Source organism: Chanodichthys erythropterus, chromosome 16 (assembly GCF_024489055.1).
Source record: "Chanodichthys erythropterus isolate Z2021 chromosome 16, ASM2448905v1, whole genome shotgun sequence".
Lineage (NCBI taxonomy): Eukaryota > Metazoa > Chordata > Actinopteri > Cypriniformes > Xenocyprididae > Chanodichthys > Chanodichthys erythropterus.
In genome coordinates this window covers 30,991,593-31,114,271 of record NC_090236.1, presented here as the reverse complement: position 1 = coordinate 31,114,271, position 122,679 = coordinate 30,991,593, and the positions used below count along the sequence as shown (strand labels likewise).

Sequence of the window (122,679 nt, the reverse complement as noted above, 5' to 3'; positions counted from 1 at the left end):
GAAGCTCTCCGGAGTGTGTGGACATTGCCTTTTACTCATTGCCTTAGAGGCATGTAAGATGGGGAAAACCGCATTAGTATTGTCAAAGAAGGATGTGCGTAATTGTGTAGCCGCGAGACACTCTTAATAAAGGATTAACGAGCGATGGCTTGTGGTCTTCTGAAATGAAGAGGCAAAGTCCATCTGTTTTGTGTTTTAGTTGGCTACAATATAAATTCACTTGCCTGTTCCCTCTGATGTTTGAATGGTTTCTGAGTTAAATGGATATGGAACAGCAAATATTAACAAGAAATCAATAGGCTACACTTATAATACTGTAAATAATAATATAATAGTAAGATAATACTGCAGTACAGCGGTAGTAAGGTACAAGTAGGAGCTCTCCAAAAAATCCCAGTTTACAAGTTGTAATTACCACTTCTAAGAGGACGTTAAAGGTTTTTACAAGTTGGAATCTCGTAATTACGACATGGCGTGAAGCCACTTACATTCGCCATATTGTCATTATCATGTGGCCCAGCATTAGCTGTGTTGCTTCAAATTTAAAAATAATATTGATTACTGACGTACAGCGGGGTAATGACACTGGCGTAAAGAGGTTATGTGAACGTTATAATAACGTTATGAGAATGTTAGAGTAACGCTCTACAAACCAAAAGCTAACATTCCATTTTTGTTAAGAAAACTTTCCTGGCTAACCAAAAACAAACCTTAAAAAAAAGAACATTCTGGGAACCAAAAACTAACGTTATGGGCACGTTAGAGTATGTTTTGCAACACGTTATTCTAACGTTACTCTCCATAACGTTATTCTAACGTTTCTAGAACAGTAGTTTTGGTTCCCAGAACATTCTATTTTAAGGTTTGCTTTTGATTAGCCAGAAAGTTTTCTTAATGGAAATAGAATGTTAGTTTTTGGTTTGTATAATGTTATTCTAATGTTATTTTAACGTTCGCCTAACCTCTTTACTCTGATGTCATTACCTCAATCACTCCCAGCTAACAATTTTTGGTTCCCAGAATGTTCTCAGAACATTAGTTTTTGGTTCACAGAACATTATTTTTTTATGGTTTGGTTTTGGTTTACCTGGAAAGTTTTCTTAATGGAAACAGAACATTAGTTTTTGGTTTGTAAAACGTTACTCTAACGTTCATAACATTATTTTAACGTTTCCAGAAGGTTAGTTTTTGGTTCATAGAACGTTGTATTTTAAGGTTTGCTTTTGGTTGGCCAGGAAAGTTTTCTTAACAGAAATGGAATTAGTTTTTGGTTTGTAGAGCGTTACTCTAACGTTCCCCTAACATTCCCAGAACATTCTTTTTTTAAGGTTTGTTTAAAAAAATTTAACTATGTTTTATGTTTTTAAATGTTTTAACTAATGTTCTATTTCTGTTAAGAAAACTTTCCTGGCTAACCAAAACCAAACCATAAAAAATAATGTTCTGGGAACCTAAAACTAACTTTTTGAGAACATTCGGGGAACCAAAAATTGTTAGCTGGGAGCGGATGACACTGGGGTAAAGAGGCAAACGTTATAATAACGTTATGGGAACATTCAAATATTGTTAGAATAATGTTCTACTAACCTGTTTCCTTTAAGAAAACTTTCCTGGCTAATAAAAAAAAAAAAAACCTTAAAAAAGAACATTCTGGGAACAAAAAACTAACATTCTGGCAACGTTAGAATAACATTATCAGAATGTTAGACTATTCTACAAACCAAAAAGTAACGTTCTATTCTATTCTTTAAAAAACTCTAATGTGGTGGTCTGTTTATGTTAAGTAGTAGCCTAGTTTTACATTTTCCAAAATGGGCCACCTTATTAACAATATTCCTGAAGTAAGGTTGACAGGTTGAGAAGAACCGAGAGACTAATGCAGGCTTATTATGCTATATCACTTTATTATTCTGTTGCTACTAAATATTTGTCCATTCTAGATGGCAATTTTAGAAACAAAAATGGAATGAAGTGAAAAAAAGAAAGTGGGCTCAGCAAAACCCAAATGGTGTCCTTTATGAAAGCATGCGTGCTTGATTTTTTTCCCTCACAGCAGCTTTGAAAACAAAATAGGCCTACATGACTGAGGGTCGACCACAGCAAGAGCTCTAATGGCACTCTTTAATGTTACTATTTACTCTACAATATTGATTTTACTCATCTAACCATAGTTTGTCATACCAGTAATGGACACAATAAACATCTAGTTCATCAGCATGACATTCTGTGAACGCAGATTCTTGTTCGTTCTTTCTAGGCAAAAGTAGGTGTACTTCACATGTTGCTAAGAGACACAGGTAGGTGTTGTTTGTGTGGTATATTTCCCCCCCAGTGCTTGTGCTTCATAACCTCAGGTAAAAGGGCTTATAGATAATTACAGCTCCATCAGACATCACAAAATCCCACTGAGGGACACAGCTGTGTGAAGGGAAAGATGATTTTAATCAGTTATTTTATTTAGTCTGTTATAATGCTGTTTTTTCTCTCAGTCTACACACACTCATATGCATTAACCACGATTGAGTGTAGGTTGGATGTATATTAGCGTCACTATTTTTAGCAGTAAAGTATTATTGTGGCAATTAAAACCCATATACAAGGCAACAACTTAAATGCTTAGTTCACCTAAATTGATAGTTCTGCTATTTACCTTCATTTTGTACCAATGCTGTTATTATTTTCTGCCTAAAAATGAGTAGAAGACAGATCCAAGAGATTTCTGGCCTAAGTCATTAATATATATTTCATCACATAATTGAATTGATGATTATTTTGGGAAAATAAAATGGTAACACTTTACAATAAGGTCTCATTCATTATCATTAAATAATGTATTAACTAACATGAACTAACGATGAGCAATACATTTGTTACAGTATTTATTAATCTTTGTTAATGTTAGTTAATGAAAATAAATGTGTTCATTGTTTGTTCATATTAGTGCACAGTGCATTAACTAATGCTAACAAATACAACTTTTGAGTTTAATAATGTATTAGTAAATGCTGAAATTAACTAACTAAAATTAATAAATACTGTTATTGTTCATTTTTAACTCATGTTAACTAATGTAGTTCACTAATGTTAACTATGAAACCTTATTGTAAAGTTACCTATAAAATAATAAAATAAAATACACAAAAACAAAAAAAGAAGATAAATAAAATAAAATGAAATTAAAATAAAATAAAAACAATAAAAAGCAACATTAAATAAAACTACCAAAACATTTGAAAGAAAATCAAATGCAAAACATTTTTTAAAATACAAACAAATAAACAATTAAATGAAAAACAAACAAATAAACAAACCAAACACCAAATAGAATAAAAAACAAACAAATAAATAAAATAACCACAACAGCCTCTCTAAACAAAAAAACAAACAAACAAAAAAACCACACATCGTGGAATACCAGATCTATACGATCAATCCATTTATAGTTCAATGAAGGTTTGAATGAACACAAAAATATTTTTCAAAGAATCTTCTCATTTATATTTTCCATACAACAACAGTTTATGACCATTATAGCTGACAAGGGCAAAAAAGGACAATAAAAGCAGTCAACTTTTGTGCCATTCCACATCTTCTGACGTCGTGTCATATATGTGTGAGGAACAGACCAGAACGTAAATCATTATCATCTTCCCCTGCTGCTCTCATATCAAATATGTTTGATGCGAGACTGACATCAAGATTTTTTCACATCATTTTGTTTGATTGAAGGCACATGTTCAACCTGCATCATGTACAATAACAGCATAGGGTGTGTACAAAATGAAGATCCATTTAATAGACACATACAGTGACCACCATAAGGGCAGTAAAGACAATATTGCTCTGTTAGCTGTGGTGTCAAGACATCTATAAATATGATTAAAAGATTAATATGAGGCAGAAGTACAGAATGTTACATTTTATTATTGGCTGCTTCAACACAAACTGTTTTAAGAAGTACAGCACTTTTAGAGTTTCATCTCTCTGCCTAATGTGAGCAGAAGTATTGGGACGGTTTAACTTAATGCAAATGTAAATGTGTAAAAGCTAATATTTAGTTGTAAATCCCTTGCAAACAATCACAGGAGTGAGTCTGTGACCCATAGACATCACCAGACTCTTGCTTTCACACTTTAAAATGCTTTTCCAGGCCTTAAATGCAGCCATTTTTAACCGTTGTTTGTTTTGGGGAGTTTCTACATTTAGTCTCCTCTTCAGCTGGTGAAATGCTTGCTCAATAGGATTAAAATCTGGAGACTTGGACAATCTAAGACTCAAAATTTCTTTACCATGATAATCTTGGTAGTGTTTTGGTTCATTATGCTGTTGCCATATGAAGTCTGGTGGCATTTTCTTGAACACTGCTCGGCAGGAATCTTTTCTACACTTCTGAATTCATTCTTCTGCTGCCATCATTGAATAAGTCATCAATAAAGATGAGTGAGCCTGTTCCAGAGGCAGACATGCATGCCCATGACATGACACTACCTCCACCATGCTTTCCAGATGAGGTTGTATGTCTCGGATCATTTGCAGTTTCTCTTTTTCTCCACACTTTTGCTTTCCCACTTTGATAAAGGTTAATCTTTGTCTCATCTGTCTCAGCTGAAGAGGAGACTAAAGGCAGAAACTCTCCAAAACAAACAACGGTTGAAAATGGCTGCATTAAAAGCCTGGAAAAGCAAAAGTGTGAAGCCAATAGTCTGGTGTTGTCTATGGGTCACAGACTCGCTCCTGTGATTGCTTGCAAGGGATTTACAACTAAATATTAGCTTTTACACATTTACATTTGCTTTAAGTTAAACCGTCCCAATACTTATGCTTGCATTAGGCAGATGAAACTCTAAAAGTGCTGTACTTCTTAAAACAGTTTGTGTTGAAACAGCCAATAACAAAATGTGACATTCTGTACTTCTGCCTCATATTAATCTTTTAATCATATTTATAGATGTCTTGACACCACAGCTAACAGAGCAATTTTGTCTTTTACTGTCCCAATACCTATCAAAGACTATAGAATAACACAAGACGTGTCACTCGTATTGTTTTGAATGGGAGAAAGTATAACGCGCAATATGGCGGAATAAGTCCCGCCTTCTAAAAAAAAGCCAGTCGCCGACAGGTAAAGTCATCGCGTCACTTCAGCGGCCGTTAGAATCACCGGTTTCTATAGAAACAGTCAGACGCGCGCCTCCGAAGAGACGCGCATTTAGGTCTGCGCATGCGCATTAGCTTGATCCAGCCAGAAAAATAGTTTTTGTCATGATTCGAGCGTTTAGAAACTAAATTTATGAGCCGGTTGTTGTTAGATTTCATTGGTGATTTCAAATCTTAAAGGGACTTTGTAGGCCTACCTACAGTATGCAGGGCACTGTTTATGACATTTAGACAAATTCTCCAACAATAAAGAAGCACACATTTTCAGTCAGAAGTGAAAAGAATAGAGAGTAATGAACTGACCAAAGCCTTTTATTTGTGTATGTCTTTTCAAAATGCTGATGTGTATAATGATAAAAAATAAAGTATTTGCCAACTGATGAATTCAACTAGATTATATATATATATATATATATATATATATATATATATATATATATATATATATATATATATATATATATATATATAAAGAAATAAAAGGGAAAATGTAACTGGGAGCAATTCTATTACAAGGTAAATCACGTCAAGGACAAGAAGAAAAAAAAACCCATCAGTCACATGAATCTTTTTTATGATATAGTCTTTTAAGCCAAAGCTCAGCAGTTGAACACACACTGTTGAAGAAGTTAGAAACAAATATATTAACATGTATGTTGTGCTTCACACTAATGAATTATAATTTCTGAAATGTGTGGCATCTTTAACACAGTTAAAGTGAGAATTAACCTGCTGAAACTGACCAGAAAGAGAAAGCATGCAGCGAACAGTTTATGGATATGTGCTTTTTCTTTTAAATTTGAATGAGAGAGAGAGAGAGATGGTGGGATTGTTCTTTCTATTTTTCAGTGCCCTTGAAGAATGAAAGGAGTGTGTGTGAAGGCATCAGTTTGTTTAGAAACAGTTTCCATGGAAACCAAAGATTCTTTTTTTACAGGCTAGATATTCAAGGTGCATCAGTTCAGAGTGTGCGTGATTTCATTCCAAACTTCAGACCTCCGAGCCATGAAATGGATTATTCGGGCCCTCACAGATACAAATTAAGTGTTACAATGACGACTCAAAAGCGTTGCCTGCAAGGATCTCAGAGAAGCAATCCTACCCATTCTACATGCTGTTGTATCAGAGCAAAATAATAAGAACTAACATCAAGGGCCAATCATTAGACAGCTACTGAGAATAACAGACAGGCTATCAACACTTTCTCTCACAGCTAAGGGACAGTTTCCAAGAAGAACAATAGATTTACTGGAGGTCCTTATGAATCTGTCAGATTATCATAAGCCAGGCGGCTGATTCAAAATGTAAAGTCTATACTCATACGTATCCACAAATAGCCTGAGTGGAACTTAATTTACAAGACCATATTCTGTCATCATTTACTCACCTTCAAGTTGTTCCAAACCTGTATGAATTTCTTTCTTCTACTAAACACAAAAGAAGATATTTTGAAGAATATGGGTCAATGTGGTCCATCAACTGTTTGGTCACCCACATTCTTTAAAATATCATTTGTGTTTAGTAGAAGAAATAAATTCATACAGGTTTGGAAAAACTTGAGGGTGAGTAAATGACAGAATTTTCATTTTTGGGTGAACTATACTTTTAATGAATCAATATCAATGATAAGTATAATTGAAGTAATCTGTGTGAAATGACATTTCCCTTTTCAGTGTCTCTTCAGCGCAAGATTTATTGTTTCCACATATGCTGTTGATGTTCACATCTATAAGTAATGTACTGCTGCATATTGACTGTACAGGGATTATTTCCGCTTTATTTCCACTCTATATTCAGCTTGTAATTGGTTGTTGTTCATCGCCAACACAGTGACCATCAGTCTTTGCTAAAATGGGTAAATGTTCATCATGAACACGAGGCTAAAAAGGAACACAAACTTCAGGCTTTCCATTCCAGCCCATCTGAACATTGTGAAGAGCCTCTCCAAATACAGGCTACAGATGGCTCTGCTGATGGTGCCTAAGCTTGATCAAAGTCCATGTCATGCTAGTACAGGCCTGAAGATTGAGCACTCTTAAACCGCCATTAGTGCTGATGGTACGATATTGGAGGACAAATTTATGGTAGAGCTCCATTCTCTGTGGTTCTGCATTTTACGATATGACCCGGCAATAAATAGCAACCTGCCTAAAACGAGTAAAAGTCAGTTTTCAGACACTGCTGGCTTTAGACATTAATATTCATTTAACCACATCATTTCATTGATGACTATTTGTAATTACTTTGGGACGTTAAGGCAAAATAGTAAAAAGAAATAATAAATAAATAAGTTAATAAATAAAATAAATAACAATAAAATAAAGCAAAATAAAATAATAAAATGAAATAATATATACAATATATAATAAATAAAATAAAAACAACAACAATAAAATAAAGCAAAATAAAAAAATAAAATCATACAAAAAATGACAAAGACACAGAATACAAAAAATAAAAACAAGAGAAAACAAAAAAGGAAACAAAATCAAATACAAAAACAAAATAAAAAATAAAATAAAATGGAAAAAATAAATAGAATAAAACAAAAACATAAAACAATAAGTAAAATTAAAAATTAAACAAAGCAAAATAATAAAAAAATAAAAATTAAACAATGATAAAATAAAGCAACAATAAAATAAAATAAATGATGAATAAAAAATAAAAATATACAACAAATTAAAATGAAGCAAAATAATAAAATAAAAACTAAACACAAACAACGATAAAATAAACTGAACTAAAATAAACTAAAATAAAATGAACTAAAATAAAGCAACAAAAAATAAAATGATGAAATCAAGAAAATAAAATATAAATAAAAAAAGAGAAAACAAAAAATAAAATAAAACCAGAAAAATTATACAAACAAAATAAAATGAAATGACGTAACAGAAAATTAATGAAAAACTAAGAAATAAAATAAAAACAACAAAATAAATAAAAACAATAAAGTGAAACAAACAAAAAACAAACAAAAAAGTAGTAAGTAGTAGCTGTAGTAAGATCACAACGTAGGAGATTCAGAGAAAGAGGACAAATTTTTAATCATGAATGCAGGGAGAAACATAACCACGTTAAAACGAATAAAATACCGGACAAAGAACTAAATGAACTGAAAGTTTATATATACACAAGGGAGGATAATCAACAGAACAAGGAACAGGTGTTTAACTAATGAAACTATGGAAGCTAATAATGACAGGGAACTCGGGCAAACAGGAACTGAACCTAAACCAAAGTAAAACACATATAAACTAAACATAACCCTAACACTTAATATAAAAAAAACACACTCTAAAAAAGAACATGTGACCAACATCAATTCTTGCCTAAGTTATTCAGGTGGAAATTACATTTGTTTTTTTCTGTAGTATTTACTTCACCACAGAATCATTTTTATCAGTGTAGACATATCAGTTCTCTGGGGTATCAGGTGTACATGCAGGCATCACAGCCATCATCTCGGTAGTACTTCTGACTTCTAAAGGAATATCATTCTCTTTTATCAATATCCTTTGGCACTTTTCTGATCTCCATGATTATCATCTTTATACTAGATATTTTTAAGATAAAAAAAGACCATTAACTGCAAAATATCTACATTTTAAAAACAAATTCCAGAGAAATTTCCAGTGTCCAGTAATTCTGATTTCCATAACAGCATGATTCAATAAATGAGCTTAATGGCTGATGCCACAGGGTTAAAGGCGGTTTCAGTAACGACATGCCATGAAATGGCCCTGATCTCAGCAATCAGAAGCTGAATAGGAACTCCTGTTGTTAGTGAAAGGTTCACTGGAGAACGAAAGCTTCCGGCTGCAAAATGTCAAATGGATTCAATCGCAGACTGATTGTAACAAAGCGGTATAAATGTGATCCAATATCCAAAGACAGTGCAGCCTATCTGTGTGATTGTGCAAATTTAGACTGTCCACAGAAATGATTCACAGAAAGTACTACTTAATGTTTAACAATATAGGCTACACAAGGACATTACTTTATGAATCTGAATAGTTGCATAATTGCATTACGCTGATCTGGCAAGACTGAAGCTTGTTGTCACACTTTGAAAATAACAAAATGCTACAATAAATCTTTCTGTAAAGGCACGTTCACACCAAGAATGATAACTATATTAGCGTCCACACCAGTGGACAATATGGTTCTGTTTATTCGAAGTGCGTGCTTGTATGTCACTTAATAAAGGCCTACTGAAGCGAAGCGATGCTTTTTTGTAAGAAAAATATCCGGGTCATTGACGAATAAGGTTTTTAAAAGTGTAAAAAAACATAATGGAGATATAATTAATTAAAAGTTTTATTAAGTGTTAATTGATTATAAAAACCACAATTTCATTGTTAGCACTGCTTTTGTCATTTTTTACAAGATGGACAAAATTTGTCACCAAAAAAGTCATTTAGTTTAACCAAAATTTAGGTTTTACTGAATGACACTTTTGGTTATACCGAATGACGATATTTTCAAACAATGCTAACAGGCTGATATCTAGCTAGCTGGCAAAAGGACAATCAAACATTTTATATTTAGTACAAGTTTTTAATATATAACAACATTTTCATTGTTTAATAGCAGTTGTACCGAATGACCTGATGTTTCAGGACATGCGTATGAGCAAGTGAAAACTTGAATTTTTCAAATAGTTAAGAAAGAGTTAGTTACTTTGCTTCAAGACCATGTGGTCCTTTGCAGATATCTGAATGATGTCACATCCTGTCACATGATATTGACCGCATGACTTGATCCAAAATGGTCCCTTTATATTGGTTACTCCGAATGACATCAGTGAAATTCATTTTTCCAAACATTCTTTCTCATAACAAAGCAATGACTTCTACACATAATTTTACCATTTTACACTATGTTGATATATGATGTTATAAAATCGTGCCAGAATAAAAAATACATACATTTATTACATTTTAATCACAAATGAAATGGCTGTATTGGCCTTTGGACGGTTACACCGAATGACCTTTTGACACTTCAAAATCTTTAAAATACATTTATATGTAGCGAAATATAATTAAAACCTTTTGGATTCAATAAAAGAGATCTAGTTGTATTACCTTACATACTTTGGATGTCATATATTTGTTTTTTATTATCATTAAGGCCTTTGGATAAAAATGACCCGTCACGTCATTGACTAATACTTACTGTATTTATAACTTTATAATCATTGGCTTCTGTATATGAGTTGAATCCGGCGGAAGACTGAACTTTAACCTGACACATGATGCATTGATGAACACAGAAGCACAGAGGATAGAGCAAAACAAATCTCCGGTCATGAATTAGAAGTCTAAAATGAGAATTTTCAAAGAGAAATGTCGTCGGAGGTTGAGTTTATTGTCCAGCCTCATTTGCTTGAACCGCGAGAGGCGCCTACTCTCATCTGCTTACGCTACTGTAGTCTCAGCCTCAAACGTCACGACCACGGACCGTTGGCTGAACGTCTGGTGTATATGGCCAAAGTCCCTTTAAGACAAGTCATTTCACTCGGCGGCCATCTTTGAAACGCCTCTCGGGCATCCTGGGCATCATGCAGCTCCTATCTCTTTGAATGGGGAAACATCAGATTCTCCAAAACTGTTCGTCAACCTTACGATTACATTTGATATTTGAAGTCACCAATGAAATCTAACAACAACCAACTCATAAATTTAGCTTCTAAACGCTCGAATCATGACAAGGTCTGGGTCAAGCTAATGCGCATGCGCAGACCTAAATGCGCGTCTCTTCGGAGGCGCGCGTCTGACTGTTTCTATAGAAACCGGTGATTCTAACCATAGACAGTAAAAGAAATGGACACAGCGACCCCATTGGAACTCAAATGAGTCAATTGAAGCCCATTTTTAGCGATTTTTAGCATTTCCGTTTCTGACGCGCAGACTCACACTAAGCTTGATAACGTCAGCAACCTGTCTGACAGATGTAAATCTTTTAGTAGCTGTGCGTACAAACTGCCATCGTTAATCTTGCAGAGACGGCGAGCTTGAGCGGGGAGTTCTTTGGCGTGAGTGAGCAGGAGTAAGTATTCTGATTAATTAGTTTGTATAGTTTTTTAAAATGTAACGCCAGTACGCCATATTAAGTTAATGCATACTATTGCCTGCGAGCTTCTCCTCCTGTCTGTACGGTAATTTCTCTACTGTGCGACAGAGAGTCGAGTGGTTATGACGCAATCGTTAGCCTATTTTTTACAAAAACTGTTTCTACGGGGCCATAATGTAACACAGAAGGTAATGGAGCCCTTTATACATTATTGTGAATCTTTAGAAATAAATAATGGACAAATGGAGTCTTTAAACGCCTCAGATGTAAAGTTATTCGCTGTCAAAGTGACGACAAAATGAATGGGAGTCAATGGGATGCTAACGCAGTTTAACGAAGTTCTGCTACAAGATGGCGGCACACGGCCGACTTCAACTTCCGGTCGACTTCCTTGGGCACTGATTCTAACGGCCGCTGAAGTGACGCGATGACTTTACTAATCGGCGATTGGCTCTTGGCTTTAGAAGTCGGGACTTATTCCGCCATATGGCGCGTTACACTTTCTCCCATTCAAAACAATAGGAGTGACACGTCTTGTGTTATTCTATAGTCTTTGATATGGCACACTTATCTGGAAACACTACAGGATTTTCAAATTCGTCATCTGGTTGGTTGAATTATACAGGATGTCCGGCAGATGTGTGTGTCGCATTCTTTAATGGTCCGCCTCGAAACAAATGCCGTGAAGTAGGGCTGGGATAGTTTAGGCCATTTTTGTATTGCCTTGATTTTTATTATTTTTGGAATCGAGAAATCGCGATTTTGAATAAAAATGTCGTCAAGCGTTCAATTAGACATGCTGACAACGCAGCAATGATAACAACATTAGGAGAAGAAAATGATCCGACCTCGGGATGGCGTCGGCGTGCCTGCCGCTCTCATGTGACGCACTATGAACGTAGAACACATCACTGTTCTTAAGCGGCTGTTCATTCAGAAATCCGTTTTTGCGGAGTGGAATGAGAAAAAAAAGGCAAAATTATTAAACGCAAGTTGAGCTTTTTTTTTTTTTTTTTTAACTTGACCGCCGTGTTTTTACAATGCCGTTTATGGGTGAGACCAGAACCATAGATGTGTGCCTACAATGGCTCTTGATGAGACGCTGCAAAAGACGCGAGACACAAGTGCAACACCTAAACATGTCCGCCAAGCATAAAAACAATAGAACAAATGGTGCAATGAAATGCAAAAACCTGTAAACCTGTTTGATATTTCGTGTTTGCATGATGGTGACAGGTTGAAAGCTGCTGTTGTTTTCTGTTTTTACAAAGCATTTGCTGTTAATAATAGCCTATGGTGTTATTTATTGCTATTTTTGGCTAAGAAATATTTAGCATGTTCTTAGATTATTTCTGAGTAGGATGTGTTTAAGATAAGTTTGTACAACATTTGTCTTCATATTTCAGGCATGTTTCTGCAAAGATTTTTTTACATTTACACCATGTTGAATACTTCATGTGTGGTGCACTTGGAACTGAACTTTTTTTTTAAACCAGATTGTTAACCCTTTAACACGTACGATCACACCGGTGTGATCAGTCTTGGCTGGCCCCAGGAGCGTACGATCACACCGGTGTGATTAGAACGTTCAGTGCATTACGTGATCAACTGCCAAATTCAAATGTGCGTGCGCGCTTTAACTGGCGCTAAACCAGAGACGGACACGCGCAGCGCTTTTCATATATCACATATATGCAGTGTTTTCAAACAAATAATGTTCATTTCAGGTTTCAGACATTTAAATGCACATGAGTACAAACAAAACAATATATTTAGAGTTTGTAAAATACACAATGATGTCTATAGAAGCAGAAATAACAACCCTTTCCATTATAACTTGACAACACGTTTAATTCATATCAGATACACATTGTGAAAGTAACTTAAAAGCTTACTCTATTCTTCCCCAGTTCACCGGCACACTTACTTTCATGTATTTCGGGAGAAGTGGATAAATTCACGGTTTGTAAATCCAACAGATCTGATTCTCTGCGCGGTGCAAACTAACATGGCGGCGCCCGTCGCTCATATGGCTCAACTAACACGATCATTATAAAGGTGTTTAAACAGCAAAACACATCCACTTGCACATATTTGGCAATCGGAATATTAGATATTTCGTGCTATAGTTAACAAATTTGTGAATATTTTGAATAAAAAAGGAAAAAATGAAATGAAAGCAGATCATCATTCATACAGTGCTGCGGTGTGTCACGTAACAAGCGATGACGCGTCACCATGGAAACCATAAAGTGATACGTTCTAAATAACGGTCGCCTTAAAAAACTCACGCTGGGGAGTCAAACAGAATATTTGAAACTTACGTGCGAAAGGGTTAATAAAGAGAATGTTACTTAAATCATATTGTAGTTAAGTTTTTACGGTGACTAGACTAAAAATCGAAATCATGAATCGGTCAATTGTTCTGAAAAATCAAGATTTTATTTTTTTGCCATATCGCCCAGCCCTACCGTGAAGCCAAACCCCCTCATGGAAGAAGAACGCCGTCATGTTTACAACGGTGACAATGAGCGCTTACCAGGATCAACTAAACGCTGGATTTTCAAAAGTAGGTGAAGTTCGCGGCTCCATTGCTGCAGTAAAGTTGCACAACGTTCTTGAATTAATAATTTATTAGATGCATGGCGGTCTGTTATTGTTGGGACATTGACTTTACATTTCACGTCCCTAAATATGACGTGGAACAAAACGAATTGCGATTGGTTGCATTATATGTCAGCCAAATGTCCTCTTGGCTCTTCCTTGGCTAATGAAAGCTGCGATAGAGTCCATACCATCTGCCATTGGTCTGAAGGTCTGGCTACGCAAGACTAATGCTACTCCTACATCCTACGTCAAACGACATTTTTTAGAAAAATGCATCCCTTCGGTTCAGAAGGCATTTATTAACCCCCTGGATCCGTATTGATTACTTTTATGATGGATGGATGCACTTTTTTGGGCTTCAAAACCTTGGTTACTATTCATTCCCATTACATAACATGGAAAAGCCAGAATATATTTTTTAATATAACTCTGATTGTGTTTGACTGAAAGAAGAAAGTCATATATGCCTAGGAAGGCTTGAGGGTGAGTAAATTATGGGATAGTTTTCAATTTTGTGTGAACTAACCCTTTAAATGCTGTCTGAGTTGCTCCTGTTTTAACTGTAACCATGGGAACAGGCAATCTCTGACCCATGTCAACAAGAGCGCAGACCCGTTCAATATGGCTAATCGATAATATTCCACCTGTATTACAAAGCCATGTCTTCGGCTTTTCCCTCAGAGTGAGCGGCTCGGTAAGCCACCGCTTCAGCTTTGCAGCTGTAAGCAGGCGTTCGAGATTGTTGTTGAAACATACAGAAACTGTTTCATAAAGTCTGAGTCAATCAGAAGTTTTTTTCTTTCTAGAAAAAAACGTTAAGACCATGATCAGTGCATTTAATGTCACTAAAAGAACCCATTTATAAAAATAGCCCTTGGAAACGCTACATGCAGCTTGAAAAGTACTTCACAAAAGCCATCGGAGAAGAGTTCTTGAAGCGACATGCCTCCGAGAGCCCTTACACAAATTCATCATTGATTATGGCAAAAGGACGTCTGAGTTGCACATTACTTAAAGCAGCCACTCAGTGTGGGAAGTGTCATACAAGCATTGGCACACCATACAGCATTGCTGAGATGTGGGATCATAGATGTTGAGTCAATTCATTCTTGACACAAAAGGCTGCATCTGAATAGGATGGTGGTGTGAAAGAAAAAACAAGTTTCCCAATAAGTTGAATCAAACATCTGATAATGCCACTAACAACCTTGTTTCACAAGGTTTTGGGGAGTCAAAGATGACCTTATTCGAATTCAAATGACCCTCGACACATCCCGCATGAGTTGATAACAACATGTGCTGTGGATCTGTCAGATAGTGAGGTGGTAATAGGCTTTGAAGGTTATCTCTATCTGCGCATCCACAAAGCACATGGAGTACTGGGCTATTTGCTAACCGATAGTGCTACAGCTACAGCTTGTTTTCCATTTAGAAAGAGAGATGAGAAAGAGAGAGAGCGGGCGACTGAACACAAATTACCCAGTGGCTGCATCTGCTCTCGTCTGATGCTCTGACCAGTCGTGTGTGGTTCTGGGAGGTTATTTAAAAAATGGGATACACAAGGAATGCTGCAAATTGGCAAATGGGTTTGTGTTTGTAAGTGACACTGGTGTGATAACCTGATCATAAATAGTGTAAAAAGGCCTGCTGTGACATGAAAAGAAATACATGAATCTGACTGTAAATATTCGAGAAGCATGATGAACCTAAATTTGATGTGATGTTTTGGGCCATTCACACAGAATGTGTTTCAAAATGGAAAAAGCAGGGCAGTGGAATAGAAAAAAGACGCGTTTTTAAAAGTTGAACCTCTTTAACTCGAGCGCAGTGTTTTTAGAACACATTAGCTATGTTTCCATCCAAAAATGCCAATTTAACGTTAAATTGGAATACAGTTAAACATTTACGAATCAAGTACCTTTTCCTTCCCACGTGTTCAAGAGAACAAGTTTTTGTCCATACAGTGTTTTTTTTTTTTTTTTGTCCATACAAAGTCAATGGAGTCTAAAGACATTTTTCAAAAAGGGTTCTATATAGGGGTACATGTGTTGTTACAAGAAACTTTAGATTCTGTTTATGGAGACAGTTGTCATTTCAAAAGAGCAAAGCTGTCCTAAAGTTTAAAGGGTTAGTTCACCCAAAAATAAAATTTCTGTCATTAATTACTGTGTCGTTCCACATCCATAAGCCCTCCTTTTCATTTTCAGAACACAAATTAAGATATTTTTTGATGAAATCCAAGAGTTTTTTTTTTTTAAATCCCCCATAGAAAGCAATGTAATTACCACATTCAAGGTCCAGGAAAGTACTAAAGACATTGTTAAAATAGCCAACGTGACTACATTGGTTCAACCTTAATGTTATGAAGCGACAAGAATAATTTTTGTGTGCAAAAACAAAAAAATAACGACTTTATTCAACAATTTTGTCTTCTTCGTCAGGATCACACGCATGCGCCGTGGTGCTCTGGTGAACAGCATCGGCCAATATTGAGCCCGCGTTTGGACGTAAACACGGAAGCTCCGTGTTGTCTATATAGTGTAAACTAAAGCCCTGCGCGGGACTGATTTCCTTAACCCGCACCCGCCCGCTCCCGCTGAATGTCTGACCAGGACCGCCCACTCCCGCCCGCGCCCGCAATGTTTGTGTCCACTCCCGCCCGTTCCTGCGGACTTTCTCTCAGAGCTTGTGAAAAATGTAGGCCTAAACAAATACTCAGTCTACAAACCCGATTCCAAAAAAGTTGGGACATTGTATAAATTGTGAATAAAAACAGAATGCAATGATGTGGAAGTTTTAAATTTCAATATTTTATTCAGAATACAACATAGATGACATATCAAATGTTTAAACTGAGAAAATGTATCATTTTAAGGGAAAAATAAGTTGATTTTAAAATTCATGGCATCAACACATCTCAAAAAAGTTGGGACAAGGCCATGTTTACCACTGTGTGGCATCCCCTCTTCTTTTTATAACAGTCTGCAGATGTCTAGGGACTGAGGAAACAAGTTGCTCAAGTTTAGGAATAGGAATGTTGTCCCATTCTTGTCTAATACAGGCTTCTAGTTGCTCAACTGTCTTAGGTCTTCTTTGCCACATCTTCCTCTTTATGATGCGCCAAATGTTTTCTATGGGTGAAAGATCTGGACTGCAGGCTGGCCATTTCAGTACCCGGATCCTTCTTCTACACAGCCATGATGTTGTAATTGATGCAGTATGTGGTCTGGCATTGTCATGTTGGAAAATGCAGGGTCACGACGTCTGGATGGGAGTATATGTTGTTCTAGAACTTGGATATACCTTTCAGCATTGATGGTGCCTTTCCAGATGTGTAAGCTGCCCATGCCACACGCACTCATGCAACCCCATACCATCAGAGATGCAGGCTTCTGAACTGAGCGCTGATAACAGCTTGGGTTGTCCTTGTCCTCTTTAGGCCGGATGACATGGTGTCCCAGTTTTCCAAAAAGAACTTTAAATTTTGATTCGTCTGACCACAGAACAGTTTTCCACTTTGCCACAGTCCATTTTAAATGAGCCTTGGCCCAGAGAAAACGCCTGCGCTTCTGGATCAAGTTTAGATATGGCTTCTTTTTTGACCTATAGAGTTTTAGCAGGCAACAGCGAATGGCACGGTGGATTGTGTTCACCGACAATGTTTTCTGGAAGTATTCCTGAGCCCATATTGTGATTTCCATTACAGCAGCATTCCTGTATGTGATGCAGTGCCGTCTAAGGGCCCCAAGATCACGGGCATCCAGTATGGTTTTCCGGCCTTGAACCTTTTCGCACAGACATTGTTCCAGATTCTCTGAATCTTTGGATGATATTATGCACTGTAGATGATGATAACATCAAACTCTTGAAACTCCTTTCTGATATTGCTCCACTATTTTTCACTGCAGCATTGGGGGAATTGGTGATCCTCTGCCCATCTTGACTTCTGAGAGACACTGCCACTCCGAGAGGCTCTTTTTTAAACAAAGTAGGCTAGATATACTTTAAACAAATTAAATACAAAATGAAATAAATAAAAAATAGAATGCCTCAAATTCACAATAGCTTGCTTAATAGGCTATTGCAAAAAAGAAAATAAATAATACTAATAAATAAATAAAAATAACGTAGCCTAATTAAACAAATGAATTTGATCACTGGGCATTGCATTGCTTACTCCATATTACTATGAAGGAAAAGTATACTGCTGACTGACTGCGGTCCCAGACTTGTGCGTCTTTCTTCCACAATCCGCTCACACACACCGAATGCCCTCTCTGAAGGCGCACTAGATGCGAGAATGCTCAAAATAAAACGCAAATATTGAGACTTGTTTCCAAGTGTCTGACTTGTCTTGCTTTACTTTTGTCAAGTAAACAGCCGCTTTAATTTTCTTCTCAACTTCATGTGTTGACTCCATTTCTATTACACGCCAAATCCCACCATTCCCCGCGGGTCTCCCGCAAAGTTTTCTGACCGCCCACTCTCGCCCGCAGCAAAGGTAAAACCGCCCGCTCCCGCGAGATTTGCGTTGGGTCCCGCGGGAGCCCAATGCAGCCCTCTAGCGTAAACTGCGTAAGAGACTGACAGAAGAGAGATGAAATTGTTAAAGTCGTTATTTTTGTTTTGTTTTTGTGCACAAAAGGTATTCTCGTCACTTCATAACATTAAGGTTGAACCACTGTAGTCATGCTGACTATTTTAACAATGTCTTTAGTACCTTTCTGGACCTTGAATGTGGTAATTATGTTGCTTTACGGGGGATAAAAAAAAAAACTTGGATTTCAACAAAAATATCTTAATTTGTGTTCCGAAGATGAACAAAGGTCTTACGGGTGTGGAACGAGATGACAATATACCCTTGGAGTAAAATCTTAGATCTTAAAATAAATAAATAACAGTTTTTTGGGCCTGTCTATCTATCATCTATCTATCTATCTATCTATCTATCTATCTATCTATCTATCTATCTATCTATCTATCTATCTATCTATCTATCTATCTATCTATCTATCTATCTATCTATCTATCTGTCTGTCTGTCTGTCTGTCTGTCTGTCTTGAGTGAAATTAACAGCCTTACAACTCAACCACAGACTGATGTTTCGAATTTGGAATGAAACAAATAAAATAAACAAAAATGCTTAATTCAACAGATGCATTTGTCATGGTAGACTCTTTATTGGAATGCATACTCATTGTTTTACATTTAAGACATAAATAACATTTCATAATACTCTGAACTGTTCCGATCACAAAGTGATTTTACTCAAGGACGCACAAATTTACAGAACAACAAAGCACAACAAAGAAGAGCTAAATTAGAAATTTATGGTTTAATACATCAACTCGTTTTTTGTTTAGCATGTTCATTATATATAGCACAGATTTACATTCACACCAACAACACGGGATCAGACGCTCTGGCTCACACACAAGCACATGGGCAGTTCAGCTTCGGGCAGCCACAGCTGGAGTCGACTGCTCGCTGGACTGCAACTGCTTCCCCAGGTACTCCCTGAAAGAAAACACCAAGGAACAATTATGCCAATTTATCTTTTTGAACAGCTATGAAGTGCAACTCTTTGTATTTCTGGATATTCCTTTATGTAAGTAAAATAACAGGCTTTTGAGCCAACGCTTTAAGCTCAGTAAGAAAAAAAAAGAAGAAACTGTCATGCACACTGAAAGAGGTGATAAAAAAGACTTTTCCAAACAGCTCCTCCACAGCCGATTCTCTAATCTAACTATATTCAATTCAACCTGTCTTCTTTAATAATCTTCATGAGGTTCGATTCCTTCCTCTTTGATTACTGAAAATGTCATTTTACCAAGGCGAGTTAATTCTGAATGACACCTGTGGTTTCTCAACTGTTGGGAAATGCTTTCTGTCATTTAAATCCTTTCAAAGTGCCCACCATCTTGATGTCGAGCCAAAACCGTCAAACCTTGTTAACAATTTCACCTAAACAGTGACCTTTTTTTTTTTCAAATGGGTTGCTTTTCTTCAGGCCTAAGGTGCTTCAGATAAGACACAAGCACAGCTTATAGAGGACAGGAGCATAAAATTCTCAAAGGACACACGATAGATCCCATCTGAATATGCATTATTTCTTGCCAGAAATCACAGTATCCAAGAAATCAATACCCAACTGACCTACTGCATCCGCTGAGATGCACAATCTGTGAACGGTCAAGAAGTTCATCTGGTCGAGTACACGTTCTGATCAGATGAAACTATGCGAAATGGATCTTCGTTTCCTTTCTTGACCAGTTGACTAAATTAGCACACACCTGGCATTCATTAATTGTCATTTCTGGCAGCTCGTCCAACAGCTATTTGCCAGACTTCAGCACATCAGCTGATTTTGCAAAGAAACAAAGCAGATAAGTGCCAAGCTGTTGTACATCAGAAGGAGAGAATCACAGAGGGCTGATTCATTAGGGATCCAGCAAAAGAAATAAAACAGCAGAAAATATGAGGATTAGTAACAGCTTGACTTCCGATTTGTGTATTAATTGAGCTAATATGTTCACGGCTAGCTTGCAAAACAGGATGTGGTTTGTTATGTAGATAGAGTATTAAGTAACTGTAGAGAAGGGTTTTCATGAGGGAACTACAGGGGGTCTGTGAGCTGATATAAAGAGAATGATTAATTCTTTCTAAACAGAGCTGTTAAAGTCATCTGGTGAATGTTTTATTTTTTTTTTCATATTGCAATATATGTAGCCAGGGTGCGATTTGTGAAAAAAACAGAGGGGGGGATGTTTTGAAAAGTTTTTTTTATTTTTTTTTGAAAATTTGTTAAAAACCACAGTGGAGCTATATACTATTTTTGGCAGCCGTTACAGAAACATTTTTACAAAAAAATCTTCTGATTTAACCTTGGGATTTGAAGTACTAGATAGCTTAGATATTTGCACCACTATCTACAATGACACTAATAATTCTTCATTTCTGATAGAAATGCGAAATCAATCGGTAGTTATTAATAGCATAACGAGACACAATCCTCCCATTGGTCCCATTTATTTTTGATCACAGTGCATACACATACAAACTTTAGTCCAAAAGTACGCACATTTGGAGAAATTTACCTCACATTTACCTCAGATTTCATTAGATAGAATATAAGCTGGGCCATATGCAGGGTTTCATAATTACCTAGGTCAGAAAATGTTGTTTGCTAGGGTGGTACGGGGGCATGCTCCCCCGAAAATTTAGATTTCCCTAGTGTGCATTTTTAAGACGTTTTAAGGCCAACAAATTGGATAACAATTTAAAACCATGTCAACAAATAAATGCATGCACAGTTTTGAGGCAGCTTTAATCGCATGTTTGGTAATTTCATGACTTAACTTACAACAAAGCTATAATAAAGTAATTATGCAGTGCGCGCCGGCGCATTTGCGCATGCAATTCTTGAGTGTGCGCCACGAGCACAGTATAACGGCTGATTGGACAGTTACGTTAATTTTTCTGAGTTTTACTGACATAGCCTGACAACATCTCATCTGACGTTGTTCAACTGAAGCTCCCGTCGTCACCTGCACCTTTTCTGCGCTCGTTTGACTTGGGCCTGGCGCTGAGGTGAAGTCGGAATGCGCGTCTGAAAAGTGTCCCATTTGTTGTGGTGGTAAAGAGACAGTTCTATATAAACGCAGTGTTTTACTTGGTGAGGTTTTAAAAAAAGATTTTTACCTCCCAGGGGGTACTTCCTTCTGCCACAGATTCACATCTCAAGTTATATCTCATGTTTAACCACTATCCACATAAGAACCAGCTACAAATTCCTGAAGACTAGCCTAGATAAAGCTAGCCTGACTTCGTCATACTCATATTCTAGGCAGAATGTGAGTCTGATACTGCTCCATTGCACTTGAATTATGGGGCGTGTCTTAACCGAACCAGTAAAAAACAACAACTCTGCACTCAATTGGATAGACCTACAACCAATCAGAGCAACGCAGTAAGTGACGTATGCCGAATCCCGTTGGAAGGACGGCAAACACATCTTTCCCATCGACAAATGCCTTGATTGCGGTTCTTTGTTAATGCGCTGTCGATTTCTTTTATTACAGACGTGATAGCGAAATCTAAACATCTTACGTTACGTTCACATCTTTCGTTGGTGAAAACCAATTCAACCCAAGCGCTCTTTGATGACGTGGGTGGTTACGTAACCGCAGATATCCTGTCCATCATCGATTAAAGCCCGCCCTGGCAATTTGATTGGCTCGGCCTTCTGGGAGCCGAGCATAATTACTCCATAATGGATCGAGTCCAGACCGAACTTCCCGTCCAAAAAATGTTGTGGGCGGGGTTCGGGCTGGCACCCAGGCTAAGATAAAGCTGTTCTCAGTGGATAAATGAGCAATAAATGGCTGCTGACGGCCTGGAGCTCACATCTCCAAAAATGCCTAAACAAATTTTCTAGACCTATGTTTATATATAAATTGCCGCTATTGATGCTCGATGTGAGAAATGCTGCCAGTATAGATCTGGTGGAAACAAGCGGAGTGATACAAATTTTGTTATGGTTTTCATGTGATATTAGTAGAACTTTGCATGGCTGGAAAAGGCTCTCAGCCAATCAGATTTGAGAACCAGAACTAATTTTATATACTACAGATGAGCATAAGGTCTATCTGTGGGTCATAATTAATTGAATATTAATGTCAGATTAATTGCACAGCTTTGTGCTAATTGAAGAGAAGCTTTAAGCTTAAATAAAGATCAGCAGTAGATGACATTCATATATTAAAACGGCCCATGTAAACTTGCATGAAGGTCTTAATTTAAAGGCCAAAATGGACCTTCAAAAAAAACCTTATGACTAAAAAAAAGTGCAGTTTAAAATGAGTATGCTGAGAAGCACATTAAATCGCAAAGGAACCATTATACTGAAATCTATTTTCATTACCTACTAAAGAGCGTCATCTCTGAGGTATAATTTTGTAAGTTTTCCCTGGTTTAAATTAAATTTTGTATCTCAGATTTTCAGTGTGGTCCCAGACTTTTGGACCGAATGGCACTGAACACAACCCACACAAAAAATAGTCCTCCAGAACAAACAGGACGCAGACAACAATCACACCATTCTCATTGAAGCAAAGACTCCACTGGGCTCAATCACATGCACATCGCATTAAATTTTCTGCCAAACCTGCAATCGACCCAAACCACAAGATGTATTTGAGAGTCAGCGTCATGACTTCAAGAGACACTTAACTTTTTCTTCACTGACACCTTGAACTAATTCCTTCATTTTTTCAACGTCAAGGTCCTATAACTAACAGTAAGAAAAGTCAAAGCAAAGGCGAGTTTTCATCATCATTCATCCCATATATACAGCAAGAGATGTCAGACTCCTCTTCAGTGTGGCTTATGAGACGCTTGACTATGTCTGTGGCCTTAATCATTCAACCTGTGGTAAATACGACTATGACCCTCAGTGACCTTGCGTTTGAAGAACTGTGGCTGATTTTGAAGGCAGAAAAGAAAGGGACGACTCTGCTTTGGCTACCAGGCATCAAAAACACCCTGATTTTTTCAAAAATGAAGAGCTGATTTACAATCTACCTGCATCCTCAGGTGTCTAAGACTTTAATGACTAAGAGGATTCAAATGAATGCTCTATTACTCTGTGGACTGCTTCTAAAATTACCTCATTTAAGAGTTTCTGAGTTCAAGAAATGGTAATAACAATTTCTCAAGGTATGTCGCCACTTTCCCATTATGAAAGTTAGGGAAAATTATAAAGTCTTCAGAAATAAAATAATAATAATAATAATAATAATAATAAAAACACTATATAAACAAACAAAAGCCATCTCATAGTGTTATATATTTTTGCTTACTTTAGTTTGGAATTAAAGGGCCAGTGCACACTAATAATATAACATCAATATGTATAGTATATTGAATTAGGAATAAATCACATTTTAACATATCACCACCTTGGAATAAGGTTCTATCTGCATTCTGAGCAGTTTTGAGATATTGAGCTTCAAGGTTTTTGCATTCCATACTTCTTTGTAGATACAACCTTTTGTTTTCTAAAAAAAAGTCCCATGTACACAACTTAAAAACAAAAATCACATAATGTAAATAAGCTGTCACAGCATAAGAATATGTGAGTAATTAAATTTTGACAAAAATGTCAGGTAGAACCTTATGATTCCAAGTTGATGATATATTAAAATAAGTTATAAGTAAATATATATATATATATATATATATATATATATATATATATATATATATATATATATATATATATATATATATACACACACACACACACACACACATATACATATATATATTATATATACAGTACAGTCCAAAAGTTTGTAACCAATAAGATTTTTAATGTTTTTAAAAGAAGTTTCGTCTGCTCACCAAGGCTACATTTATTTAATTAAAAATACAGTAAAAACAGTAATATTGTGAAATATTATTACAATTTAAAATAACTGTTTTCTGTTTGAATATATTTCACAAAGTAATTTATTCCTGTGATGCAAAGCTGAATTTTCAGCATCATTACTCCAGTCTTCAGTGTCACATGATCCTTCAGAAATCATTCTAATATGCTGATCTGCTGCTCAAGAAACATTTAATGTGTACAATTGTACAAAATATTTGTGTACAATATTTTTTTTCTGGATTATTTGATGAATAGAAAGTTCAAAAGAACAGTGTTTATCTGAAATCTAATCTTTTGTAACATTATAAATGTCTTTACTGCCACTTTTGATTGATTTAATGCATCCTTGCTGAATAAAAGTATTCATTTCTTTAATTTCTTTTCAAAAAAATAAAAATAAAAATTCTTACTGACCCCAAACTTTTGAACGGTAGTGTATAATGCTACAGAAGCTTTGTATTTCAGATAAATGCTGTTCTTTTGAACTTTCTATTCATCAAGGAATCCTGAAAAAAAAAGTACACAACTGTTTTCAACATTGAAAATAATCATAAATGTTTATTGAGCAACAGATCAGCATATTAGAATGATTTCTGAAGGATCATGTGACACTGAAGACTGGAGTAACGATGCTGAAAATTCAGCTTTGCATCACAGGAATAAATTACTTTGTCATATTTAAATAGTACACAGTTATTTTAAATTGTAATAATATTTCACAATATTACTGTTTTTTACTGTATTAAATAAATAAATGTAGCCTTGGTGAGCAGACGAAACTTCTTTTAAAAACATTAAAAATCTTAGTGGTTCCAAACTTTTGGACTGTACTGTATATATAATATATATATATGAGAGATATATATATGAGATAGATAGATAGATAGATAGATAGATAGATAGATAGATAGATAGATAGATAGATAGATAGATAGATAGATAGATAGATAGATAGATAGATAGATAGATAGATAGATAGATAGATAGATAGATAGATAGATAGATAGATAGATAGATAGATAGATAGATAGATAGATAGATAGATAGATAGATAGTGGTTTGACATAGATGGATAGATAGATGGATAGATAGATAGTCAAACCACTAGATAGAATTTTGTATATTTTTTACTAGTGGGTGCAGGACACTGTAGTTTATTGTAAGTGAGGATAGCAAAATAAAGTAAACTGTGACATTTTATACCCAAACATTCTTCATTCAGTGGACTACCAGTAAAACTGATAACAATTTGGGACCAAAAATTATTCAGAAACTTTGACCTGACCATGTTTTGTGTTGTGTTATCTGACATTATTAAGATTAATTTCCTGACAGTTTAACTCTGAGATCTTGTCATATTTTATTACCATTACCATTATTATTTTATTTTTTAAACTATAGTGAATAAACTGTATTAATGAATGAAATGTTCAAGATGTCTGAATAAATTTTGGTTTGACTGCATATATATATATATATATATATATATATATATATATATATATATATATATATATATATATATATATATATATATATATATATATATATATATATATATATATATATATATTTCTATAATTATGTCCATTTACTTTTTTCCCTTTTACCATTTTCCACATTTACTGTATAAATTATTTCTAAATGCTATGACGCACATAACATAGCAAAGGAAAGATAATCTTTGGTCTTGTTTTGCAGTGAACTCTTATTTAATAGTTTTTCAATTATTCCTATCATGACTTCATTTCCGAATCAAATTAGGTTTCATAACAGTGAGGCACATCTGAGAGATTTCACGCTAAGCTGCATCAAAAAGTGGATGAAGTCCTTAAGTGAGTAAGGGCATCTACAAAACAAACCTGAAAAAAATTATTAAACACAGTGTCATTCATTATCTCAAGATTGTGGAGCCGCTGGCTGAATTTCTGCACACGCACAGCGGCACACCTCTAGGGGTTAACCCAGATGGTACAGATACAATAAACTAACAGCGTGCAAAGTTGGCCATCTAGAACTGTGCCAACTCAAACATCTTCTCCTCCTGCTGTTGCCATGACACCAAACAGTCTCTATGGGGTGAGAATAGGAAAAAGCGACAGCACCACAATTCTTAAGGGGAAAATAAACTGTTCGCACAAGGCAGCTTCTTTTTTTTTTTTTTTTTTTTGTTATTTTCTGTATCCAAAAAAAAAGCTCTTCACCAAAAACAACAACAACAACAAACCTTTAAGTACTTTTATACCGGAAACCATGAAGACAATGTGTGATGCAATCAATGCCATGGAAACGAGATGATCCTTTTGAGAACATCATCTCAAAACCATGATGGATGAGAGAAGATATACCTCAGATATAAAAAAAAAAAAAAACTCTCGAGAAGAGTGCAGCAAAGGGAAATGTCATTTGTGGATGCAAATGGATTACAAAGACGGCTTTTGAAAAGAGACAGTAAAAGTCCGTTCTTGTATGGCTCTTCTTGAGAGCACCTTGGAAACCACATTCACCGAATCTTAACTCAATCATCTGGCTATTACATCCCCTGTAATTTCCTCCTCCAATTAAGAATACAAATAAGAGTTGGCCTTCACCTCCCTTCAAATCAAGATCTTCATATAATACATGCACTCTGTGTCTCTTCATCCTAACTGCCATTTTTTAATAGTTCCCTTTTAACTCTTGGTTCGTATTTGAGAGACTTAAAACCGAGATGAAACCATTACATTGTTCCCGAGAACAGTCAAAACTCACTGCTCTGCTTGCTTTTCTCCTTCTTTTTTTGGGGGTGACACGCTAAGCTTTGCGTCAAACCGCTGCAAAATTATGCACAATTAATTCTAAAAATTACATGTGAGCTTTTTAGCTAATGTCTAATAATTGCCACGATACAGTGAGTCAGAGTTTGGAGACGGAACTGTTTCAAAGCAAGAAACAGTATACCGAGGGGGGTATACACACAGACACACACACACATGTATATATACACCCCTCGGTGTACTATATATAATATATAATATAATATAATATAATATATATTATATATTATATATATATATATATATATAATATATATATATATAATATATATATATATATATATATATATATATATATATATATATATATATATATATATATATATATATATATATATATATATATATATATATATATATATATATATATATATATATATATATATATATATATATATATATATATATATATATATATATATATATATATATATATATATATATATATATAAATAAATAATACCCCTCAGTCCAGGTCCACAGTATAAATACTAACGTATAAATTTTACCCTGGAGCATCTGCCTCCATAAATTTATTTCTCCTGCAGTGGGACCGATGGTAAAGATGAATTATTCTGAGATACTTTATGGAGCGTGTTAATGCATTCTCTCTATGCAGGAGTGATCTCTACCATTGAGGCAGCATTTAAAGCGACTTGTATTCTGCTCAATTTGACGCTAAACTTTCAATTTGAAGGCTGATTTAAAGCCACTGTAATGAAACGTAGACAGCGAACAATTACTCTTCATGACACCACTGAATGTACACCAGTACACGTCTATTGTGTTTCAAACATGCATGCTGTATTCTGGGGCCTTTGAGGTTTATCATCCCTGTTGAAAGAGTAATCTGAAACTCATAAGGATGAATGCAGTCACAACAGTAAGCTACTTGTGTTAGGTCGTATACCTGAACCTAATCCAGCGCCTCGCCAGCCTTAATTCAACAGTTTGCTGCTCTCACAAACACATCGAATATGCATGGAGAAGTTAATCAAGCTTTTTCCACTTCGCTCAGACAAACATGCATGGAGAAGTTAATTATGGTTTTTTTCCACTTATTCTGTGCCCTGGGTTTTAATCAAAGATCAACTAATGCTAAAAAAAAAAAAAAAACACAATGGTCCACTGAATAATTCATTATATTATGTAGTGCTGAAGTGAGAAAATTACTACTATGGAGCAGAGAGAGATTAAGAGAAAGCTCCTTTCCAGGTCACTGTTGAGGTTAATGTTGCATCAGGCACAAACACCGTGGCTGTTTTGCTTTAGGAATAAATACAACAACCAGAACTGCTGTGAAGAGGTGATTGTACAAAATATTTTAAAGATGTTAGGTTAAAAAGATTAAAACTGTGTGTAAGTATCCTGTAAATAAGTAAATAAATAATAGTAATACTACTACTACTACTAATATAATCAAAATAGTAATAAAATAAATCAAGTTGTTTGTATGAGTTTGCATTGCAAAGCAAATGCTGAACATGTCTGATTCATATGGAGTTAAACGTACCAGTTATGCACCATGAGCTTCTGGACGGCCAGCAGGGCATTATAGCGGACAAGCTGGTCTTCATGATGCATGTGGTTCATCACTAGTTGTTTACCACCCAGCTGTTCGATCACCCTAAAGGACAGAGAAGCAGAGAGAAGCAGTTCCAGATTATTATGTTCTGCAAGATGGGTAATAACACAGGGCCTCTTTGTCTTTCAATTTAACTCTGGGAATAACAGAGAAAAACAGCTGCATTATTTCTGGCAATGCCAATCATTAACACGAAAACGCATTTCAGCACAAGACTCAACAAAACTCAAAAAGCAGGATAAGTCTTTATCTTAAAACTAAAAAACAACAACATTTTCTGAAGAAAATGTGACAAAATTGTGAATGACATTTCTTGTAGAAAATGTGAAGGAAAACATTAGTCTTTGCAAAAAAAGGTGCCCTTTTAGGAAATGAAAATAAAAAAAAACAAATAAACCATTTTTAAATGTAACATTTTATGTTTTAAATATATTTTTTTATATATATAAAAAATTAAAATCTTACTAGTTACACCACAAAATGTTCAATTGTATACAGCAAATTCAGATTTGATTTGTTGATGCAACTGGAAACAGAGGGAATGACCTTTTGAAATGAAAAAAAAAAATAAAAATCCCTTTAAAGTTCTGTAATTACAGCAACCACAAACACAGAGTATTTTTATGCATTTCACAATCATGAAATGCATAAAATGCATTTCATAATCAGAATCATATGCTTTGTGAAATACACAAAAAAACGTATTCGATAGCGCTTCTAAGAACTGCTAAATGAATTTTCTATTTAAAGTCATTTTGAACTCGATCTGAAATGTTCACTGTAGAACAATGTGGCCTTCTATGAGATAGAAATAAACACACACACACACGTTTGTTTTTGTGAATTGTAGGGACATTGCATAGGCATAATGGTTTTTATACTGTACAAACCATATTTTCTATCGCCCTACACCAACCCTACACCTAAACCTACCCATCACAGAAAACTGTGCACATTTTTACTTTCTCAAAAAAAGTTATTCTGTATGATTTATAAGCCTTTTGAAAAACGGGGACATGGGGTAATGTCCTCATAAGTCACCCTCTCCTTGTAATACCTATGTCATACCCATGTCATTATACAAATTTGTGTCCTGATGTCAAATAAACAGGCGCACACACACACACACACACACACACACACACACACACACACACACACACACACACACACACACACACACACACACACACACACACACACACACACACACACACACACACACAAAATTTGGACAAAAGTATTTGGATACCTAACTATTTCACCAACAGGGACTGTAATGACATCGCATTCTAAATACATAGGGACCTATCATACACCATCTTGCAGGTCTGAAAACGAGGTGTGTTCAGGCGCATTGTTGGCGCGTTACTTTTTTGAGGAAACTAAAATAGACTGCGCCATTGACCAACTGAAACCTGGTCTAAAGTCAAAAGCGCAATATTTGATTTATTTAAAGAAGGAGTTAGTAATATGCGCCTATATGCGGGTGAACATTGCATGTACACTCTGCTTATTACACACACAGGGACACGCAGCAGTCCACAAACTTGCAAAATATTGAAAATAAAATGATTACAATGTAAAAGATTATTATTGTGTGCATAAAAATAAAAATGTTTTGGTGGAATCTGGCTTTTCCCGTAGATGGTCTGCTCACGCACTTTAACCTCGCGCATGAGCAGATCTGTTTCCTCACTAGAGAAGCGTTCAGTTTTTCCGCTTGCAAATTCTGCCATGTAAATAGCGAATCCACCATAGTGCGAGCGCAACTGGCTTTTAAAGGGAATGGGAGATGAGACTCTGATTGGTTTATTGCACGTTATGCCCAAAACACACCCATGCCTCATTAAGAAAATAGGGAAAACCCTTTTAGACCATGTGCTGGGCGTGCCGACCATTTTTCCCATCCTTCAACTAGCAAAAGTGGATTCAGATACGCCCTAAGTGCACTTGCACCGTGCGCTTTAGACCATGCGCTTAGATCGTTAAAATAAGGCCCATAGACTTTAATATGGAGTTGGTCCCCCACTTTGCAGCTATAACAGCTTCCACTCTTCTGGGAAGGCTTTCCACAAGATTTTGGAGTGTTACTGTTTATTGATCACATCTTTGCCCATTCATCCAGTAGAGCATTTTTGGCACTGATGATGGACGAGAAGGCCTAGCTCGCAAGCTCCATTCCCAAAGGTGTTTGGTATGGTTGAGGTCAGGGCTCCATACTAGACAGTCAAGTTCTTTCAAACCAAACTCATCCAACCATGTCTTTATGGACCTTGCACTGTGAACTGGGAAACAGTCATGCTGGAATAGAAAAGGGCAATCACCAAACTGTTTCACCAAAGTTGGAAGCATAGCATTGTCCAAAATGTCTTGGTATGCTGAAGCTTTAGGATTTCCCTTCACTGGAAGTAAGGGGACTAGCCTAACCCCTGAAAAATAGCCCCATACCATTATCCCTACTCCACCAAACTCTACAGTTGGCACAATGCAATCAGGCAGGTAATATTCTTTTTGCATCTGCCTGGACTCACCCATAAGACTGCCAAACAGAGAAATGAGAAATGATGACGCGATTTTTCGAACGGATGCTTCACCTAAAATGCACCGGAATGCAAGTGATGCAAGCCAAATGCACCGTTCTATTGAAAATGATTGTATGTAGGCTATTTCTGCCGTACCAAACTGCAATGAAGCAACTGGTCTGACTGAGGCGTCACTCTTCCTCACACACGGCATGCGTTTTTGTTCTCAGGTGGGTAATTTGCAGAAGGTGCAATCCTTTTTTTGTAATGTTGTATTAAGAAGACAAAACTAAGGCCAAATGGCCTTTACTATTTAAGTTTGTATTCATAGTTTTACATGTTATACATGTTTTACAGTATAACAGTATTTACTGTATTGTTATATAATTGTTGGCACTGGCACTTATAAACTAGCCTGGGTGCCAGCCCGAACCCCGCCCACAACATTTTTTTGGACGGGAAGTTCACATTCTGCCTAGAATATGTAGTATTCTGTATGACGAAGTCAGGCTACTTATAAACACTAAATGGGTAAAAATTGCAATAAATAGGCTTAGTTTTGGAGCCAAATGTTGGAGTTGGAACCAATACCTCTGTTTTTTTTTTAGAAATAAAAGCCAAATGCTTGATCATTTTACAGTCACATCATTTTCGCTATGCATTATTTGTTTTGGGTGTAAAAAAAAAAACAAAAAAAACAGGTTAATCGATTAATCGATCGATTAAGTGCTAGATTAATCGATTACAAAAAGAATCGATAGCTGCAGCCCTAATACCACTCTATCCGACACTTGACATTGTACTTGGTTACGTGAGTCTTGCACACAGCTGCTCAGTCATGGAAACCTATTCTATGTAGCTCCCGCCACACACTTTTTGTGCCGTTATTAATGCCTATGGAATGAGCAGAGCATTGGTGACTTTTACACACCACGAGCCTCAGCACTGGGTAACCCTGCTCTGTGATTTTACATGGTCTTCTGCTTCATGGCTGAGTTGCTGCTGTTCCTAAAAGCTTCCACTTTCCAATAATAACCCTCACAGATGACAGTGGAATATCTAACAGGGGTAAAATTTTACAAATTGACTTATTGCAAAGGTGGCATCCTACCACAGTACCACCTTTTTGTGCGCAAAAAAAAAAAAAAAAATAGCAATTTCTTCTCTTCCCTGTCATGCTGTTAATGCAGTAAACGCAGTGCAGCTCTACGTCAGAATGGCGACTCAGTATTGGACGATGCTGTTCACTTGAGCAGCATGATGCATGCGTGTGACGCCGACGCAGGAGCTGGCCAATAATGAGTCAGTGTTCTGACGTAGAACCCGGAAGTGCTGCACTGTGTTTACTACGTCAACAGCTTAGGAGAATGACAGGGAAGAAAGAAATAGTTGAATAAAGTAGTTATTTTTGTTTTGTTTTTGCGCACAAAAATTTCTCGTCACTTCATAACATTAAGGTTGAACCACTGTAGTCACATTGACTATTTTAACAGTGTCTTTATTACCTTTCTGTTGCTTTCTACTGGGGATCAGAAACCTCTCAGATTTTATCAAAAATATCTTAATTTGGTTCGGAAGATTAACAAAGGTCTTATGGGTTTGGAACAACATGAGGGTGAGTAATAAATAACAGAAATTTCATTTTTGGGTGATTTAACCCTTTAATTTTGAATGTAGGAGATGAACACATAATGTAAGGAGATAATCAGTAACCAAGAAAAACAAAACTGAATGGAGCAGAGAAACAAGAACTAAACAGAATATAAATGTCTGTGACCGTCACACTTGCAAGTTATTTTTTAAATAAGGAATATTTATTTATTCTATACTTTCTTCTCACATTTAGAACAGTTAAAACAAAATCACTGCTTAGGAACAAAAGATGGAAAGGCAATAACTCGACACTTATCACAAATGAGTAATTCTTTTGGGCAACTGCTCACTTGCAGAAGCTAATTTGTTCTACAGTGGTTTAATTACAGGGTTAGAACAGAGGCTAATGCAGACCAACGAGTCCCTATAGATTCACTGTGTTTTCTTTGAACGTTGGGGGCGTTCTAAAGAGGAAAGTTTGCGTTCTGAGTGGCCAACCTCAGGAGGAGGAGAGTAGGGATTAGAGAAGGTATTAGCCACCCACAGCGGAGTTGGACACAAGTGGCGGATCACTCTACTTTTAGAGGGAAGCTATAACCTTCTTGGGTCTAAAATTGATTGGCCGATCATGAATGCCTCGTGCTGACAAAATAAATGGCAAAGCTTGGGCAATATCTTGCAATAGGTCAGCCTGGATGAGTTAGTATGCTGCTCTCTTTGAAGTGATGTAAGTTTAAATTGACACTGATATCATCGCATGCAAGCAGACTCCACAGACGGTAATAACTCTAACCTGGGCGATTCAGAGCCCTATTATCATACAGAGCAACAGAATATTTGGTTATTTAGAAATAGTCAAAACAAACAAACAAAAAAAAAGCACAGCCACAGAGTCAGATAAATGGTAATTTTACAGATGAAGGATGAAAGACACTCGCTCACCTCTTGCCGCGGGGGTAATGTCTCACGTATTCCCCCACATCGTGAGCTGCAACAGCAATAACCTGAGGGTCATCAGACACTTCCAACAACCTGGTCAGTATCCTGGCAGGAAGCACAAACACACAATCATTTCAGGTCCCCAAAAGCAATCAGTAACACCTCCAGGGCAATACTAAAACCACGCTGAGCAAATATATCCCAGGGTACTGTACAGCTGGTGATGTGGTGTCTACGTCAGTCCGGGAAAATATTAAAGGTTCTGTAAGTTGAGCAAGATACTAAAATGGGGAAACATGTAACACTGCAAAAAAGTGTCTTCTTAAACAGTTTTTTATGTCTTCTTTTCCAGTAAAAAGATTTAAACATCAACAAGATACATTACATTTACATATTTTAAAATCTAATTTATTCCTGTGATTACAAAGCTGATTTCTCAGCATCATTACTCCAGTCTCCAGTATTACATGATCCTTCAGAAATCATTCTAATATGCTAATTTGTTGCTCAAGAAATGAATTAATTAATCAGCTTTTCTAACATTATAAATGTCTTTAATGTCACTTTTGATCAATAGTGTAATAATGTATCAATTTCATTACATTACAAAACATGGTAACAATTTATTTTAGGGTTCAATTCTCACTTTTAACTAATTGCTTATTAGCTTACATATTACAAGTATATTGGTTGTTTATTAGTACTTATATAATGGTTAGCTCCTGTCCTTGATTCTAATAGGTCAATAGTTGTGTTTTATTCATGATAAAACACAACTATGACCACTTCACTCAACGGTTCTATGTATCACTACACAACACCCTTAGCAACATAAACTGTATGTTCTCAATTGACACTGTTCATTGACGCTTACAGTATTATGTAGAAGAGTATTGAGAGAAAAAGATTGAGTGAGCGAGTTTATTACCTGCATTTCGATTTAGCATTTTCCTTCAGGTCAGTCCTATGTTCATAATAAAAAATCTGTTTAAATGTCTGATGTATTATCCTGTCCTTTTAACAGTTAAGGGGTTTTCCCGTGACTGACAGCGCTAGTCAAAGCATTTGTCAGTTGCGTCTTGTTCCGTGTTCACAACAGTTCAGTCTTTTCAATGTAAAAGTCTTCGCTACTGACTGACACACTCATAAAGACAGTCTTTACTGCCATCTAATGGCGTGATAATGTAACTTCTGTTGCTGTTCACGGGCAGGGACTATTTTTTCCGGCGGGAGGAAGGCTTTTAGGGAAAGTTTACTTCATGAAAGTTGCATTGATACATATTTTTAGCTTTAATATTTGTATTGTGTGGTAACCGTTTTATAAAAGCAATAAGGTACTCGAGGCTAGTGCTGTATCGTGAATAAATCCCGGCTGAAGGGCGTTGTTAGGCATGACACGAAGCCTCTCGTACCTTATTGCTTACTTATAAAGCACATATTAATGCCTTATTCTGCATGGCCTTATTCTACATCCCTTATTCCTACCCAATACACTACAAAAACTACCTTACTAACAATTAATAAGCAGTAAATTAGGAGTTAAATGTGCTCTAAGTGATCCTGGGTGGAGTAACTTCCTGTTGACGTTCGAAGTGTTGTCAAACAAAACAGAGGCTAGCTAGACCCTCCCTCCTCCTTCTCCTCTCCCTCCCCTACGTGCTCCCTGAAACAGTCATGAACGCGCATTTAAAATCATTCTTGTCGGTTATTGGCTGGAGCATGTTTACTATGATTCTTGGTCCAGGCTGCACCAGTTTGTTTTTATTGCCGTTATCGGAGCTTGTGGCGACTACAGAGACCGCGTTTTTTTACAGTGTGTTCAGGGGACAGGCAGCTAGCGGATAGTGAGGAGATGTTTGCTGTATGTGACAAAAAATGTTTTGGCCTAAAAACGTGTGACATCACTTAGAACACCTTTAATTGAGGCAAAAGTTGTAGTTAATAGTGAATACATGTTCCCTAGACTGAAGTGTTACCCAAAACATAATATCAAATCAATGATATTCTGACAAACCAATGACAAATACTTTTTGTGGCCATTGTATCTAGAATGTATCTTGAAGTTTTCTTGGGGTAAATTACAAAATGTTGTGAGATTTACGCTTTGTAACCCACCATATAATCTTGAAAACACATCTTAAATAAATCTGTGCTTCTTAAATGAATGTTTTTCATTTAATGGATGTTGAGATATTTTCAACAAAAATGCTGCTTAAGAAAATGACTTATTTGGCAGCAGCCAAGAAGTTTGTTGCTCTGGGGAATATAATTTCAATCTATTTCTGCTCTCAAACAATAGATCAAGTATGAGACAGGTCTCCATGGCATGAAAGCGTGAAATTATAACAGTCATGCAGAATGGAGAGAGAGGGTTCAAGCACTACAAATCACCTGCACAGAGCAAGAGATGGAGGGAAAAAAAAGAGAGACGAACTGAAGTAAAACACAAATTGCTGATGGCTGAAATGGAGCCTTTGTGCTGATTGCGGAGAGGGTGGTGATGAGAGGAATGAGATGAGTAGATTAGGATTTAAACGGAGCTGTCAAAAGGGTCGAGCAGACGCATGATTACACTACTGAGAGACGATGAAAATGAGAGATTCAACTGCCAATACTCGGCTCTGGTTTCAACTTGTGCGACGTTCGCCACAGGGAGGAGAGGAACACGCACACAACTGTATAATGTTTCTCAGATTGTAAAAACAGCTTGTGTAAAAACAGTACAGTATGTTCAAAACTGTCATTTAACCATTTGCTCGATACTGCAAAAAATCGTTTCAGTCCCTCTCTGAACACTTGACCCCTGCTAACATCTTTTATTATAAAAGCTGAGAGAACTGAAAGCACTCATTATGACTATTCACACGTGTAGTATTACTTCACACAGCATGTATGTTTTAAAGCAGCCACTTTCACATTAAAATATTCTTAATTATTGTTTTTTGTCTTTCTTTTTTGGCCTTTGCTACCGTTTTATTAAGAGTAGTAAAGTCACGGTACTGGAAATTTCGAATTTCCATACGATACTTTGAAAAGTATCAATATTCATTTTTCATATATAAATGTTAATCATTTATCATTACAATTATCTAACTTAATGTATTTGTTTTTATAATGGGGTCATTTTTACACACAGCACAATGAAGCTTGATTTCAAATGATAAGTTTAAATTAATTTAGACAAGCAAACAGTAATAAAATATATAGCAGTAGTATACAATAACAGTAGCATTCTGGTAAGAAACTGAATAAAGTAACAGTAAATAAATTTAAAATAACATTAGATAATCTTCATTGTGAAAATTAAATACAGATTAATCAATTAAAGTTGCATAAGTTAATCAGTCAAGAGCAGTAAGTGATTTTCTCTTTGCGTTTTGTTGTTTGATTAATATTAACGACATAGAGCGGCACGTTTATTAGGCTGCTGTCCCTTTAAGACCTGAGGCACGCACAGATCAAAAATACTGTTGCACATTCTTCCTGAACTGTTTACGACTGTGTTTACGTTAATACTCACCAAGATTTTATTTTTGAGTGTATTTGACCATTAATAAGCCACAAAAATGGCTTATTTTGGCATTGGCATGTCAGAGGTGGCTTGTGTGCACTTCGAACATGAGTGTGAAATCCACAGGAATGAGTAGAATTATGCGCAATCCCGTACTGAAATTCAGACCCAGGCACACCAACACAATTTAAACGGAGTGAATGAGACGACTGCAGATACTGCAGAAAGGAGTATTGGAAACATTTCAGATATTTCAGTATCGATACATATTGAAATATCGATATTTTTGAAAACACTAATTAAGAGGAGGATAGAGAGACCACTACAGAGAAATCACAAGCATCCAAATAAATTTTTTGCGGCCACTGTATCTTGAATTATGTTTTCTTGGGGTATGTTAACTAAATTAATTTATGTTTTTTCTTAAACCATAAATCAACACAATTTTGTAAGATTTATGCCTTGTAATTCAATATATTTTTTTGAAAACAAGTCTTTTATCTTGTTTAGTTTTGTTCTTCTCAAGTAAATGTGTCTTGTTTTAAAAGTTATTTTTACAGGATGACAAGACAAAAATATATTGTCCGCTGCAACTTGCATTACACCCAGTAATAACACTTATAAAAAAATAAATAAATAAATAAAAAATCAATTATTAAAACAAATATTATAAAAACGGATCCCTAAAACTGTAAATTATGATTGGTCACTTGTTCACAACCGTTAATTATATGTATAATTATATCAATTGGATTGGAGGCCGTGTGTGGAAACCACTTATTCATTTAATATTTTTGGCTGTTTTTTTTTTTTTTTTTTAAATCTCAGCCTTCAAATTGTCATTTCATCACAAAATTCAAACAATAAATATGGTTTTGACATTCTATGATGCGGTGTAGAACAGAGAGCGAGTGAATCTATCCTATCAAATCTTTATCTTCCTAGTCCAAACAGCAGGTGCTTCTTACTTCAGCAGCTCGTAGTTCTTCTCGTTCAGGCGAACAGCGTTTTCCCTCCAGAACTTCTCCGACTTGTGCACTGGACTCCACTCCAGGCGTCCAGACTTCAGCTCAGAGCTGTACTCATCAAAAGAACTGCAGGAAGAAGAATGGAAAACACTATGAACATGTGAGGAAAAAGAAACATGTTTAAAACACACTGAGAGAGTACGAGGGCTTTACCTAAGATCCTGAACGCTCTCTCCCAGTCTTTCCAGGAGGAACTTGATGTCATCAGTGATGTCCTCATCATCATATTTCTGCTGTTCCAGGTTCTCCAGCTGTTTGAGCACTTTGCACTGGATCATGGCAAGAGCGTATTCCTGACGGGTCTCTCTCTCAGCTGACTTCTCCAACAGGTTCTACAGCAAAAGAACAAACATCAATCATGTTAATGCCATTATAGTAGAATAAAATTAAGTGGATAATTAAGCACTAAGAGTACTGGAAAGAATCTAAGCACCATTTATTTGGATCTCTAGAACAAAAATCAATCATAATTAAATATTCAATTCCAAATACACCTTGTTATGAGTGCAATAATTAAAAAAATACTATTTATTTTGTGATTATTTAAATTATAGCAAGCATTTTCTTTTATCAGATTTCATTTGAATGTGCATACTATGTTACCATGGTGTTTAATAATAAAGACGATATATTAAAAATTGAAACAAAAGATGAACTTGAAGAATTTCAGATAAACAATGGTTGAATAGCTAACTTGGACCTTAAAGAAATAAGACTAAAAATCTGTCCTTGGCTTCTGCAGTCAAATGATTCAGTAAATTTAAGACATTGCACAGCATTGGAATAAATTATAATTTGAATTACAATTATATTAGAGATGGTTGTAAAATGAAAGTCAGTGTTTTAAATTTGAAATATGCATTCAACAAGATTTTTCCTTTTTCTGTTTCTGCTACTTTTAAAAATCTACACAGAGTGCGCAGTGATGTTTTACCGGAACCCATTTGACACAGCCCCTTTGAACAACCAAAAGAAAAAAAATGAACCTCAGCATTGAGCAATGTGACTTTAAGAGGAAATTAATACGTCAAATTATAATAGAAGTGCTTTTATTTTTCAGAATTCATTACACTCTTAATGGATATGGTTCATTTAGCAGCAAATGCTAACATAAGCATTGACTTCCTTTTTAAAACCCTTTGCTCTCAGCTGTACTAAAATTAGATGATGCTCTTTGAAAACTCACCTAAAAGCCTTAAAAACATGCCCTTTCCGGCATTACTGGAAAATTATTCTTTAGTTGTTCATCTAGTTGCTACCGGTAGTCATCAAGTTAAATTGCTTAGATCAAATTGGGTGAAATATCAAATCAACTCATGCTGCAACTATAAGAATATATCATCAGTTAATGAACTGATGATGCTCAGAAAAAAAATCTTAGGAAATTAATAAATGAATCATATCTTCCTTTCATGTCTGCTGGTTTGATAAAGTTTGGCTGTAGATTTTATGATAGACTCAAGGTGGTACATAAGTTTCTTTCCTCTCAAGCAGCCTCAGAAGACAAGCTCTCAAACAAGTTAAGTATTGATTACTGATGAAACAGAACCATATGTATTTTTGAATGGACCTGGATCACTGTAACTGAGACTCTTCAATTAGAAGCTAGCAGTGTTTAATCAGTAGAATTGCGACATTATAATACAATAAAGTGAAAAAAAAATTATAAAAAATAAATCTATGGGGTATTTTGAGCTGAAACTTCACAGACACATTCAGGGGACACCTTAGACTTATATTACATCTTTTAAAAACATGTTCTTCGGCACCTTTAAAAGAAAAAGTATGCTTGCAAAGGAAGGGTGCATATTAGGAATCCTAGCAGAGTGATAGCTGCAGTGTAGAATTACAACAGTAATGCATATTAAAGAGGTGATGAGCAGCGCTGGCATTTTAATTTGCAGCAGCCTAACGTTTTGTTTCAATGCAGACTGCTGTGCGGCAGTTTGACAGGTCTTGATTTTGGCAGTCTTGCTGCAAAAATAATTTTTTTATGCAGTCCGGACACATTTATCAATCTTAGACAAAGGTTTAATACTTATTCTCATTTTGAGGGAAAATAAATGATAATAAGATGAACAAAAATGTTAATGTCCTGTATTAGATATGTATTACAGTCAGTCAAATCATTTATCAGATCCCATTCCCATGGAATCCCATTCTCGCTGAGCCAAGAGAGGAAGTCTCTTTTATACATTTGTAACATACTTTCTGTCCATATTATGCTTGTTTTTATGATGGAAATGTTTTATGTAATAGGCTCAGAAAAGGTCAAAAGGGTATTTCAACATGGAATGTTTCAGAAAAGTGCAGACGGATGCTCAGATCAAAGACCATGCATATATATACACATCACATGATCAAAGAATCTAGACTTACCCAAAAAGTGCACAGTAGAAACACAATAGAACTAAAAATCATATGATTAGCTTAGATCAAGGGTATTCAATTAAAGTTCCAAGAGGTCCAGTCTCTTTATCTCCTTCCCAGCGGAGGTCTGGACAATTCTTTTTGGAACAGTTATACATTTCCATAGGGGCAGCCATAGTACTTTGTAAAAGAAAAATCCTAAACACTCAAAATAGTCAAAGATTAGAATCTTGGGCCCTGAGAGCCAAAGCAGGGATGTCTAATAATTTTTAACAATATTTACAAAAAAAAGTAAATATTTCTCCCAACTGGATATGAATATAAAAAGGTTAGATCAGATGTTTTATCAGACTATTTATATTATTATTTTTATTTACATTTAGTCACCTATGTGTAAGCACATAAAAGGCCTTGGGAATGAGAAAACATACCTCTTAAGAAAAATATGGACAATTTTTATATTTTGCTCAAAGTAATAAACTATTAAACCAAACACTGTATATAATCTAATAATCAATACTCTCATCATGAGCACAAAACAAAGTTAACTAGTAATTTCAAAGATTTGTCTTCCCTTTGCCATCTCTAAATAATTTTCCAAATTACAAACATTGTTTATTATGAAATGCTCTTAATATGCTGATTAATAATGCTAAATGTAGCTATGAGGAAAAACAAAACATCTAAAAGGTGCCAAGCTTTAAATTGTCATAAACCTGGTTTAGTTAAACATTTGGGGCCCTATAATACACCCGGCGCAATGCGACGCAAGGCGCAGCGCAAGTGTGTTTGCTAGTTTGTGTCCGGCACCGTTCGTGTTTCCCGTTCAGCGCCAGGTCCTTAAATTAGTAAATGCATTTGCGCCAGTTAGTGCGCCCATGGGCGTGCTGGTCTAAAAAAGAGGTGTGTTCAGGCACATTGCCGGCGCACTGCTATTTTAAGGAGCTGAAAATAGACTGCGCCATAGACCAACTCAAACCTGGTCTAAAGTCAATGGCGCAATATTTTTTTGTTAGAGCGCGTTGGTAGAAACTGTGCCTCTGGGTGCGTCCACAGTGCGCGTTGACTTTGCTTATTACACACAGGGATCACACAAACATGCCAAATATTAAAAACAAAAGGATTACAGTGTAAAAGAATATTATTGTGTAGGCTACATAAATATAAAAATGTAATGATGAATAGTCATTGCGTGTATTAGAATTAGGCTACCTATTTTCAATTCAGCCTATTAATAGTTATAATGATGAACGAAATTGGCTAATTGAACAATCGTGCCAATACACGCACATATATATTAACTGACTCATCGCGCGGAGCTATTTGAAAGCCTGCATTTGCAAGCCCGCTTTAACTTCGCTCACTCGCAGATCGGTTTCTTCACTTGAAAAGCGTTCAGCTTTTCCGCCAACAAATTCCACCATGTAAAAAGCAATCCGCCATGGCGCGAGCGCATCTCACTCTTAAAGGGAATAGGATATGACACTCTGATTGGTTTATTGAACATTACGCCCATTACTCATTAAGAGAATAGGGACAACCCATTTCAAAAATGCACCCCGACCGTTTTTCTGTCGTTAAAATAGCAAAAGTGGATTTGGACACGCCCTGAGTGCACCTGAACCTTGCGCTTTACACTTTGCGTTTAGACCGTTAAAATAGGACCCTTGGAGTCATCTGTACGACAGATTGCATTTCCTGCATTCTCGTTTTGTGCAGCGTTTTAGCAAAAGTATATACTTTGCTGCTCACCGTGTTTCTGCTACTGTTGTTAAAATAACTGCATCATCTGCAGTTCTTTACATCTTTAGCAGAAGAGGGAAGCAACGTGCATTTAGTAGAAAGGGATTGAATGATGCGTGTTTGGCTCTAGATAAAAATATTAGATGATGTAGTGCCGAAAGATAATTACCATACACAACCCCGAGTGCTTGTGGTGTGTACCACTCCATTGTTTTCATGCACTGCTTACTTTTTCATGCTAGTCGATGAGTTGATTCAACTCCACAGCAACTACATAAATGTATCCACTAATCCATCAGAAATGTCCAGATGCATTATAAAAGTTGTAACTTCTTCCTGAGTCTCTCCATCAGTGTCCGACTCCAGTTTGAACAATGTAAGGCTGAACACCGTTACTGACAATTGTCATTTTGGCTGCGTGAGATTCTCCAGCTTTGTTGTTATTGAGCAACCGAAGCACGAGCTGTTAAAGCTCCGCCCTCTTCTGGAAAGGGGGCCAGGAGCAGCAGCTGATTTGCATTTAAAGGGACACACACAAAAACGGCATGTTTTTGCTCACACCCATATAGGGGGAAATTTGACAAGCTATAATAAATGATCCGTGGGGTATTTTGAGCTGAAACTTCACAGACACATTCTGGGGACAAGAGAGACTTGTATTACATCTTGTAAAAGGTGCATTATAGGTCCCCTTTAAACTGTAGAAATGGTAAAATGGCGCAAATGTCCAACCGTCCGGATGGAACCAAGCATTATATTGACAATTCTGATGTTGTTCGAAATCGTGAAGAAGTCAGATTAGTAGGTTGAGAATTGAGAATTTCCACAACATTTTGCAACACATAATAAATCACGGTCAGAAAACTAATCAGCCTAACGTACAGCTCTAGTTAACAAGATGATGGATTGTTAGTATAATGCTGTCCTACACCTTCCTCTGTGACATTCTGCATCTATGCATACTTACACACTGCTTTCCCATTCAGTGGAAATAAGACATTGATGAATGAGCAGTAAGTGTGGCTCGCTTGCATGAGAGTAAATGAACATGTTAAAAAGAGACATTAAGATTTGAATTGAAAAATGATAGAGTGACATAACAGTGCTAGATACTAAAGATTATCACATAGCTAGATAGAATGTTAGATAGAATGACAAACACAGAGAAAGAGATAGATATAGAAATAGAGATAGATATGAATGAAATATACTATATATACAGACTATACACAGACTATAGAGTAGAAAAATGACCTTATGTTCATTTATAATGTATTCATCCGCCATACTTGTGTTCTCTTGGAGAACTGTTGGCTATATAAGAATAAATATAGAGAGATGGAGAGAGTTTGTTTTTCTGTTTATGATTTAACGCCATGCGAGCTACCTTGGCTATATTCATGGTGAGAACAAGATTTTATATAAATAAAAAGGGGAAAAAATTGTTTTTTAAATTTGATCTTAGATAAAAATTCTAAAACTAAATCAGGCCTTACTTCGTTAAAAATCTTTTCATAAAAGTCAACAGAAAAATAAAGAGTTCTAACAAATTTCAACCTAACACAATCCATCAAATTATGCTTCAATGATAATGGATTCTGGCACAAAGGGCATAAAGGAGGATATTCATTAACAGAAACATAAGGGTTAGTCTGGAGTGCCCTATTCATCAGCGTGTGTAAATAATATGATCCCTGTGATTTTCAAACTGGACACAACGTTTTGCACCAATCACAGGTTTGATTTTATATAGTTTGTTTGTTGTACATTTATCCCATTCAGTTTGCCATTTCTTACAAATGTAAGTATTTATAATAGGTCTGAGGTCTTGGAATTGGGAATATGTAATACCACAATGCCCAAAAAATAACTTTAAAATTCTGTGCCTCCAAGGACTGCAAACTATTTAAAATTTCCACAGATTGCTGGGTGTTCAAATTTGGAAAATGCCAGAGACTTATGACGAGTTTGAGTCTATCATTAATAGGAAATTTCGCTGCCGAGACGTTTTAATATGGTGCAATGCCAAAATGATATAATTGGCTTCTGCAGTGAAAACAGAAGGAATGAGGAATCTGTACTCCACTTTTCTGATGACTGACCACAAAGCCAGATGAAACATGTTCTTCAGTCTTTGACCCGTCTATATAAATTGATGGAAAACTTTCTCTGATACTTAAAAATTGTTTGTGGTTATCATTTGGATGGGTTTGAGATTTTTTTGTTTCTTGTTAAATCCATGATTATGACTGTTTTTTTTTTTATATTCCAAGGGGGAATACTACAAAAGCGTGTCTGGCTCAGTACATTTAAATCAACTTTTATATTTTCCAGGTGGGGTTTAATCCGCAGTCCGAAGGGACAAATACTCCTTGTTTTTTTTGTCATACAATATAGAGAACTGAGGTAATAAAAAAAAAAAAACTGCTTGGTAAGATGGATTATTTTTGAGATGGAGAAAGTGAAAGATAAAGCGAGAGATATGTAGATATATAGTGAGAAAGAGAAATGGTGAGAGAGAGAGAGAGAGAGAGAGATCAGTAGACAGACAGAGATAAATTCTATGAAGGAAATATACTATATATACACACTATGAATAGACAACAGAGAAGGAAATAACCATTTTATGTTCATTTATATTGTATCAATCCATCATATTTGTTATCCGTTTCATTTAATTGCAACTGTTTTTTTGGAGAACTGACTCAGACCAAGTGACGTACCAAACCATTCCTATTTAATCAAATCTCTATACTGAGAACAGAGAGACAGAGCTGTGCAGTTGATTATGTAATATCAATAAAGAATGTTGGCCATATAAAAATAAGAAGAGGTCCATAATCAGATTCAATGATCAGTTGATTAACAGATAGAGAATCACAACTATGCTAAACTACAGAGCAATATCCTCAAATCTGAGAATTTAAAGTATTGCTATAGACCTATATATAACAGTGGTGAAGAGTGTACTAATGTGGAACATAAATAATAGCAAAAGTGCAGAGGCAGATCCATTGATGGCTGCAAAATGGAAGTCATGTAATCATGGACAGACACAGAGAGAATACCATGTCAGGACAACTTAATAAGCTCTTCAGCAGGTGAGATGAATGAAGCGCTGCTCTCTAATTCAATACTGTCAGCGACATGGACAATGAATTCATTACACAACTCTAATACCAACAGAGCCCAGCTTTCAGGGTTAATTTGAACATTAAATGTAGCCTGCGCCAAGAACGCCATGTTCGGGAAAATGAAATGCAGAATAAAAGTAACAAGGACCCTGTTTTTGTGCCTCGGCTATGTATTAAACAAATATGCACCGGCAGATGAAAAGTAATAAGCCTGGCGGAAGATAAAATGCCTTAGGACTAAATTTGGTCTAGCACTATATCCTAATTCAAATGATCAACATGAGCAGGAAGGGAATGTGGGGTGACAAGTTTTTTTCTGTTTCTAGCCTCTAAAAACCAAGCACTGAATGGGTGATGACGCGAGAGTGTGGAAAAGATTAAAATGAGCGCTTTTGTCAATCTGCAACCTTAATAAAGTAATAATGGGGTTCTTAGTATATTCACCATGAAAGCTCTGGGAAAAATTAAATCCTTTCAGAATAAAAGAGTGAGTGATCCGCTAATGGACTTTGAAGAGGACACCTTCTGCTGAGCGATGCCCTGATCTGAAAAAAAGTGAGAAAACAGACACACCCGTCCATCTGAAATGGATTCAGCAAATGTACTGCTTCATTCACGGTCACCAAAAAATAAAAAATAAAAGCATATATTATATATATATATATATATATATATATATATATATATATATATATATATATATATATATATATATATATATATATATATATATATATATATATTTTGGCATCAGATTTAATGATCTTTCATTAAGTATTCTTAGAGATACATTTATATGGTGCCTTTACTCATCTTCATTTAGCAGATGCTTTGCAATCTATTTCCTCTAACTGCAGCAACAGTGCTATGTAAATGATTGGGGTTAAGTGTCTTTCTCTTAAGTGCCTTTGAAATGAAATGTTGTGGCTCTGAGAAATGTTTCACATTTTGCAAGAGGTCTCGGTTCAACTCTTGCTCTAATTACCTTTTTTTTCTCCCTTCAAATATACTAATTAAAACTGCATTGTTCAGCAGTTCATTGGGGGGCAAAAAGTCTGAGATCACATTGAAAATCTGGAATTCACAAATTTTAACCTGTAAATAAATAAAGGATTTTGATTCATTTAGAATAAATAAACATTATAACTTAATCAAAAATATTTTGGACTATTTATAGGTCGCTAATCAAAAGCAAATGTGTGGATAACAAAACAAAATAACAAAATACTAAGAAAAAAAAAAAGGGTATTCTAATAATATAATAATAAATTGTATTACTTGTATTAGTTTAGAAAAATGCATAATACATTTTTGGACAGTGGTATATCCGTTTGCACATTATTTTTCAATTTCAATGTAATGTAGAGCAGACGAATGAGCGATGGAGTAGAAGTGTGTGTCAGAGGATTTTGGATTCAGTGTGAAATTACCTATTAGTTTAATGCAGCTGAGTCAGTCGCAGGGGGGGCTGAAATAAAAGCCCAACTAAATAGGGTCTACAATCAATGCCATTTTAAAAAAAGGCATGAGGCTAATTTTAAAAAGAAAATTTGATGACATTCAGTTGCATTCACCGAGTCAGGAAAGGGGACTGGGTCGAAGCAGACGTGTTTCATGACACATACCCTGAAAGCAGCCAGGATTATGCGAGTGACCTTCTCTTTGACAGACTCTTGAAGGATGTCGGAAAGCGCCGGTACCACGTTGTAGCGCCGCAGCTGTTCGCAGAGTTGCGGGCTGAATGCCAGGAGCCACACGCAGAAGATCATCTGATACTGCAGCTGGAAGCCACACTTATTGCTCAGCACTGCCGTGATGCTGAAAGATGCACAGATAAGAAAAGATGAAGTTAGTACACAGTGGGGCCTCTCACCCCTAATGGTCTGCTGAGAGGATGCTCTTCACAAAGTTAGTCCTGATGGTTTGATGGGCAAGAAGGGGGGAAATGACAGTCCGCATTTTTGTGATGTATAATGAGAGCATTACATGAAAGAAATTTTACTTGAGAGGCAAGAAAAAGAAAATTATCTTCAGAGAAGCCTCATTATCCTTTTTTTTACTCTGTCTGTACCCTAGCAAACAAAAGAACCTTCATGATCACAGGCTAAAACCTGCTAGGACAATGAGAGATGCTTTCTTGTTCTACAAGATGTTCTTCAATACGGCAAGGGACGAGGAACATAAAAGCTGGTAGAGCACAACTGTGCTAATTGTGTGCGTTAAGCATCAAAACAAATAAAAATAAAAAAATAAAGAAACACTTGCACTTCTTTTGAACAATCCATTTACATAACTTTTCCATGAACTTTCCAGTTGTTGTTGTTCAAGACAATTGGTTACAGATTTCACTTAAAAGGAGCAGTTCCTAGCCAACAAAACATTTTAATTAATATAACACACACCGTTCAAAAGTTTGATGTCAATACAGTTTATTACTTTTATTCTGCAATGATGCATAAACTGATCAAAAGTGAAAGCAAAGACATGGGTCATTGACGAATAAGGTTTTTAAAATGTAAAACATAATGGAGATAATAAAACCTCAAAATTAATTTTAAATGTTAACAATGTGATTAAAGGGTTAGTTCACCCAAAAATGAAAATTCTGTCATTTATCACTTACCCTCATGTTGTTTCACACCCGTAAGACCTTCGTTTATCTTCGGAACACAAATTAGGATATCTTAGTTGAAATCCGATGTCTCCGTGAGGCCTCCATAGGGAGCAATGACATTTCCTATCTCAAGATCCATAAAGGTAGTAAAAACATATTTAAATCGGTTCATGTGAGTACAGTGGTTCAATATTAATATTATAAATATTAATATTTTATTAAAAAACAAAATAACGACTTGTTTAGTGATGGCCGATTTCAAAACAATGCATGAAGCATCGGAGCATAAACGAATCAGTGTGTCGAATCATGATTCAGATCCCGTGTCAAACTGCCAACGGCTGAAATCACGTGACTTGGGCGCTCCGAACAGCAGATTCGATACATAGATTCACTGTGCTCCGATGCTTCCTGAAGCAGTGTTTTGAAATCAGCCATCACTAAATAAGTCGTTATTTTGTTATGTTTGGCACTCCAAAAATATTCTCGTCGCTTTATAATATTAATATTGAACCACTGATTTAAATATGTTTTTAGTACCTTTATGGATCTTGAGAGAGGAAATGACATTGTTTCCTATGGATTTGAACTAAAATATCTTAATTTGTGTTCCGAAGATTAACAAAGGTCTTACGGATGTGGAACGACATGAGGGTGAGTAATGACAGAATTTTCATGTTTGGGTGAACTAACCCTTTAAGTGTATTTGTATAAAATAAAACAAAACAAAATAATATCATTAAATACTATTTAATACAATACTGTTATATAATCAGTTTTTTCCAGGACTAGAAATCACATCAGCCAGATTTCCATAACTACTATGGCCACTTAATAACTTGCATGTATTGTCTACTACTGTATGTGCAATATCACCCAAAACAAGACCTACATATAAGTGTGAAAATGAGCATTACCAGTTCACTCCGTCGGCCTCCACCCAGGCGAATCTGTATTCATTCACTCTCAGCATCAGTTGCAGGCAACCAGCGACGCACTGAACATACTGGGAGCTCTGAGGATCCGAAGGAAAAATACACATACACGACACACACACACGCACAAATTAGCATGCACACAAACACAAAACAACAACATGATCAGAACACGAAGAAGAGAACAGTTCAGAGAAGCAGGGAAATGGATGCATGGAATAAGCCTGTCCTTTTCAGGTACTAGCAAAAGAACACAATGAAACTAGGCTGCTCAAGCAGCATTTACACTCTCTGTAATTTTGCATTCACTTATGCACGTGCAGTACTGTTCTGACTTTTAAAAACGCCTTTTGGGTAACATGCTGGATCAAAGAGACAATCCCACAATGCAGCAGAGAGAAAGCAGCAGCCTTGAAACCTGGACAGAGTGAGTGAATCATAGAGAGGATGTTAGAGGAAATGTGGCTGAGAGAAGAGAAGAGACTCAGTCATTAACTGGGGGAGATGATGCTGTATATCAGCACCATATGCATAAAAGCAGAGTGGTCCGGAAAATAGAAAAGACAGGGAGGCAGGTCATGTAGAATAGCAAAGTAGAGACATCTTAAGTGCCATGAGAGGAAATTGAATTAAAATTTGTGCCCGCTTGCATTGCGCCAGTAGATTTTGACTCGCCACACATGATGAAAAGAAAAAGGAAATTCTTTCAAATGAACCCTAAAAAGCGCAAAAAGAAATGAAAGAGGAAGATTGCTATAGTGCAAGACAAAAGCCTTCTGGTGGTCCTTTCAATCTATCAATTCTAGTGGTGTATCTCAGAAAGAAAAAAAAAGAAAAGCAGCTGAAATATTGGAATTATGACCAAAGTCACTGGCAAGAGAGGAAAGAATCTTTGTAAAAAAGCTTATAGATGGACACAGACAAAAAAGGTGTTGTGTTAGGGAAGTGCAGCTGTAGGAAAAAGTGAAAAGATTCACAGTGGATATGAATGGAAAAAAAAGCAGTGGACAAGAAACAGCATGTGCTGCATCTCGAAAAAGAGAGGGGTGAAGATCTTAGCCTCTGAAAGGGGATGGAGGCTCGTTCACACAGCTGCACATCCGCCGCCTCCATCCGTGAAATACTCACTTCACTGGGGGAGATGGTCCCTGTTCCAGGTTCAGCACCTGTACCATGTAGTTTCTAACAACAACAACAAAAAAAAAAAGATAGAAAGAAAACAAATCTGTGATTTTGGGCCTCTTGTTGTAGCGAACTTGAGCTGTATGCTTGGACAATGATGGCAGGAATATAGATGATTCCTGCGTGAGTGAAACGGCTTGTTCGTGACAGGCAATTGTCTAAAATTTTGTGGTAGAGTGGCCCTGAATTCATTTCGATCTCAGCGGCACTGCAAAACTAAATGCTTAAGCCTGTTACAATTTGAGCCGAGTCACAATTCGGGTAAAAAAAAGACCCACAACAGCCACGTAAAATGAAAACAAGACATAATTAAACTGTTATTTATAATCATTTATGACTTAGAATAGACAATATTTTTTATCTGATTCACTGAAAATGTTTATTCACAGCTTTTGCAGCTTAGCTACAATGAACCAAATTTATGGAGTGCACTCTGAATGGACTAATAAACACAAACTGCTTTGAGAGGTCTTCTATTTATGATTTTCAACATTCATTAATTCAGAGGGCCCTCAGGCTAAAATATGAAACTCAATGCAAATTGCAACATCCTATTACTGTAAGGTGATTTGTAGTGGAACTGAAAATGAAAGCTGGACTCTGTAAATAGATGCATTAAAGCCAGAATCCACTACAAAACAACTAGCATGAATTATTGACTTTACAACTAATACCTTGAATAAATTTTCTGTAATGTCTTAATAGTTTGTTCACTTTGAAGGTATTTCCATAGATTATATTATCCATTCATTATTGATATATTTAATAAGAACATAAAAAACATTTTTTAAAAATTCATATAAAAGTCATAACAGTCATGTTTTCATTCACTCTTTTCATTTCGCATTTAATGCAGTACTTTATATCAGGGTTATAAACTCTGCTGAAGTGCATCACTGTGCCTTTCACTTAAGCTCAGAAATGTATTCTAAAGCCATTATATTGTTTTTCTAATAACAAGCAATTGAAAAACATATTGAAAGTGGTGTACTCTATGGTTCAAAAGTTTAAGGTCAGTATGTTATTTTTTATTTAATTTTGACAGTAAAGAATTTTACATTGTTACAAAGAGGTTCTATTTTAAATAAACTCCATCTTTTTTCACTCTGATAAGAAATGTTTCTTGCGCAGCAAATCAGCATATCAGAATGATTTCTGAAGGATCAAGTGACACTAAGTACTGGAGTAATGATGCTGAAAATTCAGCTTTGCCATCATAAGAACAAATTAAATTTTAAAATATATTAATATAGAAAAATTTAAATTGTAACAATTTTTTACAATATTACTATATTTGCTGCAGCTTTAATCAAATAAATGCAGCCTTGGTCAGCGATATACACTTCTTAAATCATTAAAATCTTTAAAAATGATTTTGTGTATCAGGTAGTGTATATCAGTAGTGGGGACACATTTGTTTAATTTTTTTTGTGTTTTCACTGGAACACATAACAAGGCATTGAAATGTGACCAATTTGAGCTATGATGGTGGGAATATAATCTGCCATGGCAAGAAGCGGTGGGGACATGTCCCACCCCCACCCTACTGTAAATGATGCCTACGAGTGAAAACGAGATTCTGAAATGCTGATGCAGACTTCAAATCTTTTATACAATCAAAACACTTGTCCTGTTACTGGTACTGCATGTGAATAGAGGGTCATCTATATTCAAATATGTGCATACAAATAACATCTTTGCAACTTAATGTAAATGGATTCTGGTTCAGGCTTGTGAAACAGGTTTGTCTGAAGGTTATCTAAAATAAAATAAGATTAAGAACACACTCAAATCCAAACAACAAATACATATACTCTCACTGCTTACTAACTAGGGGCAACATGAAGTTTCCAACACCACGCAAATGTTCTGTCTGCACAGTATGCTCTCTGTTATCTGACACATTCACAGCCAAATATCAGAAGACATCTAATGTTTAATGTACAGTTGTGACAAAACATCCTGCCCTTCGCCCGTCTGGTTGACAAACCTATGATATACTGTATATGGAAATAGGGGTGGGTGATATATGACCAAAATCTTATATTACAATACGAGTAATTTTATTTCATTATTACGATCTGTATCACAATAGTTATTTTAATATCACAAAAAACTAATACTAGCCTAACATAAGTAAAAAAAAAAAAAAAAAAGAATAATAATAATAAGAAGAAGAACAAAGAAAATAATTAACACGTACAGGAAAACTAATTACAATAGAACAAAGACACAAATGAAATAGACCTACCTGAAAAACTTCAAGAACTAGAAATAAGAAATACTACATAAATTATGTAAAGTAATCAAATGTATAAAAAACACTGTATAGTTATTTATACATGCGATTTACACTGTGTAAATTAAATATACATTTATTCTTATTAAAGGTGCCCTAGAACTTTTTTTTAAAGATGTAATATAAGTCTAAGGTGTCCCCTGAATATGTCTGTGAAGTTTCACTTCAAAATACCCCATAGATATTTTTATAATTATTTTTTTTAACAGCCTATTTTTGGGCATAATTAGAAACGAGCCGATTTCAGGTTGCGGCCCCTTTAAATCGCGCCCTCTCCGCCCCCTCCCGATCTCTCGACTTTATCACAACATAAAGTTTACACGGCTAATATAACCCTCAAAATGGATCTTTACAAAGTGTTCGTCATGCATACTGAATGCATGCGTCGGATTGTGTGAGTATTGTATTTATTTGGGTGTTTACATTTGATATTGAATGAGTTTGAGGCTGGCTAACTGGCTAACACTACACTGTTGGAGAGATTTTTAAAGAATGAAGTTGTGTTTATGAATTAGACTGCAAGTGTTTAATAATGAAAATAACGACGGCTCTTGTCTCCGTGAATACAGTAAGAAACGATGGTAACTTTAACCACATTTAACAGTACATTAGCAACATGCTAACGAAACATTTAGAAAGAGAGTTTACAAATATCACTAAAAATATCATGTCATCATGGATCATGTCAGTTATTATTGCTCCATCTGCCATTTTTTGCTGTTTTCCTTGCTTGCTTACCTAGTCTGATGATTCAGCTGTGCACATCCAGACGTTCTGCCCTTGTGTAATGCCTCAATCGTGGGCTGGCATATGCAAATATTGGGGCGTACACCCCGACTGTTACGTAACTGTTACGTCGGTGTTATGTTGAGATTCGCCTGTTCTTTGGAGGTCTTTTAAACAAATGAGATTTATATAAGAAGGAGGAAACAATGGAGTTTGAAACTCACTGTATGTCTTTTCCATGTACTGAACTCTTGTTATTTAACTATGCCAATAAAAATTAAATTTTTAATTCTAGGGCACTTTTAAATTTAAAAAAAAAAAAAAAAAAAAAAAAAAAAAGTGATTCAGGCAAGAGCATTGAGTGACTCCGTTTTCTTTTATTGTCTAATTAACATTAATGACAGACAGCAGTTATATTAGGCTGCTGTCACTTTAAGAGCGAATGACAATATACTGATACATACACGTTTTCTTTCTCAAAGACATAAATGACTTTGTTTACGAGGTTACTTGCAAAGATGGACATTTTGACATACAAGTGTGTATATGAGCAGTTTGTGTATTGAGCGTTCAAGTCCAATTAGGCGGCAAAAATAACTCAGTTTAGTACTCGTGTGCTCACTGAGTAGCGGTTTCAAAATCGCTAAAATTATTGAATATATTTTGAGACAAAAGTCTTGTTAATGATTTTCAGTTTTGTTCAAGGTAAATAAAGCAGCAGTTTTTCTATAACGGAAGATAAAGGCGCCCCCGTTGTTGGGGCTTTAACATGATAATCTTTAACTATATTAACATGATAATAAATAGCTGGCTGACTTTTCCCATTTGTTGACATGACACGGTAAGATTCAGATGGTAAATACCATATCAAGTTAGGTGTCCATCTTAGAGATAATCACCATATTTATAATGAAACCATCATATTTAAAAATATATTAATCATATCATATAATAAAATATAATTTATTGTTACTACTGTAAATCTATATTAAGTTATTATGGGATTTCTTTCAATGCTTTCAAGAATCTTTACTTTTTAAAATAAGATTCTATATTTTTAAAATATATTTTTATATTAACATTTTAATGACAGTATATTTATTGAACAAAAATGAATTCTTTGATTTAACAACATAAACAGAAAATAGTGCAAATTTATTAAAGTGACTGTTTTGAACAAGTATTAACTTAGACATTATTCAAAACATTATTTTAGCTAAAGTATTTGTATAAATAATAAATGATAAATGTGTGCCTTTTACCCCTTACCCGTGTGTGGGGTAAAAGGCCCACCTTGCCACCTCATACATTTATAAGATTTTTAATCAAACAAACAAACCACTTTTATGAGTTATTCACACAAAGTCATCAATAAAAAACTATTTTTTTTTCAGCTATGGGAGTAAATGGGAGTGAAAAACACATTTTTCTGAAGGTGTGCCTTTACCCCCGTTATCGCCCAGCCCTACATGGAAAAGAGCTTTTATCTCTTGCTACTTTTTAACGTCCCTCCTGGTACACTGACAGCCTTGGCTTGACACATATATCATGCATATCTACTCTAAACACTTATAGTGGGGCATAGAAGAACAACAAAAAATAGTGTCAGAAACATAATAATACAAGATGTTATTTCACCAATTCTCTCAAGCAAGTAACAAACATAACCTCTAGAATATTATGTTGAACCGGCACATCAGAGTTTTTATTTTTTTAATAAGAAGTTGGTACCACCACAAGTAAGGTCAACCCCTGTGTTCCATGTGCTGTTGGTAAATGACTCAAGCCACTGCACTTAGCACCACTGCGCCCTTGAGTGAATCTCTTAATCTGTATCTGTGGCTGGCCTGCTACAGCAGAGCTCACAGCTCACAGCTCATTCTGAGTCAGGAGGATCCAGGTTCAAATCGTGCTCTAGGCACTTCTCGGTTCATTCTTCTTGTTGTGCCCTTTATATAAAGCACTCTGCTGCAGTAGTTCCCTGGCACGGCTGCCTCTGCAGATCTTGACCCCCTACTGTGCACATGTAGGATACGAGGAGTGACACAGTACATACAAATTCACTCGATCCTGGGCAAGCGCTGCCTAACACACAGGTGGGCTCCAAAAGTCTGAGATCACAAGTGAAAATGCTTTTGCAATCAGATTATTATATTATATATTGTAATTTTTTTTTTTAATTTCATATATTGAAACATTTTCAGAATTAGCTTTAAATCAGACTGACTGCTTATTTTCTTTAACAAATCTCCAATGACTTTTCCAGGCATGGTGTGACTTCTAGATAAGTGTTTTTTTTTAATATATATATATATATATATATATATATATATATATATATATATATATAATGTAAAAAATTCAAATTTTGATCTATTCGCTAATGAAGCATTCAGACAAATTTGTGAACCTTTTCGAACAATTCAGTGAAAATAAATTGACTCAAAAAATGCTCAAATGCTCACAAACTGGACATCACTATGGCTAGGACTGGGCCTGAAGGTCCCAATATACTTCAAGCGAAATCAAAGAACGAACTGATTTCGAACTAAATCATGCCAAAACGAAATTCGTTTTAGGAGCTTGAAATGTCTTTCCAAAGCAAAATCTCAGGAAAAGTTAACATCTTCGTACTACCATTGGTCTGTGATGATAACGTAATACGAGTTGTACGCTGAGGCGCCGCCTTCTTTCAAGCAGAACTCTTTTCGGACTTTCATCTGTTGAGTCTGTCGAGGAAGGATCTCCACAGGTGAAAACATGAACGGATAGCCGCTTTATAGTATAAAATGAAGTTGTGCTTCTGTTGAAGTGAGGCACTGACAATCTATTGAATAAAATGCCAAATAAATAAACGTGACGTGACTTTACTGGAGTGCTAATTTGCAGAGTTCTTGCAAACATACCCATGTTGTTATAATCAGATGCTTTTCTTATGCTTTCTATAAAAATGGGTGCCGTTTTCTAATTTTTTGTTGTGTTTATTTTGTTACTGAGAGGAAAGCGCACATCATATTTATACAGTAAATTCATCTAAACTCCGCTTTCAGCAGTGTGGGCGGGGTGTTCAATAACAGTATATCGCTGCTCATGTAGTTCGAATTTCCTTTTATCCATAAACGAAGAATGAAAAAGAACTTTGCTGTGAGTATATCGGGGCCTTGAGCCTTGTCTGTGAAACCGGGGGTAAAATTTGCACACAAATTTTGATTTTGAATCCCAAATTTTCAATGTGGTCCCAGACTTTTGGACATAACTGATACAAATGAAATATTTCATTTGTTATTATTACTGATAAAGTAAATAAACAAAACAACTGACACAAATAGCCTTCTTCCGTATGAAGGAAGGCTTTTTATTTAAAACCTAAAAAAAAAAAAAAAAAAAGTTTAAAAGGAAAACAGCACATGGCCAGTGCTTTGACACATCACAAATTTCTTTTATGTCTCTGCTTGCCTTTCACACTCCAGTGAAAGGAGGAAGGTTGAAAATAAGAAGAAAAGCGATGGCATCTTTTGAAGTTTCATTGTATAGGAAAATTTACATCATAAGGCACTGGTAATGCACAAAGATCCAGATACAGTAGATTATCTTCTGTGACTGACAGTAGAGGCAGATGTGTTTTAGATAAGGTGAAAATCTTTTCAAAAAATAAAAGCCAGCTGAGAAATGTAGAGAGAGCTGTCTGTGTTGCATTAGCATTCCTCATTTGAAAATCAAAAAAAAACTCACTGAAATATCTTTAAATGTTCTGTAAAAAAAAAAATGAAATGAAAACTCTGACATCCTTCACTCATCTTCATGTCTTCTAAACCTGTATGAATTTCTTTCTTTCATCGAACAAAAAAGGAGATGTTAAACAGAATGGCAGCTGCAAACTCCATTCACTTTCACTGTATGAAAGTGAGTGAGGCTCTGTCACTAACTTTCTGTATAAAATCTTTTGTGTTCCAAGAAAGTCATACAGGTCTGGAATGACATGATGGTGAGTAAATGAAGACAGAATTGTAATTTTTGGGTGAACTTTAATTAGTAGGAGAGAGAAGGTCTGCTGAATTTAGGATGGGATCTCTTTGTTTTCTACCTGAGAGCTGAGCTGGGTCTTAATCCAGTTGAAGTAGTAGTTCAAGTCACTGCCCTCCATCAGGTCACGTCCCCAGGCAGCCAGCTTGGCTATGATCCTCGCAGCCTGAGGGGAAGAAGAGAAATGTCGCATCAGTGCTTGGAAAAAATTATTTCTGTTAGACGTGGCTTTCATACAGATGCTTCAATATAGGAATATTAAAAAATGCCTTGCCGGTGCTGTGGTTAGCAGACTTGTTTGGGAACAATGAGCTGTGGTCATGAAGACAAATATAGTTTGAACAGAGCTCTCAGTCTCTCTCCCCCATTATTTCCTATCCTCTCTCTGCTCTTCTCTGCATAAAAGTGGCAAGATTCCAAAGGACAATTAACAGCTCTAATTGTGATAAGTAATGGCGACTGTTGCACTAGATCCATCTAAATCATTCAACCTGAAATTAAACATCCCAAATTAATATTTCAGCCAAATGAATATGCAACTGGTGCAGAATATGCTCAAATTATTGGTCAGATGAAGTGATTCACAGAGGGCTCATTCGCTCCCTACAACTGTGTGTGCTATGGTAATGAATGCATTCAGAGCCATTCTGATGTTTCCAGAGACATGACATTTACTCTGCTTGCCATGCAAAAGGGGAACTTCAGAGTGTTTCATTAAGAGCTGAGGTGAGGATGGCAAGGGGAATCAATACCATCCTCGCGCCGCTCAGCACCCTGCGACCGCCGTCTGCCTGAAGGGTAATTAAACTGTGACGACTTCACGCTGTTCTACGTGTACCCCTTAAAATGAGAGTATCCTGGGAAATCGTTTTGCTTTTGAGTGAATGTTCAAAACTAAGCATGAAAATCTCTTTGATGAATTATTGATGGACCCTATTGTACCAATGGGCTCTCAAACAAAAAGTTAGATGTAATGGCCCTGAATGTGAGTTCAATAATCTGGATTGATGTACAAGTTGCTGTTGAATTTAGAACAACTAAATTATTGCTTTAAAGAACAAAACAATGCTGTTGTGTAAAAAGCAGAATACTGTGTGGCAGGCCTTGGATAACACCCTAAATTGGTAATAACTGGCGATTCCTTATTTGTCGATCTGTTTAGGCAATGATGTAATAGCAGAGTAATTACAGGGAAAAGGGAGAAAAAGCTAACTTTGTTCAGTAATTACTTGGAAACATTTTTTTCCCAAGGGAAAAGGTTTGTGTGATATTGGTCCATATTCCATTGTGACTTTGTTATGCAAATGCAGTTGAACCATCAGTAAACACCACCTGCACATTCCTGAAATTAATTTAAGCTCTTGTGCTTGTAGCTGAAATTACTTTTCTTTTACAGAAGAAAATATGAGGTCAAAGCAGGTCAAATGAGCTTCTTAAAATACGTTAAATTAATTTCACTGATATGACAATATAATTTAAGGAATATTAAGGTTGTTTTTTTGACCATAATTGTAATTAAGCACTTTCTTCAGTAAAAAAGTTGACTACATTATTAAATAGTTTACCTAGAACAGTTGTTTTCAGGGGTATGATAATGTGAAATATTGTTCCAATTAAAAAATAATTGTTATTTTAATATATTTTAAAATGTAATGTATTCCTCTGATGGCAAAGATGAATTTTTCAGCAGCCATTATTCCAGTCTTTAGTGTCAGGTGATTATTCAGAAATCATTCTAATATGCTGATTTGGTGCTCAAGAAACATCTTATTATTATTATTATTTTTATTATTATTATTAATGTTGAAAACAGTTATGCTGATTAATATTTTGTGGAAACCTTTCAGGATTCTTTGATAAATATATCGTTCAAAAGAACAACATATATTCGATATAGAATTTTTCTGTAACATTGTAAATATCTTTCCTGTTATTGTTTATTTTTTTCCAACAAGAACAACAACAAAAAAATGCTACTGACCTAAAACTTTTGAACAGTAGTACAGAAGAGGATTAGGGCCAAGCAATAATAAAAAAAATAAAACCATCTCAAGATTAAAGTTGTTAAATTTCGAGAAAAAAGCCGAAATAAAATGTTGAGAATAAACTCGTTAAATTACGAGAAAAAACTCGTTAAATTTCGAGAAAAAAGTCGATAAAATGTCGAGAATAAAGTCATTAAAAATTATGAGAAAAAAGTCATTAAATAACAAGAACAAATGTGTTAAATTATGAGAAAAATGTTGTTAAATTTCGAGAAAAAAGTCGAGAAAATGTTGAGAATAAAGTAATTAAATTACGAGAAAAAAGTAATTAAATAAGGAGAACAAATTTGTTAAATTATGAGAAAAATGTTGTTAAATTATGAGAAAAATGTCATAATTTAACGAATTTGTTCTCATAATTTAATGACTTTTTTCTTGTAATTTAATGACTTTATTCTCAACATTTTATCTAGACTTTTTTCTCGAAATTTAACAACTTTAATCTCGAGATGGTTTTATTTTTTTATTATTGCTTGGCCCTAATTCTCTTCCGTACAGTAGTGTATATTATATTTATTTATTTATTTATTTATTTTTTGTCTGACAGCAACTTACCATGTGAACAGTAAAAAGGTCTTGACGGTTCAGCATTGGAAGGAAATATGACCAGGCTGTATTCTTAGTCTTCTTGGCATAATCAAAGAAGATATTCACTCTCTGATGATTTTCCTGCAGGGTAGAGCAAAAGACTCATTATTGCAACATAAAATTAATGAATTAAAAGATGAGTGATTATAGGAAAATGATCCCAGACACATCTTAGAGTACAGAAAAAGGTTAGAAAAGGTTAATGGTGACACACCAGTGTATTTCATAAGTTGTGCTTTCCTGTAGTGTTTATATTTAATATATATATATATATATATATATATATATATATATATATATAGTAAAAAAAAAATTATTCAGACATTTTTGATATTTTGTATATATTTAAACTAGTCGGTGCAGGACACTATAGTTCATTTATGTAAGTGAGGATAGCAAAATGGAGAACACTATGACATATTATAATCAAAAAATCTTCATACAGTGGACTACCAGTAAAATTGAAAATAAATTTGGAACCAAAAATTATTTAGACACTTTGACCTGACCATGTCTTGCTTAAGTGTTGTCCGATATAATTAAGATGATTTTTTTCTAATACAGTTTAACTCTGAGATCTTGTCATATTTTATTACCATTTTTTTAAATATAGTGAATAAACTGAAAAGTTCAAGGTGTCTGAATAAATTTTGGTTTGACTGTATTTTTAAAAATGTACAATCAAATTATTTTAGATAATCTGATTATTTTCTATAATGTACCTCCATTTCACTGGCACTAAAGCATGAGCTATACATGGAAGCATTGTCGTGTCGTTTAAAAATCATGTAAAAGAAACTTGACTAAACAGCAGATGCAGGGTGAGACAGACTGTTCATTTTTTCCATTTCCCCAGAGACACATTTATAAAATAAAATTATATTTTAAATGGAAAGAGGAGTCTGTTTATCGTGTTTTCAAAATTATAACCACTTTGCATATGAATAGAAGATCTCATCACAGAGGCATAGGCTAAATGAGTTGTGAGAGGGCGAGTCACTGTATGAATACAGAAATACTCAGTATAGACACTGCAGCACACAGAACCGCAGACTCCACATAATCAACTGAAAATGGGTTTTATGAAGGCCATCTATCAGCACAAACTTAAAGGGTTATTTCACCCCAAAATGAAAATTCTGTCATTAATTAGTTATTTTTAATGAAAGCTTTCTGACTCGTCCATAGCCAGCAATTTATCTACCACTTTCAAGGTCCAGAAAGGTACTAAAGACATCTTTAAAATAGTCCACGTGACTGCAGTGGTTCAACCTTAGTATTATTGAAGTGATGAGAATATTTTGTGCACAAAATGACAAAATTAATGACTTTATTCAACAATAGCTTCTATTCAGTGTCATTCACTTAAGCTGTTTACTTTCAGCGCTTCCAGGTTCTACGTCAGAACGCCGGCTCAGTATTGGCCGACGCTGTTCACAAGAGCAGTGGACTATATTAATGATGTCTTTAGTACCTTTGTGGACCTTGAAAGGGGTAGTTAAATTGCTGTCTATGGAAGAATCAGAGAGCTCTCGGATTTCATCAAAAATATCTTAATTTGTGTTCCGAAGATGAACTAAGGTCTTACGGGTTTGGAATGACATGAGTGTGAGTGATGACAAAATATACAGAAAAAAGACTAAGCTAAAGCAGGATTGACAGAGTGACATTATAATTCACAATCAGCTCAAGGACCTGACATTTTTTTCTTTTTGAACATTTGCAAGACCAAGGCTGTGAAGAGACAAAAGCAAATGTCATAGAAATACTCATGCAACTGTCTGCATTTCTCATTTCAATCCACTCTACAATAGATAATATAGGGTCAGTTTATGTGTTATAAATGAATACTCCAAAGCTTTTAAGTCTGACAGGCTATGAGAAAACAGAGATTAGATTTGGACTTTTTACATCTCTGAAATGGTGTGCCTTTTTACCTGCAGCGTGTCATCAATCAGGGTCAGGATGTACTGAACTGTTTGCTCCTTAGAAATATGAGCCATAAGGTTGAGGAAGGTCTTTGCACACTACAATAAAATATGTGAGAAGAAATGGTTAAATCTATAGACTTGCATAGAAATACAACAATTTAATTTATAGCTTTAATATATATAAAAGGGTCCCTAAGGTCTCAAAACTAACCAAAAATAAAATCAAAAACATACCTACAGCTCTGTAGTTCAGTTATACAAAATTAATGTGGTACATTTCTCTCTTTTTTTCAAGCTAAACAGGGTAGGAGAGGCAAAACAAATCAGGAAAGAATGTGATAAGAACCTGATGGCCTTCTTTTGTCAGAATTGCTTGCTTTTCTTCAGACATGGCAACCTCAAACTTCTTAATAAACTCACAGTCCTCGGCTGAGATCATCTGGCCCCTGAAAAGCATGAAACTCACCAATGACTTAAGGGAGATAAGCTCAACAAAAGGCAATTTAACAAAAGACATCAATTATTCACATATATTTTGCAAATTTGCTCTCACTTGCTTTTTTCATTGTTTTAATCTGTCCAATTGACAGATTAAAACAATATTCATTCTCAAGATCTCACAGGTGCGGGGGTGGGCTGATGGGTTGGGACTCATTGATAAAACTGTCACTTGTCCCACTGGGTCCTATTTATCACATACATGTGTCATTATGTATTAAAAATGTCAGTATCATTTCTGGCTATTACAAATTAAAAATATACTCTTCTAATTAAATCCAATATAAGAACAGTAACTGTTTCCTATAGGGTGATAAAATACATTTTATTGAGCTCTGCTTTGTCCTTCAAGACTTAAAAGCAATAGTATAAGAAAACCATGAAACTCTGAACTGTAATTTTTGACTTTTACTCTGATTCTCAAATAGTGTACTTGTGTTATTGCCTTCCTAATAATGTCACGTTTATGTCACGTTCATGTCTGAGTTTGAGTTTAGTTTGAGTGGACTTGTAGTTGGTATGGTTTTTCATTGTTTTCTTCCTTTGTTAACGTTTGTGTGTGTGTGTGTGTGTGTGTGTGTGTGTGTGTGTGTGTGTGTGTGTGTGTGTGTGTGTGTGTGTGTGTGTGTGTGTGTGTGTGTGTGTGTGTGTGTGTGTGTGTGTGTGTGTGTGTGTGTGTGTGTGTATATATCTATATATACACTACCGTTCAAAAGTTTGGGATCGGTAAGATTTTTAATGTTTTTAAAAGAAGTTTTGTTTGCTCACCAAGGGTGCATTTACTTAATTAAAAATACAGTAAAAAAAGTAATATTGTGAAATATTATTACAATTTAAAATGACTGTTTTCTATTTTAAAATATTTTAAAATGTAACTTATTCTTGTGTTGGCAAAGCTGAATTTTCAGCATTGTTAATCCAGTCTTCAGTGTCACATGATCCTTCAGAAATCATTCTAATATGATGAATAGTTCCTCAAGAAATATTATTGTTTACAAAATATTTGTGTACAATATTTTTTTTCAGGATTCTTTGATGAATAGAAAGTAAAAAAGAACTGTGTTTATTTGAAATATAATCTTTCATAACATTTTAAATGTCTTTACTGTCACTTTTGATCGATTTAATGCATCCTTGCTGAATAAAAGTATTCATTTCTTTAATTTCTTTTCAAAAAAATAAAAATAAAAATTCTTACTGACCCCAAACTTTTGAACGGTAGAGTAAAATGTTACAAAAGCTTTGTATTTTAGATAAATGCTGTTCTTTTAAACTTTCTATTCATTTTTTCAGGAATCTTGAAAAAAAGTACACAACTATTTTCAACATTGATAATAACAAATATTTCTTGAGGAACTATTCATCATATTAGAATGATTTCTGAAGGATCATGTGACACTGAAGACTGGAGTAATGATGCTGAAAATTCAGCTTTGCCAACACGAGGTGTGTGTGTGTGTGTGTGTGTGTGTGTGTGTGTGTGTGTGTGTGTGTGTGTGTGTGTGTGTGTGTGTGTGTGTGTGTGTGTGTGTGTGTGTGTGTGCTTTTGTTTATATTACATTGTGGGGACCAAATGTCCCCATGATGTAATATAAACCTGAGTTCACCTACATCGTGGGGACCAGCCAGCGGTCCCCACAATGTAAATGGGTTTATAAATCATATAGAATGAGTTTTTGTGAAAAAGTAAAAGTTTGCACAGTTTCCTGTGAGGGTTAGGTTTAGGGGTAGGGGCAGGGTAGGGGGATAGAATGTACAGTTTGTTCAGTGTAAAATGCATTGAAGTCTATGGAAAGTCCCCACAATTCACAAAAACAAACATGTGTGTGTGTGTGTGTGTGTGTGTGTGTGTGTATGTGTGTGAGTATGTGTATGTATGTATGTGTGTGAGTATGTGTATGTATGTATGTGTGTGAGTATGTGTATGTATGTATGTGTGTGAGTATGTGTATGTATGTATGTGTGTGAGTATGTGTATGTGTGTATGTGTATGTATGTATGTATGTATGTATGTATGTATGTATGTATGTATGTATGTATGTATGTATTATATATATATATATATATATATATATATATATATATATATACATACATACTAGGGCTGCACGATTAATCGCATGCTATTCTCACGCGCATTTCGTCAGTAAAGCCGGTTCCCTGATTACCGCTAAATCGCCATCACCTGCTTTTAAACGGAGCGCCTTTTATTAGACAGAGCCGTAGTTCACAGACAAGCCACGCAATATCGCGTTCATTATCGCAGGCGATTCATCTGCGATATGAACGCGATATTGCGTGGCTTTTCAGTGATCTACGGCTCTGTCTATTAAGAGAATAGCATGCGATTAATCGTGCAGCCCTAATATATACACACACACATACATACATACATACATACACACATATTATATATATATATATTATTAGTAGTCAACATTTGAAGTGGATCAAAAAAAGTTCATCAAAGTTGTCCTAAGAACTAGGTTGTCCTAAGAATATATGTAGCTTGTTTTTAGTTATTCCTTTATTCCAATCTCATCAATCTTTAGTGGTTGTTCTGCTGATTTGTGTATTCTGAAACCTCTGAGTGTTGATATTTTGAGTTAGTGTTTTATAAAATTTTAGGCCCTGCTCTTTTTCTTTGCTGCAAACTTGCAGTGACAAAAGACCAGAACAGACTCTCGCAGGGGGGTCGTTCCCTCGAAGAACACACACAGGAGTTTTTAGATCTGGCCACAGTCTACGCACTGCATGCAAGTCTGTTTCGTTGCCCAGCAGCAAGTCTGTTTGTCGCTGATGATGGTTTATAGCAGAATGAAATAACAACAACCAAAAAACATCACAAATATATAACAAATCCACTACTATTTAAGTGTTTAGGATCAGTAAGATTTTGTTAAAAAAAACAATGTTTTCTTTTTGTTTGATCAAAAATACAATAAAACAGTAATATTGTGAGACATTATTACAATTTAAGTAACTGTTGCAACCCTCTACAATGTGTGGGTAAATCACTTGCATATGCGACAAAATTTTCACGCTTGGCGACTCAATGTCTGTAAAAATTGTTAGATTTTACTCACCAGTGTTTAAGTTAGAGGCTAAGTATATTTTCACTTGCCGTCACCTGTATTGAACCCTCTGACTGAGCACTTGAGTTTTGCTCTCCGTCTTCAAAGCGCACTTTTGCAATTCATCTAAATGGATGCACAGCATATTTGATGCACCATAAATTGTAGTGTGAAGGCACCCCACTTGCCGTTGCTTAGCTGAGAGTGCTCTGTGTTTCTCTCACACACACATAGAGAGCGAGAGAGTCTTACATATCACGTAGAATTGATGCGCTACATGTAAATGATATTCTTTGTTGTATTTTCCCGTCAAAACGGATTTCATTTGTAATTATTCAGCCTTTAAAGCAGTGGTCACCAACCTTTTTAAACCCAAGATCCCTGACCTCGACCTTTATGAAAGACAAGATCTACTTGATAGAAAAAGACAGCCCAGATTGTATTTAGTTTTTTTTAGTTTTTTTTCGTGGCCAATTTAGATTCTGATTTATTTATTTATTTTTTACAAGCCATTTGGCCAGTTCACATACTGGTTGCAGATATTTATTATTATTATTATTATTATTATTAACAAAAATACATAGCCATTTCAAATTAGAGGGAACCACTGATTTTTAATCACAATCCAAACAAAGATGCTTTCACATTGCATGAGCAGTTATTTTTTTTTATTTGAATTAATTGAGATTTAATTTCAAGATTTAAAGCAAAAACACAATGGTCTGACTTTATCTTTGTGAAATTATATGCTACACAAAAAAGCTTGAAACAAAAACAGCAGGCTGAATGAGACATAAATTCACTCTCTGACAGCAGGTGGCGCTTATGGAGCAGCAGTGATACAGTGTTTCCTTGGTTACCGATGTAAACAAAGCTGAACTGCGCTAATAATTAGCTACTTTATTCGGAGGTAAGATGAAAATAAAATGCCATTACCATCGATTTTTTTCTGAAGACAGTAATTCCTTTTAGAGATGCATTCATATAACCCTTCACCCCTAATTCAATATTTATATTTTCTTCCTATATTTCGAGCATCGTGAACAGTAAGCTGCTCTGCCTGCTACAGAATTTTCTCCTCTTCGCGTCCGTCTTCAGCATCTCTGCCCTCTTGTTAATGGTCGTTTACAGACATGATGTGGGCTATTTACCTTTATCACTGTCCCAGTAGCTCCTGAAAATAACAGAAAAATAAATACAAAAATACAGTACAAAGACTGGAGAAATGTAATGTATTTTTGTACATTTCATATTTCTGTTGTTTTCGCGAGCTACTGGAACAGTGATAAAGATCGATCGCGATCGACGGGTTGGTGACCACTGCTTTAAAGGGTTAGTTCACCCAAAAATGAAAATTCTGTCATTTATTACTCACCCTCATGTCGTTCCACACCTGTAAGACCTTTGTTCATCTTCAGAACACAAATTAAGATATTTTTGATGAAATCCGATTGGTATATAACTCGTCTATAGACAGCAATTTAACCACCACTTTCAAGGTCCAGAAAGGTACTAAAAACATTGTTAAAAAAGTCGATGTAACTGCAAAGGTTCAATCTTAATTTTATGAAGTGACAAGAATACTTTTTGTGCGTAAAAACAAAACAAAAATAACTTTATTCAACAATATCTTCTCTTCTGTGTAATTTTCATTCGCTGTTTACGTTCAAGCACTTCCAGGTTCTACGTCAGAATGCCGACTCATTATTGGTGAATGCGTCAAGCTGCTCACATGTACAGCCTCTGCCAATACTGAGCACGCGTTCTGACGTAAAACCTGGAAGCACTGAACATAAACAGCATAAAAACATCATAAACGTTGTTCAACAAACATTGAACCACTGTAGTCACATCGACTGTTTTAACAATGTTTTTAGTACCTTTCTGGACCTTGAATGTGGTGGTTAAATTGCTGTCTATGGATGAGACATATACCTCTCAGATTCCATCAAAAATATCTTATAGGTTTGGAACGGCATGAAAGTGAGTAATTACAGAATTTTCATTTTTGAAAAGGTGCTACAGAGGATGTTTTCGCCGACTGAGAAACCAAAGACTGTTAGTGAGTTTTTGAAATGAGCGCATGCGTAAGAACAGCCCCCCTCCTTCACAGCTCATTTTGAGGGAATGCCTCCCAAAACTCGTGCACGAGTATTCGAACACGAGTGTTTACCACTGGCATTCGCTGTGTCGTGTTAGTGGATTTATTATGTCGGACTCACTGCAGGTAACTCATGATCTGCAGTTGTTACTCCCGTCTCCTGACAAAAACATCGCAAGCGGCGCCTGTGGAGTGTGGAAAGTTACTGGAGCGCGCATCCGCACACGTCTCTCACAAGGAACGTCACGGCAGTGATTGACAAGCCAGAGGGCCATGATCGCATAAACGGTTGGCTGATGTTTTTAATGCCCTACCTCGTGCACAGATGATGTATATTAATATTATTCCTTTCAGTGCACCTAATAAATAGCCTTTTATCAGTTAGTAAAGACAGTTTCAAGTAATATTGCAAAAATTTATAAAACAAAACATCCTCTGTAGCACCTTTAAGGACACAGAGAAGCCACTGCCGGTTTCTTCGGTAGTTGGTGGAATTAATGCGCAAGTCCTCACCCATTACCGTCCCTGTTTTGATTTTAGCAAATCTGTTCTAGTGAACACAGACAACATGATTAATTTTCATTAATCTAGCTCATCAGACTGCAGATAGTTTTATATTTTTATTAGTAGTAGAAATGTTTATTTTATTATATATATATATATATATATATAATATTATATATATATATATATATATATATATATATATTAATGTATTTTATAATGTATAATGTTTTATAATGTATTTTATAATGTAATTTACTCCTGTGTTGGCAAAGATTATTTTTTGGCAGCCATTATTTCAGTCTTCAGTGTCACATGATCATATTCAAAGCATTCTAATATGCTGATTTGGTGCTCAAGAAACATTTATCATTATCAATGCTGAAAATAGTTGTGCTGCTTAATTTTGTGGATGAAAGTTGTTTGATGAATAGAACGTTTAAAAGAACAGCATTTATTTGAAATATATAAATATAATTTCTGTATTTTTGTAACAATTTAAAAAGTTTTAACTGTTACGTTTCATCAATTTAATGCATCAGGTGCTGAATAAAAATATAAATTTCTTTCAAAAAAAGAAAAGAAATTTTAAAAAATATAAAATAAAATAAAAAAAGTTACTGACATCAAACTTTTGAATGATGCAAATTACTAACCCACAGACAGAAGAAGGGAAAAAAAAACAAAAAAAAACTTAGATCACAAATCAGTCATATAAAGACCCTGACTTTAATGAAACGCAGTGAAGAGGCTCTAACTATACTACCATGTAAACAGTAAATATCACACATAGGTTAAAAGAGTAAACTTATTTTATAAACATTTTGATGGGTAAAAAAAACAAACAAAAACTTTTGGCTTAGTTGGTAAATAACATTAAGGGAGGACTATGCATATGCAAAATGACAAGACTTAAAACATTCAATGTCAGAAACAGACACACACACACACACACACACACACACACACACCCTCCATTATCACGGTCACAAGACAATGACACAAACACAGTTTCCTTCAAGAATCCAGACCTTGTTCCTGTTTTAGAGAAGTATTACACAAAAGAAAATTTTAGCAAACATGCAAAGCCCATTTTATTTGTGTCAAACATTGAAACTAAGATGTGATCAAAATTCTGAAGATACAACTGCTTTATTCTTGTTTCATAGTCAGAGTAATAAAAACTAGTGAGCTGACTACACTGACAGCATTTTAGGCATCAAGGCTTCAAAGTTTAGATTTCTTAAAACAATCATTCATGAATGAAACAAATCTTTATTATGAGCTCCATAAAGAAGGTTTAAACTAAAGTCAGCATTAAACGTAAGTTTCAATAGTCTTTTCAGCTTATTGTGACGTATATTCAAGTTAAATGTATTCTCGAACAAGAAAAAATGTAGGGTGGAAGTTAATTTTGTCCATAGGGAATTGATTGTGGTCTGCTATTGTTGTGATCTCATGTGAGTGACAGGTTGTCCCGCCCTCGTGCCAGTAAGCGCATCATCAGGGAAAAGATGTTGTTACAAGAGGGAAGGAGAATTTATTCTGATTAAAGAGGGCACATGCATTTTATAAATAATAATTATGTGTACAGATTAATAATTTATAATAAATACTGAAATATTCAATTTAAAAAAACAAAACAAGAATTGTCGATTTTGATTTCATGGTGACAAAAGCTCAGTATGTTGTGACAGTTTCCAATGAGGCCTAATAATTCTTTCAGATTTCAGAATGAATAGTTTGGGAGAGAAAAACAGAAGCAGAAGTGATATTCAGATGTACTCACTGTAGGTAGGACTGCCAGTTGACCTTGTTTGCTCGAACCTCTGCGGCCTTGGCTGCGATGATGTTGGTAGGGACGGCAGCATCCACTGCCCCTCGGATATCCATCTTGAGTTTTATATATTAGGACCTTAAACCTGAACACAATATCAAATCGTCATGTGCCATCCTAAAAAAGGCCACAATGTTTTCATACTGCAGCATCTGTAACTGTTACTCATTCCGCTCATAAAAAGAGGTTAGAAACATAGATGACAAGACTAAATGTTGAATAAATATTACATGCGAATACTGCGCAAAAGGGACGGTGTGTTGTTAATACAGATTATAAAAATGATTTAGCATCGTAGTAGGGGTCGTGTAACAGCTAGCTAAGGTTGAACGGGTAAAAAGGCGAATTATAACTTCATTTAAAATGTAAATGAGATTAACTAAATTTGTCGGACGTGTGGACACGGCATTTCGACATAATATGATCAATTTATTAAGTTACATGTCTTGTAAACAAAACAACCACTGAATGGACAGAGCCACTGACAACTGCTAATGCTAGAAAACAGAGGGTTAGATTTGTAGCGCCTTCCGTCTGTGTTTAATAAGACGACGCTACACGGTTATCAAGCACTTATTTGTGAACCCGATAAGCAATATTTCTAGTAGAAATATTAGAAATATATTTGACTTCACGTACCTGCTGCCTTTTGCTGTCAAATTGCTACAAGACGTCACGGGATCGATATCACGTGATGCTGTCATGTGAGCGGGCCAACGAATTAACCCTTTAAAGAGTCATTTCAGTGGCGAGGAGGATTTTGATTCACTCGAATAGTTTGTCTCTAGTGTCGCAGGGTTTTATAATAGGCCTACCGAGGTCCCAAAACTGAGTTTGATAGCGGGGTTTCTAATCTAACCCCCGGTTAAAAGTGTCCATTTTGTCATGTAAGTGGGGGGTAGCATAAATTATTTGTCAATAGCTGTTTTTCTTAATCTTTCTTTTTCTCTGTCTCCTTATTTTGCCCTGTATGTCCTCCCTTCCCAAAGCTGAGCTTTGATTAAAGGATTAGTCCACTTTTAAATAAAATTTTCCTGATAATTTACTCACCCCCATGTCATCCAATATGTTCATGTCTTTCTTTCGTCAGTCGAAAAGAAATTAAGGTTTTTGATGAAAACATTCCAGGATTATTCTCCTTATAGTGGACATCAGTGGCCTCCAGACGGTTGAAGGTCAAAATTACAGTTTCAGTGCAGCTTCAAAGGGCTTTAAATGATACCAGACAAGGAATAAGGGTCTTACCTAGCGAAACGATCAGTCATTTTCGAATAAAATACAACTGTATATGCTTTATAAACACAAAATGTCGCCTTGCACGTGCTTCCGCTTTCCGTTTCTTCAAAAAGATTACGTTGTATGTCCTATTCTACTTACGGAAAAAAAATGAAACTGGCGCTGCGTTCATTCCTTAAGTTGAATAGGGAAGGCGTAGGACATTCAGCGTAAGCTTTTTGTAGAGTACAGAAAGCGGAAGCACGTGCAAGGTGACATTTTGTGTTTATAAAGCATATACAGTTGTATTTTATTCGAAAATGACCGATCGAGACCCTTATTCCTCATCTGGTATAATTTAAAGCCCTTTGAAGCTGCACTGAAACTGTAACCGTCTGGAGACCATTGAGGTCCACTATAAGGAGAAAAAAGCTGGAATGTTTTCATCAAAAACCTTAATTTCTTTTCGACTGAAGAAAGAAAAACACAAACATCTTGGATGACATGGGGGGGGGAGTAAATTATCAGGAAAATTTTATTTTAAAGTAGACTAATCCTTTAATACATTTACGTCTGTGTCAGTGAATAAAGTATCCATAGACGGGGTCAACTGATATTTATGTTTTATGAATCATTCTATTTTAGACAAGTTAATTTACTAAAAGGCTACCAGGAAAGCTAGGTAACTAAGTTTATTCAACTAATTCAGAAAATGTGCACATTTATTATTAATCTTGTGCCTGTGCAAAAAAGGCTTGGTTAATATTTCTTGTCTTGTCACATTGACAGTTACGAATTACTTTACATTAGCCTACATGAATCGTTCACAAATTATACATTTTCAATTCAAAATGGCGAAATTGAACAAAAAGTTTATTAGTTTGCATCCCCGATTATTTCTGTCGGTCGTTTAACATTTCTATTGTAAAACAGCTGTCAAATATTAAATGTTTAGTTTAGTTAGCCTACATGTTATGCGCTGGAATTCGTTTTGCGCTAAAATTTGTTATTCCTTATTCAAAGACTATATTAAATGAAATAGGGTCATTTATTTACAGCTATATGTCATCATACCTTGAATCAAATTAAAGGGATAGTTCACCCAAAAATGAAAATTTGATGTTTACCTGCTTATTCCCAGGGCATCCAAGATGTAGGTGACTTTGTTTCCTCAGTAGAAAGCAAATGATTATTTTTAACTCCAACCGTTGCGGTCTGTCAGTCGTATAATGCGAGTGAATGGGAACTTTGTCTATAAGAGTAAAAAAAAACATGCACAGACAAATCCAAATTAAACCCTGTGGCTCATGACGACATATTGATGTCCTAAGACACAAAACGATCAGTTTGTGTGAGAAACCGAACAACTGCCTTGAGCATAAGTGCGAGAGATCAGAGCGCGTTTTCTGACCTCACTAACCGGATGTGCAGGGCAGTTGGTGTATTAGAGGTAAAAAATGATATAAATACTGTTCGGTTTCTCACACAAACCAATCGTTTCGTGTCTTAGGACATCAATGTGTCGTCACGAGCCGCAGGGTTTAATTTGGATTTATCTGTGCATGTTTTTTTTTGTTACTCTTATAGATGAATTTCCCATTGACTCGCATTATACGACTGACAGACGGCAACGGTTGGAGTTAAAAATCATCATTTGTGTTCTACTGAAGAAACAAAGTCACCTACATCTTGGATGCGCTGGGGGTAAGCAGATGAACATCAAATTTTTCATTTTTGGGTGAACTATCCCTTTAATTTGATTCAAGGTATGATGACATATAGCTGTAAATAAATGACCCTATTTCATTTAATATAGTCTTTGAATAAGGAATAACAAATTTTAGGCTATTATAATGTAAAATTCAGACTAACAAGTAAATATTAAAATTGTAATAGCAAATAAAGTTTAAACAAAAATAAGATCTATCTTATCCTAGTTTATACTAAATTCCGAAGTATCGTATTTAACAGATGAAGATTGAGAAAATTAGAGATTACCCAAAAGTAATATGAAAGGAGAGGTAGAAAAGAAGCAGAAGTGAAGAACAAAATAAGAGCAAACAAATATATATAGACACATATACATAGATATATACATATATATATATATATATATATATATATATATATATATATATATACATACATATATACATATAGCCTATAGTATAATGCAGGAAACTTACATCCTCCTAAACGTGTGTTTTGGTCTGATAAGAAAAGGTCAAACAAACTTATCCATTATGCCAAAGTTGGTGTAACGGCTAGGTCAGCGTGACGAAAATAGATAGACAAGGTGTGGTTTTGACACCTTTAAGACTTTTAAGAGAGAATGGCAGATCTTGCATTATCTCATGAATGCAGAGATAGAAAAAGACATATTTTGATACAAAAGTACATCATGTAATCATTTCTGATAGAAAATACACCCACTCGATCTTACAGCACAGAACAGACACCAAAGATCTCACATTTGGAAATAAGAAAACATCTCAGAGAATATAGTAAAAAAATACATAAATGATTAAAGAAATCAGTAACAGTAGAATATTAATGCAACATAAGGAATATAATGATTAATGATGATTAAATGAATACATATAAATGACTAGAATTCATAAAGAAGAGATTAATAAGAATAATTAATAAAATAATTACAGACATTAATCAAAAAATAAATGCAATAAATTTGAATATAATTGAACAGACACAACTAACAAAATCTACCTATAAAACATATTCTTTATAAAAAAAAATATATTAATTTACATGAATTTCCAAGTCTAGAAATCACACTTTTAGTGCATAGAAGTGAATGAAAGAGAGTATTAAAGTCAACCACATATGACTGGTGAAGGTCTTACACATATGACTCTAAAAATGCATCTGTTGTTTTCCAAACATCGCTCACACCACACAGACACGGCTGTGAACGACACACATCCTGTGTTTAATCTGTCCTAAGCCTTTGAAGTGCACTAAACCACTAGGGGATCAGACTCGATGGGACGTGCACAAGTGTAATCCCCTTTCTGCCCTGTTAACCAAGTGCTGTTCTGATTTGTTGTCTTCCGTTTAAGTGTCTTTTGTTAGGTTCCTGCTGACCAGAGATGTGAAACTGCCATGGATCATGAAACACCCCATGGCTTTGGGTCTTTGTGAACATGTTAGTTCGTTGAGAACATGGAAAAGCTTTAGGTGAGGAATGCCATGTAACAGAATCATCTTGAAGTGGGAGGTCTGGCCCTCTTCTGTGGTACAGAGTGTTCGGCTTTCTCCCTACTTGATGTGGGGGCAGCTACGGCATCTTCTCTTGGCCTGTCGGCACGACGAGGGTTACTTAGCGACAGGAAGTTATGAAAATGAAGACGAGAATGAAAACACGGAGGGCAGATCAAAGGATCCCATATACATTCAGGTACGTCAGGTTATGGACCAATCTCTCTGGTGTCAGCACTTATTAATTATTAAAATTTTGCCATTCATGAGCCAGAAGATCATTACAAAAAACATTTTAATATTCCTGACAGCTAGAACAGATTCCTACAAGGATTTCCAAGTCCATAGGCTTTAAATCAGTGGTTACTGGGTGTTATTATTATCTGTGGAGGCAGCTCTGTTTGATGTGATCAGGTTATTTCTAGAAGCCTTCCTGTCTGAATAGGGATTAAGAGTATTTGACCAAATGGTTGCATAATCAAGTAGGTGCAGCACATATGTAACACATCGTGTTTTGTAGGAATTGCTTCACACCAACACGATCAGACACATCGTGTCTATTGGTTTTTTGGCAAATTTACGCACTTTGGCAGTTTATATTTAGAATTGGAGGAGTAATTATGTTATATTAATACTCAAGCTAGTTTTATTTGTATAGCAGCTTTTCAGAAAACCATAATGTCAATGTTTATAGTACCTTGTTTAATGTTTATTATCGTCCACATTTAAAACTGGGCAATATAGGATAGTTTACATTTGACAATAACTTTTGTCAAAAACAATAAGTTGAGATTTGCTATTGTATTCAGTATATCACTTTATGTGAGTGTACTGTACATAAGTTACTAATTAAAATTGCTTACTGAGTTTTGGTTTTAATTTATACCATTTTTGTGTAGTGACATGCAATTATTATCACTGGCATATTTAAAATTAAACATACTAGGGTTTAAGGGGTTAGTTCACCCAAAAATGAAAATTCTTTCATTAATTATTCACCCTCATGTTGTTCCAAACCTGTAAGACCTTCATTCATCTTCGAAACATAAATTAAGATATTTTTGATGAAATCTGAGAGGTATATGACTTCTCCATACACTCTAAAAAATGCTGGGTTAAAAACATGGACAAACCCAGCGATTGGGTTGTTTTAACCCAGCGGTTGGGTTAAATGTTTGCCCAACCTGCTGGGTAGTTTTATTTAAACCAACTATTGTTTAAAAATTGCTATATGGCTAGCTTAAAATGAACCAATGAATAGTTGGGAAATTAAAAAAACAGATGCAATTAGAGGCAACAATAATAGACAAAAGGTGAATGTTTATTAATAAGCTTTAATATTTTATTAATATAAATGTAATAGTTTAATAGTTTATTAATATACATTTATTAATAAGCAATTTAATAAATGTTTATTGTTTAATAATTATTCATTGAACATTAATAAATGTTCATTTCCAACATACTTTGGGTTCATTTTAGTAATTTTTAAACAATAGTTGAGTTAAATAAAACTACCCAGCAGGTTGGGCAAACATTTAACCCTACCGCTGGGTTAAAACAGCCCAATTGCTGGGTTTGTCCATTTTCAACCCAATTGGGTTGTTTTCAACCCAGATTCTTTTAGAGTCTACACAGCAATTTAACTGCCATTTACAAAGTCCAGAAAAGGTATTAAATACATCAGTAAAATAGTCGATGTGACTACAGTGGTTCAACCTTAAAGGATTAGTCCACTTTTAAATAAACTTTTCCTGATAATTTACTCACCCCCATGTCATCCAAGATGTCCATGTCTTTCTTTCTTCAGTCGAAAAGAAATTAAAGTTTTTGATGAAAACATTCCAGGATTTTTCTCCTTATAATAGACTTGAATGGGCACCAAACAATTGAAGGTCAAAATTTGTTTCACTGCAGCTTCAAACTGTTCAACACGGTCCCAGATGAGAAATAAGGGTCTTATCTAGTGAAACCAGTGCTCATTTTCTGAAAAAAATTGAAAATTATATAAGTTTTAACCTTAAATGCTTAAAATCTTGAACTAGCTTTCTTCTTCTTCTCCTCTATTAGAATTCCAGCAGTGCAGAAACTGCTAAGTGTATTACTGCCCTCCACAGGCCAAAGTTTGAACTAATTGTTATATACTATTGAACTAGCATATTGCATATAAAAATTAGTTCAAACTTTGGCCTGTGGAGGGCAGTATTACGCTTAGCAGCATCTACACTGCTGGAATTCAAATAGAGAAGAAGATGAAGAGCTAGTTCAAGATGAGCATTTCTGGTTAAAACTTACATAATTTTCAATTTTTTTCAGAAAATGAGCGATGGTTTCACTAGATAAGACCCTTATTGCGCATCTGGGATTGTTCTGAACAATTTGAAGCTGCAGTGAAACTAATTTTGACCTTCAACTGTCTGGTGCCCATTCAAGTCTACTATAAGGAGAATAATCCTGGAATGTTTTCATCAAAAAATGTAATTTCTTTTCGACTGAAGAAAGAAAGACATGGACATATTGAATGACATGGGGGTGAGTAAATTATCAGGAAAAGTTTATTTAAAAGTGGACTAATCCTTTAATGTTATGAAGTGCGCAAAAACAAAACAACAATATCTTCTCTTTTGTGTCATTCTCCTATGTGTTTGCGTTCAGCGCTTCCAGGTTCTACGCCAGAACGCCGACTCAATATTGGGCGACTGTTTACGTCCAGCGCTTGACAGCATTTTAATTTTTGGGTGAACTGCCCCTTTAAGTTTTTAGTCATATCACACACCCCTAAGCAATTCAGCAAAGAAGTTAATTGAAAGTCATACCATAATACTTTTTTATTCAGTCCCCTAAGTGTGCAAGCCAAAGGCAACTGTGACAAGGAATGAAAAACTCCATTTGATGCTGTATAATGAAGAAAAAATACCTTGTCAGAAACCAGGCTATACACCAGGGCTCCAACTTTCTTCGGGCTATAGACCTTATGCGCCAGAGAAACAAGCGCGCAGCCATCTTTAGAAGTTTGTCTTTGAACTTCCGTTTTTGCGGTAGCTCTGTATATTTCTATGGCATCGTGGTCAAAGAGTAGGGTGAAGTGCATGTATTTATTGTAGAGTCAATGAAAGTTTTCATGAGCATTGTAATGGTTGAAGTGGATGTCATAACAAATGTCAGTAGACCGGAACACACACACAAAAATAGGTTAAAAAATAAGGTTTTAATGGTTTTTGTTCATACAATGACAGTGAGGTCCAAAACAATACAACCCCTGTAACGTTGTATAGACAAAAAAAAAAAAAAAAAACATATAATTCATACAGGTTTGGAATAAGTGAGTAAATGATGACAGATTTTTTTAATTTTAGGTGAACTATAGATCTTATGTCATTGCAATAAATACAGGTTGCATTTCTTTTTCAGTTTAAGCACTGCAGTTAGACTGCAGATATGCAAAATCAATTTATGTTTTTTTAAAGTGTTTTATGTTTAGGCTTTTGGTGATAGACTATACAGTATACCTGAACAACAACAACAACAACAAAAAAGCCAGGAAATACTTTTTTTTCTTAATTGGCGGTACTGGTTATATGACCTATTGCACTCATCATTGTGAAACACCTGAGTAAATGTGACTGTTTTTTCTTGACTGAGCCCTACACCGTTGCCCTCTGACATCTTCAGCATGTTGGATGGAAATTGAACAGTCTCTTTTAGTTATTTAATGATGTCAGAGGAAAAACAACAGTTTCAGATTCATTATCTTTTTCGCATTTAATGAAACGCTTTCTATTAACTTTTAAGATTAAAAAGCTCTTTGTTAGATGACTTCATAGACAGTTTGATATAATAGACCTGACTTGCCTTGAAACTTACAGCAGTGGACATCTGGTGTATTTTTTAATGAATGTCTAAAATTCACATAAGAGTAACTCTAATGACCTTCATGGAGATCAATTCAAAAATGGCATGAACCTTAAACCAGCTTCTCCTCTCCTAGAGAGTTCTCGCTTTCTGTTTTTCCTGACCTTTCTGTTTCAAAGGTCAGAAAGAACAGTTCTGCACCGCTATTGGCAATAAGGGATTGGTTTTTGATGCGAATGTATTTCAGAATAGACCTTTCACTTTTCATAAGAATATGTAAAGAAATCCTATGCTGTCACTGAATGTTGGTCTAATAAACAGTCAAATGAGAGAATGCATACACTCTTGATACATACAAAGAGTTTAACTGCTTTATCAATGCCTCAATTAAAGGGTTATTTCCCCCAAAAATGACATTTCTGTCATTAAGTACTCACCCTCATGTCGTTCCAAACCCGTAAGGCCTTTGTTCATCTTCAGAACACAAATTAAGATATTTTTGATGAAATCCGAGGGTTTCTGAACCACACATAGGCAGCAACGTCAGTGCACCTTTCAAGGTCCAGAAAGGTACTAAAGACATTGTTAAAATAGTCAACGTGACTACAGTGGTTCAACCCTAATGTTACGAAGCGACGAGAATACTTTTTGTTCTGAATAATGACTTTATTCAGCACTTTCTTCTCTTCTATGTCAGTCTACTATGCTGTTGATAGAGTGAACGCAGTGCAGAGATTCCATGTTTGTTACATCCAAACACCGGCTCAGTATTGGGCGACGCCGTTCACGTGAGCAGCACGACGCATGTGTGTGATGCTGATGCAAGAGCCGGCCAATAATGAGTCGACGTTCTGACATAAAACATGGCAGCGCTGAACTGCATTCACTACCTCAACTGTGTAAGTGACTGACAGGGAAGAGAAGAAATTGTTGAATAAAGTAGTTATTTTTGTGTTGTTTTTGCACAGTATTCTTGCACAGTATTCAAGTATTCTTGTCGCTTCATAACATTAAGGTTGAACCATTGCAGTCATGTGGACTGTTTCAACAATGTCTTTAATATCTTTCTGGACCTCAAAAGGTGCAATGACGATGATCTGGTTCAGAAACCCTCGGATTTCATCAAAAATATCTTAATTTGTGTTCCGAAGATGAACAAAGGACTTACAGGTGTGGAACACTATGAGGGTGAGTAATTAATGACAGAAATTGCATTTTTGGGTGAACTAACCCTTTAATCACATTTTAAATAAGCAGTTATATGTTCTCTTATACATTTTGATTTCCATTAGGAAGGCTACTGTTTGCATAACACACACACACACACACACACACACACACACACACACACACACACACACACACACACACACACACACACACACACACACATTCCAAATACCTAATGTTTGTTAGAGCATTAAAACTTTTTATCTGTCATGGATACAGCAGCCTGAGCCAGTGTTTGGATTTTTGGAAGGTGCTGGAACACACTGTAAGACTGTAATGTTCTTGGTGCTTGTTTGGCCTGTCATTCTCCGTTTCTGAATGTGGTGAGAGAGAAAAAAAGCTTTATATTCAGTCTAAAAGTGTTTTGAACATATTGCCCTGCAGTAAATCTATGGAGCAAACTAAAAGAATGAACATATTTCATGGCATTTCGTGATGCAAATGATATGCATGCCTAGCCAATAAACGCCAAAATTATATTCGAGTAAACGTATAGATCTACACAAGCGCTCAAACACTACCACCTAGCGTTTGCATTGAGCTGTGCCTCTCCCACTCTTTTTCCCACACAGTGGTCGGATGCTATTAGCCTACTATATATTTTTACTATATATGTTAAAGGCACAGATCTATAATTTCACGTTTCAAAAGCATTTCCGATGGATATGAATTAATTTCATCGCACACCATCCGCTTTGAATGCGACATTTCTGATACCGCAGGCTTGATATCTTGCACACATTTGTTTTTCCAGCAGTTGCCAGCACAGCTCCAGCAGATGTCAGTAATATACCAATGAAAGGCCACAGAACATGGTAATCACGACTGGATGTGATTGCTAATTATGTCAGCAAATGAACACGTCATGTTGTTGGGTTAAATGTTTTCATCAGGATCAGCAGATAATGTCCTCAAACTTACAAATGAATGAGCTACTATTAGATTTAAAATGTTATTGCACGAGGAGTATTATGCTTTTGGTTGCTAGAAAATGTTGATGCGAATTCAGGACCATGGACAGAGTCAGCCTTTATTCTGCTGGCAAGATTTAATCCAACCAACATCTCTTGTTATTTACAGTAATATTAAATAGTGAGAAGAGTAATTTGTAGGTTGTGTATAAACAATTTACCCTTTAAAAATGAAGACATTGCCACCAAATTATTTCTTTGGGTAATTTCAAATCAAATCAGGCCAGAATTTATGCTCTTTTTTAATACACTGAAATAATGTTTAATGTTAATGTTCCATAGGCTACTTTTTAACAAGAATGCACACCATATATCTCTTATACAATATTTTAAAATGGATTTATTGGCCTTTTGAACCTTACAGAATTGACTTCTAGGAACAATTTTGTTTTCCTTTGGAGAATTTGGTGAATTATTATTATTATTATTTCATTTAGATACACTAATTGCATCCAAGAATAGCCTATAACATAATCTATTACGTCACCCCGAGCAAACACAAGTGAAGCTTAAGAAGCCCTGGTTCCTGACCAGAAAGGGAACCTCCGTGTGATGTTACTGTGCTTAGGGTAGGGGTCTTCCTCACATGGTCCATCATAACCCTGTCAGTCACGTTACTGACATCTCACGTGAGGCGGTCTGCATTGATGACCACTCATTTCAGTGTTAAACCTAGCGATACACGTCCATTAATATTTATTTATTATTGACCTGACATTGAATAGCCTATTCTTGACAAACCACTTGCGAATGCTTCGCGTTTAGGTTTAAAAATAATTTTAAAGTCAGGTTTACAAAATCATTGTAAAGTAAGAATCGCATTTAGTCCTCCAAGAGTGTAGGAAAATATTTAAATATGACGTATTTCACTGTTAGATGTAAGTGCATCATGAATCAGTGACATCCAGAGGATTTACGCTACCACCGCCACAGCTTGCGAGAGACACGCATGCGCATTGACAAAAACAGCCGGTCTTTAAAAAATCCTTATGCCAACGGATGTAATCAAGGCAAAGAATATCTCTTATCTCTGGGCATACATGGTGAAATTGTAAGTATGGGGATCCTAAGTTGTTTTTAAATGGTGTCCGTGGAGAAAAGGAGCGTTGAGTTTGATTGTTAAAGATGGCATGTCATATTTGACAGAAATGTCTTTTCGATGGGCGATAAAGAGATATTGTAGCTGTGCTTCATGGTGGCACTTTGCAGTGCGATGATATGCGGTGGAAATGCTGTTAGTCCATTACGTTTTTGCTTTTCGCAAGAGTAGAATGCATGGAGTCTTATTATTTTCACCGTGTGCCCCATCTTTAAGGATGCGGTTCATATTTAAAGCTGTAATATTCATTTTTTTTTTCGTCTGTTCTGCTTCGGTGAAATGAAGCAAACCATATCAGGCTTTTTCTGTCAGCAGGTCTAATCATCAACGTTTGCCAGTCGTGAAATCAAGGAGATTAAATAGTCTGTAAATGACCAATATACGTGACTGTGTGTTTAAATCGTGTTTATCATCATCAATCACGGCTCGAGCATTTCTTATGCACCGCGACTGTGTGATACGACTGCAGCTAGAAAGCGTGCTGCGCCCCCTCCTACCCTCAAATATTCCTGCTCAAGCGAGGAATTTGATTCCACGATTCTTTGGGAACAACACAGCAAGATTTAGTGGGATCAAAACAATAGATCCAGAGTCTCTAAATCATCAGAACTGTGCATTTATAAAGATAACTCAATTCAGGAACCTAGACATTTGCTATCCATGCAAGGCATGGTTTGTTTGAGCCCCAAAGTCATGTTGTTTAAATCAGTACAGACACCAAAGCTTGAAGAAATAGAGAAAACCCACCCACATGGCAACAAGTCTAAATTTATTGTGCTGTAGGCTTAAGCATGTTTGCAGAATGAGAAGCGCTGTGACACTGAATGTGATAATTATCTTATGATAATAAGCTATTCCATCAGCATGTTTATGATTCAGATATGGAAGACACTGGAATCTATCAGTGATTAGTTGTAAGGTTTGAACTTTTTAAGGGGGACAGGCAAAAAACATTTTCAGGCACCTGTCAATTTTGAGATTGTGCGCTTTTTGGCTTTTCATAAAGTTTTTTTTCAGACCGGTGCACTATTAAGTGTATATTTCATAGCACTTTATCTATTTGCATCTATAGATATAAATTACAGTAAATATCTTTAAAGGCCGTTTTCTCAAAATGAGTTTTTTTCCTGCTGTGAGTCAGAAATCTCCACTTCAGCAGAACTTACATACACCAAACTTTACAGTTTTATCTATATTCTGAAGGTTTTTACAGAGGGATTTACTAAAACTAAAAGTAATTCAGGGGACCTTAAGTCATTACCTAAATATATATATATATATATAAATTGTTCTGAAATGCTGTTAGACTTTGTACTTGTAATTGTTATTTTATTGAGCTTGGATAACACACAAATTATGCCTATTGATTCGATATACCGATATATATCATGACTTGTCATAGTTTAACATTTTAAGTTAATCAAAAATGTATTTAATTTCAAGTTCTGTTAATGTAAAATACAGTCTGATGACATGTAAATGTGTTTCATTGTTTTGAGTTGTATGAACATTTCTTTTAATTTAGGCGAACTTAAGTTAAGTGAAACTGGGCTGGGATTTATATTTCCCATCATGCTTTGCCCACGGCACTTGAAAGGGAGAGTAAATGCTAAAATTAAGTGTTATATAATGTTTTTGCACAAGATTAATGGTAAGGGAGATTTAGCAGTAATTAGTGTTTTGTTATGCTAATTTTTAAAATTTAGAAGAGTCAATGTGTTAATGTGGGTTTTTGGAGCGTTACCATCATCAAGCGGTGATTGGTAAGTTCATGTTCATGAGTTTTATTGTGTCCAAAAAGCATCTTCACCTTACTTAAAACATTATGTTGGATCAACTTAAATAGCTGCATTCATGTTGACAATTATTAAGCTCATGTTACTTAGAAATGTGTTTTTATTGTGGCAAAAAAGCATCTTCACCTTACTTAAAACATTATGTTGGATCAACTCAAAATATTGCTTTGAATTCATGTAATTCTCCCAATTGGCTTAAGTTAAAAATTCTAGTGGAAAACGTTAACATATTTTTTTTGTTGTTGAACCAATGTTTTATTTTTTAGAGTGTAGCCTGATTTTATACAACATTTTATTCCTATTTATGGAGTGATAAAAAGAAATTCCCTCTGTAAAAACCAAAAAATGTCAAAAAAAAAAAAACGAATTTTGAACCTGACGTCATCCAATATTCAGATTTTTGTTCTAGAAATGTATGCAAATTAGCACATATTTAATTAGATAACGCCTCATTTGCAAATCAAACATAACATTTTAGAAGACTTGTAATACAAAAATTTTTTTGCAATTTTTAATGTAATCAATCAGCTAGTAGGGAAGTATGGTGATATCTATTTTTTACCCAAAAATGAAAATTCTGTCATTTATTACTCACCCTCATGTCGTTCCACACCCGTAAGACCTTCGTTAATCATTGGAACACAAATTAAGATATTTTAGTTGAAATCCGATGGCTCCGTGGGGCCTCTATAGGGAGTAATGACACTTCCTCTCTCAAGATCCATAAAGGTACTAAAAACACATCTAAATCGGTTCATGTGAGTACAGTGGTTCAATATTAATATTATAAAGCGACGAGAATATTTTTGGAGCGCCAAAAAAACAAAATAACCACTTATTTAGTGATGACCGATTTCAAAACACTGCTTCAGGAAGATTCGGAGCATAAATGAATCAGTGTGTCGAATCATGATTCAGTTCGTGGGTCAAACTGCCAATCTGCTGAAATCACGTGACTTTGGCGCTCCGAACTGCAGATTCGACACACAGATTCACAATGCTCTGATGCTTCCTGAAGCAGTGTGCCATCGGATTTCAACTAAAATATCTTAATTTGTATTCCGAAAATTAACAAAGGTCTTAACGTGTGAAATGACATGAGGGTAAGTAAATGACAGAATTTTCATTTTTGGGTGAACTAACCCTTTAATAAAAGCTACTTTTTCCACATGAAAATCTAGAAAGTCTTTGCTAAAAAATGTGTATAATTTCACAAGTTATGGCCAATTTTAGAGCATTTTGAGATAACATGTTAGGTCATGTAAGTGTTTGTGGCATGTTAGGACATTTTGGTTTCTGGTCTAGTTAAAACATGTCTTGTTCACCTTATCTATGCACATTTAGCATCCCGCTGGGATTGCCGCTCCATCCTTTTATTTTCCAGCATTGTCAGATAATGGAAAGCACTTTTGTGCTTATTTATTTGATTGGCCTCTGTTTTTCTTCTGCACTTGTTTAAAAGCATTATTTTCTCTATTGGAAACCACAAAATGTTTAAGTGGACTTACGGAAAATAACTTCCGACATCTACACCCTACAATTGCTTGTCGAACCATTAATTCGTCCCGTTGATCTCTGTGGCTGCAGTGGTATTGGCTCCGTCTCAGTTGCATCCTGTTTCCTGCAGCCCATGGGATCAGAGCGGATGGAGATGCGAAAGAGGCAGATGTCGGTGCAGCAGGAGTCGGTGGCGGGCACCACAGCACCGGCGCAGAACGAGCAGCCCGGCCAGGGGAACCGTGGCTCCAACGCATGCTGCTTCTGCTGGTGCTGTTGCTGCAGCTGCTCCTGGTAGGAGTTTTTTCAGTCTTTACACTGCTAATGTGAGATCTTATCTAACAAGGTTAGTTTTGGGCCTAACTAATGGCAGGAAATCACCTTATTATAGGAAAATAACTGCATGTGACAAGACTATTATGATTACTACAGTGAATATACCTGGAATATTGTGCGGATGTGATTTAAATGCTGTTTTTGCTTATTGTGCATGTATATTGTATGATGTAATTTACACTGAGGTGTCAGAGATCCCAAGACATCTGCTCTGAAAATCAGCAGAACTCATGGCATCCTGGCTGTGAGCTTATAATGAGCACCAGTTACAGTGCTTAACTGAACACTGAGCAGGTGAAAGCTACTCCAAAGCTTCCTAATGCTGACTGTTAGGTGTCTTGGGATCATGATGTGTTTACTACCTTGCAGTCTCACTGTTAGGAATGAAGACAGAGAAGAGAGGAACCGGAGAGCCTCGTATGATTTTAAAGCAGAGGAGAATGCAGACTTCGAGGAGAGGTCAGTGATTCCAGCTTTTTATTGGAAGAGCTTTAGTAGAATTACAAAAGAAATGTAATTTATACTTAATTATGTAAAAACAAAATAAAACCCCCCAAAAACTGGCATCTTAAATCGCTACAATGTTATCAGAGCATTTTCTGTAAAATAGCTGTTTTATATTTATATTTATATAAAAGTTGTTTTATATTTATATTTATATTAATTCCTATAGTTCTGTGAGATGCAAGTTCCTGTGAAATTATACCTAACATATTTTTTAAATTAATTAGCTCTGAAACACGCAACTTTCTGAGAAATTATGCCTAAATATTCTTTATTTTTATTTTAATTAATTTCTACAGTTCTGCACGATGCAACTTTCTAAAAATTACACCTAAAATAATCTTTATTTTTATTTAAATAAATAGTTCTACGAGATGTAACTTTCTGAGAAATATAGAGAAATATATATACCTAAAAATATTCTTTATTTTGTAAATGAATTACTATAGTTCTATGAGATTCAAACTTTCTGAGAAAATAAACCAAAAATATTCTTTATTTCTATTACAATTAATGACTATGGTTCTACGAGATTCAAAGTTTCTGAAAAAATAAACAAAAAATATTATTTATTTTTATTTAAACTATTACTATACTTCTGCAAGATGCAACTTACTGAGAAATTACACCTAAAATATTATTTATTTATATTTAAATTAATTACTATAGTTCTATGAGATTCAAACTTTTTGAGAAATATAGAGAAATATATATATACCTAAAAATATTCTTTATTTTGTAAATGAATTACTGTAGTTCTATGAGATTCAAACTTTCTGAGAAAATAAACCAAAATATTCTTTATTTCTATTACAATTAATTACTATGGTTCTACGAGATTCAAACTTTCTGAAAAAATAAACAAAAAATACTATTTATTTTTATTCAAATTATTACTATACTTCTGCAAGATGCAACTTACTGAGAATTACACCTAAAATATTCTTTATTTATATTTAAATTAATTACTATAGTTCTGCAACATGCAACTTTCTGAGAAATTACACCTAAAATATTCGTTATTTTTATTTTAATGAATAACTATTGTTCTACGAGATGTAACTTTCTGAGAAATATAGAGAAATATATATATATATATATATATATACCTAAAATATTCTTTATTTTTATTTAAATGATTTACCATAGTTCTACAAGATTCAAATTTTCTGAGAAATTATGCCTAAATATTCTATATATTTATTTAAATTAATTTCTACAGTTCTGCGTGATGCAACTTTCTGAGAAATTACACCTAAAATAATCTTTATTTTTATTTAAATAAATTAATATAGTTCTACGAGATGTAACTTTCTGAGAAATATAGAGAAATATATATACCTAAAAATATTCTTTATTTTGTAAATGAATTACTATAGTTCTATGAGATACAAACTTTCTGAGAAAATAAACCAAAAATATTCTTTATTTCTATTAAAATGAATGACTATGGTTCTACGAGATTCAAACTTTCTGAAAAAATAAACAAAAAATATTATTTATTTTATTTAAACTATTACTATACTTCTGCAAGGACAACTTACTGAGAAATTACACCTAAAATATTATTTATTTATATTTAAATGAATTACTATAGTTCTATGAGATTCAAACTTTTTGAGAAATAAAGAGAAATTATGTATACCTAAAAATATTCTTTATTTTGTAAATGAATTACTATAGTTCTATGAGATTCAAACTTTCTGAGAAAATAAACCAAAAATATTCTTTATTTCTATTACAATTAATGACTATGGTTCTACGAGATTCAAACTTTCTGAAAAAATAAACCAAAAATATTATTTATTTTTATTTAAATTATTACTATACTTCTGCAACATGCAACTTGCTGAGAAATTACACCTAAATTATTCTTTATTTTTATTTTAATGAATAACTATTGTTCTACAAGATGTAACTTTCTGAGAAATGCAACTTACAGAAACTTTAGAAATTACACTGATAATATTTGTACTATAAGAGCATTTCCTAAGAAAAAAACATCAAGAAGAGAGGAAAAACTGTTACTGAGGCGTTTGCTGCCAAGACTGACTAAGACCCCTCTGTTTTTTTGGCAGTCCGAAACCGACTGCGGAGGAGATACTCTTGTGGGGGCAATCCTTCGACAAACTGATGCAATGCCCCTCTGGAAGAAGTGCCTTCCGGCAGTTTCTGCGCACCGAGTTCAGTGAGGAAAACATGCTCTTCTGGTTGGCCTGCGAGGAATTCAACAAGGAAACCAATAAAAGCTCCATCGAAGAGAAGGCGCGGATAATATACGAAGACTACATTTCAATTCTCTCACCCAAAGAGGTGAGTGAACGCGTCAGCACATGTAGGAAGAACCTAATTACATTTCTTTACATATAATCAGAATGATTTAAATTCTTATTTTTTTGTTCTTTTTTTCAGGTGAGCCTCGATTCTAGAGTTCGGGAGGTTATAAACAGGAATATGCTGGAGCCAACATCCCACACGTTCGACGATGCCCAGCTCCAGATCTACACACTAATGCAAAGAGACTCATATCCGCGGTTCATGAACTCCCCAGTCTACAAAAACCTGCTTAAGACAGTCTCTGAGGAGTCGGTGGAATCTTAGATCTCTGTGATCCCGGTCGAATGCCCCCTCCCTATCTTTTATTTGTTACCTTTCCTTGTGTAGAATATGTTTTAAAGGACCTCAGCGTGGGTCCTCCCAGGGATTTTACTGCTATAGCGATCTGTACCTGAAAAAAGACGCTCAGGTCTCCAGGTCACTGGATTTAAAAAAAAAAGTCTCAAATTTCCTGAGGGCTCAACACCACAAGTACTGCTACAGATCAGCATAGCAAAAGATGCTCCAAAGGATTACCAGTGCGTATCGATGTTTTTAAGAAAATCTATTTTATTTGTGTTGAAGGTTTTTTTATTGTTTCTAATTCTAATTCTTTTTTTGTATCTATGTTTGAAGGAAGATGTGATAACAATTGTGGGCTATAGACAGTATATACAGTAGATATATTTATGAATTTGTATTACATTTCTTCGACCTTTTTTCTCGTGTTACAATATTTAAAGAAAAGGGAATTATGGGTAAGAAGTATTGCCCGTTTATGAAAATGCGTATGAGAATCAAAGCTCAAGTCAAGGCAACACTTTAGCTCTACTCGCGGGACTCCCTATTGTACACAGTATTGTTTCAGCTACTTTTCTAACTACTCCCTGTTAAAATGACTTGGCATCTCCAATGAGAAATCACAATTATCAGAAATAATTCATAAATCAAGTGATAATTATGATAAAGCCCAAATTATAGTTCACTTTTTACGCGTATGCGAGGGTTAGCGTACAGTGCGCGTGACGCGAATTTCGTCATCAGAAGAGTACGCGCACCGCAGGATTTTTGTAACCGCACATGCGCATTTAATTATTTTGCAGTGATTAGTTTATCCACACGGTGGCAAACGTGCCCTGGTGGGGTCGATTCACAAGGTAGTCAAAGAAAAACTAGCATAAACAGAACAGACCGGAACACATGCAAGCTACAGCGACAATGGAGGCCTACATAGAGCAGAGATTGTGCGAAGAGATTAGAAAGTACCCTCATTTGTACAACTCTAGCATGAAAGAATACAAAGATGTTTACATGGGATGCAACTCGTGGCGAGAGATTGCTCAAAACTGCGTATGCATCGAACCTGCCATTGCATCGAAGTATACCTTGTGCGTTCGACTGTGCGCGTACACTAGCGTAAACATAAAGAAACGAAGTATGCACAGGGCTTAAGGGGGAAATATATTAGATTTAAAAAAGTAAAACATGTAAAAATGTCATGGATAAGAAAAAGATATTATAATGGATAAAAAAAAAATCAGTATTTAAAATCAAATAGCATATCTCAGACATTGCTATGCTTTTTGTACTGCTAGAACATATCAAGAATTTATTTACAGAAATATCATTCATCTTTAAGTGTTTTTTTTTCTGTATCATTGCATTAATTTATTCCCATGCTTCATCCAAAATGAGAGCTAAGAGATGGTTGGACATGGCAACTATTTCTTGCATGTACTCAACACAAAGTCGCCAAAAGCCTCATTTGTTTATAGTATGTAGAGGTACTAATATTTTTACGAATGACCTCTAATAGAAGAGATTCAGTATCAAATGTGTTTTAGATCTAATGAGCCCTGAATGGAAAGGTGCAGGTTTTATTGCTAGGACCCTCATAAGTAGATGACACCAAAGTAGCCGAGTCCAGTAAAACTGTGTGAGATTAGCTTTCTCTCCAATACAACTGACTAGAATTGGAGCTGCCAAGTTCTTAATATATTTTTTAGTTCTGTGAAATACTTTGTTGCCTGACTTTCGTGTCGCTCAAAGACAAGATCCTCACTCGGGGAAGTGCCTTGACATTCAATTTTGTGGCATCTCTTTTTGGCAATAGTTGATTTAAACTCTTGCCACATACAGTACGTAGACTCTGGGCCTTTGATCAATTCATGAGATGACTTGTCCTGCACGGTGACTTCTGAATTGAACTATTGCACTTAATTTGCCTCTGGTTTTGGAGTGAAAAACACCATTGGCTTTGTCAAGTACTGAAGTCGCACATTTAAAGGGCTAGTTCACCCAAAAATTACATTTCTGTCATTAAGGTTGACTATTTTAACGACGTCTTTACTACTTTTCCGGACCTTGAATGATGGTAATTACGCTGCTTTCTTTGGGGGATAAAAAAAAACTCTTGGATCTCATCAAAAATATCTTAATTTGTGTTCTGAAGATGAATGGTGGTCTTTCGGGTTTGGAGCGACATGAGGGTGAGTACTTAATGACGGAAATTTCATTTTTGGGTTAACTAACCCTTTAGGTCTGTTTGTCGGTTAGTCAGGGACAATTCATTATGATTGTTGATCTGAGTCCAGACATACTTTTACCAACATGTATTTCATGGTGGTGCTTCTACTTGTCTTTGACTAACTTAATATGAAATGTGCAATTGATATGTGCAATTTGAGCTGATGGATTCACCACATAGATCAACCTCAAACACAATCTAAGCCAATGGTTTGGAGTTATACTGCCTATAAATCTTTTTTTCTTTCTATCTTTTTTGTTGTTGTTCTGTAAAGTATACAAAAAAAGTGTTATTTTCCAATCAGTTTACATAAAGATTATAATACTTTTTTTGATTAATAATATGTGAATGTTTACAGTAATCACATTAGTTTTTTTTGTTTTATTGAATTGAGAAAAATAATGATTTGTGGGCATTTGGAATCTTTAAGATACAATAAAGCACAATAATTTTAACATGCGTGATTGTTGTCAAAGCTGCGGAATAGTGAACTGACGTATATGTCGTGTATGAACTTGTGAACTCGGGTTCGAATTCATCCAGTTTCTTTTCTTAGGCCCTTTCGCCTTTCTCACTCAGCCAGAAAATTCCTAAAATAAAATTATATAAAAATGCAGCGTCCTTATTTGTCTAAAGCAAAACTATTTGTAAATAATAATATAATATATATACAGAAATGGCATTATTTTGGCCTTTATTTGCCATTTACCATGTAAATAATGAATCAAAATGTTCCGCATAGCCCCAGGGGTTTCTGTTTGGTCTCTATTTACAATGGAGTGTAACAGTGCTGCCCACTCACTCTCTCTGCTCTGGAGAGGATGCACCTGGGAACCTCACAAAAGAACCTAGAAGCAAGCGTCTTCCCCATTTAGCCCTTTTTTAAGAGCAAAGTTTGTGTATTCACAAAGAACATTCATAATGTAAACATCTTTTCCCATTAAAGAATGGGTGAGCTTCTCTCCTTAACATCTTAAACTACTGTAAATGATGAGCAAAGATGCAGTGGTCTAAGGACGAGATAAACCATCACCTCCTGCTTTCCATATGCACAAAAGGACGTCAAGAACAACCACCAAAGGGTTGTTTGTTATTCAGATGAGACATTGCTAATGCAAGGGGCTTGTTAGGACATCAAGGCGGCAGTGGGTATTATGGCAAAATCATTTGAGAAGAGAGCGATAGAAATTCACAAAACTGAGCGACATGTCATCTGCCTGCAAATGGCAAGTACTATCCACTTTGTATTGATTGCTGACGTCAAAAGTAACATTGCCATGACTGATCAGATATGCTTTTTTCTTTACGACATTATCGTATCATTATCAATTTGTTAATGGTGAATTGCTCGTAAAGTGAAGATTTTGATCTTCCTAGTTTTATTTGTGAGAAACTGACCTCACATAAAAAGAGCAAACATGGCCTCTACCAAATAACTATATAATCTGTTTAAAAAACTTAAAATGTTAACACTTTATTTTACAGTGTCCTTATTACACAATACATGTAGTTACTCTAACAATAAATTATGCATAATTGCATGCAACTAACCTTAATCTTAACCCTAACTCTATAGTAAGTATACATGTAGTTAATAATTACTACTCGGTACATAAATGTATTACACTGTTACCTTAAATTACACAGCTACCTTAAAATGAAGTGTAACCAATAAAAATCTAAATCAAAATCAATTTGAGATTTTATGGATGGGTAAAAAAATGAATCAAGATCCCTATCACACATAAAAATCCAAAAATATCCAAAAGAAGCCTAAAGTTCTTTAGCATTAATGAGTTTTTAATTTGATTGTTTAAAAGTCAAATTCTGTCATCATTAAATCTTATAAGGATCTTTACATATATCCCTGGTTTCACAAAAAAGGGTTAAGCTATTCCTAGACTAAAATGCATGTTTGAACTGTCTTAAAGCAACTTGCACTAATAAATCTTAAAATATGTCACTGCCATTGTTTTGTCTCAAGATTCACACCAGTAATATTTTTTTCCTAAGGCATGTTTATAAAAGCTACTTATGGAACAAAGGCCTAATCCTGGCTTATTCTAAGCCCTGTTTGTGAAACCAGGCCTAAATGTAACTGCAAAACCTCAAAATAACAACACCTGACAAGAACCTATAACGTGACCTTGCTCTAATGGCTCGTTTCCACCGAGCGGTACGGTTCAGTACGGTACGCAATTTTTGCCGTTTCCATTGTCAGAAGTTGTGAATGGTACCCTAATTCCGAACCATACTGTACCACTTTTTTGGGACCCTTCCGTTGGGTACCTACGCTCTAAAAAATGCTGGGTTAAAAACAAACCAGCAGGTTGGGTTAAAAGGCACCTATTATGCCCTCTTTCACAAGATGTAATGCAAGTCTTTGGTCTGGTCAAGTTTCAGCTTAAAATACCCCACAAATTTGCCCCTGTTTGGGGGTGAGTGAAAACATGCCTTTTACTATATTACTACATTGCTGGCTAAAAACATAAATCCAAAATTGGTTGAAAAAAATGGCTGGGTGAAAACAACCCAATCTCTGGGTTTGTCCATATTTAACCAAACATTTTTTAGAGTGTAGCGCAATAGTACCAATAGTACCGGTGTTGTGCCGAATTTCGACTCCCTGCCAAATTATTACCCCCCTCATTGGGGGGCAATAATTTGGTGGGGGTCGGAATTCGGACAACACCGGTACAAAAAGGGTGGAGCTACTCACTGCAGGACATTGACTGGTTGACAGAGAATCGTCACTTGCGTGTGCTACAAGGGGAATGACAACAATACCATGGCAACACAATGTGTATTTTTGGCTGTTTTGCCTTGCAGCCTTTAGCCTTTGCTCAAACAAAGCTGATGTATGTCATCCATTGTTGTTTACGGTCACTTTCTTCTTCACGCAAGAAGGTGGAAACACAAGCCAGATCAGGGTCTACCATCCCGAATCGTATTGTACTGTACTGTACTGTACTGTACCGTACTGCTCAGTGGAAATGAGCCATAAGACTATCCATTTGCTTGTAAATGATTTTATGAGGAGCAATAAAATAAGAATTGACAAGTAAACCAATCGCTCTAATGTGCCATCTTGTTAAAATGATGTATAAATCACACTCGCCATCAATCTTTAAAACATTTTACTCCTGAAAGTAAAAGCCATGTACACAGTAAAAATTTGAAGATCATGCATATAAATATTTATAAGAGTGACAAAGAGACTCAAAGTATCTTCCAAATGAACAAGGTAAAAAAAAAAATCTTGAGCCATTACCAAAAGCAAAAATACGCTAAAAGCATTTTATTTAAAAATGGGTAGGTTTGTCAAGGAAAATTAAATAGTTTTGACTAGTTTTCATTAGGGCAAAGCAAAACTATCTAAATATGAATGTTGTCAAAATGTTTATCTACGTATATAAAAAGTGATGGTAAAGAAAACAGAAATCCGACAACATTGATCATAGTCCAAAGGCCTATGGCCTAGCTATACGTCAAGTTAAAACACAGGACATGAGTTTGTGGACCATTATAATGAAACAAACAGATGATGGGATCTATTGTGGCCTTTGTACATCAGGTGCGCCATTGAATTGTCGTCAATGATACAGAAACGTGGTCCTGGAATTTAGCTACATCTCCAAACAAAGAGAACAACCCCCAACTTCAGCAGAACTGTGGAAATAGATTTGATAGAGACACCGTTAATTAAATGCATCATGTTTGTAGGTAATATAAAGTTATCAGTGCTAGGGGTGGGAATCTTTTGGTACTTCAATTCGATAAATGCACAGATTTGGTTCTAGTTTTGTGTTTTCTTCTATTTGACTGCGGTAGACAGTTTAATAGGTCTTGAAGAAAACAATCCAACTGAACTAAATGTGAAAAAGTTTTTTTCTTCCCATTTTAGTCAACGCAATATTATAAAACAAACGTCATTCAAGCTGACAGCAATCATTATACACGTGACTGACAGTCTTCTGTAATAAAGCAAGGCAGGCAAGTTCATTTTATTTTTGATATTAAAAATAGGAAATTACAAACAATAGGACAAAACAAATTAAATAAACGTAAATAAAAGTTTTTCAGGTTCAGTAGCCTAAGTTTATTTAACGTAGTAAATACTACAGAAATTAAGTAATCAATTGTAAAAATATAATAATATAGTCTTCACTATATGAATTAAATGTAAATTGATTCATATTAAAGACACAAAAATGATTCAGTCAAAAGCAGTGAGTGATTTTTTTTATTAACATTAATGAAACAGAAAACAACAGTTTATGAGGCTGCTGTCCCTTTAAGAATGAATGCACGGATCTAATATATTGTTACACATCCAATTTTCTGCTAACTTTCGCATAGCACATAGACTGCGTTTGATAAGTTACTGACATGTTAGAATGTTATTAAACCACAATAAGCCGTGAAAAAGGACTCAATGCAGTGCTTGTGCTGATGGACACAGCCGCAGCGTAAGCACAGATGCATGCAATCCCGAATTCAGTTATCTTTCACAGCTTGTCACACTTGCATGGTCCAGTAAACACACTAATTGACTGAATCGGCTGTGTGTCCGTCAGCGCAAGCAATGCATTAAGTCCTTTTTCGTGGCTTATTGTGATTATTAACTAACGTGTCAATAACTTTAAGTAGTACCAAGAAGTTAAAGAAGTGTAACACCTTAGAAAATCAATTTTTTAAATTTGTGAATTGGTAGAAGACGAAATCGTCATTCATATGTGAATCGATTTCCACCCACCCTTAATAAAAGGGCGCAACACTAGAAAACAGCAAAACAAACACATACCTTCCACCTATTTCCACATTCATTGCAGAAGACGAATGTTGTCATCGGTTCATCAGCACTTCGAGTTTGAACCTAAAGAAAGATTTGTGTTCATAAAATGTATATACAAAAATCAACTACACAGATATTCCTGAAACACTATCTATGGTTACCTGGGTGTATGTACACTTCTTCTTTTTGCACTTCCCGCAAGTGAACAGGTCAGTCTGGGTGCCCCCAGAAGTGGCCACCTGGTGATCCCTGATGGCCTCTTTGGTCAGATTCTTACGCATCTCCTTCAACTCATCGCTTGCCATTTCCTGTTGGATTTAAATTTCCACACTGTCACCCTCTGAGAGAACATGTTCCTATAACGATCATAAAATGGCAAAGTGAATAAGCTACCGTGTCACTGTTTCCTCACCTCCGCTGTCATTTTCGCTATGCGGTCTGGGCTCACATTCCCACACAGCACGTTCCTTCTCAGGTTGGGGTTCTTTGCATCCTTAAGATTGGAGATTCGGCTTCGTACGCGATTCTTATATTTCATATCAGTATTTTTGAACTCCGAAAAAATACGTGCAAGTTGGTCAAGGAAATGCATGTAGAATGTAATATCATGCTGAGAACTAATGTTTTTTTATACATCAACAATTAAACTTTATACACATTTTATAACAATAATAACTGTTAGGATGAATACGAAAAGGATATATTCTTCAATCTGAGCTCCAAGCTCATCGCAATCAGCACCAATCGCAATGTGATCATCTGAAAAAAACAAAAAAACATTAAAAACAAAAGAAAATGATAAACGTATTTTAATAAAGTGTGTATATTATATATATATATATATATATATATTAATACAACTGCTTTCAATTTTTCTGTTTAATGTTTTATTCTAAAAATCACTCATAAACTAAACTAAATTACTAATTTAATATTTAATACACCAATTATCATCACTAATAATTATTGAGTAACTGTTAAATCAAAATATTCCATGTATTTTGCACTATTCATTCAAGTCTGATTGTATGATTTGTAATTCAGAAAGATTCCAAATTAGTAACAAGTCTAAATATTCTTGGCAAGACACTGTATGTTTACTTAGTAAGAATTGCCTGCTATGACTTGCCTCCTGTTTGCAAAGCACTTGACAACATCTCCCTGCACTTGATACGAACTGAGTCAGATGTGCCTGGTGCTCGTGGGAAAGTGGCTATCAACGTGTTGGGTGTAACATCGGCAGACTCGCTCTTACTGCTAGAATTACTGCTTGAGCTGAGAGAGAAGATAGCAAAGAGAGAAAAAAAAAGGAATAAAAAGCAAGCCAGAGTTAGATCTATAAAGTCTTATTTAGGGCCAAAGATCAAAAGCGATATGATTATTTCATTTTATAAAAATCTAATGAGAATCAACACAATTTTGTAGTCGGTACCTTTCCTCTCTGGGCTCCGGACTGGCTTGAGATGGCGAGACCACTGGTGTTGTGCGTTCCTTCTTTTTCTCCTCTGAGCTCTTATCTGCAGCAGGTTCATCTGGATGTCAAAGCCACTCTTTAGTCATTTCATAAGTGTAATGCTACAAATGTTCAGAAATCATATATAGAACTTCAAAATCTGGGACACTGTACAAAAAGAAAACCTGCAGTTGCTACCACATACAGGCAATTAGTGGTATTACAACAACAAAAACCCATAGTAACTCTATTATTGTTAAATAACTAAATGAGAAGTTTGTAATATACATAATGTATTCATATACAATTATATTATACACACAACCCCTCAAATATATTTGGACACATAAGCCACATTATATAACAGAATATCAAACCAAGTGCCATTTATATTAAAGAAATAGAGCACCTTTAAGTCAAGTATTTTTGTATACTTTATATAGTGTAATAGTCATAGTTAATGTGATAAAATAAACCTCAGCGTAACTTCATACATCCCCTAAAATCACCATTACAATAGTTGTTCTTATGCATGCATTTACATTAAAATGCCAGTGTTATTTACCCAGCAACTTCTTCCAGGACTTGATCAAGGACTTGGCCAGTGAGGTCACTTCATCGTCTGTGCTCTGCTTGCGGATGGCATTGACCGACATCCCGATCCTCGTGGACTGTTTATAAAGAAAAGCAGAGGAATGGTCTCGTTACATCTACTTCAGTACTGAAGCGAGAATGGTGTGCAGTAAACAGGGTGAACATACCTGCAGAAGCTCCAGGGTCATGGGTATATTCTTTAGTTCCTTTAGTAAGTCCAGTGCACCAACCTAATAAAAAAATACAACTTACTAAATGCATTTCATCATGAAACTTTAATATACACAATCAAGTGTATGGGAACTTCAATAGTACACGCACATTCTTACGGAGACGTCAACAGTGGTCGCTTTGAAGCCTAACTTTTGCAAATTATCCACTGTCTTAACCTTACCCACTTCACTGCCACGATCTGGGTAAAATCTTGTGTTCAATATGCTTGTTTATATCTCTTTATCTAGTTTTTTTTCGAGATGAAATCAGTTGCATTACTGCCTCCCGCTAACCCCTTGTATTTATCCGTGCTAACAGAGGCTAATGTTGCTAATTTTCCCGCTAAGCGTCGAGTTTGTTAACCACTAAACTAAACCGCTATATACTGCACACACCTGAGCATTAACCACTAAATCTATTCACAAAACAGCCCGCCAGTTTCGCTGCTGATTATGAAATTAGTTATTCTTCATATGTAGCTGTTAGCTTGCAATGTATCAATGTAGCCTCGTCTATACGAGACAGGGAATTCATTCATGACAAAACACCTCACCCCGTTCTTCTTCTGTGCCATTTTATCCATCTTCTTTGCGATCCGGATGATCTCTTCCTCTTCTTTCTTACCCATTATTGATGATTAGTGACAAATATTAAATTTAAACGAACTATATATATATTAAAAAAAACGTAGAAGCACACACGAACACACCACTCCACCGGCGGCGAACGCAGCAGCTCTGGTAGGAAGGCGTTTCTATGAAAAGCCCAGACATTACTAATCAACCCATTGACTAGAAGCGTCCATCGACGTAAAGCCCAGGCAACATTAATCGAAAAAATAAGAACACGCAACACATTAATGAACTGCTTCCAGCTTATCACATGAAAGTTACACACATAAGAGGCTAAAATGGTATACACATTGCTTAAACCGTTTTAATCGTATGGTATGGAGGGGGTTGTGCTAAAAGCACTGAGGTGAGATCCCAGCAACCTCTATGTGCAACACTAGAGTGCGCTCGTGCTCGTTTTTCAAACTACAACCGCTGACAACGTGACAACAACTACAGGTTTTGATGTCGGATGAGGTGGTAATGTACTTAGATTCTTCTGCCTTGAATATATTGTCTTCAGAATCAGTTAGTGGGGATTTAGCACTGTAAATTAATTATTTGTTGCGCATTTTAACCCTCTGGTCCTCTTCGGTCAAAAATGACCGCCATAGGAAATGAATGGGAAATGGGAAATACTAAAACTCAGAGAAACTTTCGGTGGTACAAACTACAAATCGGCCACTGTGCAGAAAAAAGTGCACTACAATTAAGGGGGGACACTCTAAAATGTCAAGAGTGCAAAATAGACACAACCACCCATAACCCCCTGCCCACACACAACTAGCCTGACTGTAACATAGAGCAAGTTTCTGCAAAATTGTGAAATAAAAACAATAATTCAGCCACAAAGCAGTAAAAAAAGGAAAACCAAGGAAGAGGTTACACCCTAAAACATGTAGAGTACAAAAAAGAAACACCCACCCAAACACAAACTCACTTATACACATGCAAAGACACACACACTATTATACACACAAATGAATTGGTGTGGCTGTAACAATATGGTAAAATTGAGCCAAAAGACTCAAATAAGCGGTTGAAATCTGATCATATTCAGATTTATTAAGCTGTGATAAAAACATACCTGTTAATTTTTGTTACATTCTTATTGATTTTTGCTGTTATGTGTAACACAATGTCCACCTCTCTTCAGGTTTGACTGGTGTAAAATTAATGCAAAAACTGACACTTTAAATCAGCTTTTCAAACAAAAAAATCTAATCTAAAAAAAAGTAATCTTTGAGAATGTCTAAGTATAAATCCAAATCCACAACTTAAAAATAAGTATTCATGTCTAAAAATACTAGATAATTTATAAGCCACTTTATATAGAACTATATAGGAATCTAGTGGTTACAACATTGCATTACAAAAGTTTTTCTTTTTTTACTCCCACCAGATGGCACTAATCTACCTTCAAAAAAATTGAATTTTACATCCTGGATCTCTATTTTAACATGGAATACTGCTTTAATTGGAAAATAAATAAATTGTGCATTATTTTCAATGGGGAAAAATAGCTAATAAAAATTGTATAAATATTGCATAGTATTATAAAATACCCCTCAAATTATATATAATAATCAAAAAATATTTTTGAACAAAAATATATTTAATTGGTTTTCCTAGGGAGGGAAAAAGTTGCATTTTAAGGCTCCGGTCATTTTTGACCATGAAGAAGCCAAGTGTGACTCCTAAACGAAGAGGACCAGAGGGTGAAAGGATGTTAATGTAGTGGTATATTTCTGTTGTGTCTTCACATGTTGGGAATGAGGTGACTGACACACTAACCACAAAAAAATAAAAATAAATAATAATAATAAAAAAATATTAATGAATGTCCAGTAAGTACCCATAGGGAAAAATGAGAGGCAGAAATTATAGAAACTACAGAACATGTATTGTTTATGTTACTCTAATGTCTATTCCAGTAGTTTTCTTGAATAGCCATAGGCAGGGAATTCATTTTAACATGCATATAAGAAACTTTTTAAATTTCTTTCTTCATATTTGTCCAGGGTTGTGACCTTTTATTGGGGTAGCTGAATATGCGGGCAATCAGTTTTAAAAATTAGCCTTTTGGATTGGCCTACAAAGTATTGTCATGATCTCAAGCTCAACATGGTGAAACATTTTTGCTTAAAAATCCAGACTTTCATGTTGGAAGGTTTGTCATTGCACCATCATTAATTAACATAGAGAAGGGAGAAAGAAGATAACCAAATTAATACTAAAGTTGTCCTTTTAAAATTACAATTTCTATTCCAAGGTTTCAAATCTCACTGATAAATCAAATCAAATTTATATACTGATGTAATTTAAATGTTTTGTCACTCTTTGACAGTGCTTTCTTGTTACTAAATAAAAATCCCACGTTTGTCTTACTCCGTGCCCTGCATGTGACCAAGCCTCTAATCCTTAGAGATCAAGACAACGTAATTCCACAGTGAATTTGTTTCCTACATGAGCAACAAAATCAAAAATGATTATGCCACTTTTGGTAATGACAGCAAGAATATACTTTATAGTGCTCTGCAACTCAACCAGTTATAGAGTTTGATCAGTGAGTGAAACCATTCTGCTCGAATCAAACTGCTTGAATTTTCCCTAGAAACACAGCAAGACTAATCTCCACCCCATGCTGATAAGGAAATCCTATAAAACTATCTGAAACATGACAGGGAGCCTTGAGATAACTAGAAACCACTGAGTATACTGAACAAACATCAGTGTCTCATTATAAAACAAATTAATACAAATTAAAGAATGAACAAAGAAGTTTATTATATGCTTATTATACGCAGTTCATATCCATATCTGTGCTGATTGATTAACATGATCCAAGATTAACATAATCCCAGATGTAATGCACTAAGAACTGGTGTTGCCTTGCTGTATAGCAGTCGCAATCACAATATTCCTGCTGCGCTTCCGCAGTCACAGTTATGCTCCCACTGAGAGACATATGCTTTGCCAGCTGAGAATTCCCTTTCCCTTATAGTCAGCTACAGCATAAAACCTCTCTACATCACCCCACTCTAATCCCTATTAACAGAGCCCTTAAATCTGCTTATATCTCTGCAAGAAATTAGAAACACCTTCAGCCATCTGCTGGATATCACACACAGCAGAAAAATACTTCAGGTCTTGTTATGTTTAAGTGAAAACCTCTAAAAAAAACATTACAATTGCAATTCGATTTGCTGATTATACAGCCAGATGAGACAAAGAACCAGATATTATATAAACAGTTGAGATCAACCAAAAGGTTTACATGGAGGTTGTTGCATAACTGAATTGTTCACTGAAAAGAATGTTTTGTGTGATAACACTTGCTTATGGTTATCAATACTTCATTGTTCGACACCTCGTAGGCTAAATATACAGCTGAATTATGTTACTGGCAATATAGATGATACAAATAACCAGTTTTAAAAACATTCTTTTCATATTTCGTTTAACATATGGAGGCTTAAAATGAAAGTGTTCTTGGTACTCTCTTTCTCTAAAATGTTGTTTAACCATGACCAAAGATTACACAAATCAACACTGATGCCTGCCGTCCCAAAATAGCCTTGAGCGTTGTTCATAATCTCTTCAGTAGATGGACAACCAACTCGCCAACTCAAGCCTCCTGAATATGTGAAATAAGGTAAGATGAGTAGCTTCAAATGTGTTTAAAAAAATAGTAGCATCAAAACTAGTAGCATATTCCAGATATTTTTTGTTTATATTGGTAAATTTACATGCGAAAGAAAGTATATAATTATCACATTATTCAATTTGCTGTTTGTTTTAAGAGACATTGTATGGATTGTTTTATGTAATGGCATTTGCTGGAGATTAGAGGGAGATTTCGATGTTTTGAGCTTTATATATTTGTGTTTTTGAATCGTGGTTTTCCAGAACATCTTGTGTCTTGTGGCTGCTATGCAATGGTTTACTGCATTGAAAAATTATTGTGGGACATCATTTGTCAATTGAATGATGGTGTCTTTGCCACACTGCAAGGCAATCTGTATAAAATAATGTTTTCAGATATTCAGCATACTGTACATTTTAGGACTAGTGACCTGTTTCAGTATTTTTTCAGAGTCCTTTTTCAGATCAACAAACATCGTTCAGGTTGTTTTAATGTGTATAATATGTACGTCATTTGTTTTATCTCTACTTAGTTTAGGTTGAGTTCAATAGACATTGGTATTGGCATTCTTATACCTGTCCATGGAAAGCGAAACTTCCTGAGCAAATTCTTTTAGTCCTTAAGAGAGGCCATTTCATTGTTGACTGCAAGAAGCCATTTTGTTAATGACTGGAATGAAAAAACCAAAACAATACCTGAAAGAAGAATATAGTTGTTGTTGCTGCTAATGAACTACAGACTGATTCTTCTAATGTATTTGTAGATGTAAGAATTGCCTATAAGACTTTATTAAAAAGAGCATATCACATAATTTAAAGGGTTTGCTTTGTTATCATCAACTGAAAGACCCCCAGAGTACATTCATTTACAAAAACACTTGCTTTATGGGGGACAAAAAGTCAGTGCGGAAGCTTTTTGAGTACGGTAGAAGCTAATGGGACTAATGAGAACAATATTATGGCATGTAATGCAGGATTTGTGTTGTTATTATGCACAAAAAAATGAAAATGAAAATGTGATGTTAAAAAAAGTCATATTAAACAGAACAATTTCTTTTTTTTGCTTGTTAAATAACTGTTGGCTCTTTGATTTATTTTACAGTATTTTTTAATATGAGCACAACGCCTCTTAATGATGCACCTTATCCTGATGTGTCCTCTGGGAGCATGCAAACATTGGTCTCCAGGCCCTTGCCCCCCCACCCAGACCCCATTACCACTAAAAGGGTGTGTTTCTACAAAAGCGGGGACCCTCAGTTCACAGGGCACCGGATGGTCATCAACAGCCGCACTTTTAAAACTTTTGATGCTCTTCTAGATGCCCTCTCCAAGAAAGTGCCTCTACCATTTGGGGTAAGGACCATCACAACACCAAGGGGTACACATGCTGTCTGTACTCTCGATGATGTGCAGGATGGGGGTTCCTATCTGTGCTCAGATCAGAAGAAAGTCAAGCCTTTTAACTTGGACGAGGTCAACAAGAGACAGCTCCCCTGGAACACTACCAGACCCGTCAGTGCGGGACGCCGAGCACGCAGAGCACTGGTCCGGCAGCTAGCGAAGAAAAATGAAGTCACCACAAGGACAGTAAAAATGGCAGAAAACGCTGTGGTGGTGCGGACACCAAAAAGACTAACGGTGTATAAAAACAGGGATCCGAGCATGAAGCGAGTAATTGTAGTTCATAGGAGAACAGCACCAAATTTTGAAGCTCTTTTGGATTATCTTTCTCAAGTGATGCAGTTCCCAGTTGTGAAGCTTTACACAGAAGATGGCATACGAGTAAGTATATAATATAAAAATGTCTTTTTTTCTGGCTAAAATTATCACAGAAGAATGGTATACTGTAATTAGGATTAAACATGGTTATAGCAGCAGTAAGTGTCTGAATAAAACAAATAATGAAGTGCTCTTTGGGGATGGTAGAATTTGATTAAATTAAAACATATATTTAAAATATGTTAATGCCTTTTTATATTCTGTAATATACATATATATTTATTTATTTATTTTTTCACACCCTGAATGGTTAAAATGGCTTTTAAAAGGTTATGTTTTGTTTCATACAAAAGATTTTAGCAACTCTTTTACAATATCGGTCTTGAAATATCTTTTAGATAGTTTTGTTTTGCTATCAAATTTATGTCCTAATGTTTGAACTTATGTTTTTTTACTGGACATACATTAAGTTTCTTTTTTATTTATAGATTGAAGGTCTTCCTGCCCTCATTTTGTGCTCTGGGATTGTTGTGGCAACTGGTAACGAACCCTTCAGAATAGGAAACTACAATTTCCAAACTCCCAGAAAAATCCAGTCAAGGATATCTGAATCCTTGGGTCCAACACAAACAGAGACACTAACACGTAAGCCTAAATATTTTTTTAAATATTGATTTATTTTGCACTTCTCTTTAGTGATGGTTTTTTTCTCTCTCTCTCTCTCCCCCCCAACCATCGTCCATCTTCTAATTCCATTCATCCATTAGAAGAAAAAAAGATTCCAGCTGGGACTTTTTCAAGATCAAGGAATTTCTCTTTATCTTCTGAGAGGTTCCTTGTAGAGCAGATCAATAAGTCACTAAATGGAAATCTAACAGAGCACAATAGGACAGAGAATGAATCAATGCAGACCGAAGGTAGTCAGCCAGTGGGATCAGATGAGATGGAGACCTGTGACAATATGGAGGGTGTGGAGGAGAGGAATTACCCCATCATGCCTACCGAAGACGACATTGAAAAATCATTTCGGGTCAATGAGGATGGCAGCATGACAGTGGAGATGAAGGTGCATCTTACTATAAAACAAGAGGAAATGATCCACTGGACAACTACACTGAGTCGCAACTCCATTAATAGCCAGCAGAGGGCAGTGTGCAATTCTAAGCCAGAATCAAGTACAAAATCATTAGATGTAACCAATGACTCAGGCAAAGACTCAAATGGACCTCACAGCCTAGATTCAAAAGAAATCAATACACTCGCTAACAAATCTGTAGGGTTCATCAAGGAAGAAAGAGAAAATTATGGCAGTGATGCATCTTCTGATAAACCTAAGCCCATCTTTAGAAGGCTGCCCACTCCAGGCCCCAGACAACAAAGAAAAGAGGCCTCAGTCGAAAACATCAAAACTGTTTCAGAGACTGAAGTTCAGGAGAGTACAGTGGGTGCATACTCGTTCATGGAGCGAACTGCACAGGGAGAGCTGACCGAAGGTTACTGTGTGGTCAGTCGCAGCAGTAGCAGCAGCACAAGAACCGTGTCAAAACCTGGGAAGAGAGAATCAGGAGAAGTTAAGCAGAAGAAGTCTCACTCCTCCTTCAGATCCTCAGGCATGGCAGAGGTTCTCCAGCTACAAAATAATGGGACAATGGGAATAACAGAGACTGTGGTGCACATATATGAAACACAGGGTGCGTGTGACAATTACTATGCAAATACACAGGTGGATGTGGACAACAAGCCTGGATACCACACAAAAGCTTTGCCTCAAAGTAAGCCAAGCTCAACAGACTCAGGACCCCCTTCATCAAGTAATGATTGTGATGTGGATCTCGCTAGACAGTCCACAAGCTCTACCTCCCAGGAAGGTGGAAAAACTAATATGCTGTCATTGTCATCTGCCTGTTCAACACCTCCAAAAAAGATAAACAAAAATCCATCTGTCCTCACTGATGATGAAAAACAAACCTTGGTTGAGTGCACTTCTGAAAAATATGAAAAGAAAATTAATATGCATCCAACAGTCACAATGGAACACGACTCTCATGATAAAAGTATTGTTGCTAATAAAAATAATACCCCAAAGTCCAAAAAATCTAAGAAAAGCACTTCTTCTGAATCATCTGGGCTTGGAAAAAAAATAAAGGGCAGTGCTCCAGGCTCTTCAAAAGACCTGCAAATGAAGTCAGACACACGGAGCCACACAGGATCAGAGAAAAAGACTAGCTCAGCGGAAAGTGACAAACGTGAACACAAAGCTGTAAGAGACAAAAATAAGAAGATGAAAACATCTGAAAGTTCTCCAAACAGTAAAAACTTGAATTTTAAAATTGGGAATAAAAGATGGTCAGATGAAGATCTTAAGCTAAAAGATAAATCCATCAAAGACATCTCCCACAAAGTAAACAAAAATGACAGTGACTCTCAAGGCCCTAAACTAAAGAAGAACAGTTTAGACATTCGATTGCCAGCCCATCCAGCTCCAAAGAGGCTACCGAAACAAAGGTCAATGAATGGCGTCAGATCAAAATCGTCTACTCAAAAACAGGAGTTGAGTGAAAGTGTGTCATTGCCTGTGCTACAGTCTTCTTCCTCCAGTGTACATCAGTATGTTGAAAACTGGCTGAAAAAAATTGAACCAGAATCTGTGCCCTATGACGATGAGACGGATCATCCAGAGATTGTACCAAGGGCGGTATTTCGTATAGGGAGTGACTCCTCTATGCCCACTGATGGTTCTGAGATTAAAAGTGACCCTGAAAAGGATAACGTAGAGGATGAAGGACCTGTTCTAGAACATAATGCTGATGAGAGGCCAATGTCTCGCCCACCTGTACAAATAAGGTGCGAGGGAGAGCCAACCGAGCCACAAAGGCCGATAGTTTTTTGTAAATCGATGCCAATTTTGAGGGTACATTCTGAACAGGAGGATCTTGTAAGAATGCACAAGTCATCTGAGAACTTGGTTCTCCCAGGCCCTTCTGGGACATCACAAAGTACAGAGGTTAGTGTTAGGTCAGGCATGAAACCAGTTTTGCAACAGTTGTGTTTGTCTGTGCAGTCCATCAAGCGGGCATTGAGTCAGACCCGCTTAACGCCTGTGGAAAAGGAAAAGTCAAGTAGCGTCCCGGACTTCTCATCTCAGGTGGCCTCTGCCTTTGGTTCTCCATCCAGAGCATTTGTGTCCTTCTTGTCACTGATGACTCTGAGAGATGGCCTTCCAGACCTCTACAAAGATGAATCGCAAGCCAGCAACTCTAACGTCTGCCCCGAAGCCCTGCAAGTAATGCAGTCCTTGGAAAAAATATCTAATATTAAAGATGAAGATGAGCTAAAGGCCAGCTTGACCAGTCTTCAGAGTTCAACTTCGTCCAAATTAAAACAAAGCTGGAGAGATTTCCAAGAGCAAAATGTCTTTGGAGAAAGTCCGCCAGTCTCACCAAAACTATCAGAGCAGGAGTTTGCTGTAGAAGTGGACTTAGGAGAAACGGAGGATCAGGACAAACAGAACAATTTTAGTATAGAACAGTTACTGGATGAACTGAACATGCCTGAAGATCTTCACAGAGAGATTTCCTCTCTTGTTGAAGGAGAACTAAAGTATTTTAATCAGACAGACTTAATCAACACCAGCGAAAACTCAGGTAAAGAAAAGGAAAATAGTGATGGCTCCTTGAGTGGTAGTTTAAAGAAAGCTGCTGACATGGAGGAGAAAAATGAGAATGATGGCCAAGACAATGACACAACCAATGATGACATAACCAATGATCCCAAAACACCTGAATCTCAGGAAATGCATGCAATTCGACCTCATTCCTCTGACTCAGAAACATTATTAAAGGACCTTGGTAACGAAGATTCTGGCATAGCAGTACCCAATCAATCACCTGAGGGTAATGGTAGTGATTCAAATAAAACAGAGGTTTTAGAAACTTCTGATAACAACCAGATATATGCAGAGAACATGCAAGAAAGGATAATCTATGAAGACTCAGAATCTGAAAACAAAGACACTGAAGAAAAATGTTCTCCAACATCAGAACAAAAGGTGATAGATGTAGCTGGAGAAGAAGTTTCTGAAGGCCAAGACAATATGTCTGAAAGAGAAGACAATGTAACTCCAGAGAATATAGAAGACACTGATGTTGAGGAGGAGGACATCATAAAGAACATCAGGGAACCTAGTGAAAAATCAGATGCTTCAGAACCTGATGACACAGATGCCAAACGCTCATGTTCAGCGTCAGAAACTGAGTGTGTGCAATTTCCAGACAGAGAATTAACTGAGCCTAATGAGGACAATCAGTACAGTACAGCTGAGGACTGTGTCAGAGAGCAAGCTGATCATTCTGATTTTGAGGAAACAATCAGTGATGGAGGACAGGAGCAAGAAACCAAGTCCATCTTATCAGACCGTGAGTCCTTTCACTCAGAGCCCTCTGAGAAGTCATTGCCTCACCATGATACAGAGGGTGAATGTAGAGAGCAAACATTAGAATCATCCAGTCAAGAAGATGATCAGGTGATGTCTCCAGATGCGGATCAACAAGAAGATGCTACTCCAGAGGTCTCAGAAGTTGAGGATCCTGATCCACACTGCAGTAACATTAGCCCTCAACATGGCAGTAATGATGAGAATAGTATGACCCCTGAAGCTGAATATGAGAAAACACAACAAATTAAAGAAGAACATGACATTAATGATGTGGACCATGAGAGCTCTGAAGTTTGTGAAAATGCAGATCCAGATTCTGAACCAATCACAGATCCTGAGGCTGTGGATGAGGATGTGACAGAAAAAAAGTCATACACAAGTGATTCCGAACCCTACAAAGTTCAGACTTTAGAGGAAGGTAGTCCCACAGATAAAAAGGAAGAGTGTGATGTAGAAGAGGATGATTGCGGCAGCTTGTTTGATTCTCATAATTATAATGTGAATGGTGTTCGACACTCTATTGCATGTACTGAAGATTCAGTGGAAAGGGAGTCATGCAGCAGTATGAGTAAAAGTGAGCACCAGTTTGAGAAAGCAGAGAGTTTGGGTATGGAACATGGGTATCATTATCTACTACATCCAACTGAGATCTCACAAGAGCTGTTAGACTTAATCAATTCGGCTTTGTTGTCCTCTACCCTGACTCTCACATGCGATTCAAACGGCAACCTCAGATTGGAGCCCGACAAATGCAAAATGAGGGAGATATTTATGGCTTGCCAAAAGACAAATGATCAGTATGGTCAAAAACGTCTCCCGAGCCCTAATACATCAGATCTGTCTGATTACAGGCCTGACACATCTGACAATGGTGGATACCAGTCGCATGAGCTTTTTACTGAGAGTGGAGAAGAAGAGGAGGATGAAAGGTTACATATCTTTCGAGAAATCATAAAACAAAGCACAGAGAAGCCAAAAAGAACAAACCACATAAAAGAGAACGGCTTGACAAAATCGTCTACATGGATGATGACAAAACATACTTCCAGTCCAAGTTTAAAAAGCAGTAGTCTTGCTTCTTTTCAGGATGCTAAAAGTGCAATACAAGAAACACTTTGCCACAGTAGATCACCTAGTGAAATAAGTTCACTTGATGGAGACTCTGAGTCGGTACAGGGCGTGGCTTTAAAAGATAACGTGGACTCTGGAGAAGGAGTGCTCATTGATAAAGGCAGGTGGCTTCTCAAAGAAAACCACCTCATCCGAAACTCTCCTCCTGTGTCCATGGGAATGTATGGAAATGGAGACACCACATCAGTTGACACAGCTCAGGACAACAGGAGTGAGGATTTACCCTACCCGTGTTGTGAGAACCAAGCCTCGCCTCTGGCGGTAATATCCTCTTCAGAGCTGGAGGACATGGCTAAACCCCCTACACCGAAGTGTAGATACTTCAATATGTCACATTGCAGTGACTCCGATCCTCTCTTAGATGCTCAAAGTGTCAACAGTGGTAGCGGTGGAAGGGATGCTAGGAGGAACAAGGAACTTAGGGTATCTCCGAAGGGTGAGACTTCTAAAATGTGGGCAAAGAAAAATGGAAGTATGTCTTCATTTGCGTCTGTTGAGTTCAAACTGCCTGATGGAAAAGTTCATCCACAGGAGGGGTCAGGATCTGGTACTAACAGATCTCAGAGTCAAGACAATCGGACAGTACAAGAGGAGGAGTCGAGGGAGGGTACAAGTCTCAGGTGTGGGCAACACTGCCCAATACTATAGTTCAAAAGGGAAAATGTACCAGCTACAATAGCTTCTATTTAAGGTATTGTCAAATTTCAGTTATAGTTTATATGCTTAAATTGTTTCAACAGCACATATAATGTAAAGACAACTGCAGTGATAAGACTTTAATTTCCTCACTTGGGTGCCTGCTGGACTTTAAGCTTTTGTGTTTTAAACCGTTTTGGGCTATGTCAAACATGTCTTTTCACTTCACAGGGGCTATATTGCACAGTTGATCTGATTTACTTGAATTTATTCCTAAGTGGTATTTCTCATAGAGAGAAAAGTAAGCTTTTTATTGTTGTATTTCATAATGTGGGCCTGTCTCTTATTTTAATGATAAGATGAAGAAAAAAAAAAAATCACTTTCAGCACCAAAATATGCTTGTTTATTTTTCCAGAGATGTAGAGACTGGCATACTAAAATAATAATAATAATAATAATAATAATAATAATAATAATAAAAACGAGGTAATGTGCAAGTTTAAAACAGCGTGCAAAGTACCTTTTTTGAAGGGCGGTCTGCTGAATGATCTCTCAAGATGCGTTGCCTCAACTCTTTGAACCACATTTCAAAGTGGCTAAATCCCTAAATTATATATAGAAATGTGATTACTGTTACTTTAAATAACATCATGTGGTTAGAATAGAAAGATAGTGAACAATGCTCTGTTTTCTGTTGTCAAAAATGTCAAACTGACGAAACAAATATTTATGGTTTGAATTGATTGCTCATTTTGAGATTTTTAGTGTATTTCATGTTTTGAGAAATGTTTTTTTAATGCAGTATAATATAGCACTATATCCTCAGAAAGAGAACAATGTAAAAATCTGATTGTGCATGAAGGCAGCTGTCATCATTATCACATTAAACGTGATTATTTTTATTGTGCTGGTATCAAATAAAATATACATTAAACACCTCTACAAAGGATCTATCTTATTTAAGGGTATACAACAATAGGTCTTATATACTTATTTCCTTTAGCACAACAACTGTTGTTTAATATACATGCAGAAATCCTCAACTGATTGACATCAGTGAAACTTAATGTTGCTTTACACAGATGAAATTTAATAAATATAAGCATTACAAACAGATCAAATAAATTGGACCAGAAATCACAAAAAAATAAATAAATAAAAAAATAAAATAAAAATAAGGGTATAAAGGCAGGGCTCATTCTGATTGTTCTTGGATAAGAGGACAAATTAGCTTAGTTCCCACAAAACTGTGTTGTTAAGCAGTGTGGGGTTTAAGGAAATATTGCCTATGGAAGATCAAACAGCTGAACCTGACTTTAATGTCAGTGTATGGGAATTTGCTTGCCATATAATGTGATTGCCTATATCAGAATCTAGACCATTGTGGCTGCTATATCCAAAATATTTTAATTTTATAATGCAAGTGGAGAACTAATTCCATTTTTTTTTTTTTTTTTGTGCAAGAATGGAAAATCATTATTCTAATTGGACAATTTTGTTGACCTTGAAATAAAAACATGCTACTGAACAATAAATATTTATTGATTTGTGTCTTTGAATTTTTTGCTTGGGTGTGCATGTTGGATGGGTTAACTGAATTGTTCATGGGAAACAAAGAAAATTCCACTCATTGTGTTCAATCCCAGAGTATTCCCAGCATCCTGCAGCTGAGCTCCCAAAGTTTCTCAGCCATTTCATCATCTCTAGCAGCTCTGGTGCATCTTGAAGGTCTGCAGTTGCTTTAGAAAATGGGTAAGGAATAAAGAGGAAAAACAAATTTAATTTGGGTTCCAGTCAATTCATATGTGATGAGGCCTCTGCAACTGTATTACCTGTAGTAACCACCACTCTCTGTGTCTAATTCTGGTTGTACTGCACAGTAGATGGTAGTTTGTGCTCCCTGCACTGGGGTCTTTGTGAAAGGTCTGACGACTTTCCACATTATTAGAAGCCCAAGATTCATATGTCTTTTAAGTTCTGTTCGCACAATTCCTGGATGGACTGCATATGCTGTGACACCTGTGTCTGAGGATAAAATGTAATGATCAAAAAGTACTCCAAAATTACCCTTTAATTTTCCCATTTATTTAATTATCCCTATTTTTAACAAACACTTACCCTTGAGTTTTTTGGCCAAGGAACGAGTGAAAAGGATGTTAGCCAATTTACTCTGACCATATGCCCTCCTACTGTGGTAATTCCTCTCACTGTTGATATCATCAAGTGCTATAGTGCCCCAACTATGAGCCATGGAGGAAAGGGTGATGATTCTTGAGGGGGCGGATCTCTTCAGCAGATCAATCAGCAGGAAGGTTAACAGGAAGTGACCTAAGTGACATCAATTATTTATTTACTTGTATATTACAAGTAATAGTGCAACAACATAATACATATAAGTCCGTAGCATTAAACATGCAGAAAGACAAGATTTTAAAGTTGGAACAAGACAGTTAGGATAATTGTTTAAGATAGCACTGAAGTGACACACTGCACTTGAATGAACAAGGAAAAACACTTTACCTAAGTGGTTGACACCAAACTGCATCTCAAAACCATCTGCTGTTTTAGAGTAGGGACACATCATGATCCCAGCATTGTTAATGAGTATGTGAAGTGCTCTCTCCTCTGGAAACAAGAGGAAAAAAAAGAGTTTTTTAATAATTATTTTGGTCTGCTGTAGTAGGCACACTGGTATACACTGGCACACAAATTTCAAATTTGTTAGATCAAATTGAGTGTAAAACTCTTATATTAATCACTTACCATTGTTGATAACCTCAGCAAATTCTCTTATTGACTTGGTGTCAGACAAGTCTAGTTTTCTGATCACTATGTTTTGGTTTCCTGATTCCTCCATTATCTCTTTCTGTGCTCTTTCTGCTTTTTCAATGTCTCTGCAAGCCATTATTATCCTGGTCCCTGTGGAACAACTCCAAAAACCATGACTTTTATCATTGGTTTCTTAGAAAGATACATTTGTGTACCATGCATTTCATGTTTTTTTTAGTTTGAGTTTCTAGAACCAGATTTACATAACAAAGAGAGAACACAAGAATAAGTTAAATGTGATACCGCGTTTTGCCAGGTCTCTTGTGGTTTCTTTTCCAATGCCAGTATTTGCTCCAGTGATAATGACTGTTTTGCCATCAAGTTGTGCATCAGATGACCACTGGCCACCGAAAAGTTCTCTGTGCAAATGCATCATACAGTAAATGTAATTTAAAGGGACGTTGCACAAATGTGAACTTCCTTTAAAGGGGTAGTTCACTCCAAAATGAAAATTCTATCATTTACTTACCCTCAAGTTGTTCCAAATTAATTTCTTTTTTCTGCTGAACACAAAAGAAGATATTCAGAAAAATTTTGGTATTTTTATTGGTTTCTTCAAATTATCTTCTTTTGTGCAGAAGAAAGAAATTCATACAGGTTTGGAACAACTTGAGGGTGAGTAAATGATGACAGATTTTTCATTTTTGGGTGAACTACAGCTTTAAGAATCACTTCTTAACAAGAGATACAACACATGCTGAATAAGAAGTAAATGACTCAATAAAAAAACAATAAAACACTATATAAACAGTGGCAGATCTATACTATCCAGTCTTAATGAGTTTGTACAATATATAATAACCTTTTGAAATATTTCTGAACTAACCAAAAATATGAATTACTGTAGCAGATTAAATAAAAGTCGTGATAGCAATTTACAGTACATGTTTCCTGTTATAAAGTTTTAGTTATGTCAATTGTATGTTTGCTTAAAAAGACAGAAATTATACACCTACCTTAGAGTGTATATGTTGGACATCTTGCTCAGTGCAAAGATTTTCTAAAGACAACACATGACTTCCCTCTGGAGTTGTTCACAGATACTGCACTGAGACTGCATTGTTTAGCGTGAGGCACAGTGCACTGGTTTGGATTAGAAATTGAACAGACTAATCCAGGGCTAATCAGTTTAAAACACTGATCTACTGTTAACTCAGCGTGAATGCATTCCTCACTGGATTCTGGGAACTTGCTGCATGTTTTGAACCTATTCATGTTGAATTTGAACAATTTAAAATATGCATTACCATTTAAAACAATTGACAGGTTATACATCAGTTGTGTGTAAATGATCAGTAGAATGGAGTACACAAAACAATTCATTTAGAAATATGAAATTACAAACAGCAGAGTGGGATTACATTCATTCTCTTGTAAAGGAATATATGCAATAGAAAGGGAACCGCATGTGTGCTCTCACAGACACACACACACACACACACACACACACACACACACACACACATAGCCACATGTATGTTGGTTTCGTTTTGTTTTAAATTCTAATTCCTGTTTCCTTTGTTCTCATTTTCCCACCACTATTTAGTTTCCATGGTGTCTACTAAATAGTTCACACCTGTTCCCTGTTCTGTTGATTAGCTTCCCTTGTGTATTTAAGGGCTGCACCCAAAAACTGAGAAATGCTGCTTAGTTACCACCATAGACTGTAAAAGGTTACCACCAAAGCTTGCTCTATTTTGCTGTAGATCATTAAACCATTATGCTGACTCAGAAGTCTGTCCAAAATCAGTTTCCTGGGGTGCCTTAGTGAGCAAACGCTGCCTGCGAAGTCATTGTCTGATATAGGGTAGCGTAGTTAGGGTAGTTAATGTTGTGTTAGAGTGTGTAGTGCTTGTTTTCACTCTGTGTTCATTAACCCTTTGAGCGGTACGGTCCCACATATGGGATTTTTATTTCAGTGCCCCTGGGCGTACGGTACCACATATGGGATTTCGAACGTTTAGCGACGTCACATAACTGCCAGATTCAAACTGTGCTTTCGCGCTCTGGCTGCGAGACGGACGCGCGCAGCTCTTGTCATATATCACAGCTATGCAGTGTTTTCAGCAACATAATGTTTCTTTTAAGGTTTCAGACATTTAAATATGCATAAGCACCATTAAAACAATACATTAAGAGTTTTATAAAATACACACTGATGTCCGACATCAGTGGAAGCAGCAATAACAAATATAATTTGCCGACATTTATTCATATCAGACACACATAATGGGCCTAAGTAACTATAAAGTTTACTCTATTATTTTTCCAGTTCACCAGCCACTTACTTGCATATATTTCGGGAGAAATTGATGAATTCACCTGCTGTAAATCCGACTGACAGGACTCTGTGAACTGCAGCGCAAACTAAGATGGCGGCGCCCATCTCGCATTATAGATCAAGATAAAGATCATTTATAAAGGTTTTAAAACGACAAAGCACACTCACACATATTTGAGAATCGGAATATCATATAGTTGATGACATGGTAAGCAATTTTGCGAATATTTTAAATATAAAAGGAAAAACTAAATAATAGCGATCCATCTGTCATACAGTGTTATTGTTGCTGCGTTCAGCGCTCGTGACACGCAAGACGCGTCGCCATGGAAACATTAAAGGCAAACGTTCTAAAATAAAAGTCGCCTTAAAAAAGCTCACTCTGGGGGGACAGTTAGAATATTTTAAACTCACGATCGAAAGGGTTAAAAGTCAGTTTAATCGTCTTCCAGCTCGAACTTCTGGATTGCTACAACTTTACATTTCACATACTGTATATACAGTTTTATATATATAAAAAAAAGCTGAGAAAATTGCATTTTTTGTCAAAGACTATGATGATCAAAACACAGATGGAGTAGATTGAGTCCATCAACAGCCCCATCACAGTCCTATAGCTTGTCCTGGGTCGACATTTCATTCAGTATAACGTTAGCCAGTTTTGATTTACATGCTGTTTAATTTGATGATCGCATTATTTTACATTTGCATAAGCAATCTTCTATCGTCGGTTCAGCTTGTTCTTTTCCTGTGTTTTGATCTGGAGATTCTGTACTCTTTCAGAAGATGTGTCATAGCGCCCCCTACCGTATATCAGTGAAAACAATGATAGCCTGAAAATTCAGTCAATGGCAGGGAAAGAGTTGGAGTAAATTCAGTACAAGTGGACTATACTCAGAATTAGGAACATATTTCTTTATAAATCAATATTTTCAAACAATGTAAGTTTATAATAAGACAGTTTGTAAAACTGCGAAAAAAGGTATTTAATATAGGCTAATCAAACAAAAGATTAAACACAACTACAAGCCAAGTATACATAGAATACTTAATTACATTTTTAATTATATCTCAGTCAAAAGATTGAATATAAGCCAAAAATAGACTTTTTTCTAGAAAAACATTGGAGTGTACCACCATTGGCCATACCACCATTATTATATTACCTTTTACTAGGATATTGCCAAAATAACATTGTCTCATGAGAATATACTGTTTACTTTCATGATCATCTTAGCTAGCAAAAGACAAGACAAAGATTAGACAAAATTATGGACCTCATCAATAAAAGACAAAGTTTTGTTGATCTCGCTGTAGTTTATATAGCAAAGTCTGGGGTGTTAACTGGATCAATGTGCATTAACATGACATTAATCACAGATGTGTATGACTACAGGAAAGAAGAACTTAAAAATAGGATAAGAGAGCAAGGAGAAACAAAGCAAAACTTCTTCCTAAGACAGTGAGAAAAATGGAGCAGGAAGACCAGATTGAGAAAGAAAACGTTACAATGTAAAAAGCTCTCTAACTTCCTCATTTGTGCCGTAGAGATTTGTAAATCTTTAATCTCTTCTGTGGCAAATAACAGTTGAGAGGTGTTTCCTGAAGGCTCTGGGGGCTGGCTGTTTGACACTGACAGAAGATTTACACATAAACTGACAAGCTGACATCATATTCATCTTCAGCTCTCTTGACACCTACAGTGAATGGATGAACCGTTTCTGTTACATCAAACTGTCTGTCTGCTCTTGCTGAAGGACTATTGATATTCAGTATATGATTGATACCAGGGTAAATGGGTAAGTATCTGTAATCGTTTTCTCGATGTTCTAAACTTTGTATCAGTAGAATTATTCAAAATAGTTGTGTTTCAGTATAATTTTGCAGAATAAACCAATTTTTTAAAATGAAAAACACATTAAAACAAAGGTTTTTGCGATTTAAGTCTGCTTTACAGATATAGATGCAGGTTGTCTTGACTAAAACTGTCAGTTACGCAGATTTTCTTCATCTTTTTCTCCTTTGCTTTCTTTGAAAGGTGTTTAGAAGCATTAAAAGGGAAGCGTTTTGAAACTTCTGCTTCTGCTAATATTACCTCATGTGAAAGACCCGTCAAGTTCAGCAATCTAGAAGATAGGACAGATCTTCAGGTCCTTTTTTTTTTTTTACCTTGACAGGTATGATATGAACAAGCTACTGCTAACATGCATTTCAAAATGTTGAGGGGGGAAGTGATAAACATTGATAAGAAGAAATGTGATGAATCTTGTCTAACCTATGTTTTTCAGGGCAAAAACATTTTACCAGGAAAAGAGTGAAAAAAGTGAGTTTATGTTATATTTCATCTTAAAACTAATAAAAATAATAATATAGACTATGTTTTGTAATATGTGTAGCATTTAATTTTTTATATAGGCTGCTAGTGCTGTCAATCGATTAAAAAAATTAACTAATTCTAAATCTCACATTTTTTTCTGTGATTAAGCACAATTAAAACAGTGGATTTTTATATTGTAATATTTTCACAGTTACTCTCCAAATGTAATGTAGAAACAACTTAAAGATAGTATATTTTATATAGCCTATTTGTTTAATGGCATCTTTTATGAATGAAGGTCAGTATCACTGATACTAATACAGCTACTGATGTTTCTATGAAATTGATTTTTTTTTTAAAACATTAGGCCTAATTATAGACGTTCAACATTACAGTATAACTGAAAGCTTTAAAAAATAACATAATTTAAGTGAAATTATAAATTAAATATAGCCTTATTAAAGCTACAATTTTCTCTGTTGCCTTTGTTCTTTGCTTAAAGGGTTAGTTCACCCAAAAATGAAAATAATGTCATTAATTACTCACCCTCATGCCGTTCCACACCCGTAAGACCTCCGTTCATCTTCGGAACACAAATTAAGATATTTTTGTTGAAATCCGATGGCTCCGTGAGACCTGCATATAGGGAGCAATGACATTTCCTCTCTCAAGATCCATAAAGGTACTAAAAACATATTTAAATCAGTTCATGCGAGTACAGTGGTTCAATATTAATATTATAAAGCGACGAGAATATTTTTGGTGCGATTAATGACAGATATCAAAGCAACGGGTTAATTGGGCTGCTGTGACTTTAAGAACTGTCGCTGCCGAACATGACGCGCGTGTCATTTTCTCACAACTTTTCATGTTAATTTAAGACGCTATTTAACTGAATTAAGACTGCTCTTATGAAGATACTCGAAAAAATGCCACAAATTGCCACAATTCTGTGTGTTATTGTTTGGTCAAGCACGAAAGAAAACTCCATACTGGTGCTCGTCTTTCTGTGCGCACGAATGGTTTTATTACGAAACGAAATTATGACGGAAAAAACGGATGCTGCGTTAAATATTTTTAACGCATTAATCTGAAAAAAAAAAATGCGTTAATGCGTTAATTTTGACAGCCCTAATATAGCCTTGTGATCGGCAAGATTTTTTAATGTGTGTTTCACCAAAGCTGCATTTATTTGATCAAAAATACAGTAAAAACCGGAATATTGTGAAATATTATTACAATTTAATATAACTGTTTTCTATTTGAATGTATTTTAAAATGTAATTTATTGCTGTGGTGGCAAAGCTGAATTTTCAGCATCATTTCAGCATCAGTGTCACGTGACCCTTCAGAAATCATTGATTTGTTAAACATTTATTCTTATTATCAATGTTGATTATTTGATAAATAGAAAGTTCAAAAGAACAAAATTGATCTGAAATAGAAAGCTTTTACTTTTTACTGTCTTTACTGTCACTTTTGTTTATTCAATTTAATGTATCCTTGCTAAATAAATGTATTTATTTCTTAAAAAAAAAAAAAAAAAACGTACTTACTTACTGACTTTTGTTTTAAAAGCATTAACAAATCTTGCCGATCCCAAACTTTTGAACGGTAGTGATTATTTACTTTTTTAAAGCAAGTAAAACCAACAATGTCTTCTTTTTTCAAAGCACAGAGTCAGGCATGATGATGAACAACATCACAAACCACACTGGCATGCCAGAGGACTTCAGAATTTCTCTTCTGGTCTTATACTCATTCATCTTACTTGGTGGAACTCTTAATGTTTTACTAATGTCCTGTATGCTACAGCGCCAAAAAGGACTCTCTTTCACCAAAGTATCTGTGATAAACCTCATAGCAGTGCACTCCATTTTCCTTCTCACGGTGCCCTTTCGCATTTACTATTATGCTTTTGATGAAAGCTGGATTCTGGGCTTGTATTTCTGCAAAATTGTCAGTGTTATGATTCACGCCCACATGTATCTTGCATTCATCTTTTATGTCTTTCTTCTTATTGCGCGTTATGTGGAGCACTCTGATCGGCAGCACAAGCTACAGTTTCATCGTGTCCTTCACGCCACGATTGCAAGTACAGCCGTCTGGTTGGTCATATTCGGCTCTATGTTCCCAGCAACTATGGCTAACTATGGAAAAACACAGAATGATTCCACACAGTGCTTTCATTTCGGTGAGGCTCTCAAAAGCCCTGCTGTGAAGGTGTTAAACCATACTATTTGCATAGTAGTGATGCTGATTTGGACTGTACTGGTATTTTTCCAAATGTATTTCCTGCTAAAGGAAATTAAGAAACATGGAAAGGCCACATGTCAACGTCAAGAGTTCTGGGCTCAATTGAAAAACGTTGTTTTCCTGTCTATTATGTTTTTTTGTTTTGTGTCCTATCAAGGATTCAGAATATATTTTGTGATTGATTATGGGAAGACTGAAAAAATTTCTCATATAAATGAAGTATTTCTTGCTGTCACTGCTTTCAGCTGCTTTGATATGATTGTTTTTGTTGCTAGAGATATATGCAAACGTAAAAATTCAAGGAGATGGTTTTGCTGTTTATAACAACTATGTTGACTTTATTTTGTTTCTGTATTGTTTTTGATATAGGGAATTGATTTGCATTTTATTTTCTTTGTTTTTGACGCTTCTGTGCCTTATAAGCTTAAAACAATTGTCTTGCAAGACAGAATGTTTGGGAAATAAACTCATTTATTAAAAAAAAATAAACTCATATATACATACATTTTACGGATTTCAATTTTTTCATCTTTTGAAATGAAATAGATAGTCAGGTATTATATTCCGTTTGTGAAGTGATGTTAAATTGTGCAGTTTTTGCAGTAAAAGATTTTTTCTAACATTTTTTTTAGTAAAAGTTTAATTTTGATTGTTTTGATTTTTAAAATAAATTTTTGTGACTTAATTAATATCAGTTCCTTCATGAACATCAGTCTGGGAAACCCTGACGTAGTGTAATATTTAATGCACTTCATGTTGTTGATAAAGAATGGAATGTATTTTTTTTTTATTTCTCTTTATATGTTATATACTGTAAATATAACATATACGTCTTGTCACAAATTGTTATGTATGCAAATTGTATGATATCCAAGGTACACATTTCTAGTAATTGTGCATTCTCATATAGTATTTTCAGAAAGTTTTACAATATTTTTTGTTGCTATACTGAAACACAATAATAAATAATTTAATAAGAAGGGTTATATTGACCTATTACATTTTTTTTATATCTACCTCGTAAATATAGTTTTTGCTATTTTTAAAAAAAAGTTTTCACAGGTTACAATTTTAACAATATTTGAAGTGTAATTTATAAGATTTGTTGTCAAGTTCATCATACTGATTCATTAGTTTGAATATACATTGAACCAAAAACTATCGTAACATTTTAACTGATAATTCCATATACTTTATTTGTGACAAAACATCCCATGTTTCGGTCATGACTGCACATTTTCGGTAGTAACAGTAATGTGTTGTTAGCCACCACATCACAATACAGAATTTTAACTTGCATACTAAAACACTACTAAAACGTAAAGGAATACTTCCTGATCAAAAATGTAGGGGTGTAGTTAAAATCACTTTTTTCCACATAAAGTTTCATGATTTAAAAATAAAATATAAAATAAATATTATTTTTAACTTCACAAATCAAAAATATATTTTTAAAAACAACAATAGAAAAAATTGCAAAAAAAAAAATTTCAAATCATTTTGAAATTATCAGTTGAAATTAAGGGGTTATGGTTTGGAACAGCCAACTCCCAATTCAAAGTACCCAAATAAATGATGATTTTATATATATTAAGCTTACTGATATTTTAAATATTATTGTGGGATTCAGTAGATAATAGATGGATCTTAGTAAAAATCTAACATTTGAATACTTAAATGCTTATTAAATGTGTTTTTTGGTTGTGGGACAGCAGTTTGCACCAATTCTGTAGAATGTCCCATATATTACTTTACATATATCTATGTCGCATGAAGCAAAATGCACGTATGTTTAGTTTTCTAGGGAATGTTTTCTTTGTACTTGTGAAGAACTTGAGAGATAAGGTGTGGGTGTGAGTTCCTCATAACATTAATAGTTCTAACCATAAAGTTTACAACAGGCCCATCACTGTTTGGTGTATGTCACGGCTTTAATGTGTCACACAAAGACAGCCGTTTAAATAATAAAATAACACCATGAAATAAGTCAAAGCAATACAAATACAGCGCACGACACTGACAGTATGTGTGTTGGGAATAGGGATGACAGAGTTCAACAACTGTGACGTTCATTCTCATTTCTGCAAAGAAAGAATTCGTTTTTGTATTTTAGCACCCTCTAGAGGTCGTTGAAATACTTGCATGAGTGTTCTTCTAACTACATCCTCAATCGACTTTTGAAAACTTCTGGGTTAATTATATTTCAGAACTGCGTGTAGCCTGACGTTAGGATATTAAACACTTCTTCTTCCTCTTACTTTAAAGGTGTTCCTTTTATGGTGAACACATTCCTACTGGCTATTCTTTCTGACAGACAAGTTCTATATTTATTTGTAAGTTAGTAAGCCCTATTTTATGAAAAACAAATAAATGACACACACCCATAGCACCCACACCCGTGACACCCATGGTTGGCGACTGAAAATTACATCTCTGCACTAGTATGGTGAACACTTGGCAAACCCAGAAGCCACAACTATGACTAATTATATACTCACTGTCATACCATAAAAACATTATCATGTGGGACCGATCAGCACACACCATAAACTGCAAAACACAGAGCTAACATGGTCTCTCTAAGTTGACACCTTGGCTAGAGGTCAACGAAAATACATTGTCTTCTCATTAAAAAAAAACAAAACAAAAAAAAAAAAAACGCGCTACATAACGTGAGTTAATGTAAAACAAACCTAATCACATTATATTGCTATAGTGATTTTTTAAGGTATGCAGAAAATGTTTGTGCTCCCTGCTAGCCTCCCACTGAAATAACTGTCCTGAGATATTGCCCTGGAAACAGAAAAATAAAAATGCTTAAAGGGTTAGTTCACCCAAAAAATGAAAATTCTGTCATTTATTACTTACCCTCATGCCGTTCTACACCCGTAAGACCTTCGTTAATGTTCAGATCACAAATTAAGATTTTTTAGTTGAAATCCGATAGAAAAAAACTAAATAACGACGTATATAGTGATGGCCGATTTCAAAACAATACTTCAGGAAGCATCGGAGCACAGATGAATCAGTGTGTCGAATCTGCTGTTCGGAGCGCCAAAGTCACGTGATTTTAGCCGTTGGCAGTTTGATACGCGATCTGAATCATGATTCGACACACTGATTCATTTATGATCCGATGCTTCATGAAGCATTGTTTTGAAATCGGCCATCACTAAATAAGTCGTTATTTTGTTTTTTTGGCGCTCCAAAAATATTCTTGTCGCTTTATAATATTAATATTGAACCACTGTACTCACATGAACCGATTTAAATATGTTTTTAGTACATTAATGGATCTTGAGAGAGGAAGTGTCCATTGCTCC

General features: G+C 35.5%; 6 protein-coding genes across 10 annotated transcripts; 3 read left to right on the top strand and 3 right to left on the bottom strand.

The window, feature by feature from the left end:
• Window positions 1-19,007: 19,007 nt before the first annotated feature.
• Window positions 19,008-70,613, bottom strand: atp6v1h (ATPase H+ transporting V1 subunit H). Of its 2 annotated transcripts, XM_067362631.1 has the most exons (14): window positions 70,518-70,613; window positions 69,831-69,963; window positions 62,211-62,310; window positions 61,871-61,960; window positions 59,901-60,014; window positions 57,362-57,466; window positions 50,199-50,252; window positions 49,053-49,150; window positions 47,147-47,339; window positions 38,428-38,606; window positions 38,215-38,340; window positions 33,739-33,840; window positions 28,607-28,720; window positions 19,008-19,362 (listed from the first exon to the last, which is right to left on the bottom strand). In XM_067362631.1, exons 2-14 carry the CDS (start codon window positions 69,932-69,934, stop codon window positions 19,296-19,298), a joined length of 1,446 nt encoding a protein of 481 aa, XP_067218732.1. In that variant the 5' UTR covers window positions 69,935-69,963; window positions 70,518-70,613; the 3' UTR covers window positions 19,008-19,295. The 2 variants fall into 2 exon arrangements, with proteins under 2 accessions (XP_067218732.1, XP_067218733.1); XM_067362632.1 differs by lacking the exon at window positions 50,199-50,252.
• Window positions 70,614-74,298: 3,685 nt separating this feature from the next.
• rgs20 (regulator of G protein signaling 20) lies at window positions 74,299-88,198 on the top strand. Of its 3 annotated transcripts, none has more exons than XM_067363533.1 (5): window positions 74,299-74,511; window positions 84,888-85,051; window positions 85,463-85,552; window positions 87,676-87,910; window positions 88,010-88,198. In XM_067363533.1, exons 1-5 carry the CDS (start codon window positions 74,299-74,301, stop codon window positions 88,196-88,198), a joined length of 891 nt encoding a protein of 296 aa, XP_067219634.1. The 3 variants fall into 3 exon arrangements, with proteins under 3 accessions (XP_067219634.1, XP_067219636.1, XP_067219635.1); XM_067363535.1 differs by lacking the exon at window positions 74,299-74,511 and adding an exon at window positions 82,713-82,729 and having other exon boundaries at window positions 84,881-85,051; XM_067363534.1 differs by lacking the exon at window positions 74,299-74,511 and having other exon boundaries at window positions 84,891-85,051; window positions 85,475-85,552.
• Window positions 88,199-93,567: 5,369 nt separating this feature from the next.
• Window positions 93,568-98,255, bottom strand: tcea1 (transcription elongation factor A (SII), 1). The gene is made up of 10 exons (XM_067362926.1): window positions 98,049-98,255; window positions 97,450-97,512; window positions 97,254-97,359; window positions 96,668-96,767; window positions 96,365-96,510; window positions 95,938-95,994; window positions 95,648-95,802; window positions 95,397-95,543; window positions 95,245-95,316; window positions 93,568-94,109 (listed from the first exon to the last, which is right to left on the bottom strand). Exons 1-10 carry the CDS (start codon window positions 98,121-98,123, stop codon window positions 94,101-94,103), a joined length of 930 nt encoding a protein of 309 aa, XP_067219027.1. The 5' UTR covers window positions 98,124-98,255; the 3' UTR covers window positions 93,568-94,100.
• A 4,609-nt stretch (window positions 98,256-102,864) lies between these two features.
• On the top strand, window positions 102,865-109,684 carry LOC137003928 (oxygen-regulated protein 1). Its single transcript, XM_067364241.1, has 3 exons — window positions 102,865-103,533; window positions 103,959-104,115; window positions 104,238-109,684. Exons 1-3 carry the CDS (start codon window positions 102,865-102,867, stop codon window positions 109,682-109,684), a joined length of 6,273 nt encoding a protein of 2,090 aa, XP_067220342.1.
• Window positions 109,685-110,529: 845 nt separating this feature from the next.
• si:dkey-94e7.2 (uncharacterized protein LOC100141353 homolog) lies at window positions 110,530-113,622 on the bottom strand. The gene is made up of 7 exons (XM_067363349.1): window positions 113,459-113,622; window positions 112,746-112,861; window positions 112,437-112,592; window positions 112,194-112,298; window positions 111,792-112,001; window positions 111,506-111,698; window positions 110,530-111,412 (listed from the first exon to the last, which is right to left on the bottom strand). Exons 1-7 carry the CDS (start codon window positions 113,479-113,481, stop codon window positions 111,310-111,312), a joined length of 906 nt encoding a protein of 301 aa, XP_067219450.1. The 5' UTR covers window positions 113,482-113,622; the 3' UTR covers window positions 110,530-111,309.
• Window positions 113,623-116,308: 2,686 nt separating this feature from the next.
• LOC137003256 (probable G-protein coupled receptor 141) lies at window positions 116,309-120,327 on the top strand. Of its 2 annotated transcripts, none has more exons than XM_067363348.1 (4): window positions 116,309-116,582; window positions 116,822-116,960; window positions 117,072-117,106; window positions 118,774-120,327. In XM_067363348.1, exon 4 carries the CDS (start codon window positions 118,787-118,789, stop codon window positions 119,678-119,680), a length of 894 nt encoding a protein of 297 aa, XP_067219449.1. In that variant the 5' UTR covers window positions 116,309-116,582; window positions 116,822-116,960; window positions 117,072-117,106; window positions 118,774-118,786; the 3' UTR covers window positions 119,681-120,327. The 2 variants fall into 2 exon arrangements, with proteins under 2 accessions (XP_067219449.1, XP_067219448.1); XM_067363347.1 differs by having other exon boundaries at window positions 116,310-116,582; window positions 118,779-120,327.
• The last annotated feature ends 2,352 nt before the right edge of the window (window positions 120,328-122,679 follow it).

Coding starts and splice junctions, on each gene's coding strand:
- atp6v1h (XM_067362631.1), bottom strand. CDS start 69,934: ATGGATATCCGAGGGGCAGTGGATGCTGCCGTCCCTACCAACATCATC. Junction 28,721..33,738: donor CATTACCCCCGCGGCAAGAG/GTGAGCGAGTGT, acceptor TCTGTCCTTTAG/GGTGATCGAACAGCTGGGTG. Junction 19,363..28,606: donor AAGCTCATGGTGCATAACTG/GTACGTTTAACT, acceptor GTTTTCTTTCAG/GGAGTACCTGGGGAAGCAGT.
- rgs20 (XM_067363533.1), top strand. CDS start 74,299: ATGCCATGTAACAGAATCATCTTGAAGTGGGAGGTCTGGCCCTCTTCT. Junction 85,052..85,462: donor TGTTGCTGCAGCTGCTCCTG/GTAGGAGTTTTT, acceptor ACTACCTTGCAG/TCTCACTGTTAGGAATGAAG. Junction 87,911..88,009: donor CAATTCTCTCACCCAAAGAG/GTGAGTGAACGC, acceptor TCTTTTTTTCAG/GTGAGCCTCGATTCTAGAGT.
- tcea1 (XM_067362926.1), bottom strand. CDS start 98,123: ATGGGTAAGAAAGAAGAGGAAGAGATCATCCGGATCGCAAAGAAGATG. Junction 95,803..95,937: donor TGGAGCTCAGATTGAAGAAT/ATATCCTTTTCG, acceptor ACCAACTTGCAC/GTATTTTTTCGGAGTTCAAA. Junction 95,317..95,396: donor AGAAGTGTACATACACCCAG/GTAACCATAGAT, acceptor ATCTTTCTTTAG/GTTCAAACTCGAAGTGCTGA.
- LOC137003928 (XM_067364241.1), top strand. CDS start 102,865: ATGAGCACAACGCCTCTTAATGATGCACCTTATCCTGATGTGTCCTCT. Junction 103,534..103,958: donor ACACAGAAGATGGCATACGA/GTAAGTATATAA, acceptor TTTTATTTATAG/ATTGAAGGTCTTCCTGCCCT. Junction 104,116..104,237: donor ACAAACAGAGACACTAACAC/GTAAGCCTAAAT, acceptor TTCATCCATTAG/AAGAAAAAAAGATTCCAGCT.
- si:dkey-94e7.2 (XM_067363349.1), bottom strand. CDS start 113,481: ATGTCCAACATATACACTCTAAG. Junction 112,862..113,458: donor TCCAACATATACACTCTAAG/GTAGGTGTATAA, acceptor GCATTTGCACAG/AGAACTTTTCGGTGGCCAGT. Junction 111,699..111,791: donor CTTGGCCAAAAAACTCAAGG/GTAAGTGTTTGT, acceptor TTTTATCCTCAG/ACACAGGTGTCACAGCATAT.
- LOC137003256 (XM_067363348.1), top strand. CDS start 118,787: ATGATGATGAACAACATCACAAACCACACTGGCATGCCAGAGGACTTC.